General features: G+C 39.7%; 7 protein-coding genes across 12 annotated transcripts; 4 read left to right on the forward strand and 3 right to left on the reverse strand.

The window, feature by feature from the left end:
* Positions 1-16,793: 16,793 nt before the first annotated feature.
* Positions 16,794-69,669, reverse strand: ccser2a (coiled-coil serine-rich protein 2a). Its single transcript, XM_053333106.1, has 10 exons — positions 69,339-69,669; positions 52,842-54,340; positions 52,543-52,751; positions 41,887-41,980; positions 38,658-38,766; positions 38,348-38,528; positions 34,576-34,641; positions 34,325-34,444; positions 30,913-31,059; positions 16,794-20,003 (listed from the first exon to the last, which is right to left on the reverse strand). The coding sequence occupies exons 2-10, from the start codon at positions 54,295-54,297 to the stop codon at positions 19,269-19,271; spliced, it is 3,117 nt and encodes a 1,038-aa protein (XP_053189081.1). The 5' UTR covers positions 54,298-54,340; positions 69,339-69,669; the 3' UTR covers positions 16,794-19,268.
* Positions 69,670-74,582: 4,913 nt separating this feature from the next.
* On the forward strand, positions 74,583-79,321 carry sparcl2 (SPARC-like 2). The gene is made up of 7 exons (XM_053332597.1): positions 74,583-74,667; positions 75,609-75,720; positions 75,927-76,045; positions 76,161-76,315; positions 77,032-77,144; positions 78,325-78,419; positions 79,266-79,321. The coding sequence occupies exons 1-7, from the start codon at positions 74,583-74,585 to the stop codon at positions 79,319-79,321; spliced, it is 735 nt and encodes a 244-aa protein (XP_053188572.1).
* Positions 79,322-87,576: 8,255 nt separating this feature from the next.
* Positions 87,577-93,182, forward strand: ndnfl (neuron-derived neurotrophic factor, like). Its single transcript, XM_053332598.1, has 3 exons — positions 87,577-87,755; positions 89,868-89,992; positions 91,732-93,182. The coding sequence occupies exons 1-3, from the start codon at positions 87,577-87,579 to the stop codon at positions 93,180-93,182; spliced, it is 1,755 nt and encodes a 584-aa protein (XP_053188573.1).
* Positions 93,183-98,144: 4,962 nt separating this feature from the next.
* Positions 98,145-101,207, forward strand: dnajc9 (DnaJ (Hsp40) homolog, subfamily C, member 9). Its single transcript, XM_053332725.1, has 5 exons — positions 98,145-98,448; positions 99,887-100,027; positions 100,358-100,612; positions 100,740-100,826; positions 100,913-101,207. Exons 1-5 carry the CDS (start codon positions 98,275-98,277, stop codon positions 101,021-101,023), a joined length of 768 nt encoding a protein of 255 aa, XP_053188700.1. The 5' UTR covers positions 98,145-98,274; the 3' UTR covers positions 101,024-101,207.
* Positions 101,208-101,369: 162 nt separating this feature from the next.
* On the reverse strand, positions 101,370-110,910 carry fam149b1 (family with sequence similarity 149 member B1). Of its 2 annotated transcripts, none has more exons than XM_053332724.1 (15): positions 110,475-110,910; positions 109,615-109,731; positions 108,938-109,082; positions 108,002-108,150; positions 107,724-107,867; positions 106,447-106,608; positions 106,149-106,324; positions 105,904-106,046; positions 104,579-104,691; positions 104,047-104,271; positions 103,324-103,447; positions 103,016-103,141; positions 102,779-102,860; positions 102,468-102,605; positions 101,370-102,305 (listed from the first exon to the last, which is right to left on the reverse strand). In XM_053332724.1, the coding sequence occupies exons 1-15, from the start codon at positions 110,519-110,521 to the stop codon at positions 102,223-102,225; spliced, it is 1,974 nt and encodes a 657-aa protein (XP_053188699.1). In that variant the 5' UTR covers positions 110,522-110,910; the 3' UTR covers positions 101,370-102,222. The 2 variants fall into 2 exon arrangements, with proteins under 2 accessions (XP_053188699.1, XP_053188698.1); XM_053332723.1 differs by having other exon boundaries at positions 101,370-102,308.
* A 372-nt stretch (positions 110,911-111,282) lies between these two features.
* On the forward strand, positions 111,283-117,377 carry ecd (ecdysoneless homolog (Drosophila)). 3 transcript variants are annotated; one of them, XM_053333366.1, is made up of 14 exons: positions 111,283-111,398; positions 111,554-111,779; positions 111,875-111,992; positions 112,097-112,184; positions 112,828-113,006; positions 114,064-114,256; positions 114,455-114,583; positions 114,731-114,856; positions 114,999-115,084; positions 115,176-115,279; positions 115,752-116,010; positions 116,315-116,382; positions 116,486-116,718; positions 116,871-117,377. In XM_053333366.1, the coding sequence occupies exons 2-14, from the start codon at positions 111,575-111,577 to the stop codon at positions 117,105-117,107; spliced, it is 2,025 nt and encodes a 674-aa protein (XP_053189341.1). In that variant the 5' UTR covers positions 111,283-111,398; positions 111,554-111,574; the 3' UTR covers positions 117,108-117,377. The 3 variants fall into 3 exon arrangements, with proteins under 3 accessions (XP_053189341.1, XP_053189344.1, XP_053189342.1); XM_053333369.1 differs by having other exon boundaries at positions 111,878-111,992; XM_053333367.1 differs by lacking the exon at positions 111,283-111,398 and having other exon boundaries at positions 111,513-111,779.
* Positions 117,378-119,917: 2,540 nt separating this feature from the next.
* si:ch211-248a14.8 (uncharacterized) lies at positions 119,918-124,223 on the reverse strand. 3 transcript variants are annotated; one of them, XM_053333287.1, is made up of 5 exons: positions 124,006-124,223; positions 123,299-123,365; positions 122,746-122,929; positions 120,660-120,960; positions 119,918-120,583 (listed from the first exon to the last, which is right to left on the reverse strand). In XM_053333287.1, exons 2-5 carry the CDS (start codon positions 123,322-123,324, stop codon positions 120,177-120,179), a joined length of 918 nt encoding a protein of 305 aa, XP_053189262.1. In that variant the 5' UTR covers positions 123,325-123,365; positions 124,006-124,223; the 3' UTR covers positions 119,918-120,176. The 3 variants fall into 3 exon arrangements, with proteins under 3 accessions (XP_053189262.1, XP_053189264.1, XP_053189263.1); XM_053333289.1 differs by lacking the exon at positions 124,006-124,223 and having other exon boundaries at positions 122,746-122,877; positions 123,299-123,570; XM_053333288.1 differs by lacking the exon at positions 124,006-124,223 and having other exon boundaries at positions 123,299-123,570.
* Between the last annotated feature and the right edge of the window lie 5,815 nt (positions 124,224-130,038).

The raw sequence follows: 130,038 nt of genomic DNA on the forward strand, positions 1-130,038 counted from the left end.
AAATATTTATTGATTCTGCTGTGGAATATTTAACTCAGTAAATATAATTATTTGACATCTTTTCTTTGCATTGTAAAGTATTAAAAGACATAATGCTGGGTTCATTGCCACAATATTAACCAAGTGAAGAATATAGATGAGCACTGAGCTCAGTGGACTAGGGCCAGGCAAGGTCTCTCTCATTTTAAAAGACCATTTTATGCATGCCTGAAAAGTTTTTTTTTTTTTTTTAAACCTTCATTCAGGGACGTATGAACTCTTAGAATCTCAGTGTTCCACTTTTTCAGGCCATTGAAGTGAGAGTTATTTTCTTTGCTGGCTCACGCAGGGAGTCATTTGCTCCCCTTCCATCTCTCTGTGTTATGTGTTGGCCTCCAGGGAGGCAGAGTTTCATTACAGCCAAAACCCAGTTTAGCATGTTTGGGGTGCATAAATCGATCTGTTTGGCCCTGATAAATCGCTGGCCGATCCTTCGCATTAGAGGGATGCAGGTAGGAGCTTAGCTAAGTGTTTGCACCTGCAAGGTAATGAGGGTGGCTTTGATGAAGCTTAACCCTGTCCCTTTTCAGGAGTCCCTCTCTTTTGATGTTGAGAGCCTTTTGATTCACACTCATCTGTTTTTGTGACTCTTTTTCATTCTCCTTTTCATTATCTCCTCCTCCATGTTTGCAGCTCATTAGATAGCTGAGATAGGTAAATATCAAATGTGTTTTATATGCTGCAACCAAAGAAAAGGGTGGTGTGTATGTATGTATGCATGTATGTATGTATGTATGAATGAATGAATGAATGAATGAATGAATGAATGAATGAATGAATGAATGAATGAATGAATATAGGGTTAGGTTGGTTTCCAGTTTTGCCAGTCTGGTCTTGTATTGCATTAATAATAAGCAATATGACAATGTGATTAACATCATACTATTTTTGTTAAAAGAGAGTCACTAGTGTCTGAGTTCAAAAAAAAAAAGAAAAAAGAAGAAATTGACAGGACGTGCACAATTTAATGCCAAAGTCGGCTACAAAGAGATCAAACTTCAACAGACCAATCAGAGGTGGATGAGTAGGAATACACACCATGTGCACAGTTCATGTGTTTTTTGGAGGTGATGAGATGAGACATGCTAGAATCAGTGTCAAAGAAAACGTAAACTGTGCCAATATGACAACATTTCAGGTTTGAAGCTGACGAAAGACGTGATCAGAAGAACCAATGAGGCATGTAACACAAGTAACTTGCATTCCCACTTGCAAAAATATAATTTTTCCATAACACCTATCCACATATGTGACCTTAAAATAATAGCAGCACCTTAAAATATTAAGGCTCTATGAAATATTTTGGTTAATAACATCAAATACCTTCAGGGGACATGCATTCAGAGCATCCACACTTTCCAAGCAAAGTTCTTCTTCAACCAATACCCAGAGAATCTGTATAATGTCTCCTGTCAAAATGGGAAGGTGCTTGACAGATGTGTCCTGGCAAGAAAACACTCTGTGATTGTGTCTGTCCATCACATGACACCTTGTTTCCTGGTCTCACTCAGGAGAATATGGGAGAGCTATAGAGATGGTGTCAGAGTGTGTTAGTGTGTGCCGGGCCTGACACAACTTAGTCTCTGAATATTGCAAAAGTCTATTATGTGTTCTGAGACAGAAGAGGATCGTGCAATGACATCCAGCGCTCCGCAGACAAGGAGGGAGGGTGTATACATAGTCTCTAATTTCCAAGCTTTTTTTGTGAGTGCTCCCTTTTTGGGCAGATGCTCCTCTGTGAGCCTTGAAGCCAGAGATAAAGCAGCTACACTCAACCTGAGCTATGGGCCAAGACTCCACAGAGCTTTAAGCATAGATCTCCACTGAGTCCCCAGTTGTTAGAGGGTCTCTCAGGCAGCAGATGTGTTTCCAAACCCCACTTAGCCACACACAGGGAGTTGATCAATGCCAGGGAGGAAAGGCACCAAGGAGGTGATGGAGATTCCTGCCACTGAAGCAGCACTGGCTGATCTGTTACTGACAAATATTCTCCCTGGGACATGGATCTCCTCCCGATCCCTCCAACTGAGCTTGGGCCGACAGAGAGAAAGACAGAGGGGGAACGTCCAAAAAGGATACAGAATGTACAAAAAGTAAAAGGGTTTGAAAAACATCCTGCTTTATCCAAAGTTTCAAGGTCAAATTTATCCTTAAACCCTTTTCAGAGTAATGTGGATGACAATATTCCAGAGCCAGATAATCTCTAATAAACAGCTTTTCTCTTGTGATATAGAAACCAAAGGGGCATGACATGGGCAAAGTGTATTAATTCACAAAAATTCAACATGAATGAGCAGCCCTAATCTCATTTCCTTACAGATATATAATGTGGCTTTGTGTGGTTTGCCTCACATAATCTTCTTTTGATGGAGAAAGAAAACACAAGGTCATCTTGCTTTTTCCTGTGTTGCTATTGTTTGTCGGCCACCATACCCAATTAGAGTTCAGTGCACATTATCCACTTGTTTTGCTCTCTTCTTTTAAATCACAAGTTGCATCTAAGGGGATTTAAAATGCAGGAGCAATATCATCTTCAATCTGGCTTTGTTTGCATTTAGGTTAGATGCCCCCCACCCCACCCCATCAGGCTGACTCCACTTTCAAATGTAATGAAAATTGTTTCTTCTTTATTGCAGTCTTTTCTTTTCCTGTTTACTGATCATCATCATGATTATCATTTCTGACTAGTTTCAACACTGAATGACGATCTGTTTCCACCTAATCTGTTATTGCATGAATTGCAGCGTCTGTCTCCAGAGCTGGGGGCTTCGCCTCAGACCCTGAGTGCACATAAATAATGCATGCTCACCTGTCTCTCTACCACGTTTCAGAGAGCTAAATGTGTTAACCAGCATGCATCAGCTGTGTGGGCAGAGTAACAACAGAAAAAGACACTGAGTCAGTGTTCAGTGGATGACCTGAGGCTACTTTGGCCAACGCCCCCTAAGAAAAGTTTAACTAATCACAGGGTGAAAAACATGGAACACAATCGTTTCCCATCACCTTTGCGACGGGCTGAGTGCTCTTCCTCTGACTAATCAGACCGGACAGGGATACTTCAAATTAAGCAAAAGCAAAACAGCTCTTGTGAAAAGGGAATGCTCCTGTGTGTTAACGTGAGAGATCAATCCTACACAGTGAGTACAGTTTTAAAGGACCAGTGTGTAGGATTTAGTGGCACCGAGTAATGAGGCTGCAGACTGCAATCAATTAAATACCCCTCCTCTTGCCTTCCCCTTCCCAGCGTGTTGGAGGCACCTGTAGGTGCGAAACTTGCAAAAATGCCAAAGGCCCTCTCTAGAGTCAGTGCCTGATTTGTCCATTCTGGGCTACTGTAGAGACACTGCAGTGCAACATGGCTCATTCTAACGTAACAAAAACATCAAAATAATTTTCAGATGAACATACACTAACACATAAAATGTTTCATTTCTGCCAAGGCCATTATGCTAGATGCCGGAATTTTTCTTTTTAAAAGGTGGATTAACCTGATTTTTTTTTTTTTTTTTTTTTAAAATGGGAACATATACTACAAAACATACACTCTGTACCCTTGACAGAAACACCTAATCTTTGTCATTGATACAGTCAGTAGAGCAAGTTGCTGACATCCCCAAGTCAAGGTTGACATACTGGCAAAAATCGATGGATGGGGACTTATCAACTCTGTAAAAGCCTTTTTCTCACATCAGTGCTGCTCCGTTCACTGATGTCTTTAAACATGGTTCAAATCTATTTACAGTTAGTTTTGTTGCTTTTCCTGAAATGTATTATGCTCACAGATTTTATTATTTTAAAATTTCTCAAAATGTTTTTTTTCATGTTTTGCCTGCTGGCCACTGAAAATGCTAAAGGCTCATTTCAATGATAGAAAGAGGCAATAAATGATTAAAATGCCTCCACATCTAATTAAAATAGCTTCTGTTGGGCCCATCAAATTACTCAATAGTTTATTCTTGTTTAGAATTCACTTTTGTGTTAGATTAATTAGTCATTTAAGCCATTATTTGTTTAACCTTTTAAAACCTATTGGGAGCACCTGCTTAAAAACACACAGACCACAAGACCACATACACCAGACACTCACTGTACACTCCCTACACACTCCCATCTCTCTCTCTCACACACACACACATTTTCACATATTTTCGTTTTTGTAACAGTTTATAAAAATGAGTGTATCTCAAAAATTACATTTTCTCTGGTTTGAAATGATTTTGTGGGGTTAGCATGTAAAAATGTAAAGATATTCTCTGGCGGACTTATTCTATGGTAGGTTCTAAGGGTTAAAGCCACAAGGAAGAAACCCACACATTCACCAATTTCAGCTGCTCAAATGTGAGGTTTTTCTGCTGTAAAATAAATACCTTTGGGTTTTGGATTGATTAACTAAGGTGTCCTCAGGTTCTGACAATGTTTGAAGGGAACATTTTCACAATTCCCTGACATTGTCTGACCAGATAATCAAATTATATAAAAGCATAGATGTCAGTTTAGTCGATAATAAAAATGGTTGCACTTCCAGCCCAAATTCCATACAACAGCAATGCAGTTTCTTTTTCAGCAATGCTGCCATCACTGATGTGATCATTAGAAATAAAGTGCAGACACGTTGCATGCATGCTACACACTCCCTTTCAACACTTTCCTTTTAAAGACCTTATCAAAGACTACAGTGGAGATCCTGACTTTATTTTGTCCAGACTTGTGTCCTCATCTTGAAATGAAGGGGATAGTACACTAAACTGGTCATAAAGTAGTTTTTGCTCCAAAGCTTTGAGTCTCAGATTGTGTTTGACCCACACAGACAGACAGACAGCAGCTTTATAAGACTGAGACTAATTTCCATGTCATCAAATGTCAAAATCTCCGAAAGAACATTAAAAGAACAGCCTGCCCTCCCACCACCCCTCCAAAAAGAAAAAAAAATCCCCCCACAAAAGGAAAACTGTGAAGCCATTCCTAAAAGAGCGAGGCACTCATCTCTTCTTAAACTAATTATTCAAGGCTTCAGGCACTTAACATTAGAAAGCCGACCGGCTCTGCATTCAAAATGGACTGAAAAATCTATGATATGAGGAGGCTTCTGAAACCCCCTAAAATGAATTCATGTCATTTGGGCAAACAATGTTATGCTGTATTAAAGTATGCAATGGATTGATTATTCATTGAACAACTATTTTACACAGCATATGCTCAAGACTGCTATACTGGTATTTTCATATCAGCATGTTCTTTGGCATGATTATGGTAACCATGCTTTTTTTAAACCAAGCCTTTGTAGATGTGCATATACTGTACTGTATGTCTTTTTGTGTTTTTCTTTTCATGTTGTTTCTGTCTGCCAGTCTGTAATCTGAGCCTGTGTGCGCTCCACCATCTGTGGGTGGCTGTGTGGGTGAGTTCAGTTATATTATCCTCCGAATAGAGAAAATGAGTTTAGGTTCATAAATGCAGGTTTGAAGCTGAAGATTGAGACATGCACGAAATTATAGGCCAATGATTTACAGTTCTATACAATTCAATTTCTGGCCTAAGAGCTCTTTTTTCACTGTGATGCTTTTACAACAGAGTTTCGCACATTTCAGACACACAGAGTAGGACGACATAGTAAATGTCATAAGAAAACAAATGCAATGACATTTAAAAGGCAGATTTTGAGGATTTTTCAAATGGAAAGAAAATGTATCTGCAGCAATGCTGATAATTAATTGTTTCAGTCAGTTTTCAAGCAAGCTGATCATTGTCTGGTTTTAGCCTCTTAAAAAGGTAAGGGTTTGCTGCTTCTATTAACTGAATACTATGTCTTTGAGTTTTGGACTGTCAAACAGAACAGCAATTTCAACACATAACTTTGTGCTCTAGGAAATCATGATGGAAATATTTCACCATTTTCTTAAACTATTAGTCGATTAATTGAGAAAGTAAACATGAGATTAATCAATAATGAAAATAGGCATTAATTGCAGTCCAAGCTGATTTAATGCCTTTGTTTGCATGTTGCCATTTAACCAACCATCTTCATTAATCTCTATTTAATCAATATTATATTATTACCTTGTTTTAAAATCCAATGGAGGGAGGCTAGTTGTTGATAAATTAACAACAACACATCCATGCACAGGAGGGGATTCTCGTTGTGCATCGTCGCGCTCTAAATATGTGCAGAGAATTGGCTTGGTGGTGTTGGTCTAACCCTGGTTGTCAACATTCATTGAAGATGCACTTAAACCCACAATAGGTTTGTTTAACCCTCCTTCTACCTGACAGTCTTTGGAACTGAAGGTCGACAGAGTGGCACATACATTATGATTCAGCACTCAAGGTTTACCCACTTGCTTACTTGCTCTTTTTTAGTCTCCATCTCTATTTATACATGCCTAATTTTATTCAGTCTAATGAAAGTGTTCTCGACAAAAGGGCAGAAACTTAAAGCGATGGTTTGGCGTAATTTTGACCTAGCGTCATATGCACCACGAGGTCTATCTAAACACCACCTCAGCCGTTTAAGCTGTAAACATCATTGAAATATCACGTGATCACTGAAATACTGTGTGGTCTCGCGAGACACCCGCACAGCACATCTAAAGATCTGTGCGTGATTGCGCGATATTTCGACAATATTTACAGCTTTAGCAGTAGCCGCAGAGTAAAAGCCATCAGGTAAGTGTTTATTTTAATAAACTCCTGGTGTACTTACAAACTTTTCAATGCATTGATTTATGAGTAAAGACCCTACTTGTACTACTGTAGAAGTTTGATAACAATCCAGGCATTATTAGGGGGGTAAATTACAGGATACACTGGTGGTCCCATTAGCGCCTGTACTAAGCCATTCGGCTGATGGCTCTAACTCCACTATTTTCCGACCAAATGAAAATGAACGGCTGAGGTGGTGTTTAGATAGACCTCATGGTGCACATGACGCTAGGTCAAAATTACGCCGAACCATCGCTTTAACTGGCATTTAAAAACACAACAAAAAGCTCATTATTTAGCTTGAAAATGTTAAAACTGTGATATTGACTTTGAACATGTTACCACCTACAATGTAAACTGGCTGACAGTTTGGGGAGGTCACACATGAACACAGGAGACCAGCTTGTTTTTTGAGTTTTTGTCGTATTTCTCTACTCAAGTACTGATTATTTACTTTGAGCCATTTTATTCTGATGCACAAATGTGTGTCTACATTCGCCTCAAAAGAGAACCAACTTCATGCCCTTTAAAACTTTTTTCCTATCAAGTGTTGCAATAATAAGGATTTGGCCGCGTCCCTGGCAACTTTGTCAGTCCTCCAGCCATCTGTTTTTCTCCCAACCGTGTCCTTCCTGAGAGGAAAAGTCTGATACGTTGTAGAAAAGGCTATCAAGCAAGCTCATTTTTATTTGCCCATTATTAGAACACCAAGTACCAGACACTCAAATACTCATTCTTCAATCAGCCAAATGCAGGCAGACATATTCATCAATTATCATGCACAGTCTGACATAGAGAAAAATAATAATGCTAAAAAAAAATAAGACTTTTGACCAAAGGGAAGACTGTGGTGCTCCAGTGTACTTAGGAGAGAAAACATAGTGATGGAGGATTTGCAGCCTAAAGCCTAAAAACAGGATGTGGCTCCATGAATACATGTTCTCTCACATTGTGTATGTAAAAAGCAATGCTGCTGGACATGACCTGTGTGTGATCACTTTGTTTAACAACTACAGTAGTGCAATAGTAGTAGTCTGCAATTGCTAAAGTGAGGAGGGAAGAAATATGGTAGATGGACAAAATAATAAAAAGGCACATCATTGAAAAGTATTTAAAATCTTAAAAGCAGCTATAATCAATAACTTCATTTCACATTTTGTCATTTGGCAGACACTTCTATCCAAAGTGACTTACAAGTGAGGCGAGGCAATCAAACATTAGAGGACAGACTCAAAAAGGGCTGTGATACAAATACTCAAGCAGCTGACAAAGTGCAATGAAAAAGAGCACTAGACAGAGATTTTTTTTTATTATTAAAAGGTTTAAAAATCATTTTCATATTAACAATAGATGGTATGACTACTTGCATGTATAAGGGAACACTTGTAGGGATGAATCCCAAGAGAATAATCACTCACTTCTCCACTTTCCCTCAACTCATGACATTTAAGATGTGATAGATAATAACATTTGGTCCATTCTCACGGCTCTCATCAGCACCATTTTCGGCTGCAAAAAAACATGTTAATGCAATCTGTCCAGCACCAAACAGAAAAACAAAGTCAGTCAGAACCTGGTGAAACTAGTTTAGCATTTAGCAGCTAAAGTTAGCAGCTAAAATTTTAACCCAGAAACAGGTGGAAACCATAACAGAGCTAAATAAAGGGCAATTACTGAACTTTCACTCATTGGGTGGCCAGACACATGACTCTAAATTACTGCTAATGCTGCTCTGTATCTGCTGGGTATGTAAATAAGTAACTGTTGCTTAAAAAAAACAACAACAAAAAATCCGACATGACAGCACAGTATGTCACAACACAACAGTGTTGTGTTTACAACTGGTTTGTACTGCTCCAATGTGAAAAGCAGTTATTGCAGGTTTAAGTAGTCAAACAGCTGTCAGGGGATCCAATTATGGTCATGTTCCTCTGCCATCCCACAGAGCACACTCAAATGTTGTGCATCCCTTACCCCACACCTCCCCAAACCTTCCCTGTACACTCAAAGTTAAGCCGTCTTGCCTGCAGCATTTGTGAATATTTGAAAGGATTGCCGGAGGAGGAGAACGAGGCTGGCATTTCTCCTTCAAGGGAAGTGGACTGGTACCCTGGTGGCAGACACCGTGGCAGAAAGTCTCTGCGTGGAAACAAAACAAAAGTCAAATACAAAAAGGTCCTCTGTGGCTTTGTCACTGCTGAAGTGTTTAAGAAACTCTCCTGCATGTCGTCACAGCAACATCAGCAACGTCTTTTTGAATAAATTTCTCTGGGACAGAGGTGTGCTAGTATATTGTTTAACAATACACTGTGATGAAACATGCCAACGCTATCAATACCGCCAATCATTTCTACTGTCATTAATGTGATTGTCATCATTTCTGACGACACTGTGAACACAGCTGTGCTCTGCCTTCATTAGCAGGTTTATATTGTTTAGCCACTGGGAAGAAACTTTCTAAAAGGTCAGGCAGATGCAGAATAACCACAGCGGACCAGACAACCAGACTCATGTCCGTCTAGATCTAGCTACTCTGGCTAGGACTTTCTATATTAGCATAAACTGTAAGTGTTTAAGCTATTTTTGATGTTATTTTTTGATGCAGAGTCCATCAAATCTGAAAATCCCAAAATCCAAGGTGATAATGGTGTGAAGTTGATATTTCATCAACAGTAGTATTTCAAGAAACATTGTTGATGATTGTGATCATAAAATGTGATATTTTTTATTTCCAGTGATACAGCACATCCCTAATCTGAAGTGACAACTCAGTGGAGTAATTGTAAAAACTCAAGACTCAAGAGTGAGGTGTTTTTGTTTAGTTTTTAGCTCCATAAATTTTCAAAGATTTTATATTGAGTCTATAATTATAAAAAATAGACATCTGATACAAGACATTCAATAAACTTAAACACATTTAGTTTAACACCAACGCTTCTTCCCACGCATTACCTATCACAGAAAGAGGGGCCTGCAACCAAGGAGAATTAATGAGGAACAATACGCTATGTTACTGCAGTAAACCCTTTAAAATTTAGCAAGATTAAAAAATCCCAGCTGTCAGCTTTGGTCTCAGCAAAGCCGTTCTGCAACACAATCAAGTAAACTATGAAACTACTCATTTAGCAGAGCTCAGTACCTACATTAACCCTGCAACAACACACCAGGGATTAAAATCACATACAGTGCAATTACCATTAACAGTGTCATGACCTTCCATGCACCACCCAGCTCTTGGCACATTGTGCACAGTCGCAGGACCTATAGCGATACACACACACACACACACACACATATACATATACATATATATATATGCTCTCCTTGTTGGTGCTTTGTTCTCTGTCTACAGGGGCAGGTTGTTGAGTGAACACCGATCAACAGGATAGGACACACCTGGGTCTTGTGCACCATGTATAAAGCTGGAGAAGCTGCCAATTCACACTCTCTCTGCCACCCCCCCCCCCCCCCACACACACACACACACACCCCCATGTGTTCCTTTTCATGTCCTTTTCCTTTATTTCACCCAACAACACCCACACACCATCCACTCATTTATCCACTCCCTACAAGACTGACTTCACAGACTTATTTATTTTTGTTTGTTTTGAGTACTTCATTTGAAATACATGCACTTTTGTAATATTTAACACCTGTGTCACTTCCCTATTCATCAGCTTATAAAAACAAAGACATATGAACAACATAGAACAAGACCATTGTACACCTACAGTGAACCATTTGTATAGTGTTGCTATTTTTTTGGCAACAGATCTTGATGTACAAGTTGCTATAAAAAGATAATTAAGTTACTTGTACGCACTTCTAACAAAATGCATTTAAATTCCAAAATCTGGAAAAGACTGCCATCTGGTTACACATCACCATGAAAGTAGAAGTATTATCACAGGGATCACCTGCCCAACATGTCTCCGTGTCAGACTGAGATATGAGATTATTTGCCCCAAAGCAAATCACTACTGAAGGAAAATTGTATCTACTGTTGAAGTCAAAACATGTCTGTGACAGTAGCAAAACTTGGGTGTCTGACATAAGTAGAAATACAGTTTTATTATAGATGAAAGCGGATGTTTTGTTTTCCACTTAAAGAACTGTTAAACAGCTAAAAATGATTGCTCACGGGAGAATATGAGATACAAAAGTACAAAAGAGTACCCGCACACTGCTAACATGTTCCCAGTAGAGTATGAGAGACGCCTGGCAGTGTTAGATGGTGGAGCCCACATAATGCAAACTGAGAAAAGGAAAGAAAAAAAAGAAAAAGATGAAATGAAACAAGAATGCTTACTGTCACCGTCTGATCTTGTAGTAAAAAATAAAAATGTACATGATTTTGACTTAGAGTTTAATTTTGTTGTGAGTGGGAGTGTCTCCAATTCAGCCTCACATCTGTCCCAAAGGAGACCTATTCCTCTAAGAACGAAAAAATAACTAGTAGTATTAGTAGTTGGTAGTATTATTCATCTTAAATTTAGAAAATGGTATTTAGAAGGTTTGCCAGCTTTCTTGCAAGTGTGATACGATGTAGTTAGATCAGAGTTTTTATATGACGTCTAGGCCCATGAACTCTTCAATCCTAAATATACAGCAAGTTCAGCACAACAGAGACTGAGAAGTGACAAAATCACTCATCAAAGCCACATTACATACAGAGCCCAACACCAGCCACTGTATTATCTGATATCTACAATACAGCCTGTAGATCTGTCATTCCGCTGCAAGGTGTCTTACAAAGGGACCATGAAGACTATGAAGGGAATAAGAATATAGCATTTATGTCATGTACAGTAAGCTATGCAACAGATAAATATGACCTTGAGTGTATTACCATCACAAATGCTTCAGAGCACATAACATGATAAGTATTAATAAGCAGATACTGTACACAGGTAATGCAGCTGCAGTCAATAGCAGGACAGGAACCCAACAAAGGATGTAATTAAGAGCATTAAACCAAGATGTGGCATTAAAACCCACTAATTTGAGCAAAATATGTGGGCGTAATGTGAATGTGTATCTTATGCATGACTAAAGGAAAGGCAAGCTGAATTTGCCAGGCAACAAATATTACAGGTGAATAATAATGTCAATGGACTGTGTGCAAGACAACAGTAACGTTTATGTCTCTAGAACCAATTTGTATCTTACCTAAAATAATTATCTACCACCACAGGTCTGCTGTGAGTCATTGGGAAATTCCCCCAAATAACAGCCAGAACAATAAAGATTTGATCAAGATGTAGTCTTAATTTGCCTTAAAACCAATTCAGTCAATTATACAAGCAAATTAAATGAGTGGGCTACTCATATCTCACCACAAATGCAAACCATTCATCCAGCACAAGTCATTTCACAATTAATATCAACACAAACACAGCATGTGGGTGTTTATCCAACAGCAAGACAGCAAAAAAATAAAATAATGTGCATCCAAGCAGGATCCAGGAGAGCATCAACAACCAGCAGCCTCAAAGCACACAAAACTCTTTAGCACAAACAGCACAGCACAGCACAACAAACTTACCTTGAGTAAGCGGAGTGATGATATTGAACGTGTGCTCCCAAGCTGCCCACATCACGGACAGAGAGGAGACTGCTTCCAGCTCGAGGTGAGTCAAGGCCCACAGCTGCCATGATTTAAAGGCTATAACCAACAGAGAGATGCAGAGCCAACAACACCATTCCTCCGCAGAGTAACCTCAAGCTATGTGTTGCCAAAGTTAGTTTCTATTCCTGTAAAAAATTAGCAATTTAGGGAAGGAGAATAAAGGTTGAAAAGTAGATTGATAGCTTTAAAACGCCGCCAATTCAGGAAGTGGGCGTGTCAACAGGTAAAGTTCTACGTCACAGTTTTGGTCACCTCAGTGGTTAATGAATTCTTCTTCTTCTTCTTTTTTAAAGTTGCAACCAATGCTTATACCGCCACCTACTTAACTGGAGTATATGTAGTATGAGCTGTACTGGATCTCTGGACTACTTTACATCATTAAGTAAATAAATACTTCTTAAATGATAGTTTGAAGTTAAAAAATAAAAAATAAAAGTTGTTATGATATAATTGTTGTAATTCTGTGTGTTGTACCTCCTCCTGTTGTTCCCAGAATTCCCTCAAAGTTAATTAAATGTTTTTTCCCCCCATTTTAAAATTAGGCAGTATAGCCAATATAATGTGAGCCCCTTCAACTTATGTAATTTTTATTTCTTTTTTTTTTTTTAATTTTAGGGTGGCAACTAACTATTACTTTTTATTATCAATGAATCTGTAGAGTATTCTCTCGATTAACCAATTAGTTGTTCTGAGGTAATTAGTTAGTCTATTAAATGTCAGAAAATGGTTAAATATGTTGGTCGCTGTTTCCCAAAACTCAAGACTGAAAGATATTCAGTTTACTGTCATAGTAAAGACTGATGAAACAATAAACATAGTTGCACAAAATAGTTGGTGAGTAATTTAATAGATGCCAAGTAATAGATTAATTAACTAATTGTTGTAACTCGTGTGTTTATGCTTTCATTAATTTATTTTATTTTATTTTTTCTTATTTGTTTTTTTTATTTGTTATATTTGTGTTAGGTTACTGCTGCTTGGATTATTCTTGCATGTTAATACAGATGCATTTTGTTCGTGGATTAATACATATCCCATGTTCATTATATTGTTGGTTAAGAACTTGTGCATTTAATTTATTTATGTTTCTTTCTTTCTCTCTCTATCTTTTCTTTATTCCTCCTCCTGTCTTTGTGTGTTGGGTTGTGGAACTAATAGCCTAAATAATCTCAAAGGTATTTAAATCCACTTAACCATCCTGATTATTTAATAATAATAAGTCTTAAGTAACCTTCTTCACCCCACTTTCACCATGGCTCAGTCATCATCAAATCCACAGAGCTGTTTAAAGTACCTTTTGGGACTTTATTTGAGATAAGACAGGAAATTAGAAGGGAGAGAGAGCAAAATGGGGAAAGAAATGCAACCAAAGTCTCTAGCAAGAACTGAGCCGGAGACGCTTCAATTACATGGTCAGCGCTTTCAACCCCTAGGTCACCAGCAGACCCCAGTACAATTTTAATTCTAAGTGGAGGCTTTAAGTTTTCAAAGATACCGAGTATGCCAGGGACACGTGAGGGACACATGTATAAAATTATACACAGAACATCTAGTGTCAAGTTCTATACAAAGCATGGAGATGTGTCTGTGTGTGTGTGTGTGTGTGACTATTTCACTCAGTGTAAATGTCACACAACTTGAATGATGAGTTGGAACAAGCTGTTACTGAATACAGGTTACATATGATGATGATGTTTAAGCTCCTGTACTCAATGGGAAATAAAAGAGGGTTAGCTACCTTTCTTTAAGAAGCAGCCAGGTAAAATGTGGCTAATTTTAGAGACCATGCAACACCAATTGTACAATTTCTCTAATTTGTCTCTCTCCTTCTACTCATTATGATCCATGAAATTACTCCCCTAAACCTGTGTTCTCTTAGTAGCAACCTGGAGCACTCTTAAATTACAACAGCCAAAGTCTTCAACATATATTTGACAGTTCATGATGAAAGACCCAGGCTTCCTTTCAAGAGAAACCCTTTTGCACTCTATCTCCTACTTTCCCAAGTTAATGACAGTGTCACGCTATTCCCTGCGCTTGGCAGGCTGTTATCCACCCATCATCTCTGATGCGCATAACCTCATTAGTAAGTGGACTATATGCAAGGTGTACAGGGACTGCATGGTTTGTAATGAATAGAGATATGTAATGCTGCAAAGTTTAATTTATATGACAAGAGGGGAATGCTTTGCTTCTTTGTCAAGGATATCACAATAAAGTCATATTGAAGTCTGCCTCACCTACGTTGACACCTCATTTCTAATGCTTTCCAACAATGAAAGTGTCCACATTCACATTATGGACACCTATAATCCCTGTTACATCACAACTGAGCTCCCTGAAGTCTTTTGATGTGAATCTCCATACTTTAGCTGTAACATTTACGTCTTCCATTTGAAATTTGTTGAAATTATAACACCCACAAATGTTTCACAATCATACTTTATTTCCACAGAAATGCAACCAGTGAAAACAAGGGAAACAAACTCATGAGGTCTCTCTTATATCTTTAACTGAGATCAGCAACTTTGTGTATACTGTATGTGTTTGTGAGCATTGGTGAGGGTCCGTGATCCAGATCATCAGCATTGATCCTAGTACCTCCAACCATAGGACCAAAGTAACAACTTATGTCCTCTAATTGGTCATGTCGAACCGAAGGATTTGCTGAAACACACCAGTCAAATTTTTGGTGCAACCTTTATTGCTGTCTCACATGATTTCCTAGAATAAAATATGATTACCTTTACAAACAGAGACACATTGGGAAAGAATAAATCAAAACTTATACTGTAAAAATGAATTTTAAGTTACCTCTAAATTCAGCTTAACATTCATTCAATACCAACAATTAACATCATTTAAAGTGCATCAGATTAGAATAATTATTATTTATTTAAGTAGCTTGTTTCCGATTTGCATAAACGTTTGTTAAAAGTATATTGTAGCGTTCCCTCATCTTGTTGCTTCAAACAGTATTGCACAGTGCACTGGAGACAGCTGAGAAAAGTTATAAATACAGTGACCTTGCATATTGTGGGAGGAAATTATGGACAATTACAGTACAGTATGTGCTTTATCTCCTTACACTTTCAACTTCTTGGTGAATTTAAAGCATTAAAGCTATGATGAAAACGACACCTGTAACACTTTGTAGTGGATGTGAAACTAAAAAAAGGCAGCTGCATATTTACAGTTTCAAGCTTTCAATTTTACTTTAAAAAACCATCGTTGGGTGCAGGCCGAGTTGCCTGAGAAACCTCAAGATGATGGTTTTAAACCTGCAATAATAGATTTTATGGCCACCCGGCGGCAACGAAAACAAACTGTAAACACAACACTGACATCACCTCATAAATTTGATATGGCCTACGTGTTAGTAAACTGTTTCCCATGCCAATCCAGCAGATACTGAACAACTTTAGCATTCATGTGGAGATGTGTTTCTATCCACCTGACAAATACAAGTACATTATTCTGTGCATACAAGCAGTCACCGTTAATATAAAAGTATTGATTATAGCTGCTTTAATGTGAAAAAAAGAAAGCTTTAAACTGCAAACTGAAATGTCAGTGGATTTCTTGGTTACTAGTCAAGTCTTGTGTATTAGTTGATGTGCATCTTCTATTGCAGGACATCTTCACACAGTAGATACTGTATATAATGTGTACTGGGTGCTGAAATGCAGACCGTGCCATTCAGAATAATAACACAGAACAACCTGGCCCCCTTTGGTAACTTTAACTGTTGTGCAATGCAGCTTTAAAAAATTGTGAGTCCTCAAAGTGAAATAACATCACACATTAAGATTGATCCAACTTGCTGCAGCCCACTTGTAGTTTTGTTATGGCATGGCTAGCGAGACTGATTAGCTTGACTGCTAAACTAAGCAAGCACATTGATTTGGAGATAAGGAATACGGCACAGGGAGAGAAAGATGGCACTGCCCTGCTTTTCCTGGCATGAGTTTCCCTTTGGCCTGTGGGCAGACACATCTCCTGCTCCCTCTCTCTCTCTCATACACACACTCTTCCAAAAGAGAAACACTGGCAGCCAAAGGTGTCTGGAGACGCACACACACACACACGGCAGACAACATTGATTTCCTGTTTGGCATTACTAAGCAGTGAGTGACACAGCTGAGGGGATCGGGCTATTCTCTGGACCACAGTGCACACAAACATGCTACGTATTCTGTCTCCCACTCCTCTCTTCTACACACCTTGGCGACATTTTATAGACAAACATTCTCAGACCACACAGCACATATTGATTATATCGCCTCCCGAACATTTCATCACTACATCTCCTTTTTCTGCTCTATCATTCTGTTCTGCCTTATTATCTTTCACTGTGCATCTTTCTCATCTGCCGTATATATATATATATATATATATATATATATATATATATATATATATATATCTTGCTACCCCTATTTCTGTTTTCATTAAAAGAAATGGATTTTTCTTGGCTTCATAGAACCGCGCTGACTGCTCGGCCGGTTTGGCACTATCCAACAGGTAAACATGTTTTATCAGCCGCATGGATCCATACTCACATACTCACATGCACACAAACACACATACAAGCCTCTACTCATTTCCAAAGTAATCTAGAGATGGCTTTTTTTTGTGTTCCTTTTGGCTTAAGCGGATAGATGGATCAATGTGAACTTGGAGAGTTTCTATTGCGAAAGCCAGTCCAACAGGACAAAACAACACATAACACACTTGTATGTATTTTGTTTAAGAATTCAGAATATATATGTTGGTGTGGCTGCTTGGAAGTGTGAACTGATGTGTGTGTGTGTGTGTGTGCGTGTGTTCCCTCTGAGTTTCGTGTCTCTTTGAGTTGTGTCAGAGCGCCTATATGTGTATCAATGTAACTTCTGTATCCGGATGTGAATGTGTATGTGTGTGTGTGTCTCCCCCTGTCTCACTCTGTCTATGTAGGGTGCATTATTGGACGCAGTAGACCAGACAGAGCCAGAGGCGTACACCAAGTGGTCACGCGGCGTGACAGAGAAGAGAGCAGAGTTGCTGTCAGAAGGCCTTTTTAACACACTGCTGCTCTCCGTTTGGGGACATTTCGGGAGTGTTTCACTGCAAAAGGGCTCCGCAAAGGAGAGATAAACACAATTCTCCAAAACTCCCACAGAAACACCACTAAAGCCCCGAAGGCTTCCTACCTGAAAATACTGTGCTAATACCTTTGATGTTCCCAAAGAGATGTGCAAGAGAGCGAAAGGAAAAAAAGAGAGAGACAGCAGGGGGAAAAAAACGACAACAGCTCGACACTCAAACACACATACACGCACACCCGGCAGCAGCTTCACACGTATAATGAATCCCTGTTAGCTGATGTTTCCATGTGAGGGTCACTGAGGGAGATAGTTCAAGGAAGTCAGCGTGTAAATGTAAAAAAATGTCCCTAACAAGTGATTTAATTGACTCCCAAATTCTTTGTTCCTAAATCAAGTGTCACTTTTCTCAACCTGAGTTTGAGTTGTTGAATTGTCTTACATCAAATCACAACATCTTGTGGATGAGGTGGATAATGTAACTCTCTAAGATTCTCAACATTTTTGCAACCAAGGTGTTTGGACTGGGAATAAGTGTCATTTTCTCTATTTATCAGCAGACATTTGTCTCATAAAAACAGATAATATGACTCAGTAAGATTTTAAATTAGCTTTGTTGCATGCTTCTTCTCACCAATTTCCTGTTACTGTTCACTGTTTTCAATTTAGATAATGCAGAAAGTGACCCTGAAATAAGAGATATTTTTCACAGTGTCAGAGTACTTCACATGTTTGCGCACGGCTACGAGTGAGCCTACATTGTACCTGAGCACACTTCAGTGTGTGAGAGCTTTTTTACACTACTCTTTTCTGCTACATTATGAAAGCTGATTCCTCACTTGTTTACTGTTTCTCCTAATTCTCTCTCTACCCCCAGCAGAATGTCCTTTTTTTACAGGTCTTTATTTCCATCTGAGTTGCATTTACATAAAAGTCTGTGACCCTTTTTGCTAGTATGTGCAGGCTTCAGAGAGTGAATCTCCAAACCTCTGAACCATAAACATGTATGCACCTACAGTGTGAAGCTGCTGTTCTCTTGGTCTTTCACCTCTATGTATTCTCATCTCTCTCACACATTTACACAAGCACATACTACATTTTCATTCACATTCATTGGAAGGGACAGCTCCACAGAGATTTGACGAATTTGCTTTTCAGTTTCCAGCCCCCACTCCACTTCTTATGTTATTTAAGTATTCCTCTGTTTCTTTCCTGTGTCTTGTTTTTACCTCCGTCTTTCCCTGGGCCAACTATTACACAGCTAAGGTCACATCCATGCCACCTCTACGTTGAAAGCCAAATGCACCTGTGTGTCAGAGGGCACAGCTGTGTGAAGACAAGTGAACTCACACTTTGAAATGTGTTAATAGCCAATAGGCATTCCAAAAAAAAAAAGGCTGACTTCTCTGAATGGTAACTCTTATTTTTGCATCAGTAGCATTTGTCTGTATGTGCAAAGCTAGTAAAACTGGACATCATCTTTTTTTTTTATAGAGGCCATTTTGAGGGACTGTGGATTTATATACCACTGTGGATTGTTGTGAAAATAGGATCTTGCTACATACTATATTATGAATATTAATCAGGCTGGAGTTGTGGAAGCTAATTTAAAAACAATACAGCAGCATAATATCAATTTCGCAGACACAGACAGTCCCCAAATGGTCCAGGTGGGTTTCATGAGCTCAGAGTATGTCCCTCTGACACTCAAAAACTAAAACAATCACACTATTATTATGGCTGGAGGGAGAAGAGGATGATATCAAAGTCAGAGTGATTCCAGTTGCAAGTTTAGATGAGTAGGTTTAAGCTCCTCAGGGAATCTTTGGCTTGGGGAGGCATGAGCGACTCAAAGGGATCAGGATCTTTGTTGACTCAGGGTCTTTGAGCTTGCCCTGGTTGGGCTCCTCCAGGCTTGAGCTGGTATACCGTGGATCCCTAAAAGGCTGTGATGCTCTGCGAGGCTGAAGCAGCGAAGTGCGACAAAGACTTGGAATCTGCACCTGGGGTCCGGCGTTAAAGCAGGGAAGGCCTCTAGATGGAGGGGGCAGCTGCTTGGTCCGGTTAACCACAGGCCCTGAGGAACATCCTGCTTTCAGAGAGGCAAAGCCACTTGTGCCCCCCGGCTTGAGTGCAGGAAGCGACACAGTCTTGTGAAAGCGAGGAGGCTGCAGCATGCGAGGGCCAGTCGATCCAGCAGATCTAGGAGAGACAGAGTTCTGCAGTATTACAGCGGGGGCTCTCCACTCAAGCTGTGCTGCAGGCTGAGCTGCTGCCGCTGGACTGTCTCTGGCAGTTACCCCCTGTGGTGTCCCGGAGCTCGGGCGGTGCAGGTGGGTGCTGAGGAGATGACTCAGCTTGTTGGGGTCCGCTGGGCCAGACACATTTACCATGTGGCCTTCAACAGGACAGTCAGCATCTGTATGGGCTCCTCCTTCTGTATTATTCCTTGTGAAGTCACTGTGGCCCTCGGTGGGGGGAATTTTTACTAATCTTCCCTGATGGAGGGGCTCGTTGAGGCAGGGGTTGAAAGGCTGTAGTATTTGAGGCTGCAGAAAAGAGGAAAGATATATCAGTAAGATAAAAAATAAACCTGTCATGAAACAGTCAGTGCATAATGATCCAGGACTTTGAGTTGTTTTTGTCATGTTCCAAAAATGCCTGGTTTTATTTTTTTTTCTCTTTTTGTGGTGTGTTTGGTCTCTGTGGAAGTCAGGCTTTTGAATATTTTGCATAAGTGGAGGAATTTCAGAATCAAAAAGTGAACCACAGATTCTGTTTTTCTTTCACTGGTTTATTTACTCTTAATATCACAGCCTGTTTCCACTGCCAGTCGCTGAACTATTCCTAGAACGGGAGAGGCAAAGTCACAGAGAAAGCCCTGATTCAGCATTTAAAACAAGCAGGGGAGAATAACCTTGCAGTGTGAGTGCCTGGAATCTACTGAAGTCTTTGATTCATTTTGTGATCACTGCCGCAGAGGAGCTTCAAAACATTGCTGAGAACTATGATACCGGCTGCTTGTGTAAGCACGTGCTGAGCTGTTTACCACATGAAATTCAGACCCACCATGGTGTGCCCTCCCCAGGGGGACATACAGGGTACAAAAACAAAATCATGAACACCTGTACAATCTAATGCAATCTTATAACAACCCTGCAACAATTACTGTGTTTGTTGAGCTTCAATGTCATGTTCAAAATGTGTTGTGTTTTATTAATTATCCAGTACAACAACACAATATACTACAGCTTCAGACGTGTTTAATTAACAACTCCCTGACACACACTCAACTAAATTTTGCCTTTTAGGCTAGCTCTGGCTTGTTTTTTTCTGGTTTTCCCTGTAAAGTAAACTGATGAAATGGTATTTTAGATTGCTTTCACTTACTTGTTTAATATAAGAGTAAGAAAGAATTCACTGATTCTAAATGTTTTCTGTATCACAGCTCCAACTAATGTACTGTAGACAATTTTGCCTTTACAAGAAGCACCACGATATTCCCAGATGATGTATAGTGCTATAGTAACTGTAACCTTTTCACAACAAACCTTCTGGACCACATTCTCAGATAAGAAGCAGAATGCAAGGCCAGTAGTGCGTACTAGCAAGCACAACTACTCAGTTCAGAAAAAAACTGGACTATATATGAATATCTTACAATGTGTATTCTCTCAATGGCTTATGACCTCAACAATAAATCCTTTATACTACTTCTAATGTTCTACTCTACTTAGTTTGAGATGGATTCTGCAAGGCATGCATGCTTTATAGATGGAGTTGTTAGTTTTCACTATAAGAAATCAGAGAGGAAATCGTCTTTATGCATCAATGCCCTTTGAGCAGCACCTAAAGAATCTGCACCCACCTCAAAACCATCTAAAGCTATTAAAAAGCATGAACTCAATTTTACCAAGGAAAGTAATAAGATCTCAGAGGATGTGAACAGATATGAGTAGTTGTGTTGGTGAGGCTGCACTGTTTGTTTCTACCATCAGTTGTTTATGAAGTGAGTGGAAGTAGATGTCCAAGGCCACAGCTCCATCTCCTGGTCCCCTGCCACAATGTGTTTGCAAGTCTGTTACAAAACCCTTTTCCAGCCCTCAGTGTCAGTCTATTTCTGTTGCTGTTGTGTTTCAAGTAAAAAAAACACTGTTTTCGTATTTTACACTTTGTCATTTGAAAACTCCTACATATACGATGTTTCTTTTGCTTCTTTTGGTAGAACTGATTAGTCTGCCAAATCATGAGGATTATTGAGTGGTTTTGGTTTTTTTTTTTTTAGGTTTGACATCTCAGCCCTAGCATGACTCAGCCTGGGAGTGAGCACTCCCTACTGACATTCACAGTTGAAAACAAAATACTTCATAGACTTTGTTCCAATCCAGCAATTACATGTGATATAAACAAATTAACTAAATAAATCCATCAACATCCAAAGGTTGAGTGTCATTATTAAGATTAACTTATTCTCTGTATTGTTCTCATTAACAATAGAGCAAAACATAATCAAACAGTATAGATTATATTTTTCTAGTTTGGACAATGTAGTTCATGGTAATAATCCAATTAAAATATACATTTTCATAAGAATAACATACAGCACCTTTCAGAAGGGTGCATGTATTTATAGCTGGCCCAGCTGGAATAAGCCTCCAGTGATAGCGTCACACAGTATCTATTGTATATTTATAGGGTCACAGTCAATAATTATTTGCATCTACAGCTGTCTGCTACAGATTCCAACAATTAGAAGCATTCATTTTGAGCTCTTCACCGTATTACCAAGAAGTAAATATCCCAGCTTGCTAATGATAGTTATCTAATGATACTTTAAGAGAAAATCGCCAGTGTAACCAAGAAATATGCTAATTTGAGGCACCTGGAAGATTCAGAGTCAGAAACCCACTTTGTCCAATCATATCTGCAGTATCCCACACCATGAAAAACGGTATGTGATTAAAACAGTCGCATGCAAGAATTTGAATAAGGATGTAAATAATCCCCATTTTTGTCTCTCAGAGGACAATGTGATTGCAGCACACTGGCAGATGAGAGTGGCAATTTGGTGGCACTCTGTTTCAAAGCTAGATTTAACTAGTATCGTTTAATATACAGTAGGTGGTTGTGAAAATGGGGATTCGGATCGTGTTTGAATTTCAGCTGTGGAAATGGTGTGAGAGCAAAGGATGTGTGATCACTCAGATTTTTCTATTGCTTGCGGTGCTGAAATGCTTCTGATGGTGGAGTTTGAATGAAGGTGATTGCCCTGGACAGCTGTAATATTCATTCAAATCCAATATCACAGTTATTCCTAAATATGTCTCATTTAAATGCAGTCTAGCAAAATCCCTTCAAAGTTGACCGTCTAAAATAGTAAAGCACACATTCACTGAATAACAGTATAAAAACAAATCCACACAGAGGGATTCACCAATGCATGCATAATGATTCTTCTATACTTAATTTGATGAGAGAAAATAAATTAAAAAGACATCTATGTGAAACTCAAAGTAATTAAATCACATAAACAAAGCAAAACCATTTTCTAAATCCAACAAAAGAGATGAAATAGAATAACTAAAAACATCATCACTGTGACCTGCATTAAGAAGAGTAGAGCAAAGGCCCAAATACAGATGTACAAGGTCAATACTCCAAAAACAACCAAAAAATCCAACGCAAGGCATGCACACGCAGATGTAGAAGGTCATTCTTTCGTCATGCCACATCACACAAACCACAGCCCAGCGTGCAAAGGCGTGGGGGTAGTTGTTGGGGGTCAGAGAGGGCTGCATGTTGACTGCATGTTAAAGAAAGGTTTACTGTACCACGCTCTGTCAGTGAAGTACTGCACTAGGTGCTCCACTTCTTGCCATACGCATTATGTGTGGGGACGCAAAGATAGAAAGACAGACAGGGAGAGAGGTAGTAGAGTGTGATGAGGGAGAAAGAGAGAGGGGTAAACAGACATTTAAGACAGACACTTATTGGAGTTAAGAAATGTTAAATCCAGAATTAAAACCCAGCCCATGCTTACAAGAAAAGGTCACACATTAGCTCAACAAACAAACCAATTTAATGCTAAAATCACAAAGACCTGTGTGAACAGTCCTTCTCTAATTCCATTATATCTATTTTATAGGTCTTTATTACTGGCAGGAACTCTTAGCTGGTTTATTTACTACTATTTACTATTACTTTATTATACAGACACAGATCCCAGTAGGGGGATGGGGCGGGTCAGAGCATTAAGGGTTTATCCAGTGAAACAAAAATAAACTTTCATTCATTTTGTATCCAAGGATGACTCCATACCAGCTCTATTCTGACATGTTTCAGTGTCATAACTTCTCTCCTCCTACTCTTTTTCTCCCACTCTATATACATTCTTTTGATACTCTATGTTTGACTTAATTAGCCCATGAAATCTACTGTTGGGCGAAAATGCACTTTTGACTGTATGTTGGATCGTACTCGTATATTTGTCAAAATAGTCTATAAACACAAGTGCACTTGATGCTGAAACAACCTGAGATATTGTTAAAGAATACACCGGTGCCACATTTATTTCACCTTACCCCTTGATTCAAAGCCGAGCCCCACCGGAGTAGATCAAAAGAACACAGCGTGGGTTCTTCTCTTTGTTTGTTTGTATTTTTTTCTCTTTTTTTGCTATTCACTCACATATGTGCATTTTCTGAAGTCTATTTACCGATTGTCACTCTCTTTACCTGCCTCGCCTACTAGCTACCTCATCAGCACAGCATTATACTGACACTTTGTTGTGGGATTCAATGAAATGGGTGAGGTTGCTGTGACTGTGCTGGCATTGTTACTGCAGTCCTGTCTTTCTCAGAATCAGACTGTTTGAGTCAACAGAAAAATGTGACAAATTCCATTTTCACATCCAAAGCAACAATCAGACAGGTCATGTTATGATCATGTGTGTTATAAGGGGACCACTATATCATTCATTTCCACTATATGTTGATACCATGACCAGCATTATATCTAATTTTAGAGCAAATCATACACAGTATAAGGGAGTGAAGGATGAGGGTTAGAAATACAGGTGTTATACAGTTTTTGAGTAAACACAGCTAATAAAGGGGAAGTGGAAAGGACATCAGGGAATTAATTGTTAGAGGACAAAACATTGCACTGTGTTTAGTAAAACAAACAGCAAAACTACTAAGCTTATACTTCTAATCTTGTTCTAAATTAATTATATGGGACAAATAAAAGTAGAAATAGCTCTGAAATTGCAGGGTGCAAAAATACTGCTATGAACTGAAACAAAGATGTTAGAGAAAGGTTTTAATTGTAGAAAAAAGTGATTTTTTTCCCAGGCTTTTCACAGACCCCGTGATGTGTAGTTTTATAAAGGGATGGAGAGAAGTCTGGAATAGATTGTTAGTGACTCACTCTGTCTGCGTTGGGGCATGCTGGTACGGGTCAAGCCCTGGTGCTGTGCCTGCCACGGGGACAGCAACGGGGTGGGCAGCACACCCTACGCAGAGAAAAACACAAAGGACAAAAGGCATGACGAACCAGAACACACACACACACACACACACACACACACACACACACACACACACACAGACACAGACACACACACACACACACAGAAGCATGCTCCCACACAAACTCACTGACATAAAAACATTGTTAATGAGTATGGATAGCCCAATTATCATAGCACACAGAACACACGCAAGCGGACATGCACACACATACAGTCTATTAGACACTGATGAAATCCAACATCCAAAGTCCATCTTTCATAAAGGTTTGTTGCAAAGTTATTAGTGTTAGTGAGATGGATATAGTTAAAAGAGCGCTGAATAATGTGAACAAAAATTATCACTGTTTACAGTTAAAAGTTATCTGCCAAATCACTATATTAAGTTGCTATGAGTTAGGTGTCCTACTAGCCATGTACTAGCCATCACAGGTCATCATTTGTCATTTTGGATAGCTTATTGTCAATCTTTACGGGGTCAGACACCAGCATACAACATTAGTAAGAGATTCCAGTCAGGGACCTTTGTTGAATCCATCTTTCTCTCCCTGTATCCTGTCATCATCTATATACTATTCAATTTCAAATTCCTAAAAGCCAGGAGATTATTTTCATGCATGCCTTTGAGACCCTTATTATCATATGACGCTGACTATCTGTAAACTTCCAATTGTAACATAATGTAATGCAATTATGTTTCTCCTTGGGCCACACTGGAAGCTCTTTTCCCCCCATAACAGTCATCTGTTATCACCCATCCCTAGTGCCTTCGATCCATTGTAAAACAATACTTATAATAAAAAGCACAAAAATAAAGTGTCTCTGGAAAGGTAAACAGTTTTCACAAGTGAACCAACAAAACCAAAAAGAACAGCAATCAACATTTCCACCTGTCACGTTGACAGCTGACATGACATGAGGTAATATACAGCTGTGATGCCATTATTGGTCGTGAATTTAACATGTATCTACTGAATATGCTGTAGATGTATTTATTTTTTGAGTGTCTTTAGTACATCACTCTTAGGATTTGCTACATTGAGTAATTGACATAAAGTGGGAAATCTATAGGCGTTTATCCACTCTTTAGGACAAATACAGTATCTAACTCTAGCAAAAATCAGGTGCAATCATCATTAGTGTGACTCATTGGGACTGTATTGCACAAACAGTATATATCAGCCCACTTTCATACCACATCTGCTGTCTACATGCTCTACTTTCTTTCATTCCTTCTGTCCTTTGAACATTTTAGTTGGTCAGCATCTGTAACTCTGCACAAACATGTAACTGACAGAATACAAGCCCCCCTCTCCTTATTAGTACCACACCTATCTTCAGGTTAAGCCATTCAAAGATCTCTGGCCCCCATCTGGAGAAGCAAAGTGAAGGAGCAGCAGGGCCATCACGTTAAGCAGACAGACAGACTAAAACCTTATCAAATGCTACTCCTTTCCTCAGCTGTGGAGGGAGCCGCCTCTCAAATAGGACCCTAATATAGGAAAGGCAGAGAATCTGTCAAAGGTAAGAGAGAGAGAAAGAGAGAGGGATAAGAGACGAGAGGGGGAAGGTAGCAACTTCCCAGCACGTTGAGCCCATGCTATTTCAGAGCCCTCCTAGTGCGACTGCAGGAGGGGGGCGGAATGAGTTTTCCTGATCTGCTGTCATCCATGTCCTTCCTTGAACACCCACAACTGTTTCAGCAGGAGGTCTGGGCAGTAGCCTCGTGTTGAGGCTTCATTTGCTGTGAGGAAAGACCTTAGGCGATAAGTATGCTGAAGGGCTCTTGAATGATTCTGACAGTGTCTGGCAGCTTTATTAGACCGCAGCAGCAGCTAAGCCTGTCAATTTTTTACTGTTTTTCATTCCTGTAAAGGCTCTTCAATGAAGGGCTGACAGAGCTTCACAAGGGCACAGAGGCTGAATTCGGGAATATATAAAAGTTTTTCATATTCCATCAATTTCATCAAAAATTCTTATATTTCTTACCCACTAACACAGAGACCTTGGGTTCAATGCCTGACAGCGGTATGTCTGGCTTGATCAGACTTTTCAGCGAACACGACAATTTCAAAGCTAGGGAAACTACTCTTCTTGGTCGCTGCACTCTTAACTGGGTTCGGGTAGTTTGCACAGTGGCAGGGAGGACTATGGCATTTGGCGCTGGGGTGATAGTATAAACCTCCCACCAGTTACACCTACCTGCTAAATCTCAAAAGCAGCACATTTGTCTGTAGCAATCTCAGTGACAACTGCAGTTCACATGGACTACTGGCAGTACAAATTGGAGAATAAATAATATATATACTCTTTTTGAATGTATGTTTAGATGAGGGAAAAAAATGATGAAAAACTCTCATCATGTAATGCACTCTCAGGATTTGCTAAGCTACTTCCCCTGTGCAAAGTCCCAGAAGCCGATGATGAAACTTTGGGAAGTAGGACAAGAATTTAAAAGTAAAGTAAAAGTTGTCTTTTGTGATCCTACAACCTTTTCATCAAGTAAAAACAGTATTTAAAAGACACCATGATGCTATGTCCCCGACACGGCCTCCGCCTGCTTGAATCCTCTAATCTACTACACAGAGCTTCTTGTGGTTGGCTACTGCTATTACCTGAGGTCTGGCCACAATGTCTCACTTCACTAACTTTGGCAATTAAATCTTCACCTGTCCAGGGTGACTCTGCAGTGTGTGTCCTTGTGTATTAGTGTGCATGTGTGAATGAGTGCGTTTGCATTTGTGATGGTGTGTCTGTGATGCAAGGGGGCATACAGAGGGGTTGTGGGCGTAGAAGTCATGTCAGGAGAGAGAAAAACTTGTTCAACCTACAGCTTAACACTAATCACTAACCCTGTTCAATCCTCTTGTCTCTTCATTCCTTCTATTTCTGTTTCTCCGTGACAGGAAATTGATCTAATTACCACTGATGTAAGAAGTGGAGGGGTAATGTCAAAGAAAGAATGACATTGACAAAAATACAGGGGAAAGACAGGAATCAGTGAAGCAAGAAAAAAAGAAAGAAAATAGCAACAGCAGCGATAAAAAAGACGTGAAGGGGGGTGTGAGCAAAGAAGAGTTGAAGAAGAGGATGTTTAAAAGGCAGAGAGGGAGTAGGAGTGTAGCCATAATTATCCTCTCTGTCTGCCACTGATGAAACACTGCCTTTTGTGTTGCCATTGTTTCACTGCTGCTGCTCATCTGTGTGTTTGTTTATCTGGGTTATTAACAAGGTCCGCTCCCCAGTTCTCAGTCTCACTCATTGTTCAGTCACACTGAGTGTAACCCGCACTTGAGTACAAGAGATGCATGTGGCACATCCCACTTATACACACATATTCAGACAATCAGGGTCACTCACACACACACACACACACACACACTCAGAACAAAAATACAAACAAATATACACACAAACACATGGTTATATAGTTTTCTATTGTGCTACATCTAAAATGACTAAAATCACACAGCTTATATTTTACTTGTTGCAAAAAAACATATCTGCAGCAGAAAGCAATTCAAGGAGATTATTTTCCTACAAGTGATATTTAAGTACTTCCTAATGTCACACTACATGCATGTCTTGCTGTGACAAGTGTGTCCAATATTTGTCTGCATCTTGTACATTGACAAAGACATACACTCATAGCTTATTATGAGCCTTTTCCCGAGCATGCTTTTGAACTCAAAATTGGATTGCAGGCAGATTAAAATGGGAAGATGGAGGAGCTGGTGCCCAAATCAGTTGGTGATGATATGTTGCCAAACCCTTCCCACAGACTGTGAAAAAGTAAGGAGATGAGTACAATCCTGGTTTGCACAAATTATGAAAATAGTTGGGGCAGCGTACAGAGCAATAGTGCACACTGTTTTGCCTACTACGAAAAAATTATAGGAATAAATGAATCCCCTGAGAAGAATATACCAAATGGTTGAAGATGCTGTATGAATAATGAACCGTACACTGATAAATCAATGTCCTAAAAAGACGTGTCCAAGTGTCATAGGGCATGAGCTTATACCTTTGTTATACTCTTAATCTGAGTTCAAAGCGCAGTGAGACTTCTCTGTAACAAGTTGTTGGGGGTCAATTTAAGACCTCTCACTACCACGGTGTACATTTCACTCACTGGGCTACTGATAGGGCAACTAGATATCAGCATTACAGCTATGAAAAGATTACAGTTAGTGGCCTTTGGCATCAAAATTATTCTTGGCAGCTTACTGCTCAAAAAGTACCATCAGAGGGCAAGGGCTACTCAAGTGCTCTGATAGAGCAGCACTCTAAATGTCAGAGGAGAGGAATAACAACAAAAAGGGCATTTTAGAGAACAAGAGGAAGAGATGACAGTGTGAAGAAAGAGAAAGAAATAAACCCTGGCACTCACAGAACTTCTTATTTATTGTGGACAAATAAATAAGGATAAATTGTCCACAATAAATAAGAAGTTCTGTGAGTGCCAGTGTTTTGTGTGTTTGGACTGAGTACTTTGTTGAAGAAGTTAGATTTGTGCACACCTCCACATTTCACTACAGGAAAGAGACAGAAAAAGAGCTAGAGAAAAAAAAAACCCACACACATTAACACCACATTAAAGATTGTGTAGCATTGTATGAAGAACAGAGTGAATCCAAAGCTTGCTAACGGTGCGAAACCTGTCAGTGTGAAACCAGTCAAAGGCTTTGATACCATCTAATAGTAAGAAAAATGAAGACAGAAAATCCCTTTCTCTCCTATATTCTTTCATTCTATGCTCTCTCTTTTAATTACAGTAATGTAGGTTAAAAGGAGAGAAGAATATCTATATAAACAGCAAAAGAGAAAAGCACAAACTCCATTTTACTGGTACTACAGGTCACAGACAGATGTTCCCACCATGAAGATGACTCCCGTAGAGAACAGCTAGCCTTGCTTTGATGGTTGCCATGGCAACTGTTAAACCATATGTTCTTGTGGAAAGCAGGAACCTACTGTGGTTGGCGAGCTTGCCTGTTTTGTCCTTTATGTTTCCCTCTGTAGTCTGTGTCTATGTGCCCTATGCTACACATATTAATAAAAAATATACTTTTGAGAGATGTGTGTGTTGATAACTGACTGTTAAATATCAATTACATTAGGCATCTCTTTGGTATAATATTTAAATTTCATTCTTTTCTCTATTTTAATCTCCTTAAACTCATTGTCTGTGTTTCCTAATGTGTTTGTGGGTGTTTGGTGTGTGCATGTGTGTATGTCTGTCTGTCTGTCTGTCTGTCTGTCTGTCACCCTTTTAGCTGAGCGTGGGTCAATTAGGGGAGTGTTTACTAGACACCCTGTCTGTGGCACTCCTGCAATTGAATCAATACTTGGCTGCCACACAGCATGCTATTGTGGCATGACACTGAACACATATCTCTCCATCTTCCAGCTTTCTCTCTTTCTATCTGTCAATCTCTCTCTATTCCCTGCCTCACACAGATTTATCGTCTTTTCTCCATTAAGCAACCTTCAAAACTCGCTGTTTAGTGTGAGATCTGGGCAAGAGGAGTCTCACACAGAGTGACCAACCCACTGACAACCTAATAAACTTTGTTCCATAGAGAGAACATGGTGTCACACAAAAAAATCAGAAATGGCTGACCAGAGAGAGACAGCAGATAAATGGGAAGCTGGCAGACTGAATTGAGTGGAGTGACTCAGCAACATACTGCTGTATGCACTTGGTCACGAGTTTATCATAATGTAAATTTTAAGCGGTGTTGTTCTCTATCCAACTGTACTAAAACCACCAGTACTGCTACTTACAAAGAAAACTATTTATTATTTAACTTGCCCATTCCTGTGGTGCACATTTTATGCTGGAGCTGTTTTGAGGTACCAGAGATGTTTCTGTGCAAAACAAAAGTTGTAAATGTGTGGTCATGGGTGCAGTGAATATTTGGACTCACAGGATGGCTGAGCGGTCTCCAATATGTCTGGGTGGCCTTGTCATAGTGCTGCATCCGTCTGTCCATCTGTCTTCCATCAGTCTGTCGTAATGAAGAGGGAGCCCTCTGGTGGTGGCACTGACACCTGCCCTGCCGTCCATGAGCAGGCTGAGAGGGCAAGAATGAATTAATGAATAAGAAGGAAAGCTTATTAGCTGAATGGTGCATTATTTAGATTTTTTTTATTTGCCTACGTCTGATATCATGCTGTTTAAAGGCTTGTCACGTACTTTTCAGTGGCCCTTTTAGTACAACAACACCCGCAGTGCAATGAGATCCAGCTCAACTAAATTTTTAAACAATGCATGGCCTGAAACGTCTTCATTAAATATGTTTTTTAGTGCATGCTAGACATCTTTAACAAAAGATGACTGGAAAAAAAACAACTCACATTGCTTATTCCAAGTGGGATATGTGAGAAATGTTGTTGGATTTACTATCTTCCTTTTGGCACTACTGGTAAGTGTAAAACCTAACCAGTGAACATACCAGGGAAGCCACCCACATGACTGTTATAGATAATAAAATTTAAAAAATAATTTATAATATTACTTACAATCGTACTAATAAATAGCCAAAAATATTATTGAGAAAAAAAGAGAAATATCTTTAGCATGTGGCTGGTTTTAAACTAAAAAATGACACAGATGGTGTTTCATAAATTAATTAAGGGTGTCTCCAAGCAGAAGCAATGAAATTCAGATCATGAGACTACTATGCTGTGTTGATCAGAACTGATTAGCGAGTTAGCCAACTTAGGGAACATCAAGCACAGGTTGCAAATGGCTGTAATTACCTTTACATGATTTATTTAAAATTTCTACAGCAGATGAAACGTATGGACGTTCACTTTAAGAAAATGTTCACGCAGTATTACCTTCTTTTTCATCTGTCAAAACCACAAACTAACAAACCACTCTGACTACCTGATATGACCTTTTAGATTCAAACTGTTAACTCAATCCAGTATTGAAATGGCGCATTAGAGCAACAAATGATGTGCATGAAATCATTTTTGTAAGAATTCAGTACTAAATCTCACATTTTCCCTCAAAGGTGAATAAATAGCAGAACAACTTTTATTTGGCTGAAAAGACTGTGGCAGGCTCAGACAGAAATTGCTAGTTGTTGCCAGCCTTGGTGAAAACTTCAATGCAGCTCAAACAACAAGAGCGCATAATCATGAGCAGTCTGCCTCAAGAGCGTGGAAGCTGTATCCAAAACTGCATTCTGTCAAGTACGGCTGAGAAATCAGTTTTCTATCTTTGATAACTCTACTTTTCTCTCTCCAATTATTTTATTTTCACTCCCGTTCTCTCTTCTCAGCCCTCCACACATACATGCAGTATATTGCAATAGGCTTTCTCCCTGAAACACACACACACACACAGTTTCTCCATTGTATTCTCATTAATCTATTATGTTCAGTTCAGTCAACTGTCCCCTCACTTTCTGTCTCTCAGTTTAAACTTCACCTTACTATTCATTCTTTACTGTCTGTAATATTATCTCTCAACCAGTTTCAAGGCCAAACAGCAGGTCCAGTAGCCTTTGGCTTTGTACTTTAGACATCATATGAACCAGATGACTTGCAATCTTCACAGACTCAGTGAGTCAGTGTTGTTCTCATTGTTATTTCTTCGTGACTGAAAATTCAAATTTTTTCAGGAGCATAAACTCATCTGAGGCTTGGGTGTTTGTTTTTGGCATCAATGTTGCACTGCAGGGATATCAGAGGCCAAGAGTATAAGCCTTCCTCTAACCTAGTGCTTCAACACAGAGCCAGCGGAGTAAATAATATGTCCCATGTTTCCCTCTTATCTCCTTATTTCCGCCAGTACATTCACTCTTTCAGCCTCTACACTCATTAATGTCAGGCACAGTTCTGAAAATGTATCCCATTTTTTTCTTACTCGCTTTGCTTTTTGAGGGTGAGGGTCCAACAATATTGTGCTGGACTAAAGAACCTGCCGTGGGTGGGTGCTAATTCTAATTGGAAGGAGAGTATATGGCAGGGAGGCAGGCGGACAGGACGTGCTTTGACATTTTGGTATTTCTAAATACGGCAGGGATTTGAATAATGTCAGCCAGGCATACGGTTGTTTGGCTAACAAGGGAGCCTGTTCAAGACACTAATGAATGTTAGAGTGGAGATGGAGCCATGTAAAAGCAAACAGAATAGAGGTTGTTGGTAGTGCATGTAGGAGTCCAGCAACATGCTGAGCAGAAACTGAACTCCTACATTATGTCTTGTGCCATCTGTGTGCTTTTATTAATCTCCCTCTATCTTCAAAATCCTTCAAATAAATGACAGTGATTATATTTATAGACAATTCATTTCTCCTGTGCTTGTTAACTGTATCCTTTATTTTCATGCTCTCCCTTTGTAAGATCTGATCAATCTGGAATTGGTGTAAACAACAAATAATGGAAGGCAGCAGTAGCGCCCAGACATGCTGAACTATTTCAGATCTGGGAAGAGAATTGGTGTCGAGGAGATGACCCCACTAGAAGAGAAGCTACACGCTTGTAGGACATGAAAGCTTCATGAAAGAAATGAGCAAACATGAGCGCTGGAACTATCAAAGCCGTGTGTGCATGCTCAAGGATCACACGCCTAGACTGTATAATATTCAACTGAAGCAAGCTCCCTATTGATACTCTACATATTTCGATGCCATTCACAGTGTATGAGCCTTGATGATTTCCTTTCTGTCACTCAACACTGTTATGACTATTTGCACTCATTCATACATATTTCATGTAGAATGTGTCTTAAAAAATTCTATATTTACATGACATCATAAAAAAGGATGGTGCCATTTGCCCTGCACTTTAGCTCCTCAATAACAGCCCTTCATAACAGTGAATATGCCTTCTTTTGAAGTAATATAAAGTCAAACTATGCTCTTATAATAATAGAACTGTTGGCAGAAAAGTCATGAATTGGCTCCTTTTTTGCACTATATCTACTTCTTCTTTTGTGTCTTCATCCCAGGTCTCGTCTGAACCACATTCTTCATACGTGTGTGCACTTCACGTCTAATATTGTCCTTCTCTTTTTCCTTTTTTTATGCATAGATGGTGTTGTTTGTTGTAGAGATTGTAAAGCCCAATTATGAATTCTATCCCCTCAACATTGTCTGTTTTTGATTATGCTAATGTGTTATTATTAAAATTCTAGCAGCAAACATCAGACATCAACAACGGAAATAAGTCGATACAACTTTCGGGTGAAATTATTTTTCAGAGTCCCAAACATAAGGCATGGAGAAAATGTACTTCTGGAATTGAAAGGTTACACATTAAGTCCCCCTGAAATTTAAATGTTTCAGACTTTTCACTTATATCAGTCCTGTTCACGCCAACTCACCATTTGCTCCCGCTGATGTTGTTGTAGCTGTTGACACTGTAATGTGAGCTGGGCAATGGTCTTGTCTCGACTCCTCAGTTCTTCTCTGAGCACCCGCACTTCCTTAATAAGCTCCTCCAACTGAAAACACAGAAACATACAGTATACTGTAGGGCTAGCAGACTACCTCAGTTGAAAATTGCAGAAAAGTAAAGAGAAAAAAAGCATATTTCCAGCATATCCAATCAATCACCACTCTAAATCTAAGTTACCTGTGATGCAGTGGTGTTGTCTTCAATCTCCTCAGCAACATCTGCTGGAGAGTCTGTATCCTCAAACTGGAAACAAACACATGCGCACACATGAGTTGGCACACATACAAACACAGCACACAGTGAGCTGGATCAATGACAATTGCCTTAGGCATACCTCAAGAACTGTGGCACTGCGGTGGAATTATTTTACTCCTTAGCACACATACTCGGTTGACCCTGAGCTGTCAGCTACTAACGGTACCCGATGCAGAGTTGCTAAGTGTGTTTTTGAACATTCACTACATTTCTTAGATTGAATAGAAGAAATGTCTTCTTGGAAACTGCATGAATGAGCCCAACACTCGTGTACTTTTTTCCTCCTATTCATCTTGTGTATGCATTAAGTATTAGTAAAAAGCAGAATGAGGCAGAGAAAATGTTGCACTGAATACAAACAATAACCTTTTTCAATTATTTTTCTGATTGTTGTTATTTAATATTCTGTTAGTAAAGTAATAGAAAAATAAATCATAATTTCAACTTCATGTTCCTTAATCAGGTCAGGTAGATAATCCAGTTGGAGCAAGTATGCATAAACAGAGTTGAGCTGGATGTCTGACACAGTAAAGCAAAGATCAATTAGGATTCTACAAGGCTGGAGGCTCATTTTACAGTCACTGCCTTCAACTTCATACACCCACCCCCCCCCCCCCCCCCCCCCCAAAAAAAAACAAAAAAAAAACAATTAAGAACAGAGTTACTAATGGGCCAAAATAAATATTTTCCCTCTTGAGGCTGTAGAGCCAAAGCATTTGACTACATGCAGTGACTACAATGAACACATCTGAAGAAGACATTTGATTAAAACATGCAAACACAAATATCACTTTCTATGCTGTAAAAATGGTAAATTGAGTCAAATCATTCAAAATAATTATAATTTCCAGAGTGTGCATCACAGAGTTCTTCTGTCTCTGTGTCTTTCTGTGATTGATGGGGTTGTGTGTTTTGTGGAAGTGTGGGTTTTCATCTTATAAGTGTACATTACATCATACATCTTATGTGTAAGTGTATGTTTTTACAGCCAACATCTTATTTCGTTCCTCTCCTTCCCTGTAATTCTCTCTTTTTCCCTCTAAATGGATTTCTCAAACTGACAGGGACAGATCTATTATGTAACCACTTTCTCACAAGCACACATAAATGCAAACAAGTACAAATACAGCCATAAGCACAAATCACATACTGCACATACAAGGACAGGACGGCCTAGAACATCTCATAACCGGTGTGAGACTGGTACAGCACATGATTTAAACACTTTACCAATAAACATCTGTCTTAACATCTTTCTTTGTTTATATATATACACAGTATGCATGTACTGCACAGCAGCCTTGTGCGATGTTAAACCTATGCAATAAAAAATTCTATCATTTTTTTATGTAAAACACAAGCAAATTAACAATTAAGATTAGTGCAGTTCAGTTTTGTCATGATGCAAGAACATGCTATGTTTCTGAACTTATTTCTGCCAATCAGCATAACTCCAAATGTCTTTTTAAGAAATGTTTTTTGTTGATCAGTTTGATAACACAGTCTCTCCTTGTGTCTCTGTTGATTGTGATGCTGACTGTGAAAAGTGTTTAATTGCACTTTGCTGGAGAGGTGGAGTCAAAACAGACTTAGTATTGCCCCCAATCCTACCTTTTTAGATTCTGACCACCCACACAGGGATACTTTGAGCTATTTTTCTCCTATTACTCTGCTCAACTAGAAATCATGTCTCATATGAGAGTATCCCTTCAGCCCTCTTCACATAATTCTGACTTAGTTTTTATTTTAAGTTATGTAATGTGTTGGGACCCATTTTCTTCTTATTATGAACAGCTCGCTGTCTACTGGTTGTGTCCCAGATTACTTTAAGTGTCCAACCAAGTCCAAGGTCCAAGTGTCAAAACCTTGAGCTTGAGTCTACCCTCCTAGTTAATTACTGGACAATATTTAAACTGCATTTTATTTCTAAGATTCTTAAAAAAATGTTTCAGAGCAGCTTATTGCTGCTGTGGAAAAACATAATGCCTTTAAAAAGTTTCAATCGGGTTTCTATCAGTATCACAGCACTGAGACAGCCCCTCTCAAAGTAGGTAATGACTTTTTGATGAATGCTGACGCAGGCATGTGTTAAATTCTTATGATGCTAAATTAAATGCAGCTTTCAACACAACTGATTATGACATTCTTCTAGACTGTGGCACTGGGTGGACATATCTAGTACTGTATTAGACATGTTCTCATCATGTTTGTCAAATAGGAAGTTTTGTGTCTCTGCTAACAACTTCTTGTCATAATTTTCCCATATCAAGTATGGTGCGCCTCAAGGGTTAATTCTAAGACCAATTTTGTTCTCCCTAGAAATGCTACCCTTGGGTTATGTTATCTGTAGACATGGTATTTATTTTCATTCTTATGCTAAAGTGACACAGCTGTACCTCCTTGTTAAACCTACTGACCTTTGTATGCTGAGATCTCTACAGGATTTTCTGATTGATTAAAAAACAGGATGTTGCTTTTTTTTCTAATAAAACAGAAATCCTTGTAACTGTGTCCCAACCTATGAAACAGATATAGCCATTGACTGGTTACCTATCAAAACATATCAAGCCTACTGCTAGAAATCATGGTGTCCTGTTTGATAGCAATTTATGTTTTCAGCAACAAATCACAAAGCTTGTCCATTTATGTTTTTATTGTCTGAGAAATATTGCAAAAATAAAATATATTCAAAATTTTAAAGATATAGAAACAGTTGTTCATGCTTTTATCTCCTAGTGCCTTGATTACTGCAACAGACTTTTCTCTTTTGTCTCTAATCAAAACACTTTGAAACAACTGCAGACTGTACAGAACTGAGCATGATCACATCACACCTATTTTAGCTTCTTTACATAGACTCCTGTTTGTTTTATGATTGATTTTAAGAGCTCATTGATTATCTTTAAGGCTCTTCGTGACCTGGCTCCAGATTATATTTTAGCCCTTTTAATTCCATATGAACCTTTGTGTCACTTCTTAAAACAGACATTTACTGGAAAGGATTTCCTCATTTTACCTGAGCTGCTTGTTCATTTTATTTGGTCTTGTTTGGTTTTAATATCATGTTTATTATTTTTAAGTTTTAGTTTTTTGCTTTACTCCCTTTGTGTTTTATAATGTGTTTATTTTTTTTATAGATTTTAGTTTGTTTTAATCTCTTTGTGTTTTAAATGTGCTCTATTGTTTTTAACTATTTGGAACTGTGTTTTGAATGGTGGTCTACAAATAAAGGTTATTATTATTATTACTGTTATTATCATTATTATCGTTAGGTCGGTCATGGAACACCTAAGCGCAGTGATGAGGTTTTCTCTTGGCACACTTAAGAAGATTACTTAAACTAACCCTCTGGCAAACTAATATAAAGCTGTATCAGATAAACAAAATGCAGTTAAAATCAAACCCAAAATCCTAAGAGTTTATGTGACCTAATTACAGGAAAAAAGCTAAATCAAGGCCTGGGTGAGATGAGGTGATCTGCACATGATTGTATCACATATTCAAAGCGTGACACAACACAGGAATTAAAAGACTGAAAAACATATGACTGAACAGCGAATACTATACAAACACATTTGTTTGTGAGCGTGTTTGTGAATGTGCCTCCATCTCCTGTCGTACTCTTGTGTATACATATGAGTAAGTGTTTGCATGTTTGTGTTCATTTATATCTCTCAGCAAATATGGATCAAACCTGTAGTAAAGTTTTGAGCCTGAGCAGCTGGTTCTTGAGCGAGCTGCAGTCCTGGGTCATGTGTTCGAGTGTGAGTTCATCCAGCATTGCTGTGTAGCCCTGCTGCCTGCCTTCAGAGGGATTGGGCCGTGAAGACATCCTTGAGGCCTTGAGACCATCATAGTGCTGGAAGAAATGGCCCCTGAGACAGAGAGAGACAGACAAAAGCCAGAGAGAAAGGCAGTCAGGCAAGCAGGCATTGTAAGCTTTCATTTTTTTCATTTTTACTTTCTTTTTAGCAACTTTTTCAAATATTTGTAGCATAGCCAACCTGCTATCATTGTGAAAGTGGTCTGGTCCACTCCAACGATGGTGCTTACGCCGCTGTCCCTGCCGACCAGCCCTCTCTGAACGCTCAATGTGGGACATCCTGTCAATATCTACAAAGAGAATTTAAAGCACAATGAGCCAGAGTAAAGAAACATGTCTGAAAGAGAGTGAGAGATAACAAGTGAGAGATAACAGAGTATACACAATACAATGTGCTATCTGACCTGGAATTTATAAAACTAGTGTAATCATCCCTGTTTCCGCTGTTAATTGTTGATTTGTAGCTAGAATGTTTGGTTGATGATGAGTATTATGCAAAGGTTAGAATTCATTTTTCTCTGCCTCATTCTGCTTTTTACTAAAGTTTCACAGGGAGGCACACACAGACACACAAACACACAAAATGCACATCTATGAGTCCATTTTTCATACCTTGTGGTAATGAATAACACAGTGCATATTTCAAATACTCCATTCTACAATATCTGCATATAAATCATGATCTGATCTATCTCACTCTTTTCCTCTCAACTGCCTCTACCATCTAATGCAAACACACATTCACACACACAGTGACGGACCATTTCATTTTCAAGAAGGTAAAAGGACACAGTATTTGACAACACTCAGTGGCATATAGCTGTGAAATGAACCATGACCGCAACAAAATTGACATCTAACAGAGCAGGACCCCCAGGAAATCAAAAGGATCCTTTACTTTCTATATGCCACATAGTCTGATGAGAGAGAAAGGGAGAAAGGGAGGAAGAGAAAAAGAGAAAGATGAAGAAATGTTGGGAGACTCAATTGAAGGAATTTAGCAGTGGTGGTTAACATACTTTACCCTGAGTGTCACCACATAACACAGGAGCAGACAGCCTGTTTAAAGCTGAACTGTTACATTCCAGGGAACTTGAGGAAACTTGAGGACTCCTTTTCAGCTCAGAAAAAGTCCTTTTAAATGAAGAAATGGGAATATATTCTCCAACTGAGGGAAAAAATCCATAAAGGCAGAGAAACTCAAACCGAGTGTGGAGAGAAATAACTCCTTGTCCAGTCAGCTGGTGAGCAGTTAAAGGGCCAGAGAGGGAAAGTCAACCCCTGCTCCTACCCTGCCTGGCTCTGTCTTTGTTGTCAGGATTGTTTTTCTGGGAACTCCCTAGGAACTGGAGCTGTGGAGAAATGACTGTGGTGGTAAGAGAGCAGCTGAGGTGATTGGTTTGTGTCCAAGCTAGGAAGTCACCAGCTGAGGCAGGCAAGAGAAAAAGCTGGGGCCTCTGTCCCGTCACAGGACCTGACAGCTGGCTGAAAATGTTACATGAGACCCCTTCTACTTTTTCCTATTTTACTGCTCTTCTCCCCTTCCCCTCTTCCTGCTTTGTGGCGTCTGGGTGTCTTTAGGAGGGAGGGAAGGAAGTGTTGAGGGAAAGGGAGGGCATGAGACTATGCAGTCAAAACACCCATCCCTATCCCACATCTCAGGGCCTGCCCTGTGGGCTGGGTCTAACTGGACTTTTCGGCCTGTCTCACTTTCACACTGCCTCTCATGACTAGCACTAACCATGACATAGAGAGCTATAAATATGGTCACCTCCCAAAAAGGAGTAGGAGGGGATGACACTCCAATTCACATTCCTCTGGAGTGAACATTCCTCTCCTTCTCTCTCTTTCTTTCTCTCTGTCCCTCTTTCAAATACAAGGGGATGACTGTTTACAGACATAACAATGATATCAGGGGTGTAAAGCTGCCTCCCAGCTAAAACTAATGTAGTCTGATACAACAGCACAGCAATAAATCCTACCTCAAGCAGGTTCAGTTTTTGTTGAAACTGTTTTAGAGAGGCGTTGATTCAATTTTAAGGTCGTTTTGGTGGCTGTAGATAATATCAGTGAGGATAGACTAAATATTAAAGCCATCTCTTAGTGAGTGATTCAACAGTAACACAATCTACAGCCTCCAAAATGACCATTAAGATAAATCAACACCTATCTGAAACAATTTCAACAAAAAATAAAACATGAAAACTTATATGAAGGTAGGTTTTACTGCAGGATTGTTTCATTAGACTGCATCAGTTCTAACAGAATGTACCTGATAAACTGGTAATTGTGTCTATATGTGCATGGGTGTCTGTGCTTGTGCCTATCCACAAGCTTGTATGTGCATATGTATGGGCCACATGGCAGCATGCGTGACCTCTGTATATTGCATTTTGTGGTGCTGAAAGGATCCTTGTTGTACTAACCAGGTCATTCAGACATTCCACATCAAACTAGTGCATTAAACAGATTATCCATGAATAGTACTTTGGTTTCAGGACTGATAAGGGAAAATGTAATTCATAGAATTCATTATAATTCATGACAGATGAGGTCGATATTCCTCAACCCTTCATTCTCTCTCCCGTCCTTCTCTCATATATGTGACACACACTATCTGATGAATATATAATAACGTTGTCAACACTATTATCATGTGGTTATAATGTGACCTGATTACTTTTATTACTTACAAAGAAGCTATTTTACTCTATTTAAATGAGATTGGCAGTTGATTACATTTACAAAGTCAAAATGGCTGATAGAGAACACTAAACGACAATAGATATGATATCATGCTGGGAGAGGGTGATGTAATGTGAAATAGTGAGCTATTAAACTAATCACACCAACACCATACTGCTGTTATCAAGGCAATCAAATATAAACTCTACACCTACTACACCTGTATGTGATTGGGCTGGCACCATATATGAGTGTACATGGCATCTGTTCATATAAACAGAATCAGACAGCTGGCTGAATACTTCTCAAAGTTGGCTGCTTTGCTGTCATCAATACCTGTGTGGCAGTGACGGAGTTGTAATTGAATAACTGTTCAGCAGCCAAATATTAAAAGAGTAACACCACATAATAGACAACAAGGTGTCCATTAAAAGAATTTAATGAATGTTGCAGAGGCAAGTCTTCACCCAAGGCGAGGCAGGATTCAATTTATTCAAGCCATTATATGCCATAGAAGGATATTCCTGGAAATAGAACGCTCAGACCTTGGTAATGCATTAATTTACAATTATGATCAGAACAGTTTTGCTGGAGGTGTCCGATTATACGAAAATAATGGACAACCTCCAGCCAATGAGACTGAAGCATTTGTCATGGCCATAGAATAACCTCACAAATTTAAATCCGACGTAGGATAACTGCAATTACATAAAGTGTGTGCTGACCATGCAAGCCATCCTCTGGGAGGTCCACATCCAGCATAAGGTCATCATCATCCAACTCTCCAGTGCCCGGAGGGTCCAGGTTGTTCAGGATGTCCTGGGGACCACAAAGATGGCAGATAAAACTCACTTCATTGTAAGGCATTAGATAACATTATAGGCACATTATATGCACATTATGTGTGCATTAAAGTCATTATAGATCATTTTGCCTCTAGACAGAAGAGTTTCAAGAGCTCTGGAAAACCAGCTGCTGGGAGAAAAGTACTTAGACATCAGAGTTCAGATACATGTAACTGTATTGATTCAGGACAAAAACAAACAAAGCACAAATATACAAACACAGTATTTGCCTATGACTAATAAAGCCTTGCAAGCATGCTCCTGTGTGACACATTATCGTACATAAACCTAATACCCACCATGTTCTTATACACTTGTTGAACCTTGTTTTGACATGAATCCGAATCTCTCTGCCCTTGATCTGGAATAAACAATGTCCTCCAAAAGTGGCAAAGCAGCTTTTTGTTGCTATGTGCCAGAATATATTACAGCATAAAAACCTTCACATTTTTATCTACGTTTCATTTCTGCTCTGATGTACGGTATTCCTTTATTCATCCATTACTATGCAATCAAGGTGACTGCTTAAATTTACACTGCTAAAACATGACACAATCCAAATCTGCCATAAATATACCTTTGTGAAGCATATCATGTTCTCTGAGACATACATGCAGAGTAATATGCCATACTATACTCTTCTAATATTAATATTCTGATATCTAATTATATGGATGGTGTTTTTAATAGCATTACAACATTTGTAGTTTAATTTTCACTGTTTATTATTATTTATGCAATTTCATTCCCTGTTCTTAATTGAGCTTGTCATCAGTAACGATTTATGAGGCTCCACCAATGACTTTTTTCTTTGATGCTGTTTCACACGATTCTCCTAAAGCACAACAGGAAGAAGATGGTCTCGTACCATACGTCAACATCAAGACAATAGAACAGGCCTTTGGAAAAATAGTGCTCAATTATGAATGATAATACAGAACGCTTTGAAAACCCAACAAACATCTCATAACAGCCTCAAAATATGCAGTTAGTCTGACTGCTACACTGCTGTCTACCGAATAATTCTAAGCAGATCCAAAAGCAAAGGAATGAATCAATAGTTCAAAGCTTTATTTTTCAAGGCAATTTTGTGCTTCACGAAACTAAATTGACAGGGCTTTCACTAGAAGACACAAGCATAAAAATTACTCATTATTGGAAATCCTGTGTGTTGTACGAAAACGGACTGGTACTCACTGTTTCAGACTCAATAACGAAGGAATAATGAAGGAAATAGAATAAACAAAAATCATAGTCTGTAGTCCGATGAATACTATCAACCGTGACGTTGGTGGAATCTTTGTTGTTAGCAGAGTCCGTCTATAGCCTGTCTCCAGTTTTTTCTAGTTTCTCTCACTTCCTTTCTCTTCCCAATTCTGACAGTTGTTTCATCTTCACTCTGTTGCTCTCCTCTAAGTTTATGACTCATGGTGAGGCAAATATTACATAAAGAAATAGATCATAATGCATTTATTTAAACAGAGTAGTTTCACTGACAGTGATGCAATCTTATCCAAGAGTACTCACACAGCTCTTCTAGCGATATATTGGCATCAAAATTGCAATACTGTGATACTGCACTGAAGTGTGAGTATATCCTTCTTGAGCTCCAGACATTTTATCTTCTCAGCTGGATAGATCACCTTTGTATGAGTTGAAAAAAAGACTCTCAACTATATACTAGCAGCCGCACAACCAAAACAGCAAAACAGCAGCAGATGTAAGTCCTCCATCAGTGTCTAGGCTGTTACTGTTAAGACTAACTATGACCAAACTCACAGCTTAGAGCTTAGTACAAAATCATAACCTTAGTAGTGGAAGTGGAAAAAACAGACTGCTGCTGTGGTTAAAATGAAACCAAATGTGTTTGCTGTAAAAAAAAAAATGTATAAAAAGACACTGAATGCACCCCAGTGTAGAAACACCAACAGACTCTAAAGACTCTCAAACCCTTATTACACATAATTTTGTCACAGCTGTAAAAACAATGTGCAAAACTTAAAAATAATGGCAGTAAATTAGATTTTCAACCAGAATTTTTACATTACATCCCTCTCTTCCAAAGCAACTTACTTTTACTCTTTCCTACAATTCTGCAATTAATGGCTAACACATTGCACCCCCTAAACTACAGTCTCACTTTATCCTTACAGGACTGAATTGTACCCTGTAGAGTATCAGTTCTTTAGAATTAGCACTGAACCACTCAATAAAACACTCTTCGTCTCTTAATTCCAACAACATTCACAGCTCACTTTCTGTCTCTGCCTCCATGTCATTGACTGTCTTTGTTACAGTGTGTAGCTCTAGAGGAAATTACATTTCACACTGGGAGGACACAACAGCTTAGAGCACAGAAAAATCAGGATAATCGCTCAGTAGAGGGGCGGGTGAGCACACACTTGATGTCTTAGTGGTAGTTTGGATGAAGTGAATGTTCATTGTCCACAAGTCTTCATGCAAATAAAAATTCCACAGTCCAAAATGGTCAGTTGTGAGAGCACACCACTCTCCAGAATGGACCCCAGGCTTAGGTTAATTGCTGAAATTATGTAATAGAAAGGGTTCAGTTGGAACTTTCAGTGCATCCTGTGCATTTGAAAATTCTCTTTGCTCAAGTATCCTTGAGCAAGATGTTGAGTCTCCACTGACTACAATGACATTTTTTGATGATCCTGTAGTCTAACCTTTCCCACAGAAGAAAAGAGAACAACAATTCTACTACAAAATTACTGTATCACATTATTATTAATACATCAACAAGTGACTTAATGATTTACTCTGAAATTCCTTTTCTTATGAAGAGTGCACAAACTGCCTTTGTTTAATAATGAACTCCAAGGATTGCATTAGACTGTGAAATCAATAACTGGTATCACCTATCACCTGTTATCAAAATGTATCTGACCAGCAGTTCTCAATCAATTATAATGTAGCTGTTGTATTTGTTCTCACTGAGGAAATAATTGTTTGACTTCTATGAATTTGACATGACATGCATATTGTGAATATATCTTAGACACCCTGAGGTTCTCTATCAATCCAAAGTCAGCATGATGAGAAGCATTCAGATTGTAACAACTAAAGGAAGGTCTTCCATCGTACTCCGTTTCATGGCGCACTCTCTGCTTCCACCATAACACTAGCTGAATCTTCAAACAAACACAGCTGGATCAAACACTGATTAAAATCTTCAAAATCACTTGGAAAGCTTTGAGGGTGAACTTCTCTCACTTCGTCAGTTTACTTTCAAATGACCCTTGTCCCTGCATGACAAGCTTGCCAAGCGGAATAAAAGCTCATTAAAGAAAACTTAATTCTACACATTGCTTTCTTCGAGAGTATCTTTTTGGGATCCTTGGTAGACACTTCTTTTTTGTGGGCTGAATGTAAATCAGCATCATGGCACACAATCAGGCAAAAAGCCAAAGTAGGCAGCTCATTTTCGGTTCAATCAAACAACTTCAAAAAAAAAAGAAAAAAAAAAACACCCACAAACTTCAGCCTAAGATAAGAGTGTAAAATCAATAAGTGCCAGGGATAAGTTTGTAGAGTGACTGTACTTGTTCTTCTAAGACCTGCCTGTCTTTCATCTCACATGAAATAAGCCAGTCTTTTCAACCCAGTACCTTTTTATTAGTTTCTAATGAAAGCTACGTTCAGCTACTCTATCAGAGTTGAGGGCTAGATATCAACACAATGCATATCTTTTTTCCAAAACCATTAGTTTTTTGAAGGTCAAAATATTTTTAAAAATAGTGTTTAAAAATATTCAAATAATACGTAATGTGGTGTTTCTGCACAAAGAAGAACAGAATTTGGTGATGTGCTCAGTTACTATTGCTGCATGTGTGCATCAGAGAATAGAGTGAGTCTCTTGTGTTACATTAGCATCCCTACTTAACAGTATGATTCTTTATCCTCTATATCTCAGTGGTTTTGATGGAGGATATGCCCACTACTCCTTAATCGACTCATTTGCAGCTCTTGAACAAAGGCTGTTTCCAAAAAAGGTCCATTTTCAGTTGCTGTCTTCCTGAATACAACCATTGTAAGATGTTGGAATTGTAGCCCCTAATTAGGTGTGAACTGTGAGCTCTAAGGCTTTTGAGTAATGTTATAGTAGGAGACCGAACATCCAGAGAATAAATCCAAATTACAGGTACATACATGAAAAGTCAGTATGCAAGAAAATCTAAAAAATGTTAGAATCATGATTGTTTCATTTTCTTTCACAAATCTTTAATCTTGCTTAGCCGTCCGGTCAGTATAGAGTCTGAGGGTTTGTATATTGTGGATGAAAAGAAACAAAAGGTCAGTCACAAATAAAGGATGGAGGATGAATATGGCAGGAAAAGTCAATTATAATTGCTGTAATCATCATATACTACATGTGTCTATTTGTGCATAACTACAACATGTATCCCATCAGTATATCTTCATTTCATTTTCACTGCTCTGGTTTTCTTATAATTTGTCTCCATAACAAAAATTTTATAAATCACTGAATTTGACCAATTATTCTATGTTCTTTCTCAGTAGTGAAACTCAAAATAGATATTTGATAATAGAAGACTTCCAGTTACTGGAAGATATTACACTATACTTTCTGAACTGATGGACAGCATTTACTGTGAAAATATCACATTTGCCTTACAGAAAGAGTGTACAGAAACAAAAACAATTTAACAAACAGGCAAAGATAGAAAAATACTGAAGCTCTCAACAACAATATGATAAAAAATAAACTAAAAAGCAAGAGAAAATAAAATAATAGGCAGTCTTTAACAATGACCTGTTCAAAATACATGCCTGGTTCTGTCTTCATAATTGCTCTCCCTCTGTGTTCATTCACACTCTACTTTCCTGAGAGACATGATGACATTGCAGCTTGCAATTATATTAGATTACATTATCTTATTTTAGATTGCATTACAGCTATGCTAACATTTTAAAGTGAGATTACTCCACTGACACATTTGACAAGGAAGCAGAGCTTTCCTACATATAGCAATGTCCCTTCTGTAAAAACTTTATTCCTGATTGGTTATGCTATGGAAAGACACATATTCAAAATAACAGATATATAGAGGCAATCTGGAGGAGGAAAGGAAAGGACATGAAAGTGGAAATGGTTAATGAGTGATAGCAGGTGTAGAAGTGAGTAAGAAAGAGTTAGAGATCCCACTTCTTTTGTTAAAAAACCCCATGCTTTTCCCAGCTTCATCTTTTTTTATAAGGACTTTGTCAGTGCAGTATAACACAAACACACCCACACACATACACAGTACATACTGTATGTTTTATTGACATAAATAACTTTATAAGATCATCACAGTTTCAAAGCAGATTATTTAACTTCAATAAAAGGTGTACCGAGAAGTTTATTTCATTGTTTATGGATTTTTTTCTGTGTCACACACATTTGTAAATATGTTTTTGATAACAGGTGCATTTCAATTTTGTTTCTTATATTAAACACACAAAAAAGTTTTAATTATTAAATCTCACCCATACACACCCACTCATGAACAGGTGATATGGTTTAAAAGAGCAATTTACAACAGGTTTTAGTGAATCTGACTTGGAAACGCATGCAGTCCAATAACTATTATGTAGGAGTATAAGTATATAATGCACATGTATAATGAATTAGAACGGCCTTAAAAAGCAAATGTATTTAAAACTTTAATGTGTCAGTTCCCCCCGTAATTGATTGTCTGGTTATGGTGGTGTCTGTTAATGCTGTCCAAAATAAAACACTTAAATAAGACAAAAAATAAAAATAAACCTGCCTTTTTTTTTACTTTTTTTTACTAATTTAGTATCTGACTCCACAACTTTGATCCACAACCTAGAAAGTGATTTTTAAAAAATCAAATCAAAGAGGAAACTGTAGTTTGAGACTATACTCAGAAATCGTAATGTTCTCATTTAATTCTTCTCTAAAAACATGTAAACAGTAAGCTAGAGCGACTGCTTTAAATCATAAGACAGATACACTGTGGGGTCTAATACAGTAGGCATTGAGGCCAATAATTTGACTACAAATTAAATTTACATTCAATAAACTGATTACACTTAATGAACTCACTCTTGCCAGTAAAAGTGGTTTTGCTTTTATCTTGACCATCTGCTAATATGTTATTGCTTCTCTTACAGGCGGGGCCTGACAGGCAGCCAATTTAAGATTTATAGTATGTGAGCGGTAGCTGAGAGACAAAATGGCAGCATGATAATAATCTGTAGAAAAATAACAGGTTGGAAACTACAAGGAGTCATCAGAGATAATGATGGAAGTGTAGGCTGTAATTTTGGGAATGACTCAGACCAGTGTTGTCATAAGCAAAAACGTATATCTTGTGCGTGTTAGGCTGAGCAGAAAGCAGCAAAACACGTACACAGAAAACATTGTTTACCTTGAAGGGCTGACGGTGTCAATTTAAAATCAAGGCAAACAAAAGCAGGTGAACTATAAGCCTCATTAATGCAACAGCATAGCCGGTTCACTGGCAGCATGTTTTATAAATGGTTAAGCACTCTGCAGACAAAAGGCTTAAGCACCTCACTCATTTAAACACTAATGAATTGACCTGTCTCAACCTGGCTCCACAAAAGCCTTAAATTAGAGGCAAAATAAATAAATCAGGGATAAGAGGATGCACAGGAAGCAGGGGGGGGGGCTTAAGGATTACAGAACCATCATGAATTTGGTTGGAAAAGGAAGAGGTGGTGGGAGGGGGAAGAAGGCAATATGTGGTAAACATCAACAGGAGAAACAAAAACCTGCAAAGAAAAAGAAAATGGAAAAAAAACACCACACAGCTACCCAAGAGAAAGAGGGATAAGCGCTGACAGAATTATAAGAGGGAAAAGGTAAACATTCAGGTGTTTTCCATTCCAGATTTAATGCTGAAAGGACAAACACTGAGCTTTCATTTCAAGGAAAATATAGTTTTATTAATAAGAGAAAGTCCAAGAAACAAGGTAAATAAAAGATTCATAAAGAAACAACTCCAACCCAAAACTTAACACTAATTTACTTTGACTAATTCTTGCATAAAGAGTGGGAGATAAAAAATTAGGGTTACAACTAAACAACTGAAATCCACTCCACATCTTAAGTTTACCCGTCTGACACAGTTTCAACAAAACCTCACATCATACGTTTCATAGAGCTGATATGCATTACAAAGGTCTTTGTAATGCACATTGCACAGATGTTGTAATTATTGTGCCCATCCCCATGGAAATGGCAGAAAGCTTCATTTCCCTCTATTTCTGCTTCAGCTCTTGCTACAGTGTACATTCAGGACTGTTTGCGTTTAGCCTGAAAAAATAAAAAAAAGTATTCTCATTAAATTAAAATTACTCCTAAACTCTAAGTTGTACCCAGGCCTACTGCTGTTGCATTGCCTGATAAATTATTCTGCAGCCAAGGAAACATTACCAGTGACTGTGAGAAGTGGCCCTCCATTTCACAATGCCAATTTTGTAAAGCTGGTACTGTACCGAGCTGCATGGTGTATCATGGGAATGTTATTATGAGCTCAGGTAGCCCACTCCTTGATTTTGCACAGAGGCATATGAATGCAGATAGAGCCAAAAATAGCCAGAAAAATACTGGCACACACAAACCAAGAACTCTTGCAAGCACAAACACACACTGTTGTCATAAGGATGCACAGTGCCCCCAAGTGGACTGAGCATGTCACTGCAGTGTAGCAATGTGAACCTGCTCGGAGCTGAATATTTTATTCATTCACTCATACCAACACAAAAAACAGTGTCAGTTACATAAATGCTAAACACCAGTTGCATTCTTTTTAAATGGAGGTTGTTGGGGTTTTTTATGGCCAAGATTGCATACCTTTCATTTTTATATGCTATTATGATTAGCTGGATTTCCACACACTTTACTTTCTGAAACAAGACTAAGAAATAAGCTTTACTAGCAAGCTCCAGCTGCAATGATAATTTTATTTACCCAACAAAATGAGACACATATTGTTTGATCCCTCAACTTAGCACTAAAAAAACACATTATTATGGATAATAGATTATGCAGGATAAATACCCGAGAATCACTAATCATTTTTAAATACCCGAGAATCAATAATCGTGCTTTGTAACAGGATTATATTCATGGTTTTCTTCTGCTCATTGCTAGGAACTATTTACTCGGAGAACAAGGGAAGAATGAGTAAGAGCGGCACAAACAGATTGAAAAGAAATAGCAGAAGGGAGGTGGGATAGAGAGAGCTCAGTGCATCTAATTACAGTAAGTGGGCTCATTTCCTCTAATCAAATAGCTCAGTTAAATATCTCAAAGGCAGATTCCCCATACAGCTAATTCACACATCAGCAATCAGTCACTGAGTCTCATTTTCTCTTTCCCTTCTGGTTATAGTCTCTTTTTTTTCCTTCTCCTACCCCCACTCACTCAATACACCTTTCCCTCCAAGTATTACTAGAATATCTCTACTCACTTCTTCTCTGAGCAGAGATTTATACCTACATAACAGATGTCACTGCCCACACCTCTTCATCCACTTCTCATGCAGTTACAGGAGGATTTTCTTTTTAAATGTTTCATAGAAAGGTTACAATGAAGCTGCAGACTCATTTTCATTCACATCTGCCCAGATTTCATATCCAGCCACCATCCCCAAATTGCGCAATTATAACAATAACCTTATCTAATTTAAGACTGCAGTCAATCCATGTCAAGAGCATATTTTCCTACTTCTGCACTCTGTAAAGGCACTGTCTCTAATGATACGATCTAATGATATAAGATGATATAGATTTCATTTAACCACAAGATGGTGAAATACACCAACAGTGGTCTGAGCTGTCTCATGTCTACAATCAAGGAATATCAGTAAAACTTTGCCTTTTCAAAAATCAAGTAAGTACACCACATGATGACAGTTCAGCTAATCTACTAGGAGCGCACATGCACACACACTCTCCTTAAGACATGCTGAATGACTCTTAATCAGATACACATGGCTAAGGCACGTGCGCTTGTACTGACAGCAGCAATGAATGCATAGAGACAGAGCATGCGCACCCATTACACAAATGTGCACATGTACAGACACACACACACACACACACACACACACACACACACACACACACACACACACACACACACACACACACACACACACACACACACACACACACACACACAGCACTTTCCTTTTCCTATTGCTTTGGTAGCTTCTGCAGATCCATTATTGTCTGACAAACATTACATTACATAGAGAGCATGTTTTCAGTGTGTTCTCAAATGTTGCATTAGCGTCACATGGTAAAAGTAGTAAATGCACAAATCTTATTATACAATTTCTAATCCAGCTCTTTTTAAGCTCTTTATGCATTCCTGAGATCAGGTGTCTTGGTTACAGGAATACAGAGAACCAAAGCAAGGCCAGCAGTGTTATTAACACTCAGTTGGTGGCCAGGTCAGAATTCCTCTAAGGGAAAGAGAGGCCTTGACAGTGAGAGCTAAAGGCAGTAAAGTCTGAACAATTTTGCTTTCCTTTTCAGTCCTGCTTGTTTAATCCCTAATTATAAAAGGAAGGAGGAATTATTTAAAAGTGGAAGTGATTAAAAGAATAAGTCAGGTACAATACGCCATGCTAAAAGCTAGACAAAAACCTACAAATGTGTTTCTTTACAACAAATTTTGTTGTAGAGAAATCATTTGAGCTGATAATTTGATAAGCTCTCATTTCTGAAGTTGCCATGAAAATGTTAGAAGACATATATCTGTATGATGTACTTTAGACTTAATCCTCAGATCTCACAACCTTTACTTTCTTTTACTAATGTATTTGGAAATGAATCCACTTCTGAGTTACACAAGCCTCTTCTTTGCCAACTTTAATCAGCTAAAGCTGTAAAAGCTTTAAGTGTTCTCTGAAGTTTTTAGCCTTATTAACTGCATTATCTCTAAGGGCTTTTGGCTGCTCTACACCCCTTTCCCTTTCTTCCACTGTGGTATCTTCCATGACATGATCAATCAATCAACTAATCAATCTTAATTTATATAGCACACTTAATACGATGGCTGTAGCCCAATTGTGCTTGCTGCACATGAAAGACAATGCGACAAAAACAAAAGGAAACAAACAGAGGTGAGCAAAGACACAACAGAGCAAAACAAGAAGATGAATAAAAAACAAATAATGAGGCAACTTAAGTAAAAGCCAGGGTAAAATGTATGCCTTAAGTTTTCTTTTAAATATGTCCACAGAGATGAGTAAAGTGAAGAGGAGCAGAGACCATTAGAGCTTTTTTGGCATATGCTACAACAGGAGTCCTCATCAACAGTACAATATAAGCAATTTAGATACAGTTCAAAGCTCATATTTCCTTATTTTTAAACTAAACTAATCTGACAAACTCAAAATTGGAGTTAATTCAAAATAGTTACCCTTTTCTTTCTATTTTTTTCCTTAAACCCAAAACTTCATTGAACACATTTGTGTACATTCATCAAAATTGGACACTTGGACTCACCATGCTGTTGAGCTCTGAGTCACCATAGCTATCACATGGATGTGTCCCGGGTCCCCCAAGGGGCTCAAGACCATCTTCATCCCACATGTAGGTCCCACCAGAGCTGTTAGAGGGCGACAGCTCCACAGATGATGCCTGGCAGACATCAACCCGCTCTGGAGACACCAGCGATCCCTGGGAGTCCTGCATAGGGCTTTCTTCTTTTTGTCCTGCAAAAGATACATAAACACACAGCTGAACAAGTGACACAAATGTGACAAAACATTTTATTCAGTTCCACTTCAATTGACTTAATTTACCTGCCAGATCCACAGTGACCCAGTCAATGTTCTCATTAAGAAAGCTGTGTAGGCGGGTTTGAGTATTGATGCCAGTTGACCTGTTGTCAGGTAGGTCCCCATCACTGAACACATCTCCCACACTGTCAAAGTCATCTAGAAACTCTTCACTGGTGTCGACTCTGTCTAGAGACGAGGCAGAGGATAAGGACATGTCCTCCAGAGTCTCGCCTGCTGCCAGGCCAGAACTCTGCCTAAGCACATTATTTCCTCCTCCTTTTCCTCCTCCATCCCCAGAGCTTCCATCACTGTCACAGCCTGCTTTTTCAGGCTCACCAGTTGACCCAATATTTATTGCTATCCCTAAAACCCCTCCACTTTCAGGAGCAGTTGAAGGTCTGATATCCCCTTTCACCCGACCTGGAAAAAGAGGCTTTTGCTGCTTGGCCTGCACAGATCTAGCCAGCCTGTAGCCCAAAGAGCCCCCACTATTTCCCAATGACTTGGTCAGCACACAGCTAGGGAGCAGTGGCTTCCTCAGAGCACTGGGAGTAGTGGGTGCTGGAAAAATTGAGGGGGTGGACAAAGAGGAGGCAGCTGGAGGGTTTTTGTTGTGCTGAAGACCTCCAATCCCTCCACCTAGATTTCCTGCACTTCCATGGTTGCCATTTAGACTTCCCAGTCCTAAACCCACTCGTCCATTGCTAAGCTGAGGAGGTTTGAGGAAACTACTCCGAGGAGGTCGGAGTTGGGTGTTGGCCAGAGGCTTGGCCAGCTCCACAGCCCGATTAAAGGAGAAGGACCTTGTCATAGGCTGGCTGGTGGGAGAGGGGATCTGCTTGAAGTGCGTGAAGCTGTTAGAACGCACCATGTTGTCCAGCGCCAAGGTTTTCATGCCGTCACTAGGCTGGGACAGGCTGTCTTGAGAGCTGCTTCTGGGAGAGCTGGAACCTAATCTTGGCCGCACAAGGCGGGACTCTGACCCTGTTCGCAAAGAAACACTATATCCATTATGGTTGACTTTAGGACCTCCATTAAGTGGGCTTTGCCCTAGCTTAGTCCCTACTTTGGGACTCATCTTTGTGGATTGTTTGGGAATTGCCTTGGGGCTAGAGACAGCTACCATCAAAGAACCAGACCTACGCATCTTCGGTGTCCCTGGAGAGGCGACCTTCACCTCCTTTACCAAAGAGGGAAGCTGTGTCTGAGCCTTGTCTTCACCGTCCCCAGGGCTGGTGGGGGTGGTGGGGCTTGAGGGGGTCGTTCCTTCATCTTTTCTAAATTTCAGGGAAAAAGGATTGGGCCTGATCACACCGTTTGGGCGTGTTCCTGGAGGAGTTGTCTTGCCATCTTGGGAAGGGGTGGTTGGCTGTGTGGAACCATTGGTCAAGGGCCCAGTGCCACCACCTGAGGAGCGTCCTCCAAACTTAGGCAGTCTAGATACCATGGCAGACCTGATAGGTGCTTTATCTTCCATTAGATGCCAACAAAGGCATGGAGGAGCATGGACTCACACACAACTGTAGAAAAAAATAGAAAGACAAAATAAGATACATGATTTGATTTCAATGTACAAATTAGATTTGGGACATGTACAAAATGCTTTATAGGCTGATTCTGTCATTTAAAACCCGTCTTTATGTGACATACTTTGTGTAACTTTTGTAATGTTACCTACGGCTGAAGATAAACAAAATCAAATCATTGTTGTGTCTATATACTATACAAGCACATGTTCAATGTATATATTATTTTCAATTGTCTGTTGATTAATTGACAAATCATTTCAGCTCTTCGTAATACACTATAATGATATTATTTCCTGAAAAGTTCAATTACAGGTTCAACAGAAGCACAAAGTCAAATGTAGTAATAACAACTCAAGCAAATGCTGCCAGACACACAAGCACACACACTTAAGACACATATCCTCATCTGGAAAGATTTTATAATTGTCTGTAATGGAAAACAGCACTGGTATTAAGTGTAGTATCATCCACCTACTCCAGTGGTTGCAGGTCTGTCTCCTTGTGAAAGATCACTGAGTGTGGGAAGCATTAGGGATTAATCTGCCAGGCTTACAGGGTGACTTGAGACTTTGCCACAGCAAATCTGCTTCAATGCTCTCAGACATACCGGCTAAATGAGTGTCTGTCTTAAATCAACTGGTACACAGATTAATTGCCACAAATTTAAATCAAACATGCTAAATCTGATGTCTCATTGATGCTAATTATAAGCACTCTTAAAAAACTAGACCTTAAAACCAGACTTAAAGCCAGTTATTCTTCAATTAACAAGATTAAATAGGAAATACAAGAAACAAACAAAACATTGTTAGTGAGAAGTTAACAGAATAATGAGCTTAAATGTTTTAGAAACCAAAAATGACCTGTAGCTGGCTCTGGTTTTGGAGAATAAATGGTGCCAACACGCTTGGTCAACAACAAAATGGGCAAATGGATACAATGCCTGGGGAACAAGGGGAAACCAGTAATGGGATGGTGGCCAGCATACAGTGAATGAATTGTGAATGGGGGATGTACAGCATGTAGAGCCAATAAAGGGGGACACAGAGCTGTTTCCTTTCAGTCATTGTTAGATTCATTCAATTCCAATCAGCCATGCCATAAGTGCACATGTGTTGGTGGTGCACCTGCGTGTTACATCCATCTGGCTACTGCAGGAAGATTATGAATTGAAAAGTTTCGGAAATCCAGATGGCTGGTGCCGTTAGCAGAAACCCATCTGCATGAGAAAGCAAATCAGTGACTAAAAACTGTCTGCAGATTACTGATTTGACAACAATGGAAAATAACTCGTAGCTGCATCGAAAAACATGAATATTCAGTAATACTTTCATAAATTAATGCCTGCTGTATTGTTGCCCCACAGTGAACCAAGCAGTTACTCCCATATGAGTGGATCACTTGACAAACTAGTACAAAAACACAAAGGCAGATACTGGAGCATTAATTGACTGAACTTTTAAAGGTCTGGGGGGAGGGGTGTTTGTGTTACAATGTGGGTCTCCTATTCTGGAAAATACTCTGTACCACACTGCCCTACATTCCCATACACGTGTCTACAATCAAAGAGACTCACCCACTACTGTCACTAAAGTGTCTGACTATGCCACCATCCTAATCTGCTTCATAAACACACATGGGCATAAACACAGAAAAACACACTTACCCACACACAAAATCAGGTCAGCATGTGCAGGCAAGGCAACCAAAGCCTCTTTGCCCTGGGGAGGGGGTGGTGACTGTGTGTGTCTATGTGTGCATAATGGGTAGCGATTAGATTAGTGGTTTTCACTACTATCAATGACTCCAGAATCTCTCAAGTTTCATTCATATCCAGAGTGGCACATCACACTCCAAACCAGCACATCCACATACTGCTGTGATGGATGTTTATTCATCTGGGTCATCTCACTGACCATCCAATCACTGGAAGATAGTAGTCTGTACAGCTGATGTTTTGTTTTAACTTGAGTCACCTTTAAAAGAGTACACATCACACCACACAATTACTGGACTGCTGCATGTATACTATGGTCATTAAGGGGAAAATCAGAGTCATAGTCTAATGTTTTTTTAACCTATACCTATACACACAGTTATACATATACACACACATGTATATACATCTGATATGTCTTCCCGCCAGACTCTGAAAACATTTTTAGCTGTTCAAATGCATTTGGCTATTTTTTTCAGCTTTAGTTGTTTAATTGTGTCCCACACCTGGCCTCTCTTTTTGGAACTCTTGGGAGTAGTTGTGGTCAAAACATATCGGTGCCGCTTTATAGAGGTTGTATGTTCGACTCCATGCTTGTCTTATAATTGTCTCCTGCACTAAATAGTCCAAAAATTTAATTAATAGGGACCTTGGTGCAACAGTGGGTTCCTTGGTTAAGCTTTTAAAGATCAGTGGGATCTCTCTATTTGTAGATTCACTTCAGGCATCGGTTGAAGGACTGATTGAATGAGCTACTTCACAAACTCCTTCACATCCTTTACTTCTCTCCATTCAGGTTCTCTTTAGATTCTGAGGTTACTGGTTGCTTTCTCATACCTCCTCATACATTTACCACAAAAGTAATTATTAAATGCGAGGCAGACTGATTTAATAGGTGCTTTAAAATTACACTTTTATATTATTGTGAAAGACAAAAATGTCAAAAAACAGATTTTTAGATGAGGAAGATGTCATTAGAGCTCAAAATATTTTGTGAGACACTTTTGACTATGACCACCTCTACATTTAAACAAGTATTTTAGAAGACTAAATTCAGAAAAGCATTGCCCCTTAGATAACTAGTAGTAGCCTACCAACCCCACATCATCAAAGCTCTACATTAGTCCTGGGACAAAGGCTGGGCACTGGATTTTAATATCAATATCAAAAACTGTTTAGCGTAACCTTACATTTCTGAGAAATTCACAAAATTATTTGAATTGGTGAATATTCTATCAAAGAATGAGAAACTAACACAAAATCTGAGCACGTATTTGTGCTACGGCCCTATTACCAGTACAGCTACAAAAACACAGGTCAGCTAAAAAGGACCACAGATAAACAACAAGATCATAACTGACTGACACACTTTCAAAAGGTAGGGCAGTAAACCAAGCAGGCCATCTGTCAAACTCTCATAACTGAAGGCCTGCCCATCCCCCCACACGGTAGTACTGTAATATTCCAGATCTTCACTAACATCAAGTAGAAGGCCTGCACTAAATCCTGTGTTAATCACGAGCAGCAATGTGACTACTTATATGCAGTGCATATGAAACAACACAAAGCTTGTAAAGAAAATGGTCCAGGATGAAAGTATCCAACTGAAATCTGGGTACTTCTGCTAGAGGAAAATATGCACATGGCAATAACAGGAGGAGCAAACTAACAAGCTTCAGTGTCAACAGCACAAAAAAACATTTATATAAAAATGTATCAAAAGTGTGGTACTTTATATACTTTGTCAGACGAAGAGAGAAAAAAACGGAATAAAAGAGAAGAAAGGTGAAAAGGAGAGGAAGAGAGGAAGGCTGACGGACAGAAAAAGATGCGATTAAATAGTTAGAATGAGACAGACAGTGACACAAGACTCCAAGCAGGCTTTTTCCACAGAGAGATCTTCTGCTAGGCCTCCCATCACAGCAGCTATCCCCGTGTGTGAAACGAGCAGGAAAGTGAGATGACATTTTCTTCTTTCTCTGGGAATGTGAGCTTTCTATCTGTCTGCCAAGGAGCCTATTCTGCCTTACTTAATTTTCAACTCAGAAGACAGCCAGGCAGAAAGCACCTGGCAGAGAAAAATCAGATGTGCAAGAGTAAGGCCGTTCATCACTCTTCTGCCAAAGTTTTCAATTTTGTACTGCACATGCATACACACTACAGAGATGCATTCTTCAGGAGTAACAGGACGGATGCAGATAGGACTTGACAGCTCAAGGGCTATGATCTATTGGGTCAGTGGGACTACGCATGAATGGAGGTGCTCTACTACACACAGTAAATCCCCTATCCCCCACCTCCCAGTGCTCATACCTCCATATTATTACAAAGCCTCAGCACCATCTCTCAACAGAGCATCATGTCAAGAAACATTCATCTTTCCTCTCTTACCTTTACTTCATTCAATTTAGAAAGATTGAAGAGGGTAGAATTCATTTATTTGACTTTATCAGACTGTTGAAACCACAGAGAGAGAAAAGGTAGGAGGGACGTGTAGAGAGGATATGCATCCCCTAGTTGGATTCATGTTATTGTATTTTCTTCTGCAGGGGCCTTATAATGAAATTTGTTTTTTTCTATAGTATTTTAGAAAATGGAAACAGGATACAGCATCTAAAAATCTAAAAAGGTTAGGGAGCATGAAGAATAGAGTATACAGTAGCATTTCCCTGCTTTCCTCGAGGTCATTTATTCACATTCATTTTAGTAAAGCATAAAAATCCATAAAGAACTGCTCCATTAGTTTCGGTCAAAGTAATGTGTGCATTTGCTATTATTATATGGCTAATGCAGTTTAAAAGAATAGATTGATTTGAAAAGTCAGACATTTTTTAAAAAGGTCATCATTTCCCACAGTGCTTAATATCTGAGGTGGGCCACCTTGCTGGAAAGGAAGACCACCTCTGCTAACATCATTACAAGGAATATATTAAATATAACATGAGTAGAAACGCAGTAAAAAAAAAGAGGAGAGATACTATTCCATACAGCAAACGCAATGTATCTAATAAGTGTGACTATTGTTTAGATCATCTACAAAGTAACCAGATTGTGAGACTAGATGCATTAGTCCTGCATGTCATACTATTTCCTGTGGGGAAACTCTGAAGGCAAAGACATTTTTACATTGTTTAAACATTTCCAAAAAACTACAGGTGAACAAAGTTTACATTCACTGACATCACCTGCATTACTTGCAATATTGTTTCAGACACATTTTCTGCCACTTTGTAAGTTTTTAAAATCAGTTTTTTCCCCCTGAGACAGCACCAATATAATAACATAACAAATAGATTGCATCACATTTCATTTAAGATTCTCTTTTTTTAACATAATTAAATTTGAAAGATGCTTTAATCACATCAGTGGCTTAGCTATTATCTATGAAGCTTATTGAAAGTAATTTCAGAAAAGCTTCCTGAACACAACATTATGTATCACCTGTGTTTTTACCTGCAGAGGTTAAAAAATGCTAACAAAAAGTAGCTTCAGAAAGACTTAACTAGTAAATAACTTTAAGTTGATGAATATATTATGTCTGTGCAATTCAAGACCACTTGGAATGTGGTCAGACTACATTATGAAAAGAACTGAAGATGAGAAGATACAGCGGGGGACAAATGGATTAAAGTACATGACGGATGGATGGAGCAAGCAAGAAAATATCAAATCTCTCTTCTGGCAATCGTTCGTTCTTGGCATGATATACATGGGAACTCTTCCCTCTTTTCATAACTCCCTGTCCTTCTTGGTAAATCTGTCTTTCGTAGTGCAGAACCAATCAATTCAATGGATCAATAGTTGTATAGCAGCTGTCTGAAGAGCATGAAATCTAAAGTATTTGATATGAGAAAATATAAAAAAGGGACATAATAAACTTAATTTGACAATCAAGCGCATCCTAAATGACATTCTCACCTCCTAATGAATAAACAAAGCCAAAGTGCAGCAGCCTCATTTACATGTATTGGCAGAACTAAAGTCTCAGTGGAGTAATAACTAGGACAGTCATCTGGACAGAGCAGTAGTGGGCCATAGTTTACTCCCTGAAGAGATTAACAGAGTGCCATTAGAGTAGGCTAATAGAATGAGACAGGGATGAAAGCAACACTGACGCTAGGCTAATGTGTATTGAGTGAAAGCAATACTGGCCTGAGCTGCACTGATGCTAAGTGATGCTAATCCAATGAGACAGCATAGAAGCTTGGGTAATGCTGTATACTAACTGTGGCAGATCAAATGACACAGATCAAGAGGAGTAACCGAGAGTAGAGACAAGTGGAGAAAGTTAATGCAGCTGGTTGCCACACCTTAACAACTATGTACACATTGCGTGTAGTATACTAACACACCGTCATAAACTTGAACATAACATCAAATAAATCCATCTTTCAGTGGAATTCATAATTTTTTTGCTACATAAAAAAATAGATTTGAAAACATTACCTCAACTCAAGAGAACTAGTGATGACTCGTCCAATTATCCCGGAGTTTATCATTACTTAAGAGCTTAACTCTGCCAAGTCACGCTGCACTTTGTTTCCTCCATCATCAAAACTGAAAGTAAGGTAGCGCACAGCAGAGAGTGAAGCACAGTAACAGGAAGACACTCTGAGGGTGATCTGTGCCGCCTGACTCTCTGATTGCATGTATGCCTGAGTGTGTGTGTGTGTGTGTGTGTGTGTGTGTGTGTGTGCGTGTGCGTGTGTGCGTGTGCGTGCCTATGTGCATCTGGGTGGAGAGAGCAGAGTCTTCATGGGTACGTTTAATATTTGATAGGGCATCTTTTAGGAGCCCCACCCAGTGTGCTAGAGGGAGAGAGGGAGTGAGGAAGAGAGGAAAGGAGAGATTTGGCAAAATACACTACAAGAAGAAATTTTACAAAGACTATTTTCTAGTATAAAAGAGATTACTTGAAGCAGGAAAAGTCTGATCATTTATCCATAATACAGTAAAAACTCTAAAGACTGAAGACACATGCAACACAAGAAAATGTATCTACAAGTTTAAGTAGCAATTTTCAGTGTGCATGCTGCTGTTCTGTAATGTCATGAGATCACCAGAGGCAGTAATAATAAAAAAAAATTTAAAATAAACAGATCCTGGCTATAACACTCAGCTGTACATGAAAAGAAACTCCCATAAAAGAGAATTTGTTGTGGTGCTCATAAAGAGTCAGTGTGAATTCAATTTCCCCAACTCATTTCATGGTTGACAGTGTGCTGGTTCCACTCAGTCAACCATTTCCTGTTAAGTGTTAGCAGTAAAAGCATACAAGCATTTCCAATACCTCAATATATCCTGCTTATAAAGTGTCTGTGATGTCACATGCCGTTATAAATCGCAGCATGGTGTCTGATCCAAAACCACATCAACAACAAAATTAAAAGCAAAAACACTGAATTTCAGAAAAGACTAATTAAGCTTTTTTTACTGTTACATGACATGCCATTCAGTCAAAATCAGCAGTTTGACATATACATTATATTGGTGTCATTTTCTACCCAATGACTTTGAATGTTAGAATGAAAAAAAAATGTCTTGTAGTACATTAATTTATGATTTACAAGAGCCAAGAGAGTGAGGAAAAAAGTCTCACTGTGGACCAACATGAGTCATATACTAATGGCTAGTCAGGACACAGAAACACCCTCAAAAGTCCTCGTCATGTTTCCTTATCCATAAGAATAATTCTGCTGCCTTCTGCCTTCTTTCTGAGGTTTGATGCTCAGTGGTAAAGTGTGGGAGTTAAATAAATGTGATTATCTACAGTGTTATAGCAGCCCAGATGTCCACACTTCTGTCACCATAATCACATTTCTTCTAACACCGCTCTGCTTTACTGTTGACAGTTTAAGTGTATGTGTGTGTGTGTGTGTGTGCGTGTGTGAGAGTGTATTTGTGAGTGTGTGCTACATACATAGAGAACATACTTGTCAGTGTCTGTTCCCTCTCTAGTGTACGACCTTGACTTGAACCTTGCTCTGAGAAGACTGCAGTGCGTTTGACAGCACCATTTAATTCCCACCTTCTGATAGGGCACAAGGACTAGATGAAGTGTCGCCAGACAACAGCGCAGGTGTCAATCACTGTCAGTAAGGTCATTAAAGTCGTTTATCTTGATGGGAGCCGAAGGCAGTGCGGACAGTGGCCCAAGGCTTAGTTTTCTTTTTGAAGCATGATCATACTTCACTGAAACCACACAACATCACATGATTGATCATATAAAACATGTAACAAACGGACCTCCCAGCTGATAACAATGCACTCATTTTTAGTCTGATAATCAAACCATAAAGTTTGGAGCAAAAGCAATGCTCAACTGAACTGACTCCAGGACATAAGGCCTGGTATAGCATCTACTCCCAATTTTTATAGCAATGTCTATAGCAATAGTTAATCTTGGAGCTAAATCAGGTGAGAAGAAACATTTTGATCAACTTTTCAGTGTTTTTAATGGCAAACGCATTCACTCTCTACGTAGCCAAACAACTCAAGCTTAAAGACATGTGAAAAATGCATAAATACAACGACAGCTAAGGTCAAACTGTTTCGATATGCATGAGACATTTTTGTCACATGTGGACAGAGAGACCAACTCAACAAGCCTTTTGTTTAATAATGTGTTTTAGCTAAAATGCTAGAAGACAACATGATGGATGTCCCATTGACGTAACTGTCCAATATATACCAGAATTTTAGCTCTGGCTGGTTTAACCAGTCTTTAGACAAATATAGTATTTCTTTTACTATTCATTCCCTTAGCTTTCAGCTATTTCATGCTGGACAAGACAGCACAGAACACTTTGTGTAAGCAAATAAGCTAGGCTCGTGAGTATTTGTATAAACCAGCATTGTTTGTTAGTCCAGTGAACCAGTGAAGTAAGCTCAATGCAGCTGAGAGTCTCATGCACCTTTAAGTGGGGTATTGGTTCTCAGTTTGAGTTTCACGTAACATGGAGTCCATTTTTTTTCATCATAAATGTTTAAAAAAGACACTGTAAATCATTTTCAGTCATTTATCAAGTAAAAATGCCACACATAAACTGGTTCTTACTTTCCAAATGTGATGACTTGCAGCACTGTAAATTGGTAAGTTTAGGAGGTTTTTTATGTTAGTCAGACAAAAAACAAGACATCATCTTGACTTCTGGAAAGTGCAAAGTGGGTATGAGCACTTTGAGAAACCAGAAGTTGCAACCTTAGTGTTGTTAATTACAGTATTGAATGAAATCTATAATCATCCATGCCTCTTTGGTTTCAACTAAAAGACTCATGTGGCTAATGTCACAATCTAGCCCTGTCAAGAAACAGTGCCTGCACATAAAACATGACGGTGCAGGGACTCCACCCTATGACTAGGCAAATGGATGTGTGAGATCACTTTACTAAAAAGCTTCAACTGCAGCACAGGCTTCCCAGCATCACCCAATCAGATAAACATTACTCGATAAGCTGAACATATCTCAAATTTTAAATGTATATCAGCAGCAAACAGGAAGCAAGTTACGCTCTTGTGAAAGTATATTTCATGAAATGTTATCAAGATTGCAGACATGATATTAAGTATATAACCAAGCTTTAATTTTTTTTTTTAAAAAGGGAAACAGTAAATGAATCCAAAAAGCTTGATTTTTATGAGGCCTAATATAACATTTAACAGAAGCATAACATTATATTTTTAATCATAGACAGTACAGGTGAACACAGGTGAAACATTGCTTTTTATAAATAAACCAAATGTGTTCTGAGAGAGATTAGTCCACATAGTGTGCTTTTAATAGATCATGTTAATAGTGGATTTATCCTTTGTGAATGGACAATGCATTGCTATTAGGTCAACTTCCTTTGTGCCCAACTTCCCTCTTTTCCTGTGCCTCCATCCTTTCCAGTCATAGTAACTGCTTCCCCAGTCTTTACTTTTTCCTCAGGCGGCACATTTTTGTACAGTAACTGGTCAGTCTCACATGAGGACAGGGAGAACAAGACATTCTCACATCAATTCAGGCCACAGTTGGTGGTTAACGTTCACCAGATGCCATGCCTTTGTGTTCAGTTTTTCAGTTTAGAGCTATTGGGTCAACTGATGACTAGAGTGGAACCGATCCAAAAGACTGACTGAGACAATAGAGAAAGCCATCACCTCCAGGGCCTCCTGAGATTGGACTGTTCAGTTTATCTCAGTGTGTGGGATGCACAAACAGGCACTTTAACCCAATAAAGTCCATTACTTGTAGATGTTAGATGCTACAGTTGAGCCTGACATGCAAACACAGTATTTGAATATCAACTTCATGTCTGTGCAGGTGATCGCATGGGTTGACATTTGAGCCAGCATTTGTTTTTTCCTTCTCAACAGGAAATGACTAATCCGTCAAATGTCACTATAACCTCTCAACCTCGGCAGTTAAATCCATAGCATAATCTTTACAGAAGTGTCACAACAAATACCCTGCATAAAATAATATTATGCACATAGGAAATGTTTTCCTGGAAGAAATGGAAGTTATAGGAGTGACAATGAAATACCACAGAGTCACATATTAAGTATCAAAGGTGACAATATGCCAAATTAAATTGGTACAGCAACTTCTTATTAATTGGGCTTTCCTCTGGACACATCTCTGACAAAAACAATCACAGTTTTGAAAAGATGTGCTCAGTGTGTCACAAATGTATTCCCTACCAGAGCTTCAACTGTTACTATGAAGTGTAAGTATGATTAAAACATACACAGAGGAAAATAAACACACAAATAGTTTTCCACATTGGTCTTTACCAATTTCATTATCAGAATAACCAGAAAACTTCCCGTTATCATAGACCAAGTGTAGTTTCTCACTAACTGACACAATTAACACCTTGTGGCAGCTTCGGCTCAGGAAGTGAAATGGGCTGTATCGGATGATCGGTGGTTCAATTCCTGGCATGCCGAACTTTCCTTGGGCAAGACACTGAACCCCAAATTGCTTCTGAAGGCTGTGCCACTGGTGCATGGATGATTACCTCCTGATGAGCAGGCACCTTGCATGGCAGCCTGCCCTCAGTGTGTGAACATGACTTGTAGTGTAAAAGTGCTTTAAGTGGTTGGAAGACTAGAAAGGTGCTATATAAATGGAGTCCATTTACTTAAACATGCTGTGATTGAGAGTGTGTGGCAGTGGCGAACCGTGGACCTAGACCCTGGGCCTTCAATAGTACCACATGCAGCAATAAAAAAATAAACATAGCAATACAAATAATAGCCAGAGCCATGTCACATGGATGTTCAGCAAAGGTTTCTTTGCCCTAACTGGCTTCAAGACACACAAAGGTGATTCCGGACAAACAGTCATTCAAAGCTGGCTATCGTGACATCACAAGCAAATCATACATTCACTTCATGTGTTTAACTGGAATGAAAGTAAAATGTCTAGAATAATCATTAGCTACTGTTCAACAACCAAAGTAAAATATATATATATACATATATATAGATATAGATATAGATATATAGATATATAGAGAGAGAGAGAGAGAGAGAGAGAGAGAGAGAGAGAGAGAGAGAGAGAGAGAGAGAGAGAGAGAGAGAGAGAGAGAGAGAGAGAGAGAGAGAGAGAGAGAGAGAGAGAGAGAGAGAGAGAGAGAGAGAGAGAGAGAGAGAGAGTTCCCCTCTGGTGTGTGGATAGCTGAATGTGAATAGTAATGTGATAGTAATGTGAACACAAACTTAACTGAACCAAATGAAAGAAGACAGTTTAAACCACGCAAACACAAATCATACATAGCCACCATCTTTCCTATGTAATGAAATAGTTTTGAACGGTCCATGAATCTATGCCATATATCAAGGGGATAAGGGGTACTTGAACCTGATAGGACTGTGGGGGCACATTGGATGGAAAAGGGTGGAAACCATTGATTTGGGTGATTGAGAATGACTCAGCAAGTTTGTGCAGAGATGCTAAAAGCAAACTTTCCCCTGAGGAAAACCAACAGACTCCAACATAGCTGTTTAATGTCTGACCCTTATGTCCTAAAGACAACAGAATATCACATGCCTCAAAGGCTCGAGGGATTACTGATTGAGGCTTAAAGGTTTAGAGGAGAGTCCTGCGACCTAGTGTTGTGCAAGCTTGGTGCGCTTACATTACCTGATACTGATGACAGACACAAAGGAACTGGATGAAGCAGGGCCACATCCTACGTACAGTCTGTCTGTCACGTAAATAGATACGAGCTACAACAACAGCTGACATGCAGACACCCGGTAAGGCTTTACCGATGCCATACACATCATAGTGCTGTCAACAGAAAAATAATGATGACAATTTCAGGAAACAAATTTGTGATGCAGGCACTCGTCTTCATGTGCTAAACATAGATATAAATCAATCTTTTCTCACATTCATTTCTACTCAAGGGCCCTGCAAGAATCTGCAAAGATGTTTTCATTTATTGCGGCTGATTAGGCCTTTGCTCAGTTACATTTCTCACTTGTCAGAGCTGGAGGATGTCAAGTCAAGCACATGCTGTACCACACCCACACAGTCCTGAGAAAAGAGTCTAATTTAATATAAAAAATTAGTGAAAAGACAATTGTGGGTGTACCATGGGTGTGTTTAAATTATGAACATTATTCTTCAACAAAGCTGATGACTGTGGGTCAGCAGTGAGTAATGAATGCCATCTTCAAGCCAATAATGCCACACACATGCTGCTACCAGCCTGTAACGTCTGTGTTCATAAACACACCTGTGTAAACACAATATCTGTGCAATAAAAGAGCAGAGGGCTCCTGCACTGACAAAACTCCCAAGCAGTCAACCCATTCAATATAATATTATTGTTTTATGATGGCATACAATTGAAAACATCCATTGTGTATTAAACTGTATGTAATATAATAACACAGACAACAAAATGGGCCACAAATCCCAGTGCAAACAAGAAGATGCAAACACTTTCAGTAAAAATGTTTTACTTTAATGTCACATGTCACCATTCACATGACAGAGTCAAAGAAATTACCCACTTTTACTCAACTGACCTTAACCATCTTTCAGTTTCATTTTTAAACATTGTTTATCTCCTATGGTTGCTGTAGTATGTATAGGTCAAATTCACAAATTCATCACTGTCTGTGCGGTATAAAACTTCTTCAAGGTTCATCTTCAGTCTCACCCAAATGCACTAAAAACGATAAAAGACCAAAGATGGGCAATCGTCCCACAAGTATATGAAAATCAATGACAAGTAAAATGTGAATTATGTGACATGTCTAATATTGGGGCTTTTTGTTTTAATTTTAAGTCTGTCCTCTAAACTTTGAATGGAGCCTGTTGCTTTCTGAACCTGTGCCAGTGTATCTGAGGTCCTGTGTCTACACTCTACTACACACTGAGCTATTCCAAGCTCATAAACATGTGGTCTTACCGAGGTAACGACGGGACTGATAAGCGTGGCTAAGTATAGCTCTAATGATAGGACTCATACAGAGAGTGAGGAGGGTAAGGAGGATCAGAGAAAAGTCAAAGTCAAATTGAGTCGTTGGGCTTTGAGTACTCCACCACGAGTCCATGACACACTCACATGCAAAAAAGCACACATGCACAAAACTATAACCACAGTGCATTATCCTGAATGACCTCATCTCTGGGCATTGTAATTACTCAACTGTTTGATACCTCATTGATTTTAAACTATGGTCAGTAGGGCGGAAGAGTGCAAACAAAGACAGACATAACACGAGAGAGTGAAAAAAAGAGAGAGATGTTTTGTCCCTGTTTTGTTCCAGTAAATTCAGATTAGAAAGACACAACAAAACACACAGTAAATACATCACCTGCAGTGGAAAGGGTAACTAATAACAACTCATGTCTGACAGTCTGAAGAGCTACTTTGCTCTCCACTGACTCCCTCAGCATTGTCATACAAGTGACTCACCACTTCTCTGTCCTGTAAACAGTGGTATTTAGCACAATGTGAGAACATTTCAACATCTTATCTCTTGGCCTCAAGGTTGCTGGGACACAACAGTCTCTTGCAATGGAACAGCGCATTACCACTCACAGGTTGGCCATGGTAGGGTAATGTGTGTAATGTACATCCTCACGCACAGCCAGATTCCTCAGAATACTGACGCTGAGCACTGACATACAGTATGAAGACAGGGAGACACACATAGACACACACAGTCTGAGAAAACGTTAGCAGTCAGACACACATTGGAGATATTCAGCTGTTGTTGGGGTAATCAGACTGTAAAAACACCCTCAGCCAAGGTGGCGCTCCAGCACCCACGCCAACAGGTGCTTGAGGAACACACACGTGGATTTGCATGTGTGTGTGTGTGTATGTGTGCACATCCCCACCCAAACACCGGATCACCAGAGGAGTGTCCATCTCACATACGCTAAGAGCAATCAGTCATGCCTTATCCCAATGTGTGCTGGCACGTTGATGCCATGGCGCTTTGCACTGTCTGGGCTGCAATAGATCACAGCCTAAATTGGATCATACGCACACACACATGCACACACGTGTTGAAGACTTGACTGACAGCAACTTCAGCCATGGTATAAAAATATGAATATGTGAGGCTGCACTGCATGGTATAAAAACCCTGGTTAAATTTGAACTCCTGTCTGCTGGAACTTCATGACATGAGTGGAGCATGAAGGCCTGTGAGTCATCTTCAGTTACCCTTTAATCCTGACGTCTGCATGAGGAACACACATATCACTGGTGTATCTTAAACAAGATTGAGTTTCCTTCAAGCATTAACTATTGAGCCATACAGAGTGAATGTGAGACACAGCCAGACAATTGTAAAGATTTATAACCTACATTATGCTGCGCTCAATATGCACAATTTATGTAATGCAGGCTAATGCAGCTAGTTAACCTATTACATAATAAGTTACTTTTTATATGCTCATTACATAAAGGCCTGGTCATACTCATGCATGGTACAGTGACTCTTTCCAGGGCATGTTATGATTGTAGAGGGGGGTGATGTTGTGACGTTAGAAAACATGGCCTCTTCTGCTTCACTTGGCAGCACAGAGGAAATCTACTAACAATCTCATCAAAACCTGTTTAGAGGTTGCCTGTCTTCGATAAGAGTAGTAGATACGAGTGTAATGAAAATATGTAGTCTGTACCCATGGGCAGAGATAAGAAGATTCATTGCCATATAAACGCACTAAAACATGAACTTTTGTTATTTTCCCATCATTTCACAACCATAACAGAATAGAGCTTGATATATAACAGTATGGTTGCACTTACCTAAATGATGTCGTTAAAAGCGAGATGTAAGCCTCAACTCAGCTGCACAGAGTCCACTTGTTCGCTGTATTGTAAATGACAGCATGTTGTAAAAGTGAGCAGTCAAGTAGAGGCAGTTCACTGAACAAATAAACAGGAAATGTTGTGAATTCCTCCCGTTTCCATTAAAAATGTTTCCAGTTAATAATCGCACGAGCAGCTGCTGGTATAACTGGGATGTTAGTTACACTGTCAGCGGTGTCAACATGGAGCAGCACACCAATGATACCGAGTACCTACTACCGAGCGGGCGAGACGGTACTTAAAGCGACACACGAGTGTAAAAAGAAAGTAAGTACTGTGAAATATTCCGTCAAAACAATATCCTAGGCTTGCAAAAAAAAAACTAACCGCAGCGACAACCACACGGTCCAGTCTGACTTCCCCCAGAGTCGTTTATCATTCCCACATCCTCCTCTCGCGTCCAGCTGGGCGGAGCGTTCATATGTCGGTCACCTGTTTTAAATACTAATCTCAAAGTACTCTGTTTGTCTACATACGCGTACTATTTATTCACCCTGTGTGTCTATTAGGTATTAATTCATTCAGTTTTTTGGGAGTTTAACACCCCCCACCCCCCACCCCCCATACCTCTCTCTTTCTCCGTTCACCCAAGCCTTCCCGCTAGACGCCAGAGTGACGTCAGGCTATGATTATCCATTCATGAGCGTGCGGAGTAGAGACACTGTGCACGCGGAGTTTGTAATCACAAATAAGTAATGGATACTGAGTTAGGCTGTTGTTGTTGTTTTTTCATTGTTGTTTCAACTTTACAAAGTTTGGCCATTACAGTAACAAGTAAGGGAGAAAGAAGTTGGTTTCAATAGATCTCGGTCCATGGAGGTTGCTGCTGCTAAAAAAAAATGTGTACTCAAAGTTTCTGGATCCATTTTTTCCCCCTGGTGTGGCAGCAATATGCTTCCGTACTGGATTTGGGTGAGATGTTACTTCCACGGTCATTTCCAGAATACACCACTTGACACTGAGATGAGAGGACGTCTAGTGTTTTTCAGATAAATACAATATTGTAAAGATTAGGCTACTGTTGGTGTTCTCACTAAATATTTACAATGATATTTTTGATAATAATCATTGGTCATTTGGATATATTGATAATGAAGTGGGTAAAGACAACTATTAGAACAGAACGTTCAGAAAATTACATAATTTCACTGTAATGTGGCCTTTAAAAGCAGGAAAAGACAACACTGATGCAATATCATGGTATTACAATATCCAAAATCTAAGATGATAATTGTCTCATATCACTATATCTGCCCAATAATTGCCCACCTCTAGTTTTTTCTACGCAACATGTGGTCGTTAGCTTGCTGGTAGCAATAAATCCCAGTGGGGGTGCTTATTACATTGTCTTCAGGGTTGGTTGTCACATGTTGGGATACATATATGGTGTGATATAGCTCGTACTTTCTTTCTTTTTAGAGAGAAAAATGAGCAGGAATTTTATCAGGAAGACAAACGAGGGCCAGTCTCCACCAGATGTAAAGCTCAGACCAGTCAGAGAGGTTAAACTGCACAATATTGTTATATAAGGATTTTTAAAAATTAATTGAATTAATTTAAAAAAAATCTGTTTGTGTTCTCTTGATGCAAGAGATGTGATAGGTTATTGTATTTCAATGAAATTAACACCTTATGAGAAAGTAATAGGCTACAGTCTATTTAGATTGACAGCACGCAATGTAATGAGGTTTTGAGCTTTCTAGCATACCCAAAAGTAAGAATACATTTTAACAGATGTAACAAAACAGTGGCCTTTTAATATGCCTGTATTTCTTTTGTATTTGTTATGCTTTACTTATTCATGTTTGTTGTATTGTGTTTTCTCCTCAATTTAGTATTCAATGCTTCTTCTTCCACTTCTTCTTCTTCTGCTTCTTCTGCAAATACATTTACAGTAACTCACTCAGGGAAAAGCATGATGTCATCAAATATGTTAACAGTATAAGTGTTATGACTTCCCTTCAAGGAGAAAAAACAATAACAGATTAATAATGATGACTTGTTTGAAATAGATTGCATTGACTTTACCTGTTATCCTCCTGAAATTGAACCACTCATACAATGAAATTGTTATGGACCATCATAACCACTAGGAAGCAGCCTTTTACAGTGTCATTGCTACAAGCAATTGGCAATCTCTGCACCAAACAGTGCAATAGGAGATAGATGCCAAGTCTATCTCCTATTGCACCTTTTGGCATAGAAACTTCATTTTAACATCAAAACGTTTCTCTTTCTTCTTTACTTCTTCTTGCGTTTCATGTCATTGACTTCAATTCCCTCTTACTTATTCAACTTTTTTCAGCTTTTCTTTGTTTGAATGGATTCCATTCTTGCACAGAGGAGATTGCAAGGCCAGAGGGAAAAAACACATTCATTTTATGCTTTACTGAAAGCATGTGGTGGAAAGAAAGAGGCTCTACATACCACACAGCCAATGGACATGCACAGTGAAATATATTCAATCCAGCTAACTATAATTGCTGTATGTCGAAGGCTCAGAAAGAGACACTAGTCACATAACTAAATTATGTGGGAATTAAAAAGAGCCTACAAATCTGAAACCTATATGTCATCATTGACCCTGTCCCTTTTATCTGTTAGTACATTCAAACCTTCAGTGGTTTCAGGTTTCATTCACAATTCAAACCAATATCGCAAGATTTGGGGATTTGATACAAGCTCATGGCAGTGCTCCTTATAACATTGCTATTATGAACAAGGGTGTTGTATCAAGGGTGTACCATCTTTCAATACAACCTCAGGGCCCTTTAATAATATAAGAATGTCAGAGGTGCAGCCTTTATTTTTATGCAATTAAAAGTCTAAATACAAAAGTCTGATCTTTCTTACTGTTGGCCGAGTCACATATTAGCTCAGCACATTGTGTCATAAGTTTGATCCAACCTGTTAGTCTTGGTAAAATTTAAACACTATTCAGCTTCCAACTCCAACAATGCAGCACAATTATTTTCAGCTTTCAGCAATCACACACAGATTATTCAGAAATAGCTTTTTCTTCTTTTTGGTGCCAGCTCTCCAATTTCACATTTCATATTTGGAGAGGTGTCCCTCCTCTAAAACAAACCCATTCTCTTCCTTGCTCATTATTTTACCTGTGTGTGTGTGTGTGTGTGTGTGTGTGTGTGTGTGTGTGTGTGTGTGTGTGTGTGTGTGTCCGAAATACAAAGTGAGTTAATGTGAGAAAGACAGGGCAGATAGGTTATGACTGTAAGAGTGAGGAAAAACTGTGACCATGTGTTCTCCCAAGCTTGTAAATCTTTCTGTGGACAGGTGCCAACTTTAATGAGAACCACTTCACTTCCCTCTCCCTCTCTCTCTCTCTCTCTCTCTCTCTCTCTCTCTCTCTCTCTCTCTCTGTCTCTCTCTCTCTCTCTCTCTCTCTCTCTCTGTCTCTCTGTCTCTCTCTTTCTTTCACTCTTTCTCTCAGTAAATATACCCCTCCCCGTTCTTAATTTCCATTTATCTCAACAACATTCACTCTCACAGTGTTTAAAACTAACACTCACTTAAGATACATGAGCACTGTGCTGCAATCAACAGGGAACTAATGTAAAGAGTAGTCAGATAGACAGGGAGAGGTAGAGAGAGAAGAGAGGAGGGGTTAGATAAGGCAAGAATGTAAAAATAGATGGATCAAATGAAAGGAAAAAGGAAGGATTCCTGAAGAGGGCTGTAATAAGAATACAGCCTCACAGGTGCCATCGAGACCAAGAGTGAAAGATATCTGGCAACAGGAAGAAGGAGCGGACTAACAAAGGAATAACAAGGGAATAAAGGAGCAACAGGGGCCTTGGTAAGTTTGGATTTTTTTTTCAATGAAAATGACTTGTTCGTCTATAATAACTTCCGCAGCTGTGAGCTGAATGTCCTCTGTGTAATCCAACCCCCTGTTTCCTCTGTGATGGAAACTGATTGTTTTCTTGAGACTCAATGAGCTGTATTGTTTCCCGCTACATTATTGTAATAACTGGAAATAGGGTAATACTCAGTAAATGACACCACAGAAAAAAAGGAAAAATAGAGGGATGTGGGTAAACTAATAGTCCAACGGTGTAATTTGATTTTCAGATTTAAGCTAAAATTGATATCAAGAAATGTAAAGGTTGAGGGATGCTGCTGCTGCAAGTAAATGTAAATATGTATGATTTTTTTTAAATTGAGTTTATACGTACTGCAGTGTTTGTCAGCAATAGCTATGTGTGAGAAATCAGAACTATTATTTCAGTGTTTTCTCTTTGCTGGAAATGTTCTCTTTTAGCCAACTGGATGTCTCAGCCATGAACCTAAGCCTGACCTTTGCCTGGTTTCTGCTGCTGAGTCTTCACACTTGCACAGCCACGGTGAGTCTTACTCTGTCTGTAGCTTATAGGGTTAAAGTGTTTATAGTAGCAGTAGTATTATAGTATAATTATAATAGTATATCCCTGGATATAGATATGGGAACATGTAATATTTGTGAAAGTTGTACACAAACCCTGGTGCAATTAATTATAACAATCATATTTATGTTTTGTGACCTAATTTTTAGACATAACGAGGGTTGCAGCTGTAAACAAGCGTAAAGTGAATAATGTGTCATATTATAGATATTGTGTTGTGTGATATTAAAATAAATTCACACAATCTCTCTTCACCTGTGTGTTGTTCCAATGATCAGGATTGCTTTTGCGATAACTGTTAAAAGTGTTTTGGGCAGCATTACACCTGTTTCTCATCTGATCTGGGGGGACTTTTGGGCAGATGTGGACCTGGCGCTGACTACAAAGTCTCTATAAGTTTTACTGTAGTTTGAAACCAGAGCGTATGACAGGAGATGGATAGAGAATGCACACCTTCACTGTGGTTTTATGCAATGGTTCTTTTCATTTACTATACACTGACCCATTTATTTACTATACACTGACCCAGTGTATACACTGTATACATAAATAATGTAGTAAATAATTGATGATTTAGATAAAAGGTCCATAATGAATCTTTTTGACATTGTAATTATTGCTCCTGTGTGTGTTCCTGTGTGTGTGTGTGTGTGTGTGGGGAGAGGTGGTCCTCCTCTTCCTTGCTCATTATTTTACCTTGTGTGTGTGTGTGTGTGTGTGTGTGTGTGTGTGTGTGTGTGTGTGTGTGTGTGTGTGTGTGTGTGTGTGTGTGTCTGGAATGAGGGATCAGAGAGGTAGGGCACGGCGCAGACAGAGACGAGCTGAAGAGAACCTGAGACCATATATTGGCAGAGTAGAGCCAGGTAAGACTTGAATACTGTCATGACTATGAGCTTTATGCAGCAGATAATTCTATATTGGCTCAAATGAATTTGACATATAGCTAGTTAACAAATGAGTGACATCCAAAATTGGTATATTTGAAATTGTTTTTTTTGCCTGAATTTGTTACATTTTCAATAGTCAGCCCATGTACAGATAAATGCCAAAAAAGCGAAAACAAAAAAAAAGAAAGAAAGAAAAAAAAAGGTCTCAAAATTGGTATAGACAGTTCTGAGTCAAGGACGTAGTTCAGACAAAGTACTTGAGACTTTACTTTGCTCATTCAAAACTGTCATATACGAACAATAAAAATAACCCTACAAATAATTTCAATTAGACTGTGTGTGGAGATAATGATATATACAGTTTTTATGCTTCATTACATTCAGATTTGCAATAAAAAAATCTGTTTTATAGTAGGCAGTGAGAGAGAGCTTGCTCATGCTTATTTGAATCAATGTTAACAATTCAAACTAAATATATTGATCACTAATATATTCTGTGCTAGGGATATGGTCAATAATGTGTAAAAAAATAAATGTCTGGTATCCTACTGTGCATTCTTTCTTTATTTGGGTCACACATGTTCACAGTATGGTGTTTTGGACCAAAAATGGAATGAATAGCAATGATCCAAAATATGATAGTTGTCAAATCATTCATTCAGCCATTTACTTTTCTTCCTCCAACTTTTTTCATCCATGACCTCATAATTTTATATATTTCATTTAATAGATTTTTATTTGACATCTCATTTGATGTTCCCATGCGAAACACTTTCAATATGTAGTAGCTAAAATGAAAATGTGGTTATAAGAAGAGGTCTATAATCAGGGCAAGAACGTGTATGTTAACTGCAAACCAGAAAAAATATGTATATATAGCAACACAGTGTTTTTTTTTTTTTGTTTTCATGTTCCAGAAAAGCTTTGTAAGCTCCTGAAATGTCACAGTCCAGTGGGATCCTGGTGCCAAGTGGTTCAGGAAAATGGAATCCTCATCCCAAAGTGTGTTTGTCCTCAGTCTTGTCCATGGTAAATATGGCATATCACTTAAAGAAACCAACCAACCAACCAACAGTTGATTTAGGACAATTTATCCAAGTGTAATAATTTGCTATATTTAGATTTGAAAATGCTTCAAGATCACAAAATATAATCATAAATAATTCAGCTGTGTGTATGAGTATGATCTATCCTCTCATGCAATTTTTAATTTGTGCACTGGCTCACACAATCAGGCAGAGGGCACCAGTGTGCAGTGTTCTGGGAAAGACCTATGGGAATGAATGTTCTCTGCATAAAGAAGCCTGCAGAAAGAGACGCCGCACTGGACTGGCTCACATAGGGCCCTGTCTGGGTAAACACACACACACACACACACACACACACACACACACAGCATTAGATATTAGACATGCTTTCCACTGTGTACTGCAGCCTTCCCAATTAGCCCTGTTATTCCTCTCGGTCAGTCCCAAAGGCTAAATGCACTGAGGAGGAGTTAGGCCAGTTTCCATACCGTCTCCTAGACTGGTTTCTGCTCCTGAGTCGAATGGGAGAGTCCTACGCACCTGCTGCCCCGCCCCAGAGCTGCCTCAGCCACGCTCAGAGGACCCAACTCGCACAGGTAGATGAAACGTCAATCTTGAATCAAGAGAAACTTAGCTGAAGTCTGAGGAGAAAAATCAGACACCAAACATCTGCATCTAAGGAGAGAAGATGATGGGAAAGTATCACACATGATTTATGATGTATGATGACCTCAACTAATGATGATGCAAATAAAATCAATATCCATCACAAATGCAAAAGCTTAGAAACTATAGCCCGGAAGAGAAAAACATACCAAGGGATCACTTTCACTCCCAATGTAACTTAACACCAAACATAAAGTTGTTTTAGACATCAGACACTGTCATCGTGCTAGTATACAAACTGGATTGTGTAGCAAGAAATCAATGTTAACAACCTGCTGTAAGTGGCAAGTTTTTCTGTTGCTTGTGGCGTGGGCGTCCACAGAATGGGCTCTCAAGATTACCACGTATAAATAGGATTTGGTCAATAATCACTAAATTATTCAATAAGAGGGTGAATGGAGTTGTAACTTAAGACCCCCCCCCCCCCCCCCCCCAGCCACCTTGACCTCCTGGCCTCAAATGAATGAAACTAAAGCTCATGTATTCTTTTCTGATATGAAAACTGATACAAGTGTTTATTTACCAGCACCCATCTTCTTCCTAGATTGCGCTTCTTTTATTAATGTCAACTCTAACACATTGGTAAATGGACAATTAATAACTCTTTCTTTCCCACTCTCTCCCTTCTCTCTTTGTGTTTTTTTAGAAAAGGTTTGCCCTACTGGACAAGAACAAAGATGGGAAGTTGAGCCGCAGAGACCTGAAGAAGCTGCATTACAAGACGATGCCTCTGGAGCACTGTGCTACACAATTCTTTCAGTCAGTCCCACAGAAGAGTCACCTCCAGCAGCTAATGCTACGCTAGGGCTGCATCCAGGTTTTTAACTCTGGGATAACACAAGCAAATAATCTCATGATTGGTTGACACAAATTTTAATTACTTAAATTTTAGTTATGAACATATCTCATCATAGACCTTCACGCAGCCTTCATGAATATAAACAGATCCTTCTAATCCTAATTAACACTTGATATAAATTCAATTTTGTGTTGCATACAATAAGCCAGATGAGTGGGAGGTTAAAAAAACAAAACTATGACAACGTAGCCTTTTTGATAAGCAGATGGGATCATGTTTACCATAGGTGACTGAGTTTGTTTGGTATGATGAGGACAGTGTTGCTCATGATGTCCATATCACCATGAAATCATGTCACACAAAGGTTCACGATGTGACCCTTCTGTCTCTTGCAATATGTTCTTCTTTTTTTTTAGCTAATTACGGAAACACCAAGGGTTAAAAATGTCATACCATGATGCATTTCACCCACGTTCTGTGACAATGTTGCACCTCCCACCATGCTGTTCTCTCTGCACGCCGTCATCCATTCACCCGCCATGCCAATCCCCGCTTCCTGTGTCCTCCTCCCCTCCGATTTCATGATCCCAACATCTCTCCATCATCTTACTCCTCCTCCATGTTGAAGCACTTACTCTCGCCTTCTGTGCTCCCTACTTTTCTTTCCTCTTTTCTGCAAATAGACTCATCCTCAACCTCCGTCTTTGTCAATCTCTCCGTCTTTTTCGTCCTTCCATATCTTCCCCGTTCTCTAACATTCTCTCTCCCACCCAACCCCCTTTCCTCTGCCAGTCTGCAGTGACAGGTTTTGTGGGAGTCGGGCTGACTGTGTCAATGTCAAGCCATTCCCAGCAATGATAATGTTTATTACCCACTGTGTCTCCCGCTGCCCATGGATTAACACAAATTGAAGGACTACCCTTCAGAGATAACACCGCAGGGTGAACTGAAAGACAATGACTATTGAAGTGCCCCATTGCAGTTGTTTCCATTCAATTCATATAGATACGTCTTAATAGGATGCCTGCGTGTATCAATATAAATCTGCCATTTAGTATTGGTATGTGACAAATGCATGAGCTTACAGTACTTAAGTGTGAAAAATGCTTGACTATGCAGTGTAATGTGCTGTGTTGGCAGGTCATGTGACCGCAACAGGAACAGGAAAGTGACCCTGCAAGAGTGGACGACCTGTCTGGTGGATCATTCTGAGGCCTGGTTCTACCATTTCATGTGTTAGTCACACCTTTTTCTCCAATGTTGCTCTAATTCCTTATGATCACAGGCAGGTGTTGATAAAACTCTTAAAACATTGATAGCCCCTTAAAATATAGACTATTGTATTTTATGTACAGTAGTTGAAGAAGGGCAAAGATTCTAACATAACATATTTCCATTATCACTGCATGGTGCAAGTTTTTTTTTGTTTGTTTGATTTGAAAATGTGATATCTCTCTTCAGGAAAATAGTTTTCTGGATGATGATCATTATAATTTATTAAAGGGAATACTTAGTATTGCACTTTCAAAGTTGGTGGACTTGCAAGAGACATATTTTTAAAAAGAAGCAGAGGACAATTTTATCCTGATTTTTACTGACTGAATTAAATAAATCTTATGACATCTAAGACTTTAGAAAACTCCCACCAGAGGACATACAGTACTGTAGTTTGCACAGGAATGATTTCTTCCACTAACTAAAGACCATTAGCCACCAGAAACATTTCAATTCTACATTAATTAAAGATTATTTTTTAAAACAAGCAATTTTCCAATGAAGATAAAGCCAAATTGTCTCCAGTAATTTCCTTTTTTCTGCAGGGCTACAGTCATAGTCCCCACAAGTAAACAGAAACTCAAATAAATGTGAACCTTCTTTTTATTTTACTAATAATTACCATAGTACCAGATTACACCGTTCTTTCAAGGAAAGTGTTTCCCAACATAAACACGATTATGTTCAAGAAATACTGAATTCTTTATTTATGTTAATTAAGAAGTTATTTTAGCTCTGAAAATGCAGCCTTAAAAATACACAGGCCATTTGAAACCAAGATCATTTGTTTTTTGTTTTATCCACAGCAATGCGAATGGGATCCCGCAAGCTGTGTCCTACAATCAAAGAGAACTACCTTTGAGATGAAAAATGATTATTAACTCCTGCTTCTCGTTTGTATTGTGGAGAAGTCTCTGAAGACAATCTAACACCACCTACACCACCACCATCACAGTTATTCACAGGAGGGCATCTCTACACACTGCTTACGCATCTGTTTTACTCAGTATTGCAGCTGGTAATATATTGATGATTTATCACATCATCAAATCTGAAAGTCTGCTGTTTGTCTGTGCGTTCATGTGTGTGCTGTTTATCTGTGCGTTCATGTGTGGCAAAAATAAATGTCTGGAGGAGCTGCCCGCCAGTATTGTTAATTACAGTCGCTGACATTTGTACAGTTGTATTGTAAAAGAGCAGAGACAATTGGTAAAATGTTAAATACAAAATGAATAACCAGTTAAAAGGAGAATGAAAGTGGCATAGTCAGACAGCTTAATGTACAGAGAATGATAAACTAGATGGGAAATAAAGATCAGGAGAAAAGGGATGCTCAGTGTGAGATGACGTGACTGGAGAAGAGACAAAGAGATAATAAAAGAGGGTGAAGGGGAAAATTAGAGGAAAGTGTCATAATGTACTGGTGGAGAGTGAAGAGGGAGGCAAAGTGACTGAAGGGAGGAGAAAGAAGTACAAAGTGTGTTTGTGAAAGATGGGAGGAGGTAATGCACTGTAAATGGGAGTTGAGAGTAATGGAGTAATGCATAAAAAATGGATCAGAAATGAGGGAAAGACTGAGAACGAAGAGTGAGGGGGGGAAGGGTTGGCTGAGAAAGCGGGAGGAAGTAAGGAGAAAGGAAATGCAGGAAAAAAGGTTTCGATGCTGCAAACCATTTCTTTTACAGCCCGCTCTGCAAATAGCATCTCGCAGCATGATGCGGAATATCTGAAACACTTGACCTCTGTCAAGGTCAGAAAACTTGCGTAATGCAAGCTTGCTGACTTTTTGTCTGTATGTACCCCCACAATACACGCTGCTCTAAAAAACTCTTGTTGCATCTGGTTTGTTTGCCTCTGTTTTGTGCATGAATTTGTGTTTGGTTGTGCTTGTTTTGGTGCGCCAAGATCAATAGGAGGATGTGTGTGGCCTGGGGTGGGTTCTTTGGTATGACTGGTTTCTCTGGACTAATTAGACTTCAAATTAACCATGCCTGAAGGATGGGGGTGGGGGGGGGCAAAAAGACATTGGATAGAAGATCAAGAAAAGGAGAGATATTTCAGTATTCAATATGAGATGCAAATTCGCTGTACATGCAAAGCAAACAAGGATTGAAGACCGCTTGCTCTACATGTCGTGCAAATAGAAAGTGCATCATCGTAAATATCAAAACAACTTGTTTTTTTTCCATCAAATTTTCACTGAAAACTTTTGATAAAGTGGACCACTGGAGGGCTGCAGTTCATCTTGGCATTCTCAGTGAAAAACAAGACTACACTGGCAATGAGGGAAGGAAAAACAAGCTTGAAGGAAGCAAAAGCAAGGAAAATAAACTACTGAACTGACATGAAACTGTATTAGCTAATGATGAGTGACCTGTGGAACGGTTAGCTATTGGTCCCATTTCTCCGCTGTGTAAAAGAAAAACGTTCTGAATACAAAGTCCACTCCCCCACTACCTCCATAAACAAACATCTCCACAATCGCTCCCTTCTTCCCCAGGGACTGGTCTCTTTATCTGGAAAAAATAATAATAAAAAGAGTTGTTGGGGCCACCCCTGGAGGTCTAGCAAGGCCTACCCACCTCCTCCTCCTCCTCCTTCTTACCACTGCTCTTTCTTTGTATGTCTTCATACCCCCCACCTCTCTCCTAATAGATTCCTTCTCATTACCTCTGGACCACCATCTCCACCCCTTCCATCCCCCCTTCCAAACGTAGAAAGGGCAGTTATAGATTGAACCACCTAATCCTACTTTACCTCCATGTCACACACATACACACACACTGTTCACCTCCATCCTAACTGTCCTCACACATCTCCTGTCGCACCCATTTGAATATAACAATAGAGAGATGCTATATCTTTGTGCCACCCACCTCTCTAACCTTGTCCTCCCTCCCTTCTCCTTTGGGTGCTGATCAGTGATCTGATCTGTGATAGATTTGCTTGCATCTCTCTATTTCTCTCTCTCTCTCTCTCTCTCTCTCTCTCTCTCTCTCTCTCTCTCTCTCTCTCTCTCTCTCTCTCTCTCTCTCTCACACACACACACACACACACACACTCTCTCTCTCTCTCTCTCTCCCTCTCTCTCTCTCTCTCAAGGGACTCTGACAGCACAGGAGCAGATGGGCGGCTGGTGATGACATGTTGTTAAAAATAAAGATTCCTGTTAACCCGTTGTCAGCTAGCACACCCTCCCTCCCTCCCTCATGTCCCCCTATATCATTTGCTAATTCTCTCTCTGTCAATCTCTCTTTCTCTGTTTACCCCTAAAGCTCATCCCATGTAGACTATTACTTAGTACAAAGGCCAACTAACTGTGGCACTGATAGCATGCAGCCTGAGACCCCCGACCCCCAGAACATGATATTTAATACCATGGTTGTCATAAGACGGCCCACTTGCATTATGCATTACTTGTAAGCACACATCAATAATAGATGAAAAGGCCAGTTTTGCAGTTTCTTTTCATGCAATTATGCCAAATGAAATTTTTACTCTCCCTTTCTGTCGCTTTCTCTGCGGATGGAGTTTGTCCGGTGACTGTATGTCGATAAATTATTAAATAGCAACACAAGAAGGGGGGTGGGAGCTGTGGGATCAAAAGAAATATTCAGGCCAGTCATGATGGCAGTGAAAGAGAGAGACGATGTGTGAGAGAGCTTGTGAGTGTATATCACCCAAGAATGTGCATGAATTTCAGGTCCAAGGTGTTAATAAAACGCACTGTGCAAAATGCACTGATTCTCCTATCGCATTCTCCTAAAAAACTGCATTAAAGTTGCTAGAACACAGCTCATACACAAAGCCGTATGTGTGCAGTAATCTGTCTAAGGTTAATCACCATCCAATCTTCAAAAGCAGCCGCCGTATCGTGCTCTGCCAGATTGCCGACTTTCAGAACTTCTTAGGGACTGTAAAGTGGGCCAGCGAATGGAGAGGGATACTGAGAAGAGGACTGGTGGCTTTGAAAGAGAGTCCACCCGCAGCAAAGGGTCCTCACTTAAAAAGAAGACCAGTTGTAGCCACAGAAGTGATACATTTATTAATAGCGCTCATGTGCCACATTTTTTATTCTTCTTTGAAGTGATGCAGGCAGAGACAGGCAGACAGAGACAGAGAGGAAGACAGAGAGGGGGTCTCTCAGATTTTAGCCTGCGGTCAGACAATATTCCCTCTGGGTGGAGTGGGTCCCATTCAGAGTGACCTCAATAGCCCTACACTGAAGTACCTGGTGAATTAGTGAGAAAAGGCCCCATCACAGGATGGAAAAGGGGGGTTAGCACATAATGTGGCAGGCCTCTTTCTGTTTGTCTGATGATATTGATTAAAGAGCTCAGGAGAGAGAGCACAGTATATGAGGCCCACTATTGTGTGGAGATGTGAGGGCTGGGTGGGGTTTGGGAGGCACTCGTATGAATGCCTCCACAGTCCCCTGGGACCTACACTTGACCTATAGGTGGAGGGCATAAAGCGTGCAATATGGCTGTCCTGTATACAGACTTTTTAACTCTCTGTCTGGTAGATTTCTAGATCATTACATTGTGCCCTGATGCACTGTAACATGCAGGGTTGAAGTTTTGGATTTCAACTCCACAGACAGGGAGGATCCACTGAGGATCAAGACCTACGCAGTAAATACAAGTCTGGATGCAACAGCTCTCTCTATCTTCGTGTCCAAGACTGAAATCAAGCATACAAAAGCTTTTATGAGAAAAGTATACAGAGAGAGATTTATTGTTAATTTGCATAAAATTAACCTTGTATACATTAATTAAAAGAATACAATGTGATCTAATTTATTGTCAAATTATGTGTATCATATGCAAGTATATGTCAAATGCATGTGGATGCACTTTTACAGCAGTCTCAGATGTCCAGTAATTGAGAGCTGCATTTATTTATTCATGTATTTTATGATATATATTATGTAATTTGTTTTTTCTGAACTTTAAGTTCAGCACTACATTCTACATTCATATTTTCTGAATTTTAGTCCAATAGGCACCTGAAAATCCAGTGAAATCCAACAGTGATCTGTTATCCACATTTGAAAGATAAAATGACATATTTATATAATTATTTAAAAAAATATTTATATATATTTATACATATTTACCTGGCACTGTATGTGAGTGGCACTGAGCGGTGTAATATATAAAAAGTTGATCACATACATGTATACTTTATTTGAATGTTATAACTTCATAAAAATAAATACAATTTTCTCTTAATGCATAATGGGAAAAATATCAAACAAAAGAAAAATACAATCTTCCTCAGTACTGCTACAAGACGAATGAAATCTTTCTTGTTTTGACTCAACATAGTGCAGTTTTAATTTGTTTTAAAGCCAACAAGCACACAAGATATTTGCATAAATCCATGAAGTGTTTGATGGGCTGTTCTTGCATTTAAACATGTTCATTTAGAGGCAGTCTGAGCACCTGATTGAACAAGCGATAAGGGCACAAAGACAGTGTAACCTCCAGCATGCTGTCTGCAACCCTCTCCTAACACAGATGTTATCAGACCAGGGAATGGTTAATGTATTTAACTTTTACATCACCTCCCCTTCCCTTAACGCTGCTCTTGACAACACATACACACACACACTCTCTCTCTCTCTCTCTCTCTCTTTTCTCATCACCACCCCCATTCAGCGACCTCACCGTCAGCCCCCTCATACTCACCCACTCGCTCCCTCACTCTCAGATTGCACATACAGATACACAAACACACAATCACACATGAGCCCATTTGAATTGCAAGTGAGCTTTGTTCACCACCAGAGGAGGTAAACACAGGGTACAAGTGAAAAGAACAGGAGAGAGGGGGGAAAAGAGTGACAGAGGGAAAATGAGAAGATAGGGATACAGGCTTCACTGACCGGATGACATTCACAGAGGGTTTAGCAGGACGAGCTTCCACGTGTGCAGGACTAGGAGACACAGAGAAAGAGTAAGGAGAGTGCCTGGGGAGCCTTGCACCACACCAAGGCACACACAGGAGCTGGGACAGCCCTGAAGGGACACCTGAGCCCTGAAGAGACACCTCCTGAAGTAGGGAGTGAGCAGCAGCCCATGGGAGACAGAGTCAGTGGAACACCCGACAACAACCTGCTGTCGCTCCTCCTCTCCTTACGACCGGCTCTCATCCCCCTCTCCTCCTCCTCCATCCTCGCTCCCTCTCTCATTTGATCCCATCCCTCACTCCCTGCGCCGGAGAGGGAGAGCTTGCACTGAGAGAAGGTAAGGAGGATGCATGCATGCATGTTGTTGTCCTTGTAGAGCATGTGTGCATGTGTGTGTTTGTGTTTGTGTTTGTGTGTGTGTGTGTGTGTGTGTGTGTGTGTGTGTGTGTGTGTGTGTTTGTGTGTGTGTGTGTGTGTGTGTGTGTGTGTGTGTGTGTGTCGTCAGACTCTCAAATTTCAACTGGATGTGTAAGTCAGCAACTTGTTTCTTTGGATCAGTTCTTTTTCCTGTCTGTGTGTGTGAGTGTGAATATGGTCTCTGGGGTTTTTTTTCTCTGAGACAGACGCAGAGCACTTTTCATTTGTTGCAGGATTGTTTTCATCTTAACAGCATCACGTTTTTGCGTGTTTGAAGGCTGCGCTCATCAGTCGTCTGTGCATTTGATGGCTCACTGCGCCTGTCTTTTCTCCCTGACTACAAAAAATTCTCTTGTCACTTGTAAAGAAAAGTATGACGGTGGAGTGGGACAGTGATCACAGAAAAAGAGCTGGCATAAAGTGTATATCAAGAAAGGGCATATTACTGTGCGAAAGTGTGTGTGAATGCATGGAAGAAAATATGAGACAAGAAGAAAAAGAGGGTCAGGCACAAAGGGACAATGAAAGTAAGGAAGACAGGAGAACGGCTGATACATACAAACGTATATGCAGCGAGGTGGAAAATCAGCCGTAAAATCCTATCAAGTTCCATGGTCAGTGCATGTTACCCCGCCATCATTTCATCAACCCCCACCATGAGCCACAGGCCAGTTCTCTGCCTGTAGTAGTTAGGGGGGACAACGGGTCCTGCAGGGACCACCCCATGCCATTTAATCTGTCCCTGCCCACAGATAACAGAAGGCAGATGGTCCTGCCAGAGCACAGAGAGATAGAAGATAGCTAATACAATGTGCAGACAGATAGCGCACAGCACTCAACCTGTCCCTCTGAAACTGAGCCTGCACCAACTTCTAAATAAGAGGAAACAGATAAAGTGAATGAAAAGCAAGCAGAAAAAGAAGGGCAAAGGGAGAAATAAAGAGAAACAGAGCAGGGTTGGAGTATCTTTAATTAAAACCCAAACAGTATCCAGAGTAAATCCAGTCAGTTGACAGTTTGGGATAAACATAATGGAAAGAGGAAACTCATCTAAAAGAAAAAAAAACAGCTGAGCACAGAGTGAGCGGGACCATCAAAGTCATGAGCTCCTGTGTTTAAAGGGGAGTGTGTATTTATTTATAGAGGGCGGTAGTTAAGTTCACTAAGCTCCCTCTCTCTGTAAGACCCAGCCTTTTTTGCCTTATGAAAATTCAATTGGCCATAATTTGCTGAGGAGCCGTATGCATATTTTATCAGCGAGTGCGTTTTGAAGAAACAAGTCCGCCAAGCTTTTTTGTGTCTTCATCTTTATCAAGATTGAATGAGGGGGAGTGTGAGAGGGGCTGTGAGGTTGTGCAGCCGTCTGGTAATATGTGACACATTAGAACCCATTCGACATGGGAGCTAAAGTAAACACCAATCAACTGTCTGGCAAAAACACAGAAAAAAATTCATTGCAACCTTGTTGCATGGCAATAATGTGTTTTTTTTCTCTCTGATTTCAACCCTCTCTTCTTCAGTTACACTTTCTCCTCTTTTCCCCTCTCCGTCTCCTTCTCTGTAATTACTCCAAGATCCAACATCCTCCTCTTTTGCTCTCCATTTCCACAGCCCTCCCTTCCTCAGCCTCCCCTTCCTCTCCTCCCTCCCTCCCATTTCAATCTGCCTCTCTCGCACTGCATGTCTCACAGTTAAAGCTTTATGGGTCGTTCACTCCCTTTCTTTCTGTGCAAGGATAATGAGCAGGCGCCTCTGCACTACTTTGTAGCTGTGCGACGGTTTGTGAGTTTGGATCTCTGAGCGTCCTGGGGCCCAAAAGACTCAGATGTACCTTCTGTAGCCGCCTCCGTGGTTCCACTGTGATTGTCATCTGATCTATAGGGCACAGCACTGACATAATACACCTTGTTAGAGGAAGGCGGGAGCGTGTTTGTGAAGACTGTTTGACTTTGAACAAATGCGTTTTCTCTGGGGAGAAAAAGAACACTGAGAACTGTAATCATCCTATCCACCAACACTAAATCATAGCCACACACACAATCACACACCTGTACATACATAAAAAAGACAGTAAAACACTAATAGAGTTTGAAAGAAATAAAAGTAAAGACATAAAGACAGACAGAGAGAGATACAGAAAAACCTGATTCAATTCCTAAGCTATTGTTAGGCATTGCTTTATTGTTTGCTGATTGGATTTGACTGTATCGGAACACCTCCAGGTGCTGTTTCTGCACCTATCTCCACATCAGCATGGCGTCACCGTCTCCTGATAAAATGGCTGCTAATACCCATGATGAAAGATATTTGGAGAACAGGCCCATTTGAACTCCCCAACTAACTAAAAATAGAAATGTAGATGTAAAGGCATCGACTTCAGAGTGATATTAGCAACCCACTTCACACTTTGAAAAGCAGTGAGATGAGTGATTTTTTTTACACTGAGTGTCAAGCTGTGCTACACACGCATATCCCAGAGTAGTATACCATGGCCATTTCTTTTCCCCTACATGAATAATTCTGTCTGAATAGGATAAGATGTTTCTTTATATCAATGAATCATCAGCCGCTACAGCTCTTTAGTGTCTCTGTGAATGGTACAGTAGAAATTTAACAGTGTGAAAAGTGTGTTTGAGTGTGTCACTGTGTGTGAGTGTGTGTGACTGATGAGATCAGATTGATGTTCTTGACCTTTCCTCTGTGCATTTGCAGAGCCTGGGAGATATCCAAGACGTGGTGACTGAGGAAAGTGAAAGAGTGAAAGAGACAGCGAGCAAGAAGGAGCGATGGCACTCGTGTCCCTGTCCTGGTGTCTCAGTGCAGCTTTGGCACTGCTTTGGAGCACTTCATGGCCCCAGGCTCACTCAGCCTTGGCGCCTGAGAATGAGGTGCCACTTCGCCCTACTACATGGTTACCAGAGGGGAAGATCACCTCTGTAACTCTCCCCAAAGGACGAACTCGCAGGTAGGGGAACAGATGGGATGAGGAAAAGATATGAAGCAATACGCTTTCATATAGTCTTGTTGTTGGTTGCTGTTGGAGCCACAAATATTTAACTAAATAAACATTTTACTTTATTATATTATTTGCATTTTCTTTATTCATTAATCTGTTTATTATATTTTTGGTCTTTTACATTAGTTACTCTACTCCAGTATATACAATATATACTGTATATCCAAATGTGTGTGTTTAGGAGACATCTGCCACTACAGCTGTTAGTAGTGTAAATGTCTAACCAAACATACTGAAAACAAGATGAGAATAAGATCGTACCTGAACATGGACAATGAGACTATATTTTATATGAGAACAAAATCACAACAATAATCAACAGTGTTAAATAACATCCAGATTAAACTCCATTCAAACCAACGCATTGGGAACATGATGGATGGTGTTGATGACAGGGTACTTGAGCTCATTTGATAGGGCTGTGGGAATATGATAGGCAACAACCACTTTTGTCTATAAAAAGACAGAAAATAGACATAACATAGTAAATAATACCGCAATCAAAATTTACGAGAGACCAAGGATTTTCAAATTGCTTGTTTTGTCCAACTAACGAGCTGAAATCCAAAGACATTTAATGAACAGTCACATAAACAGAAAGTGAAGCCAGCATATGTTTGACTTTGTTGTTCAGTAGTTTAACAATTATTTAGTTTAAGTTAAGTTTACATTTTATGAAATTCAATCTTGCAATTAAATTTCAAATGTCGGTATTAACAAATAAATAAATAAAATAAATAATTGGATTGTGCCAACTAAATATTCTTGAAAATCTTTTTTGCTTTTGAAACCAGTTGAATTCTCACCTCAAGTGGCAGATAGTTTCATCTTGTGTAAAAGTGATTACATTTTTAAAACTCAGCACCAGACTAAATTACTTCTTGACAGTCAAGATTTGTGCTCATTTGCAGTTCATTGTATACCATATTCAAATCTTGATGCCTGTTCGTCAGCAGATCTGTCCTTGTATCCACTTCAATAACAACAAGTCACCAGACATCCCCCAGACCATCTTTTTAGAGACAGTGGTTGATTCCAACACCACTGTAGAGCGAGCAACAGGAAGTGGAGCCCATTTGGCCTGAACCTTACAGAACAGAGCCAGTGCCTGCTTTCTGTAGCTGGGAGCTGAAAATTGCAAAATGTGTCTCCCTGTGTGCTGCAGTCTGTCCACCGGTGCAGTCATGCAGAAACGCGCAGCAAATAATGGAGAAAAAAAACACTGATTCGTAAATTAATCACTCTATTAAATAAGTAGCATACCGCCCTTGAGAATGACAGTGTCGCACATCTGTTTAGAAACAACCGCCATCTGCACAACATCAAGAATGATGCTGTGTGTAAGGGAGGAGAACAAATATTTATTAACAAACAACCATGAAGTTACTTAATTGGCTGTGACGAAATTACATCTCACAGAAAAGGTTGCATCATAAAGAGACCTTTGTGGAACTGAAGAACTTAAGACTGACTTAAAGTGGCTGCGTGAATATCAGATGCCCTTTAACTTCTTCTGAAACTCTGTCTAATATGCAAAATGGTTGTGTGAATATCAGATGTCCTTTAACTGGCCCTGAAACTCCATCTAATATGCAAATCCATATTCCAACATGCACTAATAATGTCCTCAAAACATCTGATGACAATAAGGGACATAACTGTTTCTATGCTGAGCACGATCCCAGGTAGTTACAGCAAACAGACAGATATCCATCTGAAACTGTCAATGCAGCCTTATCATCTAATTCCCAGGTCACCTCTCCTGATCTGATATCAAACGTCTGATCAGCATGTAGGCAAATGGAAACACAGCGATTGGCAAATGTTTGAAACAGCTGCCAAGTTGAAATGTTAAAGCTTCAGGAAAGAAAATTAGAACCAGTCTACAGTATCTTCAAAATCAACCATAAAATGAAAGAATGTTGCACGGTATGCAATGAAAGATATCTTGTCTCCTCATCCATCAATGTGCCGCTGAATGGAAACAGGATGTTATCTTTTTGACATTCCCTGTGAGGAATCAAACAACTTCTTCCCGTTATCTTTGGTGCTCCTCCACAGGCTATACTTCACACTGAAGAAGAAGGCTCCTGCGATGTCCGTGACTGTCAGCCCATGTGACCTCCCCATCGAGTGGAGCTTGGCTGCCCGTACCATGAAGGATAAACCGCTAAAGAGCCTGCAGTGTGAGTGGACAGTAAGCCCACAATCTGCAACTTTAGACATTCACTTTACCCTGAAGATCATCACAACATCTGGGAAAGCAAAGATAATCTATTTGATATTATCATCACCATCACAGGCAGGGATTTAGGGGAGCAAAATACCCTTAATCTTATTTAACTTTGTACTTGCAGAAGACAGTTTTCTTAACTTTTTGGAACAGCTTTATTGAAACTGAAGTACGTCATAGTGAGGATGATGAAAATATTTCTACTATTAACTCTTCCTAAACTGAATCCTACTGGCCACTAATGCATGAACTGACACAGGACTGGGATCGTCTCTGGTTGGTACATTATAGATTGTCGTGCCATGGAACACACACACATACACACATCAAGTCAACATAAAAGATCAAATATTAATTCAGAAATAGCACAAAAATATGTTGATATTCTACATTTTTTTTGGCCTAGTGAATCAAATAAAGTCAGAAGATTAACACATGATATGTAGCACATTTACAAGATAGCAAAAAACTGAAGTCAGGGCAATATATGCTCCAAGTAATCAAACAGAATCAAATTCTCAAACTAAGGAGACAATGATTTATGAATATGCCTCAGAGCTCTCCATGAGGACTTTTCCAGGTTAACTAAACACACTTCTCTACATGGTAAAATAACATTATGGTGTTATAAAATGACACATGAATCATTCAGATCCTAAGCTCATGGGTCCCCATCGCCAGCCTGAATTATTCACTTTGATTCTGTAACATTTGGTCTCATTTGAGGAGTGATTTCTCATTTCAAGGAGAGATGAACAGCGAATATAAGTGATGACGGGTTTTTTTTATTTTATTTGGCAGTTTCGTCATTCAAGTGAAGAGTGTGTACTTCAAAACAAAAACACTTTAGGTATGAATGGAAGTACTGACAATCATTTTTGAAGTGGCAGTTGACATTTTCTATATTTATTTGTTTATTTATTTGGAGATCGGGATTCTCTGCATATGCACCAGGTTCTGTATGCTCAGCAATTTGTTGTTTGTGTATGCACATTATACAATTATTTGCAATTATGTGTCCAACAACAGTATGCTGTGCTCAAGTACAGTATGACTATATCCACATAAAGTAGTATAATAATTTTCTAACTAGTAAGAGAGTAGTCAGATTTTGCTAATTCTATCAACATTGTGCTGAAACAACACAACAAGTAAAGGTATAAGAATATATCGTTGTGGTATTTGAGCCACACCCTTTCCAGGGATTATGTAGACTGCATTTTCCTATGAAGATACCTTCTGTAGAATCAGTTAAAGGAATACTTATATTTAATTATTTAATTATAAGTATTATAAGTATAAAGATGGAGCTGGGCGGCAATTAGCTTAGCTTAGCACAAAGAATAGAAACAGGAGAAAACAGCTAAGCTTACTCTCTCAAAAGCTCAAAATTACACCTCCAAGCACTCTTTCACTAACTAATTAACACATTCTATCAAATGCTTTATTCCTTGTTTGTTTGGTCCTTGTTGGTACTGACCTTCTCATCTAACCCTCAGCAAGATAATGGATAAGTAGTTCCTCCAATATGTTGAACTATTCCTTTAAGGACAACAATTTAGAGCCTCATGTAAGATAATTTGCTATTGTGATAGTTATCTATAGATATCTATAGATAGATAGTTTGTTATTGTGATCATTTATCGTTTATATAGAGAAAAATATGTTCTAACCTCTTTTCTTTACTCACAGGGAGTTCCAAAAAGAGCACACCTGAGGTGTGGTGGAAAGGTCCTGGGACTGAGGTGAAAATACACAGCTTTACCGGCAATGTAGTGGACACATACAGGGGTCCTTCCAATCCCCATGCCTCCATCTACATCCTGAGGGTGCGATCCAAACAGCAGAACACCAGAGTTACCATGTACCTCCATGAAGGCCTGGGGACCTCAGGTGCCTTCCCTCTCGTCCCAGCTGACCCTCGAGTGCACACACTAGGTGTAGGAATGACAAGTGTCACCCTCAGCTGGGCACCCAGTGCTTCGCTAACCAGCCTCCCACACACACAGAAAAATTATGATTATTGTGTCCTTGTCAACTCTCAGCAAAATTACAATAGCCTCTGTGCTGCCAGAGAGAGCATGAGGAAGGAGAAAGCTCAGAACCAAGAACAGAAGGAGAGGACGAGGAGAGTCACAGTGTGGCCAATTTTGAAAGAATGGTGGTGGCAGCAGTGGGACACTTTTCCTGAGACCCAAAGTCCATCTACTTCCCTCAGCGATGAGTATGCTGATCTCCAGTGTGTGTGTCAGGGGACAGAGAGTGTTTGCACTGTCTCTGAGCTCCTTCCTGACACCCAGTATTATTTTGATGTCTTTGTGATTGACAGGCTAAATGGGACCAGCATGGCCTACAAAGGGGCTGTTGCTAGTACGCACGAGGAGGCTCGACCAGCGATCACCACACTCAGAGAGGGGGAGCTAAGGTGGGTTACCTTCCACGACAAAGCGTCCAATTCAGAGCAGTTCTTCAATTTCAATCCGCGAGGCTGGCAGCAGAGTGGTCTCCTCACACTGCAGAGCTGCGGTGGAGATGAAAAAATCAAGGTCACAGTGTCCAGTAAAGGTCAAGTTTTGACATCCCAGGCTGTGGGAGGAGATTTAGTGCAGATCTGGCTCCAGGGAAGTCCTTCTTATTTAATCCACTTGGAGAGAGAAGGAACCATCCCAGGGAAGAGCTCTCCTGTTGCACATCCAGCTTTACCAGGAGGTCTGATGGCTTCAGTCAAAATTCAGACATCTTCAGCCTACCACCGCAGAGGTGTCCCGTCATTGCCACCCACCTTGCAGATAAAATCCTTCAACCGGTTGCGTGGATGCAACAGTGTCACCCTGGCATGGATGGGCACAGAGGAAAGGAGCTTGTACTGTGTGTACCGCCGAAAGCTAGGAAAAAGTGAAGCAGATGCTGGGGGAGTATCAGCTCTAACTGCACCCTGTCTGGGGCCAGAGTCCCGTTCTGACACCGAGAGAGTTCTCTGCAAGTATTTCCAGGAGCTGAATCCTCGGCGGGCCGTCACTACAGCTGTGATCGGGGGCCTGGAGCCAGGGATGGCCTATGTGTTTGATGTCTATCTAATGAGACGCTGGGGGATCCCTATCAAGTATGCCAGCAAGATGGTGAAGACCAGAAAGGAATGCTGAGCTGCTGCCCCCTACAGGAGGTTTTAAGACTGCCCCTGCTCAGGGGAAAATGCATCGGCCATGGACATGCTGTAATGACTGACCATGAGAACAAAGCCATTTGACTGTTGTGGAGAGACTGTTACCATAACAAGGACGTATTCCCCCTGGAAGATTAATGGTTATATTCAAACTCCACTTGCACTTGATGCAAGTGGATGGAAATCATATGAGAAGGATCTGCACACCAGCAAAAGTTCATAACATTTACAATACAACTCTCGTGCTTTTGTCATTTTGTTTTTCATTGTTGATCATGATAATGATGTGCCAGTTGTCCAAGTGCTTATTCTGTGTCTGAGTACAAAGGACAGATGAAGTTTGTGATGACAGAAAGTCAATAAAAAAAAACAACAACAGAGACTGTGCCAAATATGCAACAGAAACAGATGGGGCAATAATTGGATAACATCTAAGACAGGGAGATTTGCAGTGTATATACAGTGCTGCATATTGTACAGGCTTATAAACACAGATGGGTGCAATCTACAGATGCTTAGTTCAAAGTCTGTGTGTATCTTTGTGTTCTGCTTTCGCATGAAGCAGTGAACAATACTTAGTGACTTGCCTCATTGTCTTTGATGTATTCTTGTGCTGCTTCAAATGCACCAATAAATACTAGGGTATCTGTACGTTCTTGACTGAGTAATACATGTATGTCAGCTGGATACAAACATTTGATTTTCATGTAATTATTATTTTCAGGTAACTATAGTTATAACAGATGAGGCATTGGTCGGTTCAGTGCAAAACTGAATTTCAACTTTAATTCTAAGAGGTTAAATGGGAGTATAAGAGTGTCAGTGTTTTGGGAACTGGATTTCTAAACTACATTGAAGGATTACAAAGATGCTTACATTTTATTTTAAATGGGACAACATTGGCCTGGGGTTGCCAAGCCCTTTTAGAGCAATATTTATTAAGAAAAAATCTGTCCTTTGCCTGACAAGTATCCACTAACAAGCTTCACATTATTTTGACAGTAATTTTTTGATAATCTTCTTGTCTGTGTTTGTCAGTGAGAAGCCAACAGAGCAATAATACATTAATACATATTAAAGGTGCAGTGCATAGGATTAAGTGGCATCTAGCGGTGAGGTTACAGATCGCAACCAACTCAATACACCTCCCCCTGCCCTTCCAAGCATGTAGGAGAACTTACAGTGACTGTTAAACTCACAAAAACCACAAAAGACCCTCTCTTGAGTTAATGTTCAATTTATCCATTCTGGGATATTGTAGACACATCATGGCTGTGCAACATGGCGGGCTCTCTGTAAGAGGACCCGCTCCCTATGTAGATTTAAAGGGCTCATTCTAAGCCAGGGGTGTCAAACTGAATTTCATCCTGGGCCACATCAGCATTATGGTTGTGCTCAAAGTGACACCTGTAAATGTAAGACTAAGATATAAATGTATCTGCTTGTTATCGTAATTGCCTCTGCATTTGGTTATTTTTTGTAATAACTTAAAAATTAAAAACTTGCTCTGAAAGCAGAATACTAGGAAAAATAATGTCAAGCAGACATCCAAGTACATAATAGTACAAATATTACACAATTTATTTAATTTTTAAAAATTAAACAAACAAAATAGTATAAGTAATAAATAAAAATAACAATGAGGATTGTTTTACTTTGTGTAGCCCTCGTTCCTGTTTCAATCCAAAATGTATAGTTGCTTAAAAAATAAATGGTCAAGTATTAGGCCTACTCTACACTTGCAATGACTTCCTTATATAAAGTTGTAGATGTAGTTAAAGGTTGAATATGTAGAATATTTATTAAAAGCTATATATTTTTTTTAAATAATACAGCCACGGGGCGTTTTGAGGGGTACAGAATGAAAGTATTGCTTTTCCATAAAAAAAAATATTTAGTCTGAATTAATATTTTTAAAAATTTTTGACGGGTTCGACAATGACGTTCTGTGTACATTGTACCAGCCAATTAACGGCCGGAATTGCGGGTTACCAGGGTTGTCTGTTGTTCCGGTGCAGCTACTGTAGGCTGGCACTGGGTGAAATGGAGTTGTAAACAAACACGGCCGTGTTGGACTCACTAAAACCAGCGTTTTTTTGCTCTCAAGTACAACTTTTCATCACAAAACTTCGAAGGTAAGACAGAATATCTGTTAGTCGCTGTAAATAAGTGGTTGTTTACCTTTGTATGCTGCTGGTTCACTGAGTTTTTAGCGCAATAATAGTGGTACTGTTGAACTCGCCAGGGTCTTAGCTTTCATATGAGATGCTATTTGTTTGTGTACCATGAAGTATCAAAACGGTAGCAATGGAAATGTGGAGAGTGGGTTGACTTTCTGACGCTATTCGGATTTTGATATTTGATCATTAACCTCTTAACACACGCTGTTCCATTCACGGGACGGGACGGATGTTAGGAGGTAGCCACACGGTCTTCTGAATGTTTTAAACACCAACCCTTAAACATATATACTCATGCCGTACATTGTTGGAAAGCTTAGATTGTTCTGATTCATTCAAGACCACTCACGACTTATATGGTTGCTCACAGCCGTAATAGTATTACCGATTAGCTCGGCTAGCCACTCAGCTAAGTGAGAAAAGCTATAATGCCTACATACCTTCAAAGTCTTCCCTTTATCCACAACGATCATCTTATGACTCAGGACTTTCTGTACAGCTCGCCAAGTATCCATTCTTGTGAAATATGAAATCCGTTTTCATAAAACCGGAATATTTTCCTCAATATGTCCATGTATTTAGTCCAACACGTAATGTAACAACACAAATAACAAACCATATACGGTCCGCTACTCCCACTGGCGTTACAATGTAATGTACCTCGGTGGTTTCAAGTCAGTTACAGCGAGGGTATGTTCGCTTCCTGTTTTCAAAATAAAAGCACCAACTCTATCGTTATGGTTTTCTTAATAATAAAAGGCAACGGGTGTTTTATTTTGTGAAAATTACCGGAAGTGCGTTACTCGCTACGGCTAATTTGAGTGGCTCCGAATTCGCAGGAACAAAACTTTAAGCAGATGTTATTTGGACAAATTAGCGTCACATTGTGGATCTAAAGGGCTACTTTCTCGCCTAAAAAGGTTAGACATGTGGATAAAGTGGTATATTTACAGAGTTAGAGCTAAAATAAAATCCGGCACCGGACCTGGCAAACCGACTGCTGGAATTACTTTTTGGTTGTTGCGACTACGATCTCGAGACATTAGATGGCGTTGTTCTGCTCATTCTACATATTCTATCTTTAAGTGAAAGCAACAAAAGTTTATTTCAGTCTTGGTAGCCTTATTATAGGTCACAATGAAATAGCCTCCTAAAATGCGCATAATGATACTGGTCAGGTTCTGGTTGAGGTTACTGAGACATGATGTGGATGAATGTTGCATGGACACACCAAATAGATCTCTCCAAGTGATCACCCTAGATATCCCACCCCATCCTAATCCATGGATCAATCCCTGCACATACTAACAGATACAAAACATACAAAACACAACCATTAGAATGCATTCATATTACATTATACCTAGTCTGATTGAAAATGATATACAATTTCATGATGTTGTATATTTGGAGGATTTTAAAATGCTTACCTATTTGTTATTTGGCCAGATGACTGACGCCATTTTCCTGAGGTAAGCCCGTCAATGTATAGCCTCTAGGGTGGCAGAAATCCATGAAACAGCATGGAGGTTGTCATTGCTGATGTGTGACCTATGCTTAGTCTTGTTGAGATGAAAATATCTGTTCACACAGGTAGGTGCAAAACACAAGTCCAAAATAGACAGGACACAGAAGTTTGAAGTCAGAGCTGTGGCATCAAAGTAGGGGGAGGAGACAGTAAGATTATAACTTTTCTCTCAGGAAACTGATGCACTGCAGCTCTATTAACTCCATCTGCAGGCGATGAGGAGCACTGTCGACATCAACGGTGAAAAGATTGGCAAAGATGGCAAAGGTTAAGAGCTGTGCTTTGAAGTCAGAAAAGCACTGACTGAATTCGTCAATCATTAAGTTCAGTTGGCAGTTAATCAAGATAAAAGGAAGGCAGAGTAACAACATTTATGGTGCATTCAACTTGTAACTGCAGTCGGAATTTCCGAGTTTCCGATTAGAAATTTCGACTGGAGCGCCCCCTGAAGTTGGATCTCTGACCCAGAAAGTTGGACGTACAGCACCAGCCCAGAACTTGAAATCCAAGATGGATCATCGACAGTGTGAAAATTGTAGTAATATCCTATTTATTAGCAGTTTTATCATATTTGTGTCTAATTAAATCAGTCGCACACACAACACTGTCCAACTTCTATCTGTGGACATGTTGCTATGGTGTTTGTATGAGGAAAACAAAGCAAATTGTGTTTTTATTAACTGGTATTGCTATAACTGGCTAACCTGGCTAAAACTGGTTTTCTGACTTCTAAACTGGAACTATACAAACTCAGGTGTGACGTCATTCCCAGCTCCATCTCCCAAGATAGATAGAACGCAGCATTAAGCTAGGAGTAAATTAGCATCTCTTAAACTCTCCGGCAGTCTGTTCATACAGTTATAAGCTGGTTAAATCTTTGTTTTGAAACGTTAAAATGTAAAATCTCATGTGCCATGTCCGACCACAGCAGAAAGGAGAGCTAAAACTGCTTGTTTCAGACAGAGGCTGAACTGAGGGTCTGCAAATAGGACCAGTAGGCCACATGATAAATAAGGATTTAAAAAAAAAAAAAAAAGTGAATCATGCACAGCTACTCTAGTTGAATTCTAGAATAAAAATATAGTGCTTGAAATGTGCGTAATCGGTTCCCCTTTAAATGAGATGCCATAACAGACCCTCGTTAAGTAGTCTGACGAATGGGATTAATGTAACCAATGACAGAGCGCGTATGTTTGAAACGTCACCACGTCACTATACGTACGGAAGTGCATGACAGGCTAGCGCGCCAACTTAGTTTAGCAAACAAAGGGGAACACAGAAAACACGACTTCTGCTGCTAGCTACAAAACACAGCTTTAAAAACTCTTCTAAACGTCCTTCCTCTAAAGCACAGGGTTGTCAGGATGGGTTTGCTCGAACGCTGCGACGAGTTCTTCAAGACCTCAAACCTGTACGAGGTGCTGGGTATCAACAAGGAGGCGACAGAGGCAGAGATCCGCAGGGGCTACTACAAAGTGTCACTCACCGTGCATCCAGACCGGGCTCCTGAAGACCCGCTGGCCACGGAGAAATTTCAGGTTAACTCTTCAATCCACATTAATAAGTGGGACTTTGGCATGCTTCTGTTTGTAGGATATATTTGAACATTACTCCCCCCTTATACACCCCTCGATTATGATAATGACAGGTGCAAAACAAGCAAATTGTGTTGGAGCCACTGAAGCCACTTTTTAAAAGACTTTGCTCTTTGTGTTGGATAGGGGAGGACGGGGTTTACTTTACTTTGAATTCCTTATAAACTATATCCTGAACAGCTTCCCTTTTATAATGTGTAAAGGAAGCCTGAAGTGTCAGGTAGGAATAAAGTGGTCTTACTCTCCTTAAGCTGATTCTGTTCAGAAGATATGGACTAGATATATCACACTATATATGCCAATATGTGACAAGCATCTCCAACTGGGATTTTTTGCTACCAGCAAAGCTAACAGCCACACCCTTAACTATTGCTCTCTCTCCAGACTTTTTAATGTTAATGTTTGTTTTATTATAAACTCATTGTGTAAAAGCCTAACAGAAAAACACTGAAGAGCTGGGTATTTATATGTCCACATGAAAAACACTAAACATACTCTCATCTCAATGTTAAGACGCTTACCCCAGAAATGACCTTGGAAATAACATCTCACCCAAATTCAGAAAATTTGTGTTCCAAAACTTTTTTGCAGCGCCCTTTAGGGATCAAGATCTAATGAATGTGACAACTAACCCTGTTCTCCCTTACTTTATAGAAATTAAGATCACTAAATGTCCAATCTGCAGTCAACGAGGGCTGGGCAATATGGACAAAATCAAATATCACAATATTTTTTACCTGTATCTGTATTGTAGGGATGAAAATTGGTGCTTTCCCAAAATATCTACATAATGAGATTTTTGATAAATAATCATCAGTAATGTGGATATGACTAAATGGCATATACAATGACATCACTTTACTGTAATGCAGCATTTTAAACCAGAAAAACACAAGACAACATTTATGCCATATCATGATATTATCCTCCAAAATCTAAGACAATATTTAGTCATAGAGGCTGTGGCTCAGGAGGTAGAGCGGCCGTCCACCAATAGGAAGATTAGCTGTTCGATTCCCGGCTCCTCCAGTCCTCGTACCGATGTGTCCTTGGACAAGATACTTAACCCCAAATTGCTCCTGTTGCTGTGCCAACAGTGTATGAATGGTTAGTTTCCCCACTATTTTGTTCCAGCATCTTAAAAAGTAATGGACAGATTGATTTATAAGGAAAACAGTTGTTAGTTGCAGCCCTAACATTGATGTTGCTTGTTTTTAAAGCCTATACAATATGTCAATATATTGTTACATCTCCACGTCATATTTTTATATTACTGGTATAAAGTGTATGACCGTATCTCATGCTGTGCTTTTTTAAAGGGCTGCAGATGTGTGTAAAATTGAGTCTCATCTGATTGTGTTTGTTGTTTTTTTTTCTCCAGGTGTTAGGAAAGCTGTATGCAGTGCTGAGCGATAAAGAGCAGAGGGAGGTTTATGATGAGCAGGGAGTGGTGGATGAAGAGTCTGACGTCCTGAGTCAAGACCGTAGCTGGGAAGACTACTGGAGGCTGCTTTTCCCCAAGGTACTGGAGCACAGCAGATTTATTTATTTTTCTTTCTGACGTGATTCATTAATGAGTCACATACATTGTTTAGTCTTTGTTGTGTGGATCATACATGTGATGATGTGACCCCTGCAGTGAGTCACTTGTATACCAGGAATTTAATGTTCAATGACATATAGCAGATGATCAAGGTTATTGTGTCATTGCACCAGCTGTAGTACAACAAATAAAAAGCTACATGTACTCAGAGTTAATGGCGGATTAATGCAAACAACACATTGGTTGCAGGATTATAAAATTACCATAATTTTATCCCTAAACGGTGCTCTGTCTCTGTCCATCCCCTAGATTACTATGCAAGACATCCTTGAATTTGAGAAGAAATACAAGGGCACTGACGAGGAGCGGGAGGATTTGCTCAAGCTGTATGTGAAGTACAAGGGAGATATGGACGCCATCACGGTCTCGGCCCTGTGCTGCTCCCAGGAAAATGAACCCAGGCTCTGCGGCATCATCCAGGATGCCATTAAAAACGGAGAAGTCGAAGCATTCCCAGCTTTCACTAAGGAGAATGACAAGAAGAAGAGGGCTCGCAGGAAGAGGGTGAGAAATGTGTTGATGTTAAAGCCAGAAAATCCTCACAGCTTATATTTTATTTCTTTGTCCAAGAAAGCATCTTATAATGTAAATACTTCCAGTGTTAGTAACATGATTGCAATTGACCTTCCAGGCTGACAGGGAACGACAAGAAGCAGAAGAAATGCAGAAAGAGATGGGGCTGGGCGATGAGGATGACAGTCTTGTGATGATGCTCCAGGTAAAAAAAATGCACGTGCGCATGTTTGAAATTGATACAGGTTTTTTTTTTTTATCTCAATAACTTTCATCTTTCTTATTTTCCAGCAAAGGCAAAAGTCCAGAGAGCAGTCCTTTAACAGTCTCCTGTCTGATCTGGAAGCAAAATACGCCAAACCAAGTGGAAAATCCCAAAAATCAAAAAGAGGAAAAAAGTGAAAATTGTACAAGCTCTACAGCAGATAAAACGTGTAGGTGTTATAACACCTTTTTCAAAATAAGAGCATTCAAGTACACGTATGAGCTGCTGGCTAACGTTCTGTGTTCCTCCTCATAAATCTGTTTATGTTCAGTGTTTGAATATTTAGTAACTTCTTGTGTGACGCTAATGTAAATGTATGGTTTTTTTTCTGCCTTTTATGTTGTGTGTTAAGTTTCCAGAGAACACAAATAAATTCATATTTATATACATAATCTGTAATAGGTTTTATTTTTATTTTGTATAAAATAGAAAATGCATTGAAGAGAATGCATTGAAGAAAAACTTTCAAGCTTTGTCACCTTTTTAGCATGGCTGTCAGATTATTTTAACAACAAATGAAGGGAAAATCACCCTTTGTGCAGTTACCCTGATGTTACCTGACAAAGCATTCCCATTTGGCTCTGCACAGGTAATAATGCAACAAAAAAACAAATACAGTATTTTGTACAGGCATGAGAAATAAATTATTTACAAACATAGTTTTCTATAACTGCCTCTTATATTTCTACATTATCTTAGTAATGAGGTGGCCTGTACAGATGTTCTGTCAGTGCTCATGTGGTTTTAACTGAGAAAGGCAAAAACACTCAAGGTGGCATCTCTCATTCTTGTTTGTTTGTGCAACGATATGCAATGAAAAGCTCTGGGCCCATTTAGTTTAGTTTTTTTCACAGGCCCATTGAAAGTTGTGTCCTTATAAAAGATACAGTACCAAACTCTGATGTTTTATCAGAGGAGAAAAAGTGCTTTTTATCCTCTCTGTCTGGGTGGATGTGTTGTTCCCTGCATAGTCATTTACCAGTACAACACACTGCAGAGGAGAATATACAGTACATTCACATATAAATAGATATATACACATTCATACATACCAAATACAAATATCTACACATACACCTCTTACTGTACATGGAGATGGATTTTTCCTGTCAACAGTTATTTGTGTTTGGCAGCCACAATAAGCTGATTTCTGAGATACAAAAATAGGCCTTTAACAAACTGTACATAAATTCAGCAAAGCAGCATAACATGAAACAATTCTGCTACCTCTGTCAAAACAAGAATTGTTAAGTGGGCACAGATGCTGTGGAGTGTTGCACTTCATTGTTCTGTATTAAGATGAATGGCTGAAGGGTGCAGCTATCGTGGGGGCAAACTACAAGCCAGGTCTGCTGGCTCTGGAAGAGATGCCTCCCCGGGTGTAAGAGCGAGCCGGGACTGAAACAGGCACCAGTGGAGCTACTAGGGAAGAAGAGGGATAGGAAATTACTGAACATAGACTTAAAACATCTTAGTAGTGTGTAAATCTTACTCAAAGCCAGCAGCTGCAACCTCTCACATTCACAGTTTGTCTGAGAACGAAATCTGGAAGAATTTCATCAGCTGCTTTAATCTACTGACCTGGGGCGGGGGCTTGCGGGTCTGGCTCCTCTTCGTCTTTGATGGGCGAGTGGCCCAGGGGATGGTGGGAAAACGAGTCCAAGAAAGATGAGCTGCTGATGCCAAGACTAATGCCAGTCACACCGATTCCAAGAGAGTCTGGTTGAATTATAGAATAAATTGATGCATAAGTGATTAACTGAGGCACAGTGTAAGTGAAAGCTAATATTAAAGTAGCACAGAACAGGCAGATGAAAAGGCAAAGGTCTCAGTATCTTTTCCAGCGGAATATGTTTATGTTTCTAATTAACAATTCAAGTTGAAATTCTGACCTGTGCCCACAGAGGCTCTGCCTGCCCTCCCCTGCCCGATGTTGTCCAATACTGTGAAGGAGCGGCGGTAAGGTGTGTCCGACTGAGAAGAAAGCCAGCGGTCAAACGTACTGTCATGCATACTGATCATACTGAGCACTGCTCCCACTAATTACTCATAATTATAAAAGCAACAACAAATTATTATTACTGCTCCACTTTTGAGGCAGTATTCTGAGATGATAGAGAGCATCTTACCCTGTATGTGTGAGTGGTGTTGGGCCGAGAGAAGACATCTAGCAGGTAGTGACGATCTCTTGGTATTGAACTGCCAGCTTCATCATTTATAGCGCTGTGGGCACGGCTGGACGGGCCTTTCTGACGCTGATGAGATGGAGGAAAAATACAAAAGTTTTACGCAGTGTCACAGACAGTTTACCAGGACGTTTAGTAAATGCTACAGCACAACTGGTACATCTTTTAGAAAGCCTTCATTTATCTCTGTTTCTGTTCAGGTGCTGTGAGTTAATCATTGTCAGTGTGGTTGTGTTTCAGTGACATTATACCTGTGCAGGTTTGGACTGCTGCCCTGACTGGGATGACTCCGGGTCTCCAGTGCTGATGGGGGGAAGGAGTGTGTTTCTGCTCAGAGGCAACAATGGAGACGTCAGGCGGTCGCTGGCCGTGGGTCTGTGGAAGAACACGCAAACTTATATAAACACTTCCATGCAAGTATAAATAGATTTACTCACTTCTCTCTGAAAAGATAACCGTGGGAGTTGTTAAAATTCACAGCTTAGGTGTAAGGATAAAATTCAAAGTTAGAATTTTACCTCTATATATATATCAGCGATACAAGAAGAAATGTGATTTGTGGTAATGTTTGTGCTATAACAAATTATTTCACACAGCAACATGTTGTATCATTGTGGAGTTGACATGAACTTGAACATGAGTCTACCATTCAAGGTCACAACTGAACCTGAATTTTGCGGAAGAATTGACATACCCAATGAAAGGTAAGTGAAAAAGCACACTTCACCCCATTAGTTTTTTACTCGCAGTTCATGACAAGTTCATCTGTTAAGTTCACACATGAAACATCTATCACCTCCCGCCCCCATTATTCTACTGCACAGAGCCATAAGGCAAGTTGAAAGAGAGCCTGCTTTCAAAGTAATCTCTCTCTGCTTCTGCACAACTTCACAGATCGCAGGGGAGCATGAGAGAGTAAAAAGTAAGATAGGAGTCTAGGTGGGGTTGGAGGTTCCCATGATGCCAAAACTCACAGACGTGTCCCGCGGATGACCTCATCCATGGATACCGCTGCGCTGGACTGACTAAGGCCGGGAACCAGTGGCAGGAGGGTTCGGGGAGGAGGGTTTCTGCGTCGAGCTGACTGGGCCGGACGGGATAGTGAAGAAGAGCTCTGCTCTATGGTTCGGCGAGGGCGAGGCTTGCTGGAGGGGACCACACTGGAGCCTGGTCTATGGGATGCCCGCTCCTCTGGCTCCCTACATGGGGAGGAAAAGGTAGACCACAATTGATGAATGGAGCATTTCCACCTGCTGCCAACTGGCCAACTACTCTGCCAAACAAGGTGTTAGGACCAAGGACAGAATTGTGGCGTGAGTGAGGCAATGCCACCCTTGATTTTTTAATTAAATGTGAAAACAAGATCGACGCCACATCAAAAACATTAAAGCTTAAAAACACATCAGGAATATACAAATGTGTCATATATGTGTCATTGATTTTACTCTCATTTTGCTATTTTTGGAACAAATGCTCATTGGTTAGAAGAGTAAAATGTGTCCATACTGGGTCCTGTCCAGAACACCCAGATTTCTCTGCTGTAGGGGGATGCTGTGGATCACGATGAGGTCATTCAGGTTGTGCTGGGTCACTGCTGCTCCTACTGGGACCCGTCCAGCCTGGGGGAATGGTGTGAAATAAACAGAAGGAAGGTGGGGAGGGGGGAGGTTAAAGGAGAAGGATGAAAGGATGGGAATTATTAAGGGGTCAATGACAGAGAGGTAGGAGGGGAGAGAAGGAAATATGGGAGGAAAGGCAGGGTAGATGGAAATAATATCTTTTAGCAGTAGCCTAATGGTTAGTTATTTTCATACAGTTGGCGTGCAATGATATCAGCTGGTCCCTCTTATCTGCTATGCCACCAACCAGAAATAACATTCATAACACTTAAAATGCAATAAAAACAATAACTAGTAAAACAAAGCATTCCAACACTCTGGTGATAGAAAGGAAGAATTTAAAGAAAGTAGTTCATGTTGAAAATAAGTTGCAGTAAATTTCAAAAGTAAAATGGTGTTGATGCTTTTGTGTTAATCAACAGGCACAAGCACATACATTCTACAGATAAAGATAATGAGCCGCAATGGACGGCGTGCACAAGACACGCCACCATTTTGGCTCTAAGTGAGGGAGTTACATACAGTGGGCGGCTTTTTCTGCTTTTTGGATTTCCGTCTGGACTTGTGCTTTGAGCCCCTTGACTTTGTGTTCTTTAAAGGGGGAAGAAAGGCACGAATGAAGGAAAGGAAGGAAGAACAGAAGAGGGATGAGGAAAATGAAGAAGACAAATGAAAAAAAATGAACGGAAGTAGGAAAGAAAAAGAGGGAAAATAGACAAAACACATTGGCAAGGTGAAGGGCAGAGAGTAAAGAGAGAAGGAAAGACAACAGTGATACAAGTTAATGAACTGGAAGCACTGAAAGACTGAAAGAGCAACAGGCAGGAGTGAAAAATTGGTGATAATCAAGTGTGGACTGTGGAACAGAGAGGAGTGTCTGCAAAGGCTTCACATTTAGGGATGCTGAGCAGATGTTTCAGACTCTTCTCAGGGGTAAAATGTCTTCTACTACAAATCAGGATGGATTCCATCTGAAGATGATTACTTTTTTTTTATTGATCTACACATGTATTGTATTTATAAAACACTAACTAAAACACCAACTTAGTTCATCATGTTAATATTTTTCTTTTCATGAGATATCTTGCATTCATTAATACTGTGAAGAAAACTCAATGTGAAATGTTCCTGAAATAGATAACAAAGCTGCGGCTCCCAATCTACTCCCTAGGAAGCACCCCACCGCCTCTCATTCAATCTTGGACCACTGACCTGGAACTGCAGGCCAGCTGTGAGTGGGGGCACCCTGCTCTGGCCAAGTTTGGGCAGCATGGTGGGCAATGTGGAGAACAGCATGAAGGGATTCTGGGAGTCTTGCTGCACAGGGCTCAAGTTCCCAGAAATCTTGTCGTCATCTGCCAATCACACACGTACGATCACTTTCAAATACTGCACGATAAATAAGAATAGACATTTGTTGATGTTATTGAAGCCTAATAAATGCAAATTAGCCCCACTTGAAGTGCAGCATTCCCATTGGCGTTGGACTAGCTCTTTCATCCAGCCGACCAGCTCCTGCCACACGTCATCAAACAACACGTCGAGGACAGCTTGGCGGCGACACCGGTATGGTGAGACAGGGGGCATGCAGTGATGCCTCCGACCCGAACAATCCTGCTCCCACTCATCCTCCCTGTGCGCGACAGATAGTTAATTATTTCAACCATACTGAAAACATATGGACAGCAGCTGAGGTTCAGATCTTGTCTCTGCAATAAGATGAATATCACAGCATGAGAAAAGTAAGTAACTCACAGGTCCCTGCTATCAAAAGCCAGATATTCCTCCATCAGACCTTCTACTTCAATCATTCTTGGCTCTTCTTGCTTGCTGGAGCTACTGGAGGTACCAAGATGCCCATCCAAGTCTGGTGAGGAGGACTTGATCAGCGCCGCTCTCCTGCCCAGCACGTTCAATCTTTAGGGGACACACATATTCATGCATGTATGTTTTCTATAAATGTGAACTCAAATAAAGCTGACTATCCTAAACTGACAAACAGAAATTCAATCCAGCCACAAAACATTGCATGCACATACTGTTTTGTCCTATTGTTATGTTTCATTATGTCATTTTTTAGAAGAACTAGCCAGACAGTGGCACTGCCTGGTGCCTCACAGTTATCACAGATATCCCACATCACTGACTTTGGCCAACAAACTGGCTAATAAGTGAGAGGATCTAGGTCACAAAATCACAGTCAGCCAGGGCTCCTCTATAATTGATGCAGTAACAGCAGTCATCCAGATACCCAGCTATTTCTTGCGAATTGCATGAACTAATTACACATCACATTTTCTGACAAACATTCTCGATTGTTTGATGTTTATTTCCTGTTGCGCAGTTTGCTAATATCAGTAGCTCTCATGAAACTTGACCTAATCTGTTTCCTCAGAATGCAATTTCAACAAAATGAATTATACATGTTCTATTTTTAATATCAGTATACAAGGAGAATGGTTCGACATTAATACAAGAATGTATTCTGCTTCATAACTCTTTGAACAGTCACATAATGTTTTTAATGATCTAGTTTTATTTAACCCTTACATAGTGTTCAGGGTCAATTCTGACCCATATTAACATTTGAGAGCTGTAAAAACACCCTGTACACATTTTGTTGTTGTCTAACTTTTCCTAATGGGACCCACAGTTTGAAAATGCATAATTTTTCTCATATTTGTGCAGAACGCTGATACACATTTTTATATATGCAAATGTAGAGTTTGACCTGTGTTTATTAAAAAAGTCAAATATCAGCATTCAAACATGTTGTGTTCATCATATTTTATAAAATGTTCTCCTGGACAAAAAAATAGTGATTGTAAATGTCTTTATTCCATAAGATTAATCAAACATGCATGGAAGACTGATGGGGAATTTATTCATGTAAATTGGTGAAGAGACTTATTATGAGTCAGAATATGAACAATATGTAAGGGTTAAAGTAAACGCATCTATCATGTGAACATTGATTTTACGTGCCCTTCTAGCAGTAAGTCAACCGATGAATCGGAGAAGTAATGACTTACTCTGTGCAGCCCTGGTCTTTCTCCAGGGACTTCACACTGCTCTCTTTGCCTGCTGATAGGCTGCTGCTCGAGCTGCCCTTCCCTGAGGTGGCGTACCACTGGAAGCCCTCATCACTGGGACAGACCAGCTGACTCCCCAGGATCCTGAGTGACACACACGATTGGATTTTTTTTCAGGTTTGTCACCAGGTTCAGCTTTATTCTTTGATCCCACTGCTGCCCTGGTTCATTCAGCACTAAAATGTCAGGCAGGGAGTAGAAAACGGTAGATAACATACCGAAGATGTGGGAAACGTGTGGCCCACTGCTGACATTCATCCTGCAGTCCCTGGAGTATCCCTACCCCGCTGCCTTTCCCCTCGTACAGCTCTTTGTCGATCTCCTCAAACATAAGCTGCACCTGCCGTGATGCTGCCTTGTCAAATTCCTATGGGACGGAAAAACCGAGAGACAGAAACACAGGAATGAAGGCTACTTATTCCTCTGTTCTCATACACCAGCTCTATGACTGAAAGCTGCTGCTTTTTGGGCTGCTCATCAGTTACCATCACCATTCTTTGTGTATCTCACAGTAAGCTTCAACATGCAAAATAATTAGCCCCTGTAGCCCTTTGGGATGTGTGTATGAATTTGTGATCCAACTGGATCATTCATGTGTTATAACAAAATAAAGAGAGTGAGAGGAAAAAGATCATGGTGAGTTAGGACTGAGTTACTTTGTGTAACTCGAGGGTTTTTTTTTTCCTTTCTCGGAAGCAGCTTGAGGACACCAAACTAAATAAATCATAGAGTCCTGGAAAAGTTTTGTAGAATACAGCTGAGGCTAGAAAGTACAGCATAATAACAAACCAGTGGAATTAGTCCTTGCATAAACAAAGAAGTAGCATCTACAAAGGTTAAAACTCTCTATACAGGTACTGGCTGTATCTTGTTTTTCCTCAGGTTCGTCAAATGTTAATTAATGTTGACAAAAAGGGATAAAAGTTAAGACAAAAAGCATGATAGTAAACCAAAATCTGACATTAAAATTGCATGATGATATATTTGAGGAGTCTTTTTGTCTTTGTAACAGAATAACAGAAAGGATGGAAAAATGCCAGAGGGAAAAACAATGTCCTGTGTGTGTGCACGCTAGAGCGCTTCTCTTGAGTGAGAGAATGCCAGACTGGCATCATCACATCACATTATGATTGTTTTCTCAGGAGTAGACTTACATCGTAGCCCCAGGAGAAAACAGAGCTCCTCTCTGTGGAGATGCCAGTGCCTGTTGAGCTGTGAATACCTGACCAGGACTGGTTGGAGTCCACTGAGATGACGGTGAGACAGTCCGAGGGGCCTGAGGCAGCAGATGTCTCTGAGCTTTACCGAAAAGGACAAGGAAGATTTATGACTTATGTACAGCTTGAGAAGTAATGTTTCACCACTTTTATACAATAACATACACAGTGATTATGTGTGTTCTTTTTATTTAAACACATTCAAACATCTAGACTCCCTCAAAATTTAAACCGAGTCTATGTGGCTGCGTAAATCCTACTGGCGTGACTGTGGCGGAAATAATCACAGGCAAGGCTTCAAAGTGGAAAGTAAAGGGCAAATGTCAAAGTGATTGAATATTCTAACAGGCTGCTTCATTATTTATTCTTTTAACTGCACATCTGAAGGAGGCAACATGATATCAATTAATCCACTGCGTATGGGTATCTCTGGTTTCACATATCAAGAGTCTTCAAGAGAATCAGCTGTCCACTCAAGAAGGTGTAACATATCAAAGCACACAAGGTACAAGAGTGTGTGTGTGTGTACTAGTTACCAGTAGTTTCATTTTGGCCTTACGCTTGCATTGCCAGGAACAATCCGTGCCTATCTGTCTGTACAGCTGCTTGGTTACCTGTTGTGAATGGAGACAGCTTCCTGCAGGTCATGGAGGTAGCGATGAGGCGTGTGGTTATCATCTGCTTCCTCTGGTAGAGGGTGGTGGTCCAAGCTGCTTCGAGACAACCCACGACTGCACAAAAAGCAAGACTGACAATGTTAACTCAGAGATTGAACTGATGTTGGAGAAAACATCAGTGATGGCCCCACAGTCACAGGAACATCCCTCTCATCCTCTCTATGCCATGCTGAGGCAGCCATGTGTCTCAAAGTGCTGTGGGGGGGGGGGGGTTATTACCATCAGCCATCAGACTGCATCACCACAGCTCCCAGTACCACCCACTAACCCATTAAAAAAGACTGATGCTATCTACTATGTAAATCCCAGGAACATTGCACCTATATATATATATATATTTTTTTTTTTCAGGAAATTCTGAATTGCACATTTATTTACACAGAGATGTTTACCATTAAAGCGTCCCAAGGTGGATCAATAAAGACACATCTTATCTTGTTTTATCTTATCACAATAAGATGCAGACTTTATTCTAATTACAGCCGTAGATCATCTTCCCAAGTGGTAGGATTGAGACAGCAGTGAGATGTCCAAAATAAACATATATATTTAAAAGATACAATAATAATGTTGTATACTGTTGTATCCTTATTACAATATTTGCTGATGTCTCTGTTTAAAGGACTATAATGGCAGTTTTGCATGTCGTAACCCTTTAAATAATTCGTGGTGGAAAAGTCTTATTTCATTTTCTCACAATATAGAAACACAACTTTCACTCGTTGAGAGCTAGGCAACTACCTAAACTAAACTATGAGTGCTATCAGTGCAAATTCATGTATGTTAGCTCTACTCACATCTCTAGTTTGTGTGATACAGGTCTTCTGTTGTATCGTGAAATCATCCTCCTTTGTCTCCGTTTTTTATCGGCTCAAGCCCTCGTCTCTCATTCTTGCCTCCACGTCCTGAACTCACAGCTTAGACAGGAGTCTGACATTACCCACCGATCCACAGAAAAGCACCCGATGTACAAGATTATCTACTGCAGATGCTAACGTTGTTTCTGACTGTGTTGCTGCTAAAAATAGGTTACATGGACGGGCAGATTAAGTATCAAGAAGGCACAAACGGCATTGTATATTCCCTTAAAACATCTCCCCTGCTATTATTAGCTTGCTACAGTCGACCGACATCTTGTGTCGTCGAGAAATCGCCAACCGATCCGCTTAATAGCTTAAAATAACTGAGTGTTTAAGGTTAGCGTAGCCACTAACAACAATAACAAGGCTGTCATGGTTACGCAGCCTCGTCGCCGTATGGCCTTAAGGGAAATCGAGTTTGAACCCCAACAGAGGAACTGTGAAACAATTAACAATTTGACTACAACTCCCAGCATCCATTGCGACAACGTGACTGCGTTTCTAAAATGTATCCGCTAGTCTTTGGCGGATTGCAGCGAGAACTGTACTCGTAAATAATGATTGAAATTGATATTAATTAAATTTATTATCTTAACTTTAAAGTATCTTAACGAGTTTTTTATAATTTGGGGAATTTTTCAGCGGACGAACAACGAAATTTGGTTGACCTACTATATAATGTAGGAACTATTAGTTGTCACACGAGTGTTGCAGTCCGGTAGAAATCACAGTCGGACCTAAACAGCGACAAATGGCGTGACAGCAACGTACATTTAAATGAGTAAAGTTTCATTTTTTCTCGTATTGAAACCTCTTCATTTTGTATCAACATAACGCCTCGCACTTTTATAACAACACCAGGTAAGGTTGACTGATATTACTGTGAGATTTTCCGGGATATCGACTGTAATCAATAGTTTGCTTCACTTTAATACTTTATTCTTGCTGTCAAGTTGAACCTGGAAAGAATACAACCCATCAGACCATCATTTATGCTTTTGTTGTCTGTTTATTAGGTATTTTATAAAGTTGAAACAATGGACGCCCTGCAAAGGAGAGTGGTTCAGGAGGACATGGTCCAGTATCAGCTCTTCTTGATCCAGTCGGACGACTCAACTTCACAACACAGTGAGGAGCACTTCTCACATCTCTTAGAGGAGATTTTGGCCAAGGTTGCCCCGCTGCTGATGCAGTACATCTGGCAGAATCAGCCATTCAACCTCAACTACCATCCTGAGAAAGGTACAGTCTTTGTCAACACATTTAAGATAAGTTTATATAAATATTGGTATTGATATAAAGATTTAGGATTGATATATCTTCGTATTAATTGTCAGGAGGTGTTCCTGCTCATATTGGAGGTAGCACTCAGTTTGGGGACAATGTGGAGGATGAGTGGTTTATTGTTTACCTCTTAAAGAAAATCACAGAGGCCTTCCCCGAGCTCGCAGCCAGGTAAGGAAAATGTTTTGACGATTCAGTTGTTCTTTTATACTGCCTAAACATGGATCCGTCTTAGTGTTTTTTTAATTTGTGCAATTTCTCATTTGTGTGTGCAGAGTTGAGGACAACGATGGGGAATTTCTCCTGATTGAAGCTGCAGATTATCTTCCAAAGTGGCTGAATCCGGACACCAGTGAGAACAGGGTGAGATGATAAGATGGCAGATTTAACTTGTGGTTTTTGCATGTCTTTGCCTTTTAATACAAATCATGTATGCTTCACGTCTCTGCAAACCTTTTCCTAAAACACATCATAAATATTACCTACATGTTTTCACTTTATTTCAGTATGGGATGAAAATTAACATTTCACAACAACATTTTCATGACATCAATCATAAGCTAACATGTATTATTTTAAAAAATCTGATTTACCTTACTGTTCATCTGGTAATGCAGTTGAGACCAAGGTGGAGACCAGGTCAATTTTCTAAAATATTTCTCATTGATGTGGTGTTTAAGGACAGTTAAACACCAAACACAGCAGAGTTTGCTTTTTAAAAGTCACATTTTCACTACAAGAAACTTCCAATATCACTTAATACCTTAATACGCTTAACACCCATGCTTACTTCTGTCTTCTGGGTTTGGCTGAGTGGTGCCAAGCCTTTCATTTTTCTACTCAAATCTCAGATATCGGTGTGTATTAAGCTTACTGACAACATTTTTTTTTAAGATGGCTAAAAGTTCCTTCTCATGGTTTCAAGTCTCTGCAGTCTTCCTCTTGTTATTGTGTGTATTTAAATACTAGTCTTCATTGTTCCACTTATTCTCCTTTTTCTTGTCAGGTGTTCCTCTATAGGGGAGAGTTGCACATCCTGCCCTACCCCTCCAAATTCAGTCCAGTAGGGATCTCGAGGGATGTGGTGCCCAGTGTGGCACAGGCTGTAGCGCTGATCTCCACCAACCCAGAGGCCTGTCGGGCAAGCCCCAAGATTTGTTCAGCCCTGAGGAAGCGGCTGGAGGGGTGAGCGGACACAATTAATAACTGGTTTTCATAGGCAATCAGTCTGAGCCTAAACACTGAATCAAAATCTGCATATTTTTGTATGGCCACCTGTTTTCTGTGTCAAAATTCTGGGGCTTGATCCTCAAGAGGCCGCAGCTCACATTCGCATGTCCTTCAGAGGACGTGAAGGCCAGGCTCCACCTGCATGTCCTGCTCAAATAAGCCTCACAGAGACCAAAACTATCAGTGTGTTCAGGTGGCCTTTTTCAACTTGAAAAGTGAAACATTTCCAAATTTTATCTCCAAGCATTGCCCTTCACTGGGTTACAAAGTTTAAATAAAAATGGGAAACTGGCAAGTTTCATTCTTCCTGTATTATGTTGTGACATTCATGTCGAAACATGAAATTAGTGAACTGTGTTAATGGCAAATACATCCAAATAATTTATTATTTCCACCTTGTAGTTTTACTGTTTGTTACAGGTGAAATTTTCTTACCAGTGATGGATCCACCAAATCACAGATCCCTGGTAAACACAATGCAGCCATGTGATATTTCCAGATTTATGAGCTGAGGACGCTCGCCTGAAAGCTGTATAAACCTTCACAAATTTATTTATGGAATGCCGAAGGCTGTAAAGGATACAGCAGACTGTGTCCTTCACATTCAGGCAAAACAAGGCTGCATTTCCCTCCCGCAGTGTTAGGAGTGATTGAAATGAGACAGAGCTTGTCAGACTGTCATGAGACATTTATTTTATGAATGCACACCTCAGAGGATTCATCCACAGAATTTGGACACAGCAACACAGTGTAACGACAAGTCGGGACACATCATGTTATCACATTCCCAACTTAAGACTGTATGGCAAAGTAAAAAATGGTGCAGTCTGAGTGTTTTAGGCTGTTCAAGGTCTGATAAGCATTCAAAGCATCTACAACATAAATTTGTTAAACACATGAATTATTCATTAACACTGTAGTAGATATTCAAGTAGGAAACAGATATTCAGGAATGTGACATCAATATCAAACATGGGAAAGTCATATTTAGCCATCTCTACTTTCCTTTTAGGTACCCAGACAAGATTAAATCTGGCCTGCATCGTGCCCACTGCTTCATACCTGCAGACATTGCCATGGTGTTGGCACAGAGACCAGACCTAGTCGCCCCTGCTGTTTCAGCTTTCTACCTGCGGGATCCAGTGGATCTCCAGGCGTGTCGAAGCTTCAAGAACTTTCCTCCTGATACAAGAGTCTTAACTTCGGTACTACACACACTTTAAGATTCATGACTGTTATGGAATGGGAAAGAGAAGAAGTTAGCCTCTTTTAAAGGAAAAAGATTGACTTGATGTTGTTCTACAGACTGGTACTGTAGGATTCCATTGGCTTGTTTTAGATTTGTTTGAATTGTCTAGAATCATTAGATCATCATAACTTTGTACTGATGTATGATCCTCCAGGTGACATTTACTCGTTGCCTGTACGCCCAGCTGCAGCAGCAACAGTTCACACCAGACCGGAGGAGCGGTTTCTCTTTGCCTCCTCGCTCTCACCAACAGTACAAAGCCCATGAGCTTGGCATGAAGCTGGTGAGCCAACAGCTGTGTTTCCTTTTCATTCAGACGAATAAATTCATGCTTCTGTTGTTTTGTTTGAATAGCTTGAGTTTTCAGTGTTGTATTTGATAACATGTCCATCCCTATCTGTGTGTGTGTGTGGGTATGTGCCCCTCTCAGGCCCACGGCTTTGAGATTCTGTGCTCTAAGTGCAGACTGCCATCTTCAGAGCCTGATGCCCCAGTCAGTTGTAACCCTCAGTGGAAAGGCTTCATGGACAGCCTGAAAAGGAACGACTACTTTCGGGTTAGTCACTTGACAGCTGAATGATGAGGTTAACAGCACACATTAGGGAAGGATGAACACACACATGATTGAAGATACTATATAGGAGCAATTTTTCTACTGTCAAATGTTAAAGTTTAAAATGTAATGTTTTTAATTGCAGGGAGAACTGGAAGGTTCAGCATGTTACAGAGAACTGACGAAATCAGCAGAAAACTTCTTTAAACAGTCTGTTGCCTCAAAATCCAGGTGAGAACTGTGTGTGTGTGTGTGTGAGTGTGTGTATGTAACTAATAACACTAAGTATTTGTCTGAATATAGACATTATGTGTGTTGGCAGTGAAATGTCCCCGGGAAAGGAGGTTCTCCAGCTGCTGCACAGCTGCGATCACTTCAACATGGAGGAGCTGAAGAAGCAGGAGTCACAGCTCCCCCAAGAGGACAGTGAGTGAAAGTGAACCTCTAAAACCTTAAACCTGTAAAACACTCCTCAATCGAAGGCCTGACAGGCATCTGAAAATGAAGTTTTTTAAGAACATGTTAAATATCATCAACTTGAATTAGTCTCAGTTATAATTTCATCAAATAGTAATTCAGTCTTGGCTGCAGAAATGAAGGGACGCCTCTGTGTCTGCATTTTAAGTGTTTCTTATACAAAGAAGAATTTTGACATTTCAAAAGTCTTGTAAGGATTTTTATTTTACTGTTATATGCTAACTATAAAGTAAGTATTACAAGGTTTTCATGACTTTGGTAGATTGTAAACCTGCCTTTGACTGTCTCTGCCATCTGGCAGTCTCTGCTCCCTGCCAATTTCTCTCACTTTCTATCGTTTTTGGTATGCATTCTCCATTCTCTACCCTTCTCTCTTTCAATCATTTCCTGTAATTAGTCGTTTCTTTGTGTCGATCTCTAGGTGACAGCTGGCTCGATATCACAGCTCAGGAGTTGGAGCGTATGTTGCAGGAAAGAAGTGGGGGGAGAGCTGATGTTGGCAGCCAAAACACCAGCTCCACTAAACACACGCATCATGTCAGGGTGGCAGACGAGAGGAATAAGAAGACTGAGGACAGCAAAGAGGAAGAGGAGGGCGCATACAGCCTGGTAGCAGTGAGTCAGGGGATGAAGAACTTCCTCAACACCATGTCATCACATGAAGGCGCTGAACTGCCCTGGTGAGACCTGATTGATGTTAAAGATCATTAAAAGCACATTTGGGTCAGTGAATAAAGTAGTTTAGGACAACATGTATAGGATTGTAGCTGAAAGAACACCTACACACACTGATGTATACTAAATATGATCAAGATCTTATGCTCAGCATTGCTCAGAGTTGGATAAAGTATGCACATTTTCTCTTTTCATGTGCTGCAATGCTGTTATTCACTCTTGCCTATTTAGCAAAGTAATTAGATGTGCATGATCCCATCAGCAGTCTTTCAGTTCATATTTCACTTCTTTTTTTTTTTCGTATTCCAGGACGGGTTCATCTCAGCCTTTTAGCTTTGACCCGAACTCCATGGCCAGCGCACTGGACCGACTGCTAGGTATATACACTTATGAAAATATGTAAGATTATCAAAATGATAATGAAATGTTCTGCATTTGCTTTAATTTACTGAATCTTTCTTTGTCATTTTATTGTTTCAGGAAGCAAAGAAGAAGAACTTGATTCAGATGACCTTGACGATGATGACGATGATGACGATGACCATGATGATGATGATGATGATGATGATGATGATGATGATGAAAAAGAAGAGGTGTCCCTTGGTACTGCAGAGATGAATGGTACAGAGACGTTGGACAGTCTCAGAAAATATATGGACCAAATGGATCAGGAGCTCCTGAGCACTAATATTGGACAAAGCTTTAATCTAACGGTAAGATGATGGTTGTATTTATACCGTGTACAAAAATATTGGCATCCTTTTTAGCCTTTTCTCTTTCTGCTCAACTTCAGTGTGTTATTAATTTAAAAACATAACATTTCAAATAACGTATCACCCTCAATCTGCTTTTCTTCTTTCTGCAGAATGATAACAAGGCAGGTCTGGACATTGGGTCTCCCAAACCTTCTGCCACAGATGGCCTCCTGATGGAGGGAGGGGTGGAGGAGACAGAGGAGGAGATTCAGCCTCTTGACGTGGACTTCAACCTGGTCACCAACCTGCTGGAGTCCCTCAGCTGTCAGGCCGGGCTTGCCGGACCAGCCTCCAACCTGCTGCAGAGTCTGGGCATACACCTCCCTCCCAACTCTGATCCCTCATAAAGGACAGGGGGTAGCTAATGAATGAGGACATATTTGGCAGATTTCTCTTCTGTACGTAAGTTTCTGATGATTCCCGGATAGGACAGTTGGTGAGATGGCCCTTAAAGCTGTCAACAGAATACTTTCATTACATTGGCTGAACTTCTGTTGCCAAAGCAGTCACAGGCGTCCATCCTGTCGTCCTGTGGAGCTTTCATTGTAAACAGACATGGTGTTGAACGTTCAGTGTTTCTCATCCAAACACACTGTGTGTACTGTCAAACTGTCATTGTTTGTTTTTTTTAAATAATAGCAGACATATTAAAGACATTTTCTAAATCATGAAACATTTGCACAAAACATGTGGAATGTTTTAAAACCTGCATTTTTTGAAGTTTATAGTTAATATCACGTGTACACAAGTACAGAAAAAGAGACAGAGCTCATACATGTGCTGAAGATGAATGTATACAGGATTTTATAAGATTTCTTTCCAGTGGATGGTTTTGTGTTTGGTCTCTTATGCAAATTGTTGCATAAATATTAAAAAAAACATTATTAAAATATACTGTATGTTCCCATCACTTATGGTGGGTACAAAGTTATGGCTGTTTGGAAAGAAATGCATTTATCTTCTATGTGTAAACGAGCTCTCCCTAACAGTCTTGCTTCATGATCAGACTTATGCACAAAGAGTATCAATACTTTGGAGGAAGCAAAATATCCTTTAAAGTCCAAAGCAGGATGAGAGAGGACTAGTGCACTGAATACCAAACATTGAAAAAGGGGTGTCCCTCCATGAACTCTGTGTTTATTTGAAATTATGATTAATTAAATCAGGTTTACAGTCAGTTTTTAATAAATGCTGTTGGGCTTCATGTATGACTGTGTGTACTGATGAACGATCATTTGTCAGCACTTTGTTTGGTTCTTAAACAAAATAAATATTTTTGGAAGTAACTCCTTCTTTCAATCTCAAAACAGTTTATTAACCATTTTTAAATACATATTCACACTTTGAGATATCATATTCTTATATTAAGACACAGGAGTTTAGATTATAATAATTTAAGGTAGTCATCAACAGCCTCAGCAGAGAAATTTATGTGAATATCAGTGAAGTATTTCCCTTCTCATCTGACAAATGTTAACAGTCAAATTCATTCAAAGGAAACTTCTATTAACCTCTAGTCCAAAATTACACATTAACTCAGTAAACAAGTACAGTAATACAATAAGTTCAACTGTATGTCACTATATAAACAACATGTTCCTCATTCTTCACAATCATTCAGGGACAACTTCTACAAAGCTCTGGCTGAAAGTTCATGTGGTGAAAATATAAGCAAATTATATCATCTTTACAGGAGTGTCTAAAAGCCTGTTTACATTCAATATTCTTTTTTCGATCATGCAGATTTTCCATAAATATATACCGGAAAAAAGTATGCTTTGTTGCTACGATATGACCAGCAGCTCTAAAAGAAAACTGGTAATGCTGCTGATTTGTACTGCTCTGTCATTGTTTTTGTTTTTTTAAGTATGTGATGTACTTGCACCAACTGGAACAGGGTGATCTTTGTTTGGTTGATTAGGTCATTAGGTGTTTTTTGTCACAGTGCATCCTGTCCTGTACAGATGCTGATGCTCTGCTCTTTCACTCAACTCTTCTGACATTGTGGCATGTCATTTTAAACATTTTCTGACAAAAGCCAGTTTTACAAACACTTGCACTAAACACTACAAGTAGTGACAATACCACAGAAAGAGACATTAGGGTCATATGCAGTACATGTTAGTATTTACAATAAATATATAATGCAAAAACTATACATGAGTAATCCATGTTAGGGAAATTTCCACATTTGGTGTCAAGCATGGACCTTGACGTCACAGTAAAGGCTGCACAATCATCGTGGCAGAAAGACATACAGTCTCTCTCCTTGAGATGGTGAAGGCAGCTGTCTGTGGTGTTTTGGGGAATGCAGGAGTCACTTTGATAACAGTGCCTCAGGATTGCTGTGGCACCCAAGGTCAGAGGATATGACTCTGATGTCTGTCTCCCTAAACCCACAGATCAGTACCTGTGTCTCCTCGTTTGTAGAATAACGAACCAATAGGCTGATTCCATTACTGTAGATGCATTGAGTATGGCATAGAGTATTTGTTGTATTATCTATGAAGGCTTTAAGAACAGGGGCGATTTTAGATCCTTCTTAGGGGTGCTCAAGTACCCCTAAATTTGAACTCAGCACCCCCTAAAAATAAATAAATGATCAGGGTTTTTTTTCTTCTAAAAATTCAAATGGTTTTATTAACAGGTTTAATGTACTTTAGATAGTTCTGTCATTAATATATAATCTTTCCCTCAGGGATCATTAACTATCTCAATCAATCTTTATTTGATCACCCCTGTTTAAGACTATCCACAGAGGACAGTTTCCTCAGAATCGTGGTGGCATCATACGTCTGACAGGTGTATTGATAATACTCTGATTCTCCTTGGCCAAGCTTCAATAAACACTTTCAGCATAATACATCCTGGACTCCTGTACACTTTACTGCCTGTACTGCTGAGGTTAACCATTGACAAACAAATTCTCCATGACAATCTAAACGTCTGCATGTGTATTGGAAGCACATTGAATAAGTAGACCTACAGGTATCAACTGAGCACTAGTTAATGAAGTTAAATTAACTTAAAAGTTGTTGAGATCATTGGGCCCAACATTAAGTTGTTACATGTTTGAAATATGCTAGCATGGTTGCAATGACCCACATATATACATATATATATATATATATATATATATATATAAATATATATATATATATATATATAAATAATTACTTCAAGTAATGCTGTGCTGTTTCTTTGGTGACATTCTGTATTTTATCTGAGCTGACTGCATTATGTTATTAAAGTGCCTGAGAAGCACAGGTCATGTAACTGTGAAGGTAAGTGATGTAATTTGTTATTCTCCACAGAATAAAAATAACACTGTTGAATGACTTGGATTAAATTACTATGTGCTCTGGTTGGAACAGCACAAAACATTCAAGAATGTAAGTGTGTCCTTTAATGTGAAACTACAGAAGGTGGATAAACGGCAGCATTAGCTCTCTTGATGAGTGGAGCAGTGCAGCAGCGAGTGGTGAGACACAGAGAGCCGATATACCGACCATGAAGTTTAGGATCATCCCCAGCAGGAGAATGGCGAACAGGTAACCATGGAAGAGCAGGCTGTGCCAGCTGCCCTGACTCAACACCTGCCAGGGACTGTCCGGGTGCAGCAGCCACAGCAGGCCTAGAACCCAGCTCTGGGTGACCAGTTGGGTGTAGTAGATGTCAAAAATGGAGGCTTGGGCATCAGGGAAGTGTTGGTTCTCAGCCTCAGACACTTTAGCCAGCCAAGTTAGAGAAAGACTTTGGAGGATTAAAGCCAGAGGTGCATACATGTACTCAAGGGGATCAACACTGGACAGACCCTGGGAGGCTGTGAAAGCAGAGAGGAAGAATTAATAGTAATTAATAGTAATAGTAGTATTTCCCAATAACATCTGATGGTTTACCTCTGATGACAATAGATGTACCACTCAGGATGGAAAACAGAACAGAGATGTGGATAGATGGTGGCAAGGCCAGCTTCAGGGCAAAACTGAAACCCACAGTTAACAAAGGCAGCAGGGGCATTGTGAGGGGGATGAGGCCGGCATATGAGCTGCTGGCCTTGGCCCACATGGCCAACACAGCATGGATGCTGTTGCAGACACCAGGCACCAGCAACCGCTCTCCCAGAGACCTGGAGTACTGTTTCAGAGGCACCAGATCCAGAACATGGAGGAGATTTAAGAATAACAGAGAAACCAGAACCTGAAAAAGATCAGGGAATATTGACAATTCAGTGGTGGAAATAAGTGCATTTACTCAAATACTGTACTCCAGAACAATGCTGTGGTACCTGCACTCCAGTATTCCCATTTTATGCTAATCTATGTATTGTACTTTTTTGGCATAGATGCTTTCATTCAACAGTAGGCAGACAAGAAACATGGGAGAGAGAGGGATGTGTGATATGGACCTCCGGGCGGGATTTGAACCGGGGTCGGCTGCGTATGTGGCCTGCTAACCACTCGACCACCTGCGTGCCCAGTATGCTGATTATTAACGGGAGTTCAACAAACAAACTACATCAGTTACGTGTGGAAACCTGTATCTCTTGGTCCCTTTCTTGGTTAGTCATTCACAATGATCTGTCAAATGACATTAATCTGCAGCAATGTTGATAATCAGTCAATGATTTGCCTAATTTATCAAACACGAATGCCAGACATCTGCAAGTTCCAGCATCTCTTTTAATACAGGTTTTATTGGGTGCAATTTCATTAAGTCATCTTGTGTTCTGGGAAATTTTGATGGACACTTTACCCCCTCCAGTGTTTTTCTTATTGTCACCTGATTGTTATGTTTTGACACAAGAAAACTGTTTTAAATGAATCTGCTGAAGGAGAAAAAGTTTCACTGTGCTCACTGAAAAGGTTTTTAAGGTGTGTACCTATGAGCCAATCAATTAAAATCAATTTTATTATTGTTGGTTGCAATCCAAATCTACTTCCCTGTACTAGGCAAATATGCTCTTCTGTATAACTCTTTTTCTAAGATAATAAATAACAAAATTGCTACTTTCATAAGATGATGCATGTTTTTATCATTGTTAAAATGCCCTGCCACACATACATACATTCATGTCCTGTTCATCTGACACATGTAAAACTTAAGTTGAATATACTAACCACGAGCAGCATGAGTCATGTGGATTAATGCAGTGTAAACCTATGGACTAATGTCATTCAGACTTTCAGCCCTGCCCACTCTCCTCTACAGAGCATACCTATCACTGGTGTGCGTCTTATTCATCAAAAGCAGTACTTTAGTGTTTTGTTTATCCCAGTGCAATGTCAAAACTATTTGTCAGCAATTATGTCGGTGTGTTAAAGCCTATATTTTCCATGCATTTATATAACATCCACAACAAATGGATACTAACACTCAAGGTCAATCTGTCATTAGCTAGCTAGCTTCAACCTTTGGATGGGGTCACATTTACATGTCAGTCATTTGGTTAAATATCTAACTTGCATAAGTATTTATCAACACAGAACCCCTTCTGTCTCTCTCCACCACCTCCCTAACACAACCACACACCCTGCCCCTCAAGCCAGCACACACACAGCACTTAATGACAGTGTTACAGTAGCCTGCACTTACACTTCATTGTACAGGTATGAAGTTAACTGCACTAATGATTAACAACAATCCAATAAAAATGAAACACTTTTTGAAAATATGTACATGCCAGTATATGTGAGGATTATTTCAAATATGCATGGAACCTTAGTATCACCATATTAGCCTATGTGCTGGCTGTGTTAAAGGTGTATGTAATTGCAACTTAAACAAATACCCTGCTGTGAGGACACAACTCTCTGTGTAAACAAAACAGCCATTCTCAATTGTGTGCACTGTCCTGTCGTCACTCTTTTCACATACTCTCCATGATTAATAAAATGCACAGGTGCTGGATTCGAGTAAATTGTGTATTTTATTGATTTATGTTGTTCAGAGGCTATATAAATAAGCCAGGCAAAAGACACTAACCTGGGCAAAGCAGAGAGCCACTGCATATGGGTAGTGGTACTGAGGGATGAAGATGCCAGCCACAAAGTTTCGGAGTTTGTCAGCCAGACCGTAAATCACTGCGACCACCAAACACAGGGCGGGCATCAGGGGCTTCAGCATATGATTAGCTGAGACACACCATCCCTTTCTCCAGCTCCCTGAACTGCAGCACACATACAGGAGAGGATAGTCAGTCAGTTTGAACGACATTTACACAGCCTTGAATTTAGTCATGCAATATGTATTAAAAAACAAAAGCAAAAACCAGCCTGTCCTTTAAGCTATGTAAACTATTCTTTCTATTTTAGCTTTTACAATACTCACTAACTGGGGAAAGTTCCTGCATTTATCTTGAACATAAACCTTCAGGAATGACAGGTTCACATATGTGCTGCAATAGATCTAACAGCAGTATATACTGTATGTAAACAGATTTAGAGGTTTGGCTATGTAAATACAATTGTCTCACTCATTCCACTGGTTCCTAGAATACAAATAATAATATGTAACATGTAAAAGCAAGAATCATTACCTTTTACTCAAAAGACATGCTGTCATTCTGTGCAGAGCTTGGCACTAGGAGTGCCTGGATCCGTTCTCTGGAGTCACAGAGGGGAGAAATTCACAAAGTAAAGGACATAAAGACATTTCAGGGTTAACCTTGAGCTCTCATAACTTGCTCCACTGTTCCCGCTATGCTAAATTCTACTTACAGGTGATGTATAAAACAACTTTAACATTAATTCCAGCACCATATATCATATATTGAGGAGTCTGTTGAGACATGCCTTATGAGTCTGTAAATGTTTCATATTATTTTATAGCCATCATCTAAATAAAATACTTGAATACTTATGTAAATATACAATGGAGATTTTCTTGAAATTTACACAAATTAAATTGATATAATAATGGTTTGGTAAAAGATTGGAAAAATAACCATCTTATTTTTTTTAAATTAGGTTAAGACATTGTTTTTAGAAATGACAAAAAAGATTTAAAAAGATTTAGATTCTCTAAATGTATGCCTTAATGAATCAATAAAAATCTTAAAAACATCACAAATGTCATTTCCACTTGTGTAAGCACTGGTAAAACTGCATGCTTGCTGTTTCATTTATCTCATAAAAGAGTGACTTAACCACTGTTCAAAGAAAAAAACGTAAATCATGCACCGTTTTTTTTTCAGATGAAAGCAAAGAAAAACATGAAAACGCAAGAAAAACACATTTTACTCACCACCTGGAGTTCTTCATAAATTCATATTTCATCTTCAAACTCCATTGTGAAAACAAATTCTCAAGATGCCCCTAGTGTGTGTCAATGCCAGTGGTCACCTATTACTACAAATAGTAGGTGTTAATGATATTATTCATAAATTGTCTTGATTTAGCAAACGCGTCTCTCTGCAGCATTCTGCTGAATGTGTCACTGTGTCAACTGCTATCTGCGCTGCACCTCATTTGTTTTCTCACCGTGTCCAGATGGACTTTGGTCTTAGTGTGTTTGTCCTCCCATAATTAACGAACCAGCCCAGGACAACTGTTATTAAATGTTTTCTAACAGAAACAGAGAAACAGCATACCATCTGTGGATTCAATTAAGATAATCTGTAGCTCAGTGTGTGTATGTGTGCATGTGTATGTGTGTGTGTGTGTTTGCTAACACATTTTAGTACACTGATATGAAAGTCAGTCATGCGTTATTTTGTCATCTGATTATAGATTTTAACTTGTGTTATTGGTAGCCGATGAAAGAGATGGTAAACCCTGGCTCTGTTTCTTTCCAGCTTTGACACCTGTTTGTGACATTCCTGACAGTCCTTCCCCAGGTTTAGGTTCCCTGCCCCCCTCTGTCTGATCCCTCTAGGCCACCATGGCATCATGGAGTCCAGCAGCCACATGGTTGCATGAGTGAGGTTCTGTTTGAGTAAACAGACTTATCGGACTGAGAGGATGGGGGTCTGTGCACCACAGAGCTCAGGCAAACACAGTAGCAGCACGAGGGCCTCTCTTCAATTGATCCAGAATACTATAGCAACAAGCCTGCAAGCTTTCAGCTTTCTTTCATGGCTCTGCTGTCATTTAGGTTGGCTGAGGATTAGAAAGGACGATAAAATGGAGGACAGTGATTAATCATGATACACACTAAAAATCACTTCTCTAAAGATTCTAGTGTAATTTTACCCACTTTGGCAATATAGCACCAATACCACATTGGGTTACCTTTACCAAGTAGCAATCTTTCATTTTGACCCAGTGTTACACACAACAGGTTACAGTTATATACAGTAACAGCTACAAATACACTGTTTCTTATATGTGCATATGTGTGCATGTGAAATTGCTGTACAACAAAAGATGTGCATAATATTAACAATCAATCACAGGTAAATTAAAAAGGATTACAGTATATAACAAACTAGTTTAGCTAAATAACCCAACAGTGACATTAACCCAGTATTGTATTAGTGCTATGTTGACCCAAATTGGGTAAAATTTATACCCAGTGATTTTAATGTGTTTGCTGTGTGTGTACACTGATACTGTGGAAATGTGTGTACATGTGTGTCAACTGATATCAGCAATACACATTATGTATACACTAATATATGTGTATATCACTGACCTCTCACCATGCATAGACCAGGTTGTTTACAATGAAGTCACTCATGACCACAACAGGGGGCAGTCATACTCTGTACTTATTTCTCTCAGTGAGCTTTGAACTCAGATTTGCAGGAATAAAAGGCATCAGGAAAATAAAAAAGATAACTAGACCACTGGAAACTTGAAAATCACCCTTTTTCACATTTTTTGACTATTATCTACTTTTTGAGTGTCCTGATGTTGACTATTTATTTGAAAACAGAGCACCCAGCAAAGGAAACACTCAGCAACATGAGGTATGCATTGTGCTGTCTGGGTCATGGAGAGAAGCATTAGCATATTGGCAGCAGCAGCATGATGTTCCAAACCAGCTGCATTGAGTCTAATCAAGTGTTTTAGTTGTCATGTAAGCTTAAAGATGAAAGACTATTGATTCACAGGCTGAGGTCAAGACCTTCGAGAGGAAGTAAAACCAGATTTACAAATAGACAGAGTCATCAGTTGTAAGCCGCCAGTTGTGTATGGAGCACTATGAAGGGTGCTGTGAGGAAGATGGGGATAAGGTGGAGGTTATTTGGGAGGAAGGCAGCAGAGTAAAGCCTGTGATTAAGGGGAAGGGAGGAATAAGTGATGTGAAGGTGGAGGAGAGGGGGTGACAGGGTTGAGAGTGACAACTGGGGGGCACAGAAAAAGATACAGTAAGATTCAAACCTTTAATATTTCAACAAGCTGATAAAGATGATTTATGACATGAGTCATTGCTTAAATGAGTGTTCATAAATCATTTAATGTGCATGTGAGACTATGTTAAGCTGTATTATGCTATTGTGGGGAGTCAAATTCAAATATATATTCTGCCAACACCGCTGATTTAGTCATTTTTAGCTGTATTACTGTTCTGTCTGTAAGAATGTGACAACCCTTTTTTGTTGTTCATTCAAGCTATTGATCTTTTAAAAAAAAAAAAAAAAGTATTTTCTTTTTTGACACTAATACATACATTTGTGGCAACTTAAGACTTGATGTGTACTTTAAGGTTTTTTACCTGATTTTGTCTTATTCCAACAGGGGCATCTGTGACTGAGGAGGTAGTGTGAGTTTCGGTCCCTGGCTCCTACAGTCCACATGTTTCCAGTCCAAGTGTCCTTGGGCAAGATACTGGACCCAAAATTTTTCCAGAAGGCTCATGCTATCAGTGTATGAATGTGTGTGTGAAAGGGTGAATGTGGCATATAATATAAAGTGCTTTGAGTTGTCAGAAGACTAGAACGATGCTATATAAATGCAGTGCATTTTACAATTTATTTCTGTTATCTTTGTACAGTTTTAAGGGCAACTTGAAACCTTATCATGCACACTGCAACTATTAGGAGTTAATTACGGTGTATGACTCCTATCCAGTTCTCTCCTCCGTCACCTGTCACATCCAGCTACCATGTGGCCCTCCAGAGCACTTAACTGTGTTTCCAAGACCACCAGCTAAATTAAGGGCAAGGCTGAGCGGGGCTGAGTGAGAATCACAGCAACAACAAATAGTGCATAGTGTTTTTTTCCCTAAAATCTTTTTGTCTATCAATGTTGGTTTATAGAGAATGCTTTCAACACATTATCTCTTTGTTTCTTGATGTAGCATGTTCTTCTAATGAAGGACTGGTGGGAACAGCTGATGCATCTACCTCATGACATATACGAGATGGGCGTCGTACTGTCCAGGTAAAGAGTTCTGTTTTTCTTTTCACTTAAAAAAAAAAAAACTTAAATAGTGCATTTGTGTGTCATCATAAATGGGTGCTGTGTTTAGTCTCCTATAATATTGCTGTGTTGACATTGTGCTTCTCTGTGTGTATGTGTCTCTGTGTATGTGTCAGAGTGAACAGTTGTAGAGCGGCCCCCAGAGAGACTGTCAACACATTGCAAACAGTGAGCAGCATCTCTGACAGAGAGGTCAATAGTACTGACAGCGGCCATTCCTCCATCATACCTATCCAGACCAAAAGTAATCAGTGTATTTTTACTTCTCTCTCTCATGGTTTCACACACTAAAATATGTGCACATATAGCTGCACGCATGCAAATACACTGTACTCTTTGCCTTTCTTCCACCTGCGAGCAGTGTGTAAGCCAGAGGAGGTGCTGGTTCCTGCTCTCCCAGAGACAGCCTGCATCGAGCGAGGCTACATCACCTCGCAACAAGTTTACAACCTGCTAAATGCAGAGGAAGGCCAGCCGGCCCTGTATGATCCTTATCATATTCTCATCTTGGACTGTCGCAGTGCAGAAAGGTGGGTGCTGGACAGATGTACCAGAGTTATGAATGGGGACAATGCAGTCCATCAAAAGCACAATCTGGCCTCTGAAGGTACCAGCTTTAATTTAAAGTCTGTGTAAAGTAAGAATAAATATTTGTTCTGAGTTTGACATACCACGGAAAAGTGTGTTGTTAACCACCCTGCCAAATTTGAATGATTAAAAAAATCGCCAAATATATGAAATTAGGCTTCAAAGTAGTGTAAAAGTCAGCCTTTTTCTCTGCTACCAAATGCTGTGGGAGTGCCCGCCGAGTCTGCTGAAACCCCGTCCCCTACCAAGTGTCACCTGTCAATCAAAGTCACCACCTCTACCAGAAACATGGACGCTACGTTTGAGAGCTTTCAGCCGCTAGCTCGGCGGCTAACTCGGCTGCAAGCTCGGCGGCTAACTCAGCTATCTGTAGAAGTAGTAGTAGTGTGCGCTGAATGTATTTATACCTCTACAGCAGCAGGGGTGGGTTTATGCTAATCACCACCGCATTACATAAGGCGGCAGTGATTCAGACCCGCCCACTAAATCCTGAAGCCAGAAATCTTGAAACACAGTTTGTGAAATCTAGCTCCACAATTCAAATCTAAATGGTTGAAATGCTTTTTACACCTTTTTTAGAAATACATTTGACTTATTTAATGTGTTTAGAAGAAAATGTCTGAATTCACTTTACACAGTCTTTAACAAACTAGATTCAACAACAAAAACTCACCATGATAGAATTTGATAGAAATGTGTGCAGAAGTTTGTAAAAGATTACATTACGTTGTACTGCAATTACCTTTTTATCAGTAAGGGGACCTCAAAAATGAATTATGAACCAGTTACAAGGTTTTGGGAAAAGTTACCAATTCAAAGCATAGGTTTGCTGATATTCTACATTTTTCTTATTGCCAACAAATATCATTAAAAAACCAATAATGAATTAATCCTAACAAGTATTGTCTGTGTAGCCAAAGCCTAATATAGTTTATTTTTTCTAATTTATCTGTGCTATAAATTGTCCAAAAACTACTGAAAGCACATCAGTAACTCCTGCACTGTGACATGTTCCTTCATCATGATGAACATGAGTCAATCCCACATTCACCTTTCTCCTGTCGCAAATGTTCACTAGCACACAAAATGTGTGACAATGGTCTCCAACAAATACATGACTGACTCCTGTTTGAATAACGTTTGCTAACAGTGACCAGATGCTTTCACTAAATTATATATTGGTGAAGATTTATGACTTCAGTGGGAACAAATGGGCCACAGACAGGATGGAGAAATCGGAAAGTACTGAGAGATGATCACATGAAACTGGTTGCCAATAAAAATACAAAATGTTATCAGCCTTCATCCTTTAGGAAATCAATCATACTAAAGAAAAAAAACATGTAGGCTGGCTGTTGCAGTTATGATACATTATATACGTGTGCATATTATGAATAAATGCATGTGTGTCAGGTACCAGGATAGCCATGTGGTGACGGCACGTGCCAGTGTGACGGTGATCCATCCTGAGCTGGGTTGTCTTATCAGCTGCATAGAGCTGCAGAAGTATTCTATAATACTGCTGTATGCAGAGGAGGGATGCAGCCCAGGTCAGCAATCCACACTCTTTAAAACTGTTTTCCCTCTGTGTGTTCTGTCCTTGGAATTGTTTATATATTTGTGTGTATTTCAGTGGGCAGTGTGAAGGCCAGGGCAGACTCCCCTGCTCTCCAGCACTGTTTTTTCCAGCTCAGTGCTCTGGGAATGGACCCTGTCATCCTGCTGGGAGGATTCTCAGCTTTTAATGCCCTCTACCCTTTCCTCTGCACACCACGTATGGTCCTGCTGGAACCTGAGCGGCACAACCTTACCATCTACCCATCAGAGATCCTGGAAGGTGCTCTCTATCAGGGCTCTGCTTCCCAGGCCTCTGACTACCGCATCATTAAGAATCTGCATATCACCCATGTGGTAAATGCAACTGCCAACTGCCCTGATGCTTTCCCCAACATGTTGTGCTACCTGAGGCTGCATCTGAGTGATGACGCCCAGCAGGACCTGGTGGAGGCACTGCCGTTGGCATCGAGGTTCATCAACACAGCACTGAAAGCTGAGCCTGTCGGCCGCGTCTTGGTCCACTGTAGTATGGGCAGGAGCCGCAGCTCAGCACTAACGCTGGCCTTTCTCATGGAGCATCGGCACTGGTCATTGCTTCATGCCCTACGCTGGCTGAAGGAGAGGAGAGCGTGCACAGCACCCAATGTGAACTTCCTGCGTCAGCTGTTGACCTATGAGGAGCAGTTGTTTGGGAGCAAACTCACCTCCTTGGATGACATCCGCCGATAACTGGAGTAAGAATGCGAATAGATAAACACGATTTTGT

Source organism: Scomber japonicus, chromosome 14 (assembly GCF_027409825.1).
Source record: "Scomber japonicus isolate fScoJap1 chromosome 14, fScoJap1.pri, whole genome shotgun sequence".
Classification (NCBI taxonomy): Eukaryota; Metazoa; Chordata; class Actinopteri; order Scombriformes; family Scombridae; genus Scomber; species Scomber japonicus.

Bases quoted from the DNA above. Each gene is read 5' to 3' on its own strand.
- ccser2a (XM_053333106.1), bottom strand. From the start codon at position 54,297: ATGGAAGATAAAGCACCTATCAGGTCTGCCATGGTATCTAGACTGCCT. The intron at 41,981-52,542 runs GTGAGTCCAAGT...TGTGGTCCCCAG, and splicing joins ACTCAGAGCTCAACAGCATG to GACATCCTGAACAACCTGGA. The intron at 34,445-34,575 runs GTAACTTAGATT...CTGTGTTTTCAG, and splicing joins ACAACACCACTGCATCACAG to TTGGAGGAGCTTATTAAGGA.
- sparcl2 (XM_053332597.1), top strand. From the start codon at position 74,583: ATGAGGGATCAGAGAGGTAGGGCACGGCGCAGACAGAGACGAGCTGAA. The intron at 76,046-76,160 runs GTAAACACACAC...CCTCTCGGTCAG, and splicing joins TCACATAGGGCCCTGTCTGG to TCCCAAAGGCTAAATGCACT. The intron at 76,316-77,031 runs GTAGATGAAACG...GTGTTTTTTTAG, and splicing joins AGAGGACCCAACTCGCACAG to AAAAGGTTTGCCCTACTGGA.
- ndnfl (XM_053332598.1), top strand. From the start codon at position 87,577: ATGGCACTCGTGTCCCTGTCCTGGTGTCTCAGTGCAGCTTTGGCACTG. The intron at 87,756-89,867 runs GTAGGGGAACAG...GCTCCTCCACAG, and splicing joins CCCAAAGGACGAACTCGCAG to GCTATACTTCACACTGAAGA. The intron at 89,993-91,731 runs GTGAGTGGACAG...CTTTACTCACAG, and splicing joins ACCGCTAAAGAGCCTGCAGT to GGAGTTCCAAAAAGAGCACA.
- dnajc9 (XM_053332725.1), top strand. From the start codon at position 98,275: ATGGGTTTGCTCGAACGCTGCGACGAGTTCTTCAAGACCTCAAACCTG. The intron at 98,449-99,886 runs GTTAACTCTTCA...TTTTTTCTCCAG, and splicing joins TGGCCACGGAGAAATTTCAG to GTGTTAGGAAAGCTGTATGC. The intron at 100,827-100,912 runs GTAAAAAAAATG...CTTATTTTCCAG, and splicing joins GTCTTGTGATGATGCTCCAG to CAAAGGCAAAAGTCCAGAGA.
- fam149b1 (XM_053332723.1), bottom strand. From the start codon at position 110,521: ATGATTTCACGATACAACAGAAGACCTGTATCACACAAACTAGAGAT. The intron at 106,047-106,148 runs GTGGGGCTAATT...TGTGATTGGCAG, and splicing joins ATGGGAATGCTGCACTTCAA to ATGACGACAAGATTTCTGGG. The intron at 102,606-102,778 runs GTCAGAATTTCA...TAATTCAACCAG, and splicing joins CAGAGCCTCTGTGGGCACAG to ACTCTCTTGGAATCGGTGTG.
- ecd (XM_053333366.1), top strand. From the start codon at position 111,575: ATGGACGCCCTGCAAAGGAGAGTGGTTCAGGAGGACATGGTCCAGTAT. The intron at 114,857-114,998 runs GTTAGTCACTTG...TTTTAATTGCAG, and splicing joins AAAGGAACGACTACTTTCGG to GGAGAACTGGAAGGTTCAGC. The intron at 115,085-115,175 runs GTGAGAACTGTG...GTGTGTTGGCAG, and splicing joins TCTGTTGCCTCAAAATCCAG to TGAAATGTCCCCGGGAAAGG.
- si:ch211-248a14.8 (XM_053333287.1), bottom strand. From the start codon at position 123,324: ATGACAGCATGTCTTTTGAGTAAAAG. The intron at 120,961-122,745 runs GTTAGTGTCTTT...GATCTTTTTCAG, and splicing joins TGGCTCTCTGCTTTGCCCAG to GTTCTGGTTTCTCTGTTATT. The intron at 120,584-120,659 runs GTAAACCATCAG...CTGCTTTCACAG, and splicing joins TACATCTATTGTCATCAGAG to CCTCCCAGGGTCTGTCCAGT.